Here is a 144179-nt window from a genome sequence, read left to right on the forward strand (position 1 = left end):
ATATATATAGATCTAAAATTATACCTTTATTCAATTCGATCATTAGCAAGGGCTTGTTCCGAGATCAATTTTCTTGAAGCAACTATTCACTCAATACAAGGTCAACATATTTACAGGTATTCACCGCATCCGCAGCATAAATGCCATTTGATTGTCGTCTATATTGCTTTCAATGACATTTTGAATGATAATGAAGTTTAGAAAAAAACTGTGACAAACATATTTTCAGTGTATTAGTCCGCTTAAGAAATCCTCAGCGCCGCTCCTTTTTAGCTCATATAAGACTCCTCTTTATGATTCGAATTAAAAAGAAATTTATATAAATTATTTATTACAAAAAATGAAAATAAACAGTACAAGAATAAAATAAAAATAAAAGTTCTAAAATTATATTTAAAATTTAAAAAAATCCATAAAATGATTAATCCAATATTTTAACTATTAAATACTTGATTCATTGACAAAATATATATTTTTCAAAGGTTATATCTTAAGGTCTGGCTTCAATCTTTACTTTATGTACAATTTATAGAAAAAACTCTCTCTTAGTGTTAGATGAGGGCAGAAATGTATAAATCAGAAAGTAACATTTGTGCTTGATTAGAATTATCGGTAATTCTGCCAAATATTACAATATCTTTAAAAAAAATGATTAAATTGATAGAATCCCATGTAAATAAGATGAGTAGTGGCTTCCAAACAGTGTGTCTTGAGGGAGATTCGAGTGTGCCGTACCATTTGTGGCAATCACACATTATTTGAAATACTTCATAATAATCCAAATGATTGATTTAACTAAAATAGATGTGTCAAAAAAATAAATTGTCTTTTGGTGTGCCTTGGCAGAAAAAATTTGAGAACCACTTTCTTAGGAGACATGTTATACGAGGTTTCGTGTACTACCATTCGGTTAAGCCTTAGTGTGAGCTTCAACATTGGGTTTTCAAGTTTTTGAACTTATGCTTGCGTGAGATTTTGAGATCTTATGTCAATTTACTAATATAAGAAAATCATATTTCAGTTTGGAAAACTCGTTTACAAAAAAAAAAAAAATTATCTCCCAAAGTAATCTCCACAAATGAAGGAGTTGGAGGTGTTTCTGAGGTAACTGATGTATGATTCTTCTTAGAGTGGCCAGCTACATGAGAGGCAAACTCGTCAACCCAAGACAGGAGAGAGCCACAGATACAGTATCGAAAAAAGATTCTAGCTTATCTTGAGACATAACTTTAACCATCCTTTCTTGCAGTCTTTATAACTATTCTTTAACTCTTAATTTTTTTGTTTGATGTTATCTCATAAGATACAGAAATAGAAAAGTTATACAAATTTATACAAATGAACGAATATTCGAGCAATTATATCGCTTTTTTATCGCTTTATTTTTTTGGCGAGCGCGCTCTCGCTCAAGAATTTTGAGCGACACTTACTAATGCCTTGCATATCATCTTCAATGTCAGCTATTCATCAATCATTATGGGCATCTGTCCATGGCCCAGTTCATCTCATCACTGAAGAAGACTATTCATAAAACTTTATTTGTTGAAGAATTTTCTACAATTTGTGGTCTCTGTGGTGCCTTAAATTCTGCTTTACAAGAATGTGGCCTTTGTAAGACTTTGTAAGATATTTTTGGCCGTGATACTGATAGGGGTTCCAGGAATTGATTTGATTCATAATCGTTTTAGGTCAGTAAGAAACCTTGAATTTTTATAACATTCTCATGATCATTCCAGTGATGTTAGGCATGATAAATTGTGATCTTGGGTTATAAGTAAATTCTTATCTCTTTCAAAAAAAATATCTTTCTAATTAATTTAAATTTAGTTTTTGATACATAAGGTTGAAAATAGTATTGATTTTTTTTCTTAACAGACATTCTCTAAGTACGTATTTGTCGGAAATAGGTCTATCAATTTGTACATTATAAATTAGACTTTTTGAGTACCTATTCGACACTTTCGATAAAACATACATATATCTGTATACCTATTCATGGATATTCTCACAAGATTTGATTATACAACTTTTATAAATTCCCATTGAGTTAAAATTGATGTATGTTTGAAGATTATACCTATATTATGCATACTTTTACTTTTGAAAATCCTTGAAAAAATGACAACACACAGCAATCTATTTAGATAATGAAGTTAATCTTAACATTTAAAGGTTTTCCTTACATTTAACTGATATAAATATACTTCTCACAAATAATCGTAAAGCGATGGATATGAGAGTGATGATGAAAGAATTGGCAAAAAATTAGCATTACATTGGAAAAATGTTATTATTATTTTATTTTATTTTTTTTAGTTCCTTGAATGAAGAAGATGGAAGTAGAATTGAAAGAAAGTTCAAAAATATTAATAAAAATCAGATCATCATCATACGTATATGTAGAATCCAAAATAGTCTATTTTATAAATGAATTGAAATTCATGATGTCCATGCATTTAAAATTTTGTTGAATTCATTTCTTCCGTCAAAATTGAGTCCAATCATTCGTTAACTATGGAATCCATGGTAATATTATGTGTAGGCTGTAATGTATAAGTTATAGATGATAGAGCATTTTCATGTGATGTCACCATTGTTTGGGAACCTCAACAACCAACTTTCATAATAATAAAACCCCTTGTTTCATTATCATTAAGAAAAATGTTGAGCTTCTGCTCTGTATTTGGATGTCAAAATGGGACCAATGAATAAAATGACTTAAATCTTTACTGTTTGTCAAAAATTTAGAGTCTTGCATTTCTTTTATTATAAAGCAGATATTAAAAATATGTTTTTACCTCATCATACATTTCTATTTGTGTAGTTTAGACTTTAAATCAAGTATAACAATAGACAGAATAAGATATTTTTCTCAAGTTATTCCACTCTTATTGTCCCTAATCAATCCAAAACTAAATTATTTTGTACAAATGTAGCCATTTTATAGGGTTGACTGACATACTACCTTTTAATTTAATTTAATTAACTTTTTTTCTTCGGGATCAAGAAGTATTCAATACAAGTCTTAAGTCTTTTTTACAATATTTATTGTGCAATTTGTGACGTTCGTGAAAATAGTCAAATGCTTGTGGTGAGACGTAATTATAATTAATGAAAAGGCTTCCAAACGGTTGATATTTGCAATTGCAAACTTTACAATTCTGAAAAATTAATTCTTAATGAATGAAATATGAAGGACTCCGTTTTATGTTGTCCCTTTACTTGTAAAAATACTTATTTAACAGTTTTTTTTTTATGAAATTTAAGTTTTATTATGGCAAGAACAATATGATCGTTTGAAGTCGATACTGATCGAAGGTTATTATAAATCATTATCCGATTAATTTATCAAAAAAAATTCAAATTTTTCAAAATTCAGTCCACTCATTCATTCATTATGCAATATATTGAAGGATTTGTAGACTACCTATAAGTTGATAGCCAGTGTTGCCTTATAATTATCTGTTTTTATGGTTAAGGAGGATGTTACCAACATAAAATATCATTACATCACCCTACAATTTTCAAATTTTTCATATTTGTAATTGCAGATCTACTTTAAAATTTTGCAAGAATATTTATCTACGTTCTTATAACTAAAATAGGGTGGACTCCATTTTTTTTTTCATACTTAGTAAACCAGTTATTAAACAAATAACTCTTTATCAAATTTATGTTTTTATAAGGCACCATAGATATTGATGTTTTTGAGTCGATACCAATTATTTAAAGGTTAAAGATCGATAAACGATTACTCAGTCATTTTTTTTTTTTTTTTTTTTTTAAATAACTTTTGATATATTAATAGAAAAATTAATCAAACCAAAGTTTAAGCATTGCCATCTTTAAGGCTTTATAAATATACTTATCATAGTAGTAAAAGTGATCCTCTATCAATATTTTGATCAAAATATATCCCAGAAATGTTTTCCCACTAATATAGTTTTTTGTACGAAATCTTAAAAAAATATTTTTTTAACTTTCAGATAAGATAATTAATAATATTACTATAAGTATTGCCTATGAAGTAATTTATTTTATATTTTCAGAAGAAAAAATTAATTGTATCCTAGTTGTACACATATAATTATGAAGGATCCCAAATTTATAATTCATTTTTATTGTATGTTAGTATGAAGTTATAAATGAATACAATAATTTGTTAGTTTGTTAAAGTAGAGCATTATTTTTTTTCGATGCATATAACAGATTTTTTGCATTGTTGCAGAAATCGTCAAAAGCTTTATTTCAAGTTAATCTTGAATGAGTATTCAAATTTTCCTTAATGAATTACATATAAGAACTTTATATTATGAGATAATTGAACGCGAGATTTCCAGAGAAATATTTTGTCCCTCTGAAATTGATTGTAGATGTAAACCCCAGAAAAATGTGGATAGAAAAACCCTAGTGGCTGAACATGCCTATATCTATTTATTTGACAATAAATGATTAATAATTTTTCAAAAAATTACTGAAATCATCAAAATAAAGGTTACATATGTTATTAGGATCAGAAAGATAAGTTAAGGCTTTAAAAAATGGCTCATCAGGTACGTTTTGGATTTTCAAGGTGTTGATAAATTTAAAAGCTTTTACTCTTTTTTGTCTTTGAAAAAATGTTGGTATATATATATATATATTTTAAATGGGAACTTGCACTTTAGGTAAATAAAACATCATTAATAATCGGTAAATCTGGTCAATTACTTTAAAAGATAAAACTGATAAAATAGGCAGATAAATTGTATGCATATATAAAATAGTTACTTAATTAAACACTAGATATTTATTTTTAATATCTAACTATTCAACTAAAACATTTAGGAATGCTTGGGAGTTCTTTCCCATATTCCCTACTGTAATTTATTTAGTCAAAATTGTGCGTTTTTAGAAGGGTTCACCATTTTACTTATTGTACAAATAATGAGGAATATAGCAATACATAAATTATAATATGAAAAAAGATACTAAAACCAGGAATTGTTGAGCAAACACATGCCTTATCTATTCAATAGGGTTGTCAATGTCTGATTGTTGGATACATATATATATATATGTATGAAAATAAATTATTCAATTAAAATCATATTATTATGTGTCTGGCATGAACATTTGTAATTCATTAATTAAATCAAAGTTACAAGGTTATATCTTCGTTAACTTTATTGTACCGGGGCGTGCAGAATTATTTACCAATTTTTGTTCAGAACATATCACGAACAATAATGACATTTCGAATGACTTGAGAAACAATTTATTCATACATTTTTAGAACAATAAAATAGTTTGTGATCAAATTTAATCAATGTAGCCACCACTTTTTGACTCAATTACACTGGTCAGGCGACGTCTGAAGCTGCCACAGACTTGTTGGATGTAATCGACGTCCATGGAGGCCCAGGCCTTGTTGACAGCAGCCTTTAAGGCATTTATGTTCTTGTGTCGTTTTTTGCAGGCCTTGGTCTCCACGTGCGCCTATATAGAGAAGTCTAGTGGGTTCAGATCTGAGCTCTGAGGGGGCCAGTAGTCCTTGGGCCAAAAGTTCATGTTGTCCTTGAGCCACTCCTGAGCTTTCTTGGAAGCGTGGGCGGGTGCTCCATCTTGTTGAAACCCCCAAGGAGAGTTGCCGACTATGGATTTGATCCACGGAAGAACCTTGGACGCCAGAATCTTCACATAAGCCTCCGCTATTAATCTGTAGCCAGTGGGGAACCATACCGGCTTCATGGCCTTCCCGTTGGAGGTCATGAGACCCAACATCATCACCGAAGCAGGGTGCTTTGTTGTTGCCACGTAGCGGTGCTTATCTTGCACATCTCCAAAGCTCACAACACGGTCATTTTGCCTGTTGAAAACAGGATCGACCGTAAAAGTTTTCTCATCTGAAAAAATGATGATGCGTCCAGATGAGCTCTTGATATCATTCAAGATTTTCTTGGCACGCTCAAGTCTGACTTCTCGCTGACGTTCAGTTAGCAGAGGGCGTTCAGTACGCCTCAGGGACTTTCCTCCAGCCCTTTTCAATGCCCTTGAAACAGTTGATCTCGACGTTCCCATCTTTCTGGCCATGTCGGCAATGGACCTGTTGGGAGTCCTCTTGAACACTGCCTTTACTTGCCTTGTTGAGACAGTGGGCTTCCTGCCAGCCCCAGGGGAATGCTTGAGATCACCCCCATCCTCGAAGCGCTTGGAAACGTTGTAAATTGTCTTCAACGAGGCCCCAACCTGTTCCTTAATGTTGTTATGAGGCACTCCTGCTCGGAGAAGGGCTGCAATTTCGATCCTCTTTGTTTCCTGATTGGACATGGTCTCACATGTGGAAGTTGTTACGCTCTCACAGGAAGGATTTTTGTTTATTTTAACAGTAAAAATACGAAACAATCAGATTGGTTGCCACAAAACCTCTTAAAAAGTATATTTACATCATCGGTAAATAATTTTGTTCGGCCCGGTACATATGTATATTGAAACATTTCCTCCGAAAAGAAACAAAAAGTCTACAAATCAATTGGTCCTTCCCCAATTATTCACAACTATGGAATTATAATTAAATAATTGTTCGGAATTGTTCACAACTTAACAAGAGTTGAATTTACTACAACCAATCAACAATCCGAACACTGATTAGAGAAAAAAAGTAGACACATCGACAACAAATAGAGTGTATATTTTTGTGTTAGTAAGGTAACGCCGTAGTACATGGGTGTATTTTAATTCCAATTACAATATGCAAAGTTTGAAACCAGAAGTAGCGTATTGATAATAAATTTAATAATAATTAATATATTGGAACTAATGATCAATTAAAGGGGAAATTTTCCATATTTTGCTCATTTCTTCAATGTACATAATAGGGTGATGAATTGAAGGAGGCACAACAAAAGATATATAACGAATTTCACGTCTCTCAAACAAAACAATTTGATTTTTTTTTATCAATTAGACTTAATCTCTCTCTCAAATAAGCATTTTAAAGTTATTTATGATGTGGAAACCTCAATTACATACTTGGATTCGACTTTACATCCATAAATAGACCTTGTTTCCCTTCGTTTCAAAAGAGACTCTTTGATACTTAGTTAAGATATATATGTTTATTTTTCAGTAGTGCAAATCCTATAGTTCATGTCAGGCATAAAAATAATAAATGACTTTGCTCTAATGATTGTTAGTTTAATTAATCATATGATTATGAAATAAAGATACGAGTTATGATGGTTCAAAAGTCCATTCTTTTCATTTCTTCCAAATTTATTTTTTGAATATCTCGATTAATGTAAATATAACAAACTATTAAAAAATACTTATATTTCTATAATATAATACTTAATCAGATCACCAGATCCGGATACTCCATTTTTAATTTGCATAAGTTTTATTTTATACTTTATTAGTCTTCTCCTTAAAATTTTCATCCAGGATCATCTACAGTTAGAGACAAATTTAATCCAATAGTTTTAGTCTGCAATGACTACTTTAAATATAACTTGGATTTTTAGGAACTAAATTATATTTGTAGTGTTCATACTTTTGCATGTAAATAACAATTTTTATTTACTTCTGAACAGATTTAATTTCTTTTGGGACCATTGTACCAACTGGACGGTAATTGAAATTTTTAGTTAAATTTCAGATAGCTTAAACATAATGACGTAATAGCTTAAAGTTTAGTCAAGTAAATACAACCGGATTCGTCAATTTGTACTAAGTTTATAAAAAGATTTAGTGTATATTTGGCTTGATAAATATTTTTGCATTAATGAATAATATTTTCATTTTACATACAATGAGATCTATATTGTTTCTTACAACCTTTCTTCTAAAAAGATATAGAAAATAAGAAACATTAGGGTAGTTATGTCAATTTTTTTTAAAAACAAGGCAAAGATTTATTTAGAGGGAGAAGGTCGTCTTTGACTTAAAAAAACCCAAGATGATTAAGACATTGGTCTATTTTTTAATATTGTATCTATGCTTTTTTAGATGATTTGTTTAACTAAAGGTCATTTGGAAGAACTTGTTTCCTCTCTCTATCATAAAAAGATACTTAAACATATTACTTTCCCTCTTAATGATATTTAATAACTCCTTTTCAATATCACTCAAAATCTCAGTGCCTGAGGAGAGCTTTATTAAAGGAATAATAATACATAAGTGAGAAGGAAGAACATCCTTGATCAGTTTTCTAAATAGCTCACTAAATACTTTGGAATTACATGTTCAATTAACGTTAATAATCCTTCAAGGTAAAATTACCAAAGTCCAGCATATATTTAAATAGATATAGGAAAATACATCGTTCTTACTTCATTTTATAGTATACATGTTGCAGTTAAATAAAGAAATCCATTAAAATGCAAATTAACTGGTTAATGTGCAAAAAACAAAAAAACACTAGGTAATATGCAAAATAACTGAACAAGACTTTTAATGTTCATAATAACTGAGAAAGATAGTTAATGTGGAAAATCATTGAAATCATCAATTTCACAATATCTTCTGAGACCCTTTCCAGAGGCACAAATTGATGATCGGCTTATGGGATATGTAGCTTGTCCACATGGCTTGATTAAGAGTACGCAACCTTCGTCAATTCATGTATTACAATCAGAAACGCCATCCACTGTAATCTTAGTTGATATCCCGGCCTACAGGCTGTGTTACGTGCCAACACGACTTTAAAAAACGTTCTAACCCCCCACCAACTGATTTAATATCATCTGAAACGCTATCCACTGTAACTTCGGATGTTATAGCAACCCAAGGTGTTTTTTTTTGTGTGCCATAGCGACTAAAAACGGATTTAAACCCACCGCCAATTCATGTAATATCATCAATGACGCCATCCACTGTAATCCAAGATGATATCCACTGTTATAAAAATCGGGGTTAGAGTGGATGTCGTTTCTGAGGATATTACATGAATTGGCAGTCTATTAAAACTTGTTTTTTTAGTAGCGTTGGCATGCAACAAAACTCTTGGGCTAGGATATCAACCGGAGGTATAGTGGATAGCGTCTCTGATGATATTACATGAGTTGACGGGGGTTCGAAACAGTTTGTTAGTCGTGCTGGCACGCAAGACCATCCGTGGGTTGTTAACAGAACCGGGGTTAAAGTGGATGGTATTTCTGATTATATTATATGAGTTGGCAGTGGGTTACAACCCCTTGGCTAGTCACAATGCATGAGGCGGGATATCAACTGGGGTCACAGTGGATGGTGTTTCTGATTGTAATACATGAATTGACGAAACTTCCTTACTCTTAATCAAGCCCTCTGGACATATGGAGCATTAATTTGTGCCTCTGGAAAGGGTCTCGGAAGATATTGTGAAATTTATGATTTCAATGATTTTCCAAATTAAATATTTTTTTCAGTTATTATGAACATTAACAGTCTTGTTCAGGTATTTTGCATATTACTTAGTTATTGTTTGGGTTTTTTTGCACACTAACGGTCTTGTTCAGTTATTCTGCACATTCACGGTCTAGTTCAGGATCTACAGAATAATTAACATTTTATACTTTTATTTAAATATTTTGTAACTACGGATCATTCTTTGTTTTGAAATTTATAGCTATTTTGTGCCTTTGTTTGTTTATTTATATTGTGTCTAACTTCATAGAGGGAAGTTTTTGTTGAAAATGAATTGATAACTAAGGTCATATATAGCATATTTTTCAACATTTTTGACTAGCTTAAAATTTAGGGAATTAATTTTAAACTAGAATGTCTATTTATATACATATATATTATGTATGTAACTTCTCTGAATTAATAAAGTTTTTAAAAAAAATAGAGTATACTCCCGCAGTTGGAGAAAATGTGTAATGGTTAATTAAGTACTAGTAAAAAGAAAAAAATAATAATTCTCTTTTTGGATAAATGGTGGAAAGATGCAATGAAGATTGCTATATGTGCATATATACATTGTATAGTATACACCGACCAGGTTGGTGTATACTACTAATAGATAGTTAATGTTGGATATCCTGTTGATATAGCTCGTCAAAGAAAATTTTATGATATTTATAGTAACTGTAAAGCTCATAATTAAGATTGTTTATCGAGGCTACGAATGAATTAACCACATGACCAAACTAAATAGCTTTATATGCATACTTTGCATGATGCATCCATAAAAATATGTAACTAATACAACTATAAATTTTGTGATTTTCATGTACATTTAGCAAGGGTATATGTGAATTTTTTTACATCTAGAAAATCTATATAAGCACATACTCTAATAATTCAAATAGATCTTCATTTCCATTCTTGATACTATGAAGGCTTGCCTCATTCATATTCATAACATAAAAATCGCAAATATCATTTTTCTCACCAACTCAGAATTATACATATTCATATATGAACTTGAAATCGCGAACAAAACAAAAGAGAATATAGCTATATATACAGTCTTGATCTTATCTAGTAGTACACATTTTATTTTTTTAAATTTTTCAAGAGGAAGATTTAATCAAGAGGTGTTATGAGGGCATTTATTCTACAAGATCATATGAAAATAGTGCTTACCGCAACTTTTATGCGATAAGTGAGCCCTCAGCTCTAATAATTGCCTCAAACGAAGCCTAAATCCATTGCGGATCTTGATTTTTTATAAGAGTGGCACACACCTTATCCTCCAAACGCACCTAAAGAGAGTAGTTCAAGAGTGTTGCGTCTGGGGAAGACAGTTGTTACATGTTGAAGACCCAAAAGATCGGGAAGTTGTCTCTAAGGACTCCTTGGATCTTGGCGGTGCGATGATACGAAGCTTTCTTATCCAGAAGTTCTATGCAATCATCTAAATTGAGTGAATCCTTCTTATCAATAAAAATGGGAGTGGAGACTCCCAGGGCTCAAAACCATGGTTCCAGCTGTATTTTTTGTTCTTCTGACATGTCTCACTGAAGTTGAGACATTGTCTAGATGTTCAGCTGTGATACAGAGGGATCAACGATGAAAAAAATTTAATCAGAAAATTGCAAAACTTTGACATAATTTTTATTGCCCTGAAAAAATTTAGAATCTTCTTTACTCTTATCAATCATCTCAGTTTGCTCTGTTCAGAGATAAGAAGTCTTGTTATCCTCTTCCTTGATTTTACACCAATGTCATTCCAGATTGAAAATAATAAAATATGTAGCAGTAGATAAGATCAACCTTGTATACATTAGACTGTACCAAGACAACAAAAGCTTGAAATTTGGTATCGCAGGATATAATTTATTTGGCATCGTATTCCTCGAAACTAGAAAATAACCATCAAACGTCCAAAACAAAAGTATTTCATGGACACGTTTTGATAAGAAAAGTATAAAATCAAAATATATTTGAATTTTATTGACCCAAAAGGCATGTTTTTTGTCAATCTTATGCATCAATCTTTATAGTATATACATATACAAAAATCTTTAATTATTCATTAAAAAACTCTTAGTGTGTAGCATTTAACCCATCCCAGAAGGTGTGTTGCACATTTTAAATGTTAATTTTACTGCTGTAGATGCCAAGTCATTCATTTGATAGGATTCAATATAATCCGTTAGAATATGATTATAATCATAGTTGAAAATCATATCATCTGCCAGTATGCTTGAAAAAACGCTAATGAACGAGGTGACCCTCACAATTTGAAGAATCTTTTGGAGAAGAACAGCAAATTTGTTCTTACGTTTCATTAAATTCCCTGCAAGCAGCTATGAGTTGAAGGAAATATACACAACCTCACTCTGTATGTAGTATATACCAATGATGTAGGCTGGAATTACTACGATGTCGATACTCAATTTTACTCCGAGTCTAAATAGGACTAAAACTTATAACTCGACAACAAATGCTAAAAAAAACCCTATCCAAGTACCAACAACAACAACCCTTTTCCATTATCATAGTATTCTCATCTATGACTATATGTTAATACTCACTTAACTCTCGTTTCGCCTTACGGGTCCCATTGACCCGTTGTTTTCTACTTTAATCTACAAAAAAAAAAGATACCTCTTATTGATATTTTTCAGGCTTTAATTATTTTTACTTTTTCTAAATAGATCCACACATTAGGGATTGTAATAAAAACTTATTTTGTATCATTAGACTTTTGCTAAATATTACTTGATTAATTGTTTGTCTTATGATTTATTTTGACCGTGTTATTTTAATTGATATTTTATGTTATAAAAATTTACATATAAATATAAGCCTTATGAAATATTTATAGATATTTTCTCGTAGACTAAATATGACCATTAGGTGGTAGTGTGATAGCCTAAAATTGAGCTATCACATATTCTGACTCCTCAAAAGTTACAAATGGTAAATAAAAAGCCGTTTTATTAAAAAAAAATGTTGGAGAAAAAATTTATCCCCCGCCTTTTTGTTAGAAAGGTTTCTGTATGAAGTAAAAAAAAAAGTTTTTTGAAATAAACTTTTTTTTTCTATTTATAAAAAATCTTTATGTGCTTGGGAATGGCATGGATATTTCTCTCATTTCAAAGGCTCATTCTTTGTTTTCATAAGTTCTATATCTGACCAATATTTTAAGATTGGAGGAACTGAAATTACTATCTTAGACCAATCAATCATATTGATGAAATGATTTGATTCAATGTTTATTTTATTAGGAGTTATGAATTGCCCCTGGGGGTCATATGAAATATGTGATGGTTGGAACACAAATGTAGGAATTTGGTCGGGCATTGTAAGAAGGCTTGAACTTTCCCTCCAAAAATATCTTCAATGGCTGGTGTGTCTACTTCCCAAGAATGAATTGACATTGAAGGAGGCATTCAAACAAATTGATGGTGGTCAGCAAGGGCTTATTATTTATAGGGGCTCAATTGGAAAATCAATAAATGAAATTTACAAGAAATGTCAGTCGTCAATTTCAGGCCTGTTGTAGTAAAAGTTAAAAAAATTAATGAAGATATTTTGGCAGATTTAAGTAATGACCAACGCTACTTTCACGACATTGTTTTGTCAATTCAGTCTGGAAAAATTCCTCTTGGTTCCGACTTACCTCTTAAATTACCAGGAACTTTGCAGGAGGCCAGATGGCTTACCAAGGCTAATCGCATTTTGCGATATTATGTATCGAATAAAAAGCCAAGCACAAACCTCTTAAAATTGATAGAATTTATCTTAAACTATTATGCTCCAATGTGGTTTGCAAATGTCAACCGAATTGCTATGATGGTCCGAAGCATTTTCAGCTTGCAATTTCATTATCAAGAGGGTATTGATCAAGATACTCTATTGTACAAAAAAATTTATCAGGAAATTATTTCTTCACTCATCATGGAAATGTATTGTAAGCAGCATTGGTGGATGAAGATTCAGAAGTTCGTAAATTTGCATTGAACAAAGTCTTGAATGCAAAAATTTCATATGACCCCAATTTGATCATTTATCATCAAAACTGCCCAACTTACCAATTTTTGCATTTAATGAAACGCAAAGTATTTTCACTAAATTAATTCTTTCAAGGGAATTATTTGGGAACTCGTGGAAGAGGCTTATTATTTTCCTTACTAAACGTCTCAGTATGACTTGAGACTTGTTTAGGTCTGCATTTGTTACATTCCCCGTCGTTTGAGCATGCAGGTACTGTGGTAATAATATTTAATTAAGAATAACTTATTTTCTGTTTATAAGTTAGGCACGCTGGATTTAGCCTCTTTAGTTTTAGTTGAACGTCTTTTACTACTGGATTCTAAAGGCCGAGTGTCAGATGCCCAGATATTTATATACCTCATTAGGTTGTTCGTTTATTATTAATCCGTTATGGCACCTTAAGCTAAGATTTTCGTCCAAGAAAATACCTTCTTTGTTTTATTAACGTTGATGGAGAGCAGCCCGATTATTCGGAGTTCATGGATAATCTAACCAGGGCTGCACTCTCTTCAAAGCTTGCCAGATTTCGTTGCAAGATCTGAATATGGTTACTACAAAGTATAGTGTCATTAGCATATTGTATCTTTCCTATAGTAACTACCTCTGACATATTATAGGGTCAACTATTGTGGTATCTGCAAAGACCATGTCCATCAGAAAGTTGAATAATGTGGTAGACATTGAGTCACCTTGTAGGATTCCCCCTCCTAAATTTGGCCTCAAACATCCCATGTATGTTAGTTGAAGATACACAATATACATTAATTATTGATCTAAGTAATCAGGTGGCTAGGAACAGATAGCCTTAGATTCCTTTTTGGCATTTCTATAATACCTTTTAATAGTAAATTATTAATTGATCAATTGTTCTAAAGCCCAATTGTTCAGGGTCCATCCTTTCATTTATTATTCGATGGAAGATTCTAGTTATATGTGGCAATACAGAAATAGGGCGATAATCAGCCGAAGAAACCAGCCTCTTAACTTTAGGAATGAAAATAATCCGGGTTTTAAGCAGTAATGGATGAAGTCGTCCATTGAACGGTGCAGAGTTTAAATGTTTTTTAATCAGTTCAGGGTCCAGATTTTCGAATATCCACCCCCGTAACATCAAAATTATCTTCACCTGCATTGGGCTCAGGGAGATTCTTCAGAATCTCGTTCAAGCTTATTAGTTGTAACAGTCTTTTATATTCAGACTTTTGTTATCAGATTTTTCTTTCTTCACTATAGAACGGACATCCTCTACGGACCCTGTCTCGAAAGTATCTTTCCATACTCTGAGAATAGAGCCTCTGATATTACTAGTCTCACTAAGTGGTGAGTACGTACCATCAACAATTGCTTTATATGTACGAACAAAGTTATTTTTGAGGTCTTCTTGCGTCCTTTTATAATTTAACTTACTATTGTTAATTTTCATGTCATTTAACCTCTTCATTAACACAGAATCACCTACGTGATTCATATGTTCAAACGTGTCTGTGTGCCGACCTTTCTTAAAATTTATGTAGTTATTATGATTTTGATTAACAGTCATGCCCCCGTATTTCGATTTGTTGAATTGAAAGAAGTTGCTCCAAATGGGCTTTTGTTTTTTTTTATTTCTGCGTAAGATTTTTTAATCCTAATTTGCAAATCGTAGTTTTTCTCTGCTATTAGTCTTATTTGTCTGTTTTTATTCAGTCTATTGCGTAAATAAAGCTCTCTGTCTGCATGTTCTTCTGCATCCTGTCCTGGGTGTTGCATTGTAGACCATAATTCTACTGTTATTATTACAACTTTCCAGGATGTTACTTTTCCTTTGTGTAATTTGCTAGTATAACGATTATTTCTCGCTAAACCTTTATATCTGCAGGCTTCAGATATACGCTTTGCATATAATAATATCAGATAATTCTATGGAAGGCGTTTTTATAGCTTGAATAAGGCTATGTATATCCTAGATAAACATATCTCCCAAGGTAAAGTCACCAACCGAATTACATGCCCGAATAACGTCAAGGTAGTCATCGTCCAACACCTTATATATCTGACCCCCGATATTACAGGAGATAAACCTCATACGAAAAAATATCGTAGTTCTAGTTCCAAAGTCATAAAATAACGATAACCTACAAAAACATTTAATTAAGATACTGATCCTAGTTGACAGCCGCTTTAAGACCAGCACGTCAAAAGATTTATTCATATGCTCATGATTAGATTGTTGGTGTGAAAGTCTATTACAGCTAACATTTTTCCAACCTTTACTGTTCCAAGGGTTACAAGGGTCCAATGTACATCAAAACCACTCACAGGTCTACGTTTACCTAATAAATTCCTTCCATCATTTTTGTCACAATTATTATACGACCCAGGATCAGCTTTTGAGCTGATTGTTGTGGAATGGTTGAAATCAACTGTTATACGTTCATTGGTATGTTCCTCGAAAGTAGCTGATTTCGCAGTTTCACCCACATCCATGTTCTCTACTGGAGGTAGGTTCTCGTTATTCGTAGCAAGGACTTTGATCAGAGCACTCGCCTTATACCATTAGTATGCCATCCATTTTCCATTCAACGAGGAAATTATTCTCTGTTTCTCTGTGAAATCTAGTTGCCAAGTTTCAAGTTCAATCTAGTTTCAACGGACTCATCATTAGCTAATAACACCTCATCACTTTGACTCAAAGCTTCAAGTAGCATCCAATCCAACACCTCTTGACTCTCCATGGTGTTATTAATCCTTGGGTCGTTTGGCTTACAAATAGTCTCAGCTACAACAGCTGGGGTGTCAAGGTCACACAAATCAATTAGGTCACCACCCTATGGTAACTCCACAGCAGCATTCTCAGGAGATGAGTCACCTATCTTTGTAAATTTATAAGGTTGAGAGGAGTCACTACAATGATTTACCACTTGCGTCCTTTTCCTTTTCTTAGCTATAGTAACTACACGTACATTCCCATCCAAAAGCTTCTCTGTACTTCAATGTGTGTTGCAAATGCATTAGCCACATGAACTTGGGCAGTTGTTACCCCCTCTGCAGGTTTTACTTCCTGAGATAGAACTGATGCCACCAGAGTTTTTGGTATACAAGTTATTGAGTCGTTAATTTTATGGAAACGTAAGAACAAGGGGATAGGTCAAACCGGAGTACTTACATATACTGGTCCGACTAATGGAGAAGCCACTGTTGTTGCCGGAGATTTCGGTATGCATGTTGGCGAGTAATTAATTTCGTCACCCAGTCTATGTGGGGGTCACTGCGCAAGTGGCAAGTTTCTTCATTATCAATTTTAGATGCTTCCTCAGTATCATTATCCTCCAGATAACTTTCAGTAAACTCGTAGTCATAGAAATTATCACATATTATATTATTAAAATCCAATTATATACTAGCATCTCTCTTTTCAATTTTGATACGAACGCATTTATGGGGGCACACACCCTTTCAAGCCCTGATCGATTCAGCTCCAACATGAAATCACGAGCCTTATCAATTGGGTGCAAGAGGTCTTCAGTAAAATCTTAGTAGGACTTTTAGCAAAACTAGATGTCATTTCTATACATAGGTTCCGCAGCATTTCTTTACCCTGCCTATTAATCTCATCAAAATTATCAACAGAATTTCCTATTTCCTTGACTAAGGACTCAATTATCTTTCTCTCCCTTACAGAAACAGATGGATGGGCATCAAGTGGTTGTCTGTGGCTCTCTTAAGTGGATAAAAAAAATCCCACAATTGAACTCAAATCGTGAAAGGAGATAATGCCCCTCGATAAGGCTAACCATTCGAACTGTTTTGGTTCCACGAGGTTTTTAAAATAAAACTTATTTTTAGAATTCTGTCGCACCTCATTAATGGTGGAGGTGGCTGAAAATGAGGGTGTTCCTTTCTAAATAATCCTATGAACTGCCTCTAAAGGTGAAAATAATTCCACCAAGTGATCATTTATAAAATATAATCATAGCATAACCAATATGCACCGGGTGTTAGGAAATAGTAGCTCGCCACTCAGACTCTGGATGTCTTGAAAGGTCAATTAGCACTTTTTGATAGATTTTAGGCAATATTCTTGTGGGCAGAGATAATCCTCCTCCAACAAGAAATCTAGGTCGCTTGATTCAAGGTATATAGATCCTATCAAATAACTTATTAAGCCAGGAGTCTTCTTCTTCAATTGCCCTCTCAGTAAGCCAGGGAATAGCTGTTGCCTTACATAGTACATTCGGAATAATTAAGAAATTATAGAGATCAATCCTCTTTCGAAGATTGAAACTTCTCCATTGGTAAATTAAAGAACAAACATACTTTTTTAGGAATGTCCAGTTTGGATAAGAGGCACCTTTTAAATCCCGTATAATTTCCATTCTGTCCGTAATTGAACAACTAGTAATTTGAATATCCTTACTTAGGTTCCATTTACCAATAGGAAAAACAACTTTTTTTTCAAGCCGGGCCTCATTTCATACTTCTTGAAGTAATTTAAAATCATTTCAATTTGTTTAGTTAATTGAGCCTCAGACTTAGCTTCTAACATCAATGTGTCTAGAGCTCCAAAAATCAACTCCAAACCCCTTGAATTTTTCTGTAATCGAATCTTCAAAATATTTTAGTGCAGCGACGAATAATAAGGGGGGCTAAAGGGCAACCTTCACGGCTACTCTTTCTTAAAGTAATAGTGTCGCTTTATCCACCCCCCATCGAGACAGTTGACACGTACCATTGAAAAGAAGATCTCTAATGGGGTTAAAGTATTCTTTTGGAAAGAAGTCTATTAACTACTTTCAAAATAAGACAGAATCAAAGGCTTTACTGAAGTCCACAGCTATCATTGCGCCAAGGGTTTCCTTTTTACGTACAATTTCAACAGCAGACTGTACATTTCTTGATATGTCTTCAATCTTCCTGCACTTTAGGAAGCCTTTTTGTTCTTTGCCAAAAGTTTTTTTGGAGTACAAAATCGGTTCTATTTTCTGGCATGAATACCCGAAAGAATGAGATAGCTCTCATTGAGCACCGTGATTGGTCTCCAATTGTTTATATCGGTAGACACTCCCTTTGTAGGATTCAGAACTATCCGTCCTCTTGTCATGGATTGCGGAGCTTCCCACAAATTTCCATATACTTCCCCAGTTCAACTAAATAGGGAAAAACCTCATCTATGCATTGGGTGAAAATCTTCCTGCCAATCTCATCTCGACCAGAGGCTTTTCCATCCTTAAAATATTTTTTTACGTATTTTGATATAACCAATTTCGTGAATATTGAATGTTTTCCTAACTTAGAACGAGGAAAATTTGCTCTCCAACCCCCCCTCCCCTCCAACACTCTTTTGGAAGCGACTATGAAAGAGTTTCAAAATTCCCTGTAGATCAGTAATAGTTTGGCTCTCGTCAATGATTTTCTTGATTAAGGTATTTGATCGGTCTTTCGAGAAAAAACTATTTAATCTTTTAGATGCGTTTGTTTCCGGACAATTTTTTCCTTAAACTCTATCTTAACAATCTCCGAAGTGCTAGATAAATTGATAGTTTCAGCTGTAATTTAGCCGAAAAATAAAGATTTTTCTGTTTTTTTCGTTTGTTTATTCACAACACCTTCAAGATCCTTTCGAAATGATACCAATCTCTTTCTTTTCCTTGAAATAAATTGTAGTGTAGTGAATTTAACAGTATATGTCAACAAATTAGGCATTTTCATTGAATTGAAAGAAGAGTTAAAACGATGAGTTAAATTTGTCTTCATTTCTTTGATAAAAATTTTATCCATTACTACACACTTTCGGTCCTTAAAACGTTTCTTTGAATTATATTGTTGAATATCAATACCAATCATTTTATGATCTTTATTATGATTTTATGACCGGATAGAAGAAGAAAGCAAGTGCTAAATCGATCCGAGAGGAATTCATCCCACTTCTCCAATACCCACTATCCTTTGGGTTAAAAATTCTGATGATATCAAATAACTAAAGCTCCATGATAAGTTTGGTCAACATTTGAAGATTAGCGTAATGAAAATTGGATTTATATAGATCAACATTTTCAGATCCCCAATTAACAAGAGGGGATAAAAGTCATTTTTGCAGACGTTAATAATTGCCCGGAAGATGACAAAGCTTTTAATATTTGGAGAAACTGGAAGTAGAATAAGATATTTTTGAAACCGAACCAGACCTCGTTTAGATTGTAAATTAAAATATAAAAGTTGGGAATCATAGTTATTATATCTTGCATTCTGCTTTCTGTAGCATACAGAAGCCATATCTGAAGATAGGATAATACTATCTGTACTGAGGATAGGATGATCAAAAATTAAAGATGTCCAGATTTTGTCTAAAATCAAAGGAGGAATATTTTCTTAATTATTGTAAATTTATTAAAGTTCAAACTTTTAGAGAGTAACCTGCCTCGGTAGCACAGTAGGCTGGGCGTCAGTTTCATAATCTGAAGGCTGTGAATTCGAGCATAGAGAAATAAACATATAGAGGCGACAAGATATTTTTGATGGCAGTTTGGTATTGTGTGGCAGCCATTTTTTTTTTAAATATACAGCACGCTAAAAGAGAGTTTAGCTACTATAATATCTTCAATCGAACATCTTATTATTAGTTCGTATGGCACACATTTAGTATTTTTTTATTTTTGTAAAGATCCCAGATTTTTGAGAGAGTTATATTCCAATATGTTTACAAGCAATTTAGCTACTCAGAAGAGGATGATTCCTAAGTCAATTAGTTAAGAAATTGCAAAGACCTTCCAATAAGATCTACAAAAGTTAAGAAGTAACTTATATTTTTATATAAATAATAATTTTTTAATAATAAGATCATATTTATATATTATATTTAGAATGCTGATATAATATCTATACTAAAAATTAGACATAATTAACATTTTGATATTCATTACTCAATTTCATCCTTTTGAAGGAATTATAAATTTTTATTTTTTTACATCCCATAAAATAAATCGAAACCATAGAAAAAGAAATTTATAGAGTCGACAAGTCGGGAAATATATTTATCTATGGTTTCTATGTATTTATGACATGTAAAAAAATAAAGATTTATTCATAATCCCATGACAAAAAATGGCGAAACAATGAGTTCTAGTAGGTTATTTTTTACAATGAATTTAGGTATTGATTTTTGAAGGAGTATGTACATTATACTTTAATAAATGTCTCAGAAGGAATGTTTTTATAATTCCTTCAAAACGATGAAATAGAGTAATGAATATCAAAATAAATTAATTAAATAGTTTAATTATGTTTACAAAATTTATTGGATATTATGAGATTCAATGAGCATGATTGACAACATGTAGGACAAGACATGATAACAGAGTCAAGAGATTTAAAAAAAGGGCATGATTAACTTAGTAATATTTTGAATGCATGGGATCATGACACACATTTTTATAATTTCTAGCAATGCAATTAATCAGGAATTTCATATATAAGAATCCTTCTTGTTCTATCTTTGTTGAATAATTTTTGTCATTCTATTCTTTGAGTAGAGTAAACTTCATCAAATGCAATTTAAACAAATTCCTCCTTTACAGTTAATTTTTCATAGCTTGGTTTTAAATAATTGAATGTTTTAAACCAAATCTACAGGAGAGATGAGAAATAACATAACATTCTTAAAAATTCTTTATAAAAAGGCAATCGTATGATTGAAGCTATATATCATATTAATTTATGCAAATAAGTTATTATATTACTATCTTTGAGCTTTCAACCAACTGTTTTGTCAGTAAAGCAACTAGGAACCCCACAAGTTGATGTGATATGTCCCGTTTAAGAAGAATAATCACTTTCTATGCAAAATATATATCTATTTATATCTACCTAGTTGACGTTAAGATAAAATAATTCATTAAGTCAAAAAATAATGGTTCTTTTATATTTTTTAAAGGTGAATAATTCATCCCGATATTAAGTAATCCATGGTTTGAGCCAAGGTTAATATTTATTTTTATTAACCTTGGTTGGAGCAGGTTATTTTGATTTATATTTATCCACATAGTTGATGACCAATTTTCGCCATTTTAAAAAGTAATTATGTCTTAAAATCATTCGCTGGATTATTTACTTTTTTGACAGCATAAAATCTCAAACCTTTTTTTCTTTTTCTTTTTTTTAAATAGACTACAACCTCTTTCAGGTGTCTTCGAAGGAGTTCTTCTCAGAAGATGTTATTTCAAAATGTGTAGGCGGATTAATTATTTTTATGTCATTTCTTTCTACATCATTTTTTTAAACAAATAATTATTAGTTATAATATTAAGTTTGTAATTATTTTTTTATTCTTGCTCTTTGGTGGATTTGAACATTAAACTATGTATTTACACCCATTTCTTTTTAATTATTATTGCTTTACCAATTCCATTTTTTTTACAGTAAAAAGATGTGTATTTATTTATTTTGGCAATTAGTGTGTATACCAAATTAACATAAGCATCTCGGAAACAAATCATTTATTCAATTACTTAAACTTCATAGAATCATCATCATATTTTCTAAGTAATTACATGATGATGATTTTTACATTAGATTTTAAATCTGGAGAATTTTTCAATAAATGCATTTCTTATGAACTACCAAATTTATTTTCATAGAATTAATTATTAAAGTACATACATATATTTAAATTCAATAATTATTTCCTCTAAATAAATCATTAATTATTATTGAATTTCTGAGGCATACTCTTATTTAAAAAGTTTATAGTAATTAACATCCATGAATTAATTAAAAAGTTGTATATATGTAGAATTATAATTAAGAAAACTATAAAATAGTTATAGAGTATCGTCTCAACTAATAGTTTTTTGGCCCAAACTTTTCAATTTGTTATGTTGATTTCATATCATTTTGTCGTGTCACGTTTTGTTTCGTCTCGTCATGACTTCGCGTATTGTCATGGAAAGGAAAAAAAATAGTTGAACAAAACAGAAAACTAAAAAATTATGATCTTCTTCATTAAAATATATATTTCTATGTTGACGAATATATTTTGTCTAGTCTAGTTAGACGAAGTGATGCCCGCCGAAAGGAGATGGCAATCAAATCAATAATATTTTCATGCTCTTTTGAGAAGCAAAAGTTAAATATATTTATTATTTAATCAAGTCTCTATTTGTTCTGGAAGAGATGAAAAATGGATTAGTGATTCCTCTCTGAAGAAAATAATTAAATGAGAATAGTTTATTACCATAACTAATACGATATTTATTTATAATTTTGTAGAGAATATATGATTTTTCAAGTGTATTTTTGCTTTCCTTAATTCTCAAAAATTACATTAAAATTTAAGGACTAAAAGTACAAAAATAATCATTAAATCTTTAGAGCCAATCTGTGCAATTAGGTAAACAAAAATAATTATACTTTGGAAAAATTTATAAAACAAAAAGAGACTGTTTGTTGATTAAAGAAAATGAAGTCCAACAATTATTAGGAATCCTGTACTTTCATTCCATGGTTCATTTACACAATTACACTGTAATATGAATTTTACAAAATATGGCATCTTTAAAAAAAGTATCATAACTCTTCAGTTATGAATATTATCAAATAATATTCTTAACTAAATGCTTAAATGTAGACCATCAAATTGAATAAGTTGCATCAAATTTATATTATTGATTGTATGTTTTTGAGACAATTTACTTTAAAAATACTAACGAAAAAATAAATGATGTAAATATCATATACCAATACAGTATAAAGAAAAATTTGGACTATAATATACAAGGAGCACTCTATAAAATGAATTAAATCCATAAGGAACATTAATATAATATTACATCTCGCAGGGATTTTGTTCAACTCATTTTTTAAAAAAACGGGGAAGGACTGTATATAAATAACAAAATGATTGTGATTTTCAATTAGGTTGATTAACGAACTAAAGTACTTGCTGGCTACTCCAATCGTATTATTTTGTTTTTCTTAAACCCTTATCATTATTTTGTTATTCTTGAGGGGAGAACGTCAAGTAGTCAAATATGAGTGTAATCATGATAAAGGGATAGTAACACCCAGGATTTGTTGGAGAACGACCAATCTTCTATGTTATTAAAGCAAAGTTTGAATATTTGTCGACGCCTAATAACTCCGGGATAGTCGGTTACTAGCGCTCATAATTATTAAATTTAAAAAATAGTACTAGAAAGGGTTTTTTGTCATAGTCCAGTGTCATAAAAATTTTGAAAGTTACAAAACTCAGTAATGATAACATTTTAATTGAGAAAACAAAATGAATTACATTTTATACCTATCAAATTAGTACTTATTTAATAACGACAATAAATTAGACAAAGTTTTGCAAGCTTTACGCGGCTCTTCATTGATTAATAATTGTATTTTCTTATTGTTCTAAGAATAAAACTTTTTTTTTTGAGTAAATGATTACTGTTTGAATAAAATATAGGTATCTATGTATTTATTGTTGTCTGAAAATTTATTTTCAATACAATATAATTGAAATATAAATAGCAATTGTATGTATATAAAAAATTATTAAAAAATATCAACCTCTGGACAGGGTGAAACAATTGGCCAAGCCCTGCAAGAGGATCTTTTCACCTCATTTTGGCCAACACCCAAAAAATTTTGAGAACTTTTGGTTTAATTCATGTCTTAATATATTATTCACTTTTAAAGCCCCGGACTCTCTTTTCAATATGTTCCTTACGAAACTGTTGTTTGCGGAAAAAAAGTTCCTAAATTATATATAAAATTGACGATTAGATGACTAAATTTGTAATTAATAATAATGTAGCATATTGGATATGAAGCTTATCAAAATAGGAATTAATTCCATTCCCTTTGAAATATTAATTACTTTGTACAGTTAATCAAGTAATCCACTTAATCATATTTCATTCCGGAACTTTTTAGCGCAACATTACATTGTTTATTAATTCAATTTTCTATAAACAAATTAGAAGTTAAACTGAAATAATTGAACATAATGAATGTATTTATTTTAAAAAGTGTAAGGTGTACTCTAGTGCTCTAATGTTTTAAATACTATTTGTAAGGTCATAGACTGTTTTGAAAGTGTTTTGTTGTGTCTTTGGCTGTTAAAACCCTAAGTATATATAATACGTTGGATCTTGAACTAAAAGATATGGATTTCTGGATCTGTTGTCCCTTTCTCCGTTTATTTACCTATTTTCCTTCTTAGTGAGGTTTCGTGAACATTGTTATCTGCATTTAATTCCGTGCGTATTAATGCAGAGAGGGTTTCTCCAATCAGTTCTTCAAATATCTGGAGTGGACCAAGGTTCAATCACTTAACCCATGTGAAGTCACTTGCTACAATTAATATATCTTCCACTAAGAGATAACATTTAACACAAACAATAGTTTCAGAAGATTTTATTAAGTGCTCCAAAAATGGTTTGTTGTATTTATATGTAAAATAATAATAATCCAATTACTGCTTAACAAAATAATGGGGGACATCCTCTAACAAAATACTTTCTAAGGTTCTTTTACGAAACACTTTCACGAGTTTTATCACATTTACTAACCGTAATGAGTAGAGGTTTTCTCCTTAAATGCAAAAAATGTTTATCCAAATAATATGTGCTTGTCTACCAGGCCGTACAAGACGTGTAGAGAAAAGAAGCAGACAGTTGAATGGTATATACAAAATTCAAATTAAAAAGTAATATCTTAAAATATTAGAAAATATATATGCTGGGCCAACTTTATCGAGAAGCAAACCTTTATCATAGAGTTAAATTGAAAGTATTCGATGATATACAATTGCAATGTCTGCAGTTCGAAAAGAAAAATAACATATCCAATAACTTGTCAATCATACTTAGAACTGATATGGAATTTAATTGTTCGAAATTAATTTGTAAGGAGATGTGGTCTTTCTACTCATATATGTGTTGTTAAGTAGGAAAATCCAGCGTAGAATGGGCATGTTAAAAAAATAAAACGAAAATGAACATGGTAACATTTCAAGAATGATTTGGAGGAGAGAATGAATAATGCTCATTTCGTTTCATTAGTCCATCTTTTTAGTATTTAGATCAAGTCCGAGTCATCATGCTGCGCATTTTTCGAGTTCCAAGTACTAATTCTCATGATCCGTGTCCATGGAAAAATAATTAATGTCTGGATCTACCTGTAGTCTTGTTAGGCAAGATATCATTTCCCCCAAGTTATTCCTTAATCTTTGACAACAATAATTTACTTTTGGACTCCATTAGCTTTGTGATGGGATAGATAAAAATGAATAATGATGAAGGTTTTCTTGAATAAAAACATATATAAAGTCAGGGAACCCTCTCCCTGAATCAATTAACAATTGAAAAAAACCCGGAGCCTCTTTTTAAATAGCATTTAATACCCACCCTCCTTTGATAAACTAAAAAATAGAGTATAGTATATAATATGTGTCTTGATGTAGATTTTCATTCAAAAAGCTTTATTTGGTTTGTAATAAGTATATTTAAAATGATTTTGATAGAAATGCACTCTAAAGTAGATTTAGGCTATAACTTCCATAATTTCTCAAAAGAGATCATTCTTAAAATATGTAATCAAATATAATCAGTCATTTTCTAGATCTTATGAAAATTAAAACTAAAATTTTCTTCTTCGTTAGTAATGGATCCAACACTTAATATTGACCCATCAATAATATCAAGTGAAACTAACTCAGATCATTTGGGCAAAAGCTCATTATTGCTCCATCCAGCAACTCGAAAGGAACCACATCATGCTTATCCAAATACTTTTTTTATTATTACAAAGTATCAATTGTAGTTTCTTCTTTTTCTTCTTAGTAATAACAGTCTCAGTTTTAAAAATTGATTTCACCGCAGCTAATCCTTCCAAAACTGCAACAGTATTATGTTTTTCCACTTCCACATTATATAATGATTGAAGATAAATTGATTAATAATAATAATTTAAAAAATTGATTATATTGACCTTTTTTAGAAAAAATACCCTTGAAAAATAAAATTACCCTATTTTTGCTTCAAATTTTGTCATCCAGACGGATTTTTTTTTAATAAAAAGCAAAAAAATTTTCATTGAGGGGTGGGAGCTCCCCCCCTGTAGACGCTCTGAGCCGGCTTCCGTAATTCACTTCAAAGAGCCGGTTCACATCACTAATTTCATCTCCAAATTCATCACTTACACTGAATCTAGAAATAATATAAAACGTACAATTCCTCTTAACATATTCATTGTCCAAAATTCAATCCATGTTTCCGAAGAATCATAAAAAGGATCACATTATTGGGTGAATGTTATTCCCCGCACGTCGTTATCTTTATTGTAACTCACAACCTACCATTTTTTTAAACAAAAAAAAAAAGCTCAAAATCAGTTGGTATTATTACATTATGCGTCAATTTTTTCCGAAATCTATTATTTATAATTTATTTATTTGATGAGAATTGTTCACAACCCACCCACATGAATTAATTTAAATTAATACAATTATATCTAAAAACACTGATATGGGGGGAAAATAACAACAAAATAAAATTTTAATTTTAAGGAAGTGGGTGGGCCGTGGGATAACACCATGACCTAAGAATACTAAATAATTCCCACTTTCCTTAAAAAAAAGGGAATTTGACACGTGATAAGTAATAAAAGAAATCTTAAAAAATATGTATATAAGTAAGCCTGGGGATGGGTTTGCGTGTTATAAGGATTGTAAGTTTGCAAGGATGTAGATATGTATTTCGATAGATGGCTCTTTTGTATTCAGTATATGAGCTATACATAGCTTTTTATTGGAAAGCAAAAGTATACTTAATCCCACCCCTTTATACCTATATAAGACTTTTTATATTCACACTTTGTAATGATGTATATATATATATATGTAGATATTAGATGGGTACAAATTTATATAGGTTGTAAGAGTATCTTATACCTTTTTGTATCTCTTATTTGACTACATATTATATTGTTTTGTCTGATTGATGATAAATGTGTGGCGATAACATAAAAGCAAGCTAGGATACTTTTTTCCAATATTGCGACTGTATGATAGGAAGGAGTTTTCCCCCCATAATGTTCTCAATTTGCATATCATATTTATCTACTTTCAGGGATAAGATTTTAGAAATTATTTTTTCTTCTTTGGCTTTGTATGGATCGACTTGAATAAGTTGAATTGTGTCAAATAAGGAAACTATTTACGTTTCAGTAGTATCCTTGGCATATTTGTTAAATAAACAATTTTTCACTGAAGTACAACTAAGTATATTTACTAATTTATTTTTGTTGATATAGGCATCACAGATTGATAAAATGAGAAGAATTCACTTGTTTGCACTAGCTAGAATCATTTTTTTTTAGAGGCAGATATCTTAAATTGATTTATGTATCATGCTAACTATTTCTTCAATAGGTCATTCCTGTTGTTGTAAATCATAAAATCGTTTTATAAGTTTAGGAAATCCACTGTTAAGTTTACCCTTGGAATGAGGGTAACAACGTCCACGTACTTACCCGAGGCTGACTTGATCATGAAGGTGAAGACAGTTTTAGAAGTTTGATTATTTGTAGTTCCCACAAATTTTCCTCTAACAAACTCTACTCTTTGGACTGAATCAATTTCGTTGATCATCAGTGTTACATTTTTTTCTCCGCTCTTCAAGCCTCTAATTCCTGCTTTCAAGTACTTTGTCGTGGATGAAGGTAATCCTGTTTCTACTGTAATCACACTGGATACGGTCCTAAGATATCTGGGAGACGGAAGTGACAGAGTATTAGACGTATATATTTGCTCGTGATGGCCAGAACTGGCATTGTGCCATATCAAAGCAACGAAAAGGAGTCCAAAAGAATATTTTCTACCTTTAGGCTGTTAGAAGAGATGATACATTTGCTCCCTTATAAAAACGAGCTTGGAAAATTGAATTTGGTCCATTTCTAACGAGTTTTATAAGGAGCTGTTCACAAATGTTGTAAAATTTTTTTTTCTCTGTTTGACTGTCCGTGGAATCCAGAAAAGCTGCAATGTTGATGGCTTCAGTGACAGTATTTTCTGAATTTATGAAATGTGATAATAAGATCTTATTTAGTTCGATGTTGTTACAGAAAATTCTGAAGGAGAGGTCTTCTTCCATCTCCAGGCAAGCAGCAATGTCTAGTTCTTTCATATCTGAATGTATGCTTTTGACAAGTGTAACTTTTGGAGTTTTAAGCAACAAGAACCCCGAGGGCATTGATTCCTAAGAGTGTTTGTCAGTGAGATCTTGTGCCGAAAGAACGGTCTCTTCCATAAACATTGCATACTCCAGAACTTCTTGCTTCACATTCTCCAAATGCACTCTATTGGTGGTAGTTGATGCCCGTGTTGATCTTGGAGGTGATGATGGTGAGGAGAGGTAGCTTGCCAGATTTGGTCACTTTGATGGAATGGCTTTCTCTTTCAACCGCCTGTGAATATTTATCCTTTATAAGTATTATTGATTACTAAAATTACAAGGGAAGAAATTGCAATATTATATTTAAGTGCATAATTTAGAATTTGAAGGGAATGCTTCTGAATTATGCTATAATTTCGTTGTCCAGACATTTGACAAGCATTGGACAGTGCTTCTAAAAATATTTGAAAGGAAATTTAGCAAAAAAAGAGCCGTCTCAGGTATTCACAAGCAATATTCATAGTATTGGGGAGCATTGCTTACCTTTGTTAGAGTGATTTTCCTTTATCACGACGGGATTGATCTTAAGATTCAGTAATAAAATCAGTCACTTTAAAATACAGACTGCATAGTCTTGAATTCGCTGTTGTTGGAGTATTCAGAGGGAATTTGTGAGAGCTCACATCCGGATCCTTAGTAATGCCGTCATAGCTCTGCTTGCATCCAGGAGCAGAACACTTGTACACTATTATTAATTAAGTAATAACAAAAAAAAATAATTAACTTTGGTGAACCACGTTTTGCTTTATTATAATTTATAAAACAAAGGAAGAATGTGTCAGCCTCCTCGTGTAGAAAAAAAAGTGAGCTCGTTTTTTAGACGCACTTCCTGTTGTTTTTAGTATTCCTGGGAATGGGCGTGTTAAAAAAACTAAAAACCGAAAATCAACATGGTAACCCAAGGAATAAATGGGTCCTGAAAATAAAATGAAATCTGTCGAACCCATAATATAATTTTCGATTGTGTTCTAAACATTCTGAAGAAATAAGGAATTCCAACTCTCAAGCCATTCCAACATTGTTTAAATATCTAAAACCTAAAGTTCAAAGGCTCACCAAACCCCATTTTTATTCGGGAGAGCAATGCTGATGCTTAGAAAATTTAATAATTAAGGAAATCTCAAGTAACTTTTTTTATTTCAAATTATAGGTAAAAAAAAAGATCTCCACAATTTCAGTATCATACATACTTTACTTTTTATTTTAAACCTCCTACTTTCGACAATAGAGAAATAGACTTAGTGGACATGAATCTAATTTCATCTACAATAAAAGATGAAACCTCTTATAATGATAAATATATTTATTTTTGCATTAGTTACTTTAACCTTAGAAAATAATAATTCTATATATTACAGATATTTCTCATGAGTTAAAACATCTAAAAGAAATAAATACCAACATAAAAATCCACCTTGGAATCTATGAAGCAAAAATAAAGGAATTAAAGAAGAAGTTGAAGAAGAAAGATGTCAAAGTTTGGGCTGCAGAATCAAAGTTTAATTTTAGTTTCACAAAAATGACACATCCGCTCCTCAGGTGTATGTCGGCTCTTGTTGGTAAAGATAGACGATGTTGCTAATCTATATCTAAACCATTTTTGCTTTGTGTCCCAAAAAATATTTTGAAATACCACGCGTGGACTCCCGTGTGAAGAGTTCCAGTCTAGACCAAGCTTCTCTATTCTTCTCCTCACGAGGATTTCGGGGTTAGTACGTCGTTGACTATTGAATACGGCTCATCTAATTTTCTGATTTTTCAGACAGCTTACAGCGAAGAAGAATGGAACCAGAGGCAAAATAAATAATTGCATTTAAATTCCTAACTTAATCAAAACAATTACAGGATAAATACTCAATAAATAAATCGAAATGGATTTCAGAATAATACAAAAATATATTTAAAAGTACCATATGGATATCATCATTTATGTATTAAATATTAGCATAAAAAAAAAGAAAATTCGAAGTAATAAGTATGAGTCCTGAGTATCTAATTTAAAAATGCTAAAAAATTTACAACAAAATGTTAAAACATAATTACTTCTTTCCATTGTGTAAGAGATCGGAGGACTCTGATAAACATAATAGTATTTAGATTTCTATAAATTGTATGAAGATAAATTCTTTTTAGATGTTGACTATTGTTGTCTTTATTTCAAGCAGCAAGAAAATAATTATTCCTCAATAAAAATAGTCTTGACTTTCATGAGAAGAAATGTTGGTTCCTTTCCTCAACTTTTTCAGAATGAGTAATTTATGAATGGATTATATTCGTATTATCTTGAAAGATCCTTATCTTTCAAGAATGTGAGCTCTTTAAACACTTGATGAGTCCGTCCTTACTCACTAAAGAAACAGATTCCTAGGATTGAACTTATTTGACATTAGCATCAAAATGAGGATGAAGAGAGGCCCTCCATAATCATCTAGAAACTCTTTCCGAAGAAAGAAAAAGCATTTTCTTGTTGCCTAACCTTGTAATAGTAACATTGATTAAAAATATGGATTAGTTATAATGGACTTAAATCCAAATTGTAACTGAAGGACTATTAGTAAGAAGGACTTCATACGTTTCTTATTTATTGAAAAGAGTATATTCTTGAAATTAACTTCTTGGGTTGTCCAACTCATCTTTGGAAGACCTAAATTGAGTAAGGAATACTTTTAATTTAATTATTACTTAATAAAATCACTTTTATAAAGTCTCCAATAATAATGAGTAGTAAAATTAAAGGACTTTTGTCAACAGGTGACTGAAGTCTTTCTTTAGTTAGTATTCTTTGACCGGGTAATCATAATTATTATTTAGGGAAGTTTATTATTTTTTCGCAATGTGGTGGCCCTACTCAGTTGTGATGTGTTTACAAACGAATATAAGTAAACAATGGGCATGCCCTATTACAAAGTAAAAATAACTATGAGAGGAGCATCTTAGATTTAGTTTAATTTTGTAGGTGCAATGAGGAAAATTTCTTTTTTCAAGTAAACATAAGATTAATTTTTTCCCAACTTTTTTTTGTAAAAGGATAGTAAATAGGTAGAAGTGGTAATATTTACGCATTGTACGCTGTTAAAATCAAGGCAAAGTGCCACTACTTAATTTATTTTATATCAAATCTGGTTTTCAATAACTTTTGATTAGAGTTTTTCTACTCTCTTCATAGGTTCAAACCTACTAACTTTTGAATAAGAAAAAAATGAATAACACATTTAAGTAGATCTATTCTATAAAAAAAGTATTTTTATTTCAAAAAATGGGTTCATATTTTATGTTATATTTAATGGTAAAATAATCTGATTTTTAAGAGGTTTTGTTTGGAAAGAAATAACACCTCGGTCTTTCATTTGTTTTTCGGTAAATAGGATTCATTTGAAGCGTAAATATTTTGAATGTCATTGAGAAAGGAGTATTTTCTTCTATTAGGTCCAGTTTAACAACAATATGGATTATGTTCAATATTTTTGAATGAAGAAATTACTTGAGTTTTTTTATAATTCCATGATAAAACTATATTTTGTTATGTATTAAGGTGGATCTTAAAATGGATCATCACCAATTTATGAATAAATAGGGAGTCGTGAAGGAGTATATAGAAAAAGGGTCTATTCTCGAGATACGAGCAATTCAGAACTAAGAGATAAAAAAATTACGTACGAATATAAAAGGATAAAACAAAGTACATTTATTAAACAATAAAATCTAAACCCGGGATAATCATCCCACCCATCTAATCAGGGTAAGAAATAAAGTACATGACACATTTTAAATATAAATAGCTAAACAATGTAGTTATTAAATTATATTTTCTACAAAAAAAAAAATTGGCTCCAGCAAGAGCGGGCAATATATAAGACAAATTGAATAAATTAAATTAAATTTTTGGATTAAAAAATTCAATTATTGAATTTTCTACTAAAAAAACTAAATTACTTAATTGGGGGGGGGTGGAGTTATTGTTTTTTCATAAATTAGAAAATTAATAAATAGTTAAATACCAGTTTAAATAATAATCAAAATCTCAAATTAAACATTATTTTCTCGATCCCGATTCCAGAAAAGACACCTGATTCTCAATTTCCAATTATTCGTCCTATCTCCAGTTGATACTCATTCGTGGTCGAATTTAGGTTTAGACTTTATAAATTTAATCTATTAAACCAAATTAGACCTATATTTCAGTCCATTGCGCAGTCTCCAATTGTGGATATTAATTTAATCGTTTTCAAATAGTGAACCGATTTTTTAGTCTCACTCCATAAACTGATTTTCTGCATATCCTAGTTATACAAATTGTGCACATACATTAAGTTCTGCTAATATCTGGAGTAGACCAAGTCTCAATCACTTAACCTCATGTATGGGGGGGTCTATTTTTCAGGCTGCTAAAGTTCAAATAACAAAACTTAATTGACTTTGTATAATATTACTCCCTTTTTATTTCATCAGCATCAGAGAATCAATGTGAAGTCATGTGCTACAATTCTAAATATATCTTCATCGAAGACAACATTTTTGAACTGAAATAAAAAAGTTTTTGAATAAAAAAAGCTTTGCATAAAATAAGTTCTTCAACCAGGAAGAGATACAGATATCATTTTTAACATTTTTCTATAAGTCAATTACAACAAAATACATTAAATGAAGTTTATACTTTGATGTATACATTTCATAATATAAAATAAAATATAAAAAAATACATGTAATTATGAATAACTTAAAATTAGCCCTTCAAAAATACATAGTAATTATTATTAATCATTATAAAATCATCCCTTTGATTCTCTGTTTATTATTTATATGTTCAAGATTTACGTTATTCATTTAGTACATCCTTTCTCAAAGAGATGATTCCTAGCTTTAAAAGATAAAATGTTTCGATATAAACTTGATTTTTGCTCTAAAAAAATATTACATAAGGTTAAGTGATTAAACCATGTTCCACTTCAGATATTAGTATAACTCATTGACACACATGGAATGATGACATTTTACTAATGTTTACAACTTGTAAACACGCATAACGTCATCTACAGTTAATTTATAAAATCAGTCTAAATCAAGTTTTAATTCAAACCGATCTTGCCCAAACTAGGAGCGAATTAGTTCAATTCAACAAAAAAAAAAGTTTCCAGACAAATTTATAATTTCCAGAAGGAAACTCAACACCACTGCTTATATGAGACAAAAGATATTGATACCAATCATTTCAAAATAATACTTTATTCATTGAAAGTATTTGATATAAAATAGGAACTCGATCCTAGACTCAAGTCTAGAAATAAAAAACAAAATTAATTCTTTTAATTTATTATTTGATTTAAATTTATGGAATTAGGCTTAAATCTAAACAAATTAATCCGATAGAAAATAGAATAAAGAAGAATCGTCCTCATTTGCATTGAATTTGCCTTTTTAAAATATTAAAACTAATTAAAAAAATACAAAAAGAGGGGGAAATTGATATTTGATTCGATTAAATGATATAATGAAATAATTAAGGTATTCAAATATGTATACATACATACTTATAGATATTTGTAATCCTCAAATGCAATAAACAAATACATACGAGTAGCAAAAGTTGCACTAACTGGGGCTTTCATTTGAATTTTGTATATTTGATTTCTCAAAATAAAAAATAATTATAAAAACATTATACTTCGGACATTATTTGAGATACCTCGTGAACTCTTAATAATAGTAAAATGATTTAGGTCGATTTTTGTAGATACACTATATTAATTCCAAAAGAAAAAAATTAAAACGAAATTGTCATGGACACATATTTTCCTGTCTATTATACTTAAAATTTGTTTTTGTAGTTATTCTTTTTTCTTTTTTTTTGTAAAAATAATTGTCTGATTATGTTTTTCTGTAAAATAGCGAGTATTCAGTTTGAATTGAAGCTTTAACTCCACTTTGAATTTTAATCATGGTTCAACAAATAGATGCACTAGGACATTCTTACTACTGATTTTTTAACATCCTATAAAGCTCGTCACTCGATTAACAGAACATATCAGAAAGATCCAAAGTAGTTTCAGAAAATAAGATATATATCTTTCACAAGGTTGACTTGCCCACATCTTCTTGGGAATTGGAGTTTGTGGAAATCGAGTCATTATGGTTAAACTTAAATCATTTTTGGTTAAAAATAATAAGAGAAAACATGGATATATGTACACTGAACATTAAAGAAAAAAATATCAAGTTAAATTTGGAATTAGTTTCCATGAAAATATTTTGAAAGGTCCAAAAATACTATTTCAAATCACAGAAGATATTAGTTTGTATTGGAAAATGGTGATATCATCTTGGGAAAACCAACCCTTAAAATGTTATAAAAAACTTATGAATTGTAATCATAGGCTCCAAACTTGGGACTAGAAATTGACAAGGATTATAATTTATAAAAATCTAAAAATTCAGACTCGGCATTAAACTAAAGGGGGTTATAGAATATTATATGTGGAATAGTATTCTATAGTTATCTAAAGTAAAAAAAAAAAGGATCTTTCACATTTTGTATGATGGTTAAAGAATAATTGCACTAGAAAAACAAAAACTCCTGTTTTGCACTTTGTGGGGCGTTTCTTTACTATCCAGGGATAATCTCTTTGAAACAGACCCAACATGATGTCATGTTAACATTTACATACCTATAGTACCCCGGGGTTAAGGTTGATTTCCAAATTTGTCTTCATTTGAAATTTCTACAATTTCCTTTGAGTTTATTTTATCTATTTTTACATGTCTAATATCAAATATATTATTTTAAAGACAAATACAAGGAAAGTTCAATCTTTTTTCTTTTTTTTTAACAAAAAGAGAAATAAGAAAATATTACAAATTCGATTATCACTTCAATGTATTTAATAATTAGTAACTATTCTCCATATACTAATTAACAATTGGCAACATGACAAATACAGAAGGGTAGCTACTGTATGTTCTTTCAAATTTGTCCTTTCCCTTTTGACAATTGAAGTTGAGAGAAGATAAAAAGTCTAGTCGTTTAATTTTGATCTATTGAGCTCTGGTGGCCTTTATTATGTATTATATTGTAGCGAAATGATTGAGACTTCCCAGTAAGACAATAAATTACATTCAAAAATTTGAAAAAAGTACTCAAACATATCACATAGTCTCCTACGGCTCGGATAACGTCAATGCAATGGTTCTCCAACTCCCACAACTGCCTGGAGAGCTCCTCCTCATCACCCGCCGAACGCCTTGTGTTAGGTCTTCATAGCTATCAAATTCGTAATTCCGAAGCAGATGCTTCAGCTTATGGAAGAGAAATCCGTCTCAGAGATTGAAATCCAGGCTATAAGGACTCTGTTTGATCGTTTCCACTTTTTATTGGCTTAAGAACTACCTGGTGTCGTGGGTTATGTGGGGATCTGCGTTGTCTTACATGAGCAGAAGTTGCTTCATTTGAGTTTTTTTCTCCTTAAGACTTCGGGTTTGTTCTTTGACAGGTCCTTGACTTGGCCAATGTTGTTGTGTCTCCTTGTCGCCCAGGGATGTCCTGATGAAATACCTTTCTCAAGCTTAAAAGTGTCATTCCGGATCTCACTAGCCCACCGAAAGATGGTTGCACGACTAGGACAGGCATTAGGGTAAACAATAGTGAGATCGGTGTGGATCTCAGACACTGTTTTGTCCAGTTTGTAGCGTATCAAAAAGTACGAGCGAAAATTGTGAGTCTCGTTACTAAGCGACGAATGGAGAAACATGTGGTATTTAGGCATTAGCTATTTAGTCTCTGAATAAGTATGTAATGTTTTTCTACCATATAATTCATGAGAAAAATGATGCTGTTGGAATTTTGTAGCTAACTCTTCTTCTTTCGCTTCAAACGAACACTTTTTTTAATCATTTGGGAACAGGCTAATATTTAGATATAATTTAACTGTGGGATAGTATGACTTCATAATATGATACATTGTACTTATATTGCCTTGCTTGAATGTTACTATTAAAATATCTCTGTTATTCTCTATGATGTCAAAATTTACGTGTCTTTCTTAACAGTCGGTACGATACATCAAATTGAAAAGCCCAATTACTTGATGGTCTAACCCCGTATTTCTATTAAGCTTGGGTTCTCCTGAAAATTTGATGAATGATTAGGAAACGAACAGAAGAGTTGTTATCAGGGCTCATTTCATAGTTGCGAGCAGCAATTATCTAGCAATGCGAGCAGAAATTATTAATCCCAGTCCAAACAAAATCTTAGGCTTATAACTCTGCAACAAATCATTAGCGTTACTCTTCGTCTTTAATGGAATAGGGATTACTTTATATTATGTTATCTATTCAAGAATAAAAAAATAATGATCATAGCTTTAGAAAATAAAAAAATATCTATTCAGGTAACAACTAAAAAAAAATTATGAGAAGGAAAAAAATAGCTTTTCTGGGATTAAGTCTGCATGTAGATATGATCAGAGTGCCTTAGATTTTATGCAAGTAGTCATGACATAAATACAACTTTTAAATGGTAAAGTTCTTAATGAATCGCTTAACTTAAGAAGGATAATTATCCATATTAAAAACTAAAGGATATTAAAATATAAATACAGCTGTTATGGAATGAAAGTGTTAATTATGTTCCAACAAAAATAACTTGAATTAATAGCAAGCTTTAAATCATAAAATATATCCTTACCACCTCTTCACTATAAATTATAATATAGTAAATTTTATATGTAACTTTTTAAAAAACTACCATAGAAACAGAAAAAGAAGAGTATATTTCAATTAGAATTGTGCTTGTACCAAATGTATGTATATACCTATAATGATGCTTCAAATAATAGATTTCGTTATGTTTAAGCCAATAATGCGTGAGTCTAGAATTCATTATGTAGGACACTAAATTTAAATAGATATGGATATATTTAATAACAGCGAATTTAAAATCCATCACTAAAATAGTGCTCTTATTGATAAAAAAGAACATAATATTATGTATCTATTGCACTCTACATAAATTTATATATATTTATCAAAAAATGTTATTTTGGCTCTCTGCACAAGGTTAATAGATTTCAATGAAATTGAACAGATGCGTTTATGTGGTCTATATACAATACTAAAAAAAAGTTAATCGTTATTTGTCATAATTTAAGAATTTCTTGGACACCAGCGTCATTCTTATATACATTATATAGTCATTACTGTTGAGACACAGAAGATTGTATTTAGCACGACATATTCTCACACACTTTTGCCAATGATTTGTGTAATTTATTTATTTATGTAGGTATATACTATATACGCTCTTAATTAGAAAAAATAACATTTTTGTATCCCTTTTAGAGCCAACTTGTCACTAAAAAACCTGAAAATGCCATAATTATAGAACATATTTAGTTTCACTAAGTGAGGAATGCCATTTTAATTCTCTTGGGGTTCAGGCAGGTCATCTCTGGTCATTATGTTTACGCATACCGTTGTACTACTTTCACTAGTGAGCAAATATCAATAATATGAACATATTGCTAACTTGAATTCCTTACAAATGTTCGACATATCCTAGATATTCCTCCAAAAACAAATAAGACTCTAAATGAGATAATGGGATATATGACTGAATACCTAAAAGAAAAAAGACAAATAGAGCGATTCGATATTTAGAAGAAAGCAACGTTACAGGGTAAAATTCGATGAATTTTACTGTGGTATGAATATTTATGCAGAAGAAGCAGACATTTTCCATATGAAGCCAGAATATTGGTTCGCTGCTTAAATAATTTGTAGCATAAACGACGACGAAGTACGACAATAGTTCTTGGAGAAGACTCCACCAATGAATTTGAAAAATACTCTCTACTTTATGTAGAACGATAGAAACGGCATAGAATAATCAAAATAGTCTACATAAATGATTTAGTATCAAAGGGTGTCAACATAAGTAGGAAGTCAAGTGGAGTAAATATAAATCGAAGAAGAAGTCAAAGCCATGAGAGATCGTGGAACAAGAGCCAAGAAAAACTGTGTAAACAGTTTGTTTTGCAATTTTTCTCATAAGAATGGGAAAATTGGCCATGCAAAAAGCGTCGAATGCTGAAGATGTGGTAAGAGAGGCAGATATGCAAGAGTGTACAGGTGCATAAAATAAATATTTCTTTCAATTATCAACTCTATTCAAAGGTGTATATTCTCACCTCATCAAATAGTTCATTGTCAAAATCTTAGATCAAAGTTCCATACACATGAAAGAAGAATGAAGGAAGCAATAAAAGATATTAAAAAGACAGTGGAAAATATACGTATGAAATCAAAACCATGTTACGACATCTATTACAATAATTTATTGGAATTAGTAAGAGGAAGCCGAGTTCGGGTTCAAAATCCAATTACAAAGTTATGGGACAAATTTTGGGAAAAGTAATTTTTTGGAAACACCGAAACTTTAAAATTTATATGCAAAACGGAAAGATATATTGGAGGAATAGACTGTTCTTAAGAGTTACACACCAAATTGGAAATATCAAAGAGCCGACCCAGATTATACCAAAAAGAAAAATAAATATCGATACACACACAATTAAAAGAGTATCATATACGATATAAATTAAACTTAAATTATTTATTTATTTACATTTGAAGGAAGAGAGATTGTTGAATATTATTAATATATTTCATCAATAAAAAAATTATATAATTAATGTATATTATATTTTGTAAAATTGTGTAAGATAGAATAACATATTTTCGGTTAATTAGAGAACATCAATTACATCATTACAATGTGCTAAATGGATAAGGTTTCACATTGATGTAAAAATTGATTTACATTGTTTATATCTAGAATGGCGCATTGTTTGCATAAATATATTTATACTAAGGGTTGTTACTTTAAAATAACCTTGGATACACCTTCATTCATAAATGTTCGTAGGTTTATCCAAGATTATTAGAAATACAAGGTTAGACAATCACATAATTAGGCTTGCTAGAATTTTCAATTTGATGTATTGTACCGACCACTGAGCAAGACAGGCAGTTTTTTGACAAAACACGCAACCACTCATAGTATATGACGTCACGATTGCTAGAATTTTCAATTTAATGTATCCTAAAGACTGCTGGGCCAGAAAAATAGATTTTTTGCAATACATGCAACCACTCATTTACTATGACGTCAATATTAAAAGCGTGGTAGAAGTCAAACATCAGTCGTACACGCGTTATGGCATAACCTCGTATTTCTATTAACCTTGGGGTTAACTTAAATTGTTTATATCATTACTCATCTCTATTTGACCGGTTTATTAGCTTGTTAAAAATCAAGTCCTCCCCATTTATACTCCTCACAACTTGTTCAACAACTTTCTCTGTATGATTCTTTAATTCTTCTGTTTTTGTCATCATATGGATAACAACTCCTTAATTCTCATTGACTAGATAATTTTAGCTTTCATTGGCCCATTTTCCCCCTGAATGAGCTTGTGAACAATACGTACCGAAAGAAACAATTGTCATCACAATTTAGCCTTCCATGTGTTGCAGGTTTCATGAGTAAACATCCTTTTTTTCTTGAGCGATGAATGCTCCAAACAGATAGACGTTATTTTCATTTTGCTAATAAGCAGTGAAAGTGTTGTAATTACAATGTGACCTGCTTTTCATCTTCTCGACTTGTATATCATCTGTCTCTTTTTCAATTGTCAATATGCCATTCAGAAGTTGACGTTTCCCCCTTTGTTTAATACAGTTGGTAGACATACACCCTTCAAGCGATATTGATAAATAAATTCAAATGACAAATATGGCATGAATAGCACTTGTGGATCTTGACTAAATTTGTTAATTCATATGCAAATATAATTTCATATATATATATACATACATATAGAGGGGAGTACTTTTCCCAGATGGGGTTTTTACTTAACCAATGTGGTATTTGTACGGGACAGTACTTATTTTTGGGGAGACACCGGGAATATGTATTAGTTCAGCCTTTAAATTGAATGAACAAGGTATATTACAGTGTTGCCGGCTATGTTAAAACAAAATCAGCTATATTTGCTTCTAAAATCAGCTATTTTCAACAAAAAACAGCTAAAAAATAGGCTAAATATTTATAATATAATATATATATAATTTAAATATTTATTTTTCCAGGAAAATTTCGAAAAACATGGTATTTTTTTTTTTGCCAACTGTTAATTATTATTTAGCGAATAATTATAAATTATTATAAGGCTACAATCAATTGATAATTAATATTATCATAGTTTTTTGATTTCATAATCCGTCGGTCACCTGCTGGAAATTATAGTGAACTCCAGACTATTCAATCTCTTTTAAACTGATATATATTAATATTATTTATACAATTAAACCAAAAGTATTGATACTGTAGGAATTGCAATAATTTATAGTCACATTATATACAAAACATATGTATACCATCAAATTCTATAATGGAAATTACATAATGTAGGGGCATTGTCCAAATTGAAAAGTTTTATAAAAATCAAAAATGGTTTATAATTTGGGACATTTTAATTACAAAAATAAGTGCAAATGGTCAGATTACTGCGAGTGGTTACATACTATAAATTAAGGAATACAATAATTGTTAATTTTAACAATTTATTTATTGTACACATTTTTCCATTACATATTTTTGAACCAACTACTATTTGACAGGTAGATTAACTTGATCGTATTCAAATAGAATAATAAAAGTTGTGTGAGCTAAATTTAGATTTGATCTGGAGTCATAAAGATTAAACAATTCTGATGAATGTCATTTTTTGATTTTGGAGAGATCTTCGACTTTATCGAGCTCAAAGACGTTATCTAGTTCTAAGACATATTCAAATACGTCTACATCTCGTTCTGAGTCATCAAATACTTATTCTAATTCAGGTTCTCAAAATACCAGAAGAAAAAAGATGTTGCTTTGTTTCATATTTAGCGACAAAACAAATCGGGTTCTACTTATTATAATTATAAGGGAGCCATTCAATAGTACTAATGACGGCTTGCAATGCAATAATGATTCACGTAACCTCGACCAAAAAATATAGAATATAAATACCCTTTGTTGACGAATAGGGTTATTTATTTTTTTTAAATAACTTCTTTAATTTTGTAGAGTATGATTATGATTTAGCTATGGTTTTAGTTAATATTTTATATTTCAGGTTTAGTCAGTTTCGCGTCGAAGATTATATGCAGGATCCAGACTCTTATCTCTGCAGTACATTTCAGTGGTGTCTTCCCTTTACCAAGAATAGCGGAGCCAAAAATATATTTTAGCAAAATTATTGCAATATCATCAAAACGCGTAGAACGCTCATAATACGTACAAACATTGAAAAATATTTAACTGAAACTCTAACTGGGTTGGCAGTCTAACCTTTTTTAAGGAGTTTGGCGCTGAAAAATTAAATTTGCCTTAAACTTATATTTGTTCTAAATTTAAAAATAAATTTGTACTTAATAGTTTTGTTTTATATAGGCACTTTTCAGGAAATTTAATTCAATAAGTTCTGCAGGACATTAAAATATTTCATGTGGCATTTTTACGGAAATGTATATTGTATTCCGACAATCAAATTATAGTATAATAAGAAATTGTCACAAGAGACTCCATTTTATTTTGCAAAGTATAGCTCGGTCAACAAGTTTTGCAGGGGGATCAAAATCAATTGCCGCCCCTATCCTGAGTATCAAGTACATTTCTAATATCCTATGATACAACCCTTCCCACAGGTTGTGCAAGGGAGCCCCTACTGCTATCAACACTTTCGAAAGAGCTGATGAAGATAAAGTAAAAGTATTGATAGGGAAGTTTGCCGAAATCCACAAATCTTACCCAGAACCCATCCCTGAAGATCTTGATGCCGAAAAAAAAATTCAACAATTACAAAAAGGTTTGGAAAACCTCAAATTATAGTTTTGAATTTTGAGCAGACCCAACACAGCTTCCTCAAATAATTCTTGTAGATGGATGTCTTCTCAATTTAAGATTTTCAGGTCTAAGATTACAATGCCAAAAATGCTTTCAATTCGGACACTCTCGGTAAAATTGTACAGGCAAGAGACTCCAAACTGTGGAATGAGAAGCTGTCCTCCTGCAAAAAATTGCAGAATTGAAAAGGAACTATAATGAAAAAGAATTAAGTAAACCCCATTCGCCTCACCAACTATCAATTTCCATCAACCACGATACCTCTAAAAGTGGTAAACCCCCCAGAAGGGACACCTGAGGAGCCTACTCAGATCGATTCAAATATTACTGGAAACCCTAATAATGAAAAAGAATTAACTAAACCCCATTCGCCTTCTCCAAATTCCATCAACCACGATACCTCTAAAAGTGGGAAAATCCCTGAGGAATCACCCGAGGAGCCTACTCAGAACGATTCAAATATTACTGGAATCCCAATCTCAACGGAGACATGAATAATTTTGTAGGTTTGAATGTTGTGGAGCAACAAAGCTTTCTTGAAGAAGAAAATATACCTCCCGTATCTATAAAAGAACCCGAATCTTTAGTCTCAAAAAATATAATAAAAGACAAAATCGAAAAAAAATGTCGTCGAGCACTGCAAAACAAACTGGGAATGTTGAACCAAATAAAAGCCCTCTCAACATAAAAATAATATCCCAAAGGCCATCATTATCAATATCTACCGATAATATCCTTCCTTCAAGAGAAAAGATTCAGATCAAATCCAAAGAGGCCGTTATCATATGTTTTTTCATCACCAAATGGAAACCCACACACCAAAAACCCTAGAAAATAACCATGCCAGTGTCTATTTTTTCATTAAATGTCAATTCTTTACAAACCATAAACCGAAAGTATGATCTTTTTAGACTTTTAAACTACCTAGTCTTACCTGATATAGTAATATTAAGTGACACAAGAATTACCTTGATGGGCATTTCTCGATTCCCAAGTGTTACGAATCATAGACGTCATATAGTTCGTCTAATATATAGCCAAAGCGAGGCGTTTCTTTACTTATTAAATCTAGCTTGAATCCAAAAGTTATTTTTCAATTTAAGGACGGAAACATCATCAAAGCGAGTTGTAGATATTATAACACTGATTTTGACATAATAGGATTATACGGTCGTAATAAAGACGACCCCTATTTTTATGGGGGCAAACTAATGTCAATAATTTCAAAGAAGCCTACCATCATTGGAGGGGATTTTAATATTAAGTTGCTAATAAGTAGAGATTTTCAACCCTCCTCTGTAAATGATTATCCTCGTGCTACTAAGGTACTGAATTCAATGTTGTCTTCTTATGGTTTTTAAGATGTCGGGAGCTAGAAGAAAGATTATACACATACTTTTTTTACATAGGACAAAAATATCTTCACATATTGACTTATTTTTAATCAAGGGATTTTTGGGGGAATCAATAGTCTTTTAAAATGTTATTGATACCATGCTATCTGATAATAAAGGCATCCAAATTCAAGCTAACCCATGTTCAAAGGAACTAAAGATTAAAGGTATTTGGAAACTTAACTCAATACTTTTAAATGTCCCCGAGATAAACAACGATATAATTAATATTATTTAAGGAACAAAATACTCCCTAACTACAAATGTACAAATACTCTCCTTAGTCGAAATCATGTTTCGAAAAATAGAATGTCTACTACGAAGAAAGGGAGCTATGCAGGCTGAAAAAATCCGACACGATCTAGCTAAGCTTGAGAACATCTCAATGAATGAATCCAGTCCAAGGGACAAAAGGTATAAGACCGACCAATTGTTTAGGGATGCAGATTTTCTTTATAGGACCAAACTGAAGAATGATTCCATTCAAGACTTATCCAATGCTCGTCTTCGATGTGTAGAGGTTGAAAAAAAAGAAGAACAACATAAAAAATCCGTCACTTTTCACTCCAAGTGGCGAAACTTCTGATGACCCAAAATATATTTGCCAAAGAATCAATAAATATTGCTTCAACTTTATAGCTGTTTTGACTTTGTAAGTGACCATGGTTCTCTTCCTCCCTCCACGAGGCCCAAACTGAGGCACAGCCCATATTGCTCCGCCTTCCGTAGACTAACGAGCGTTCTCCCTGTCGACGAAAAAGGGCTACCCAACTCCAGCAGGCTAGCTTCGCCGACGATCCCACAGAAGGGAGGGCACGTGATCCTGATCCCATCCTCGTCGCCAATGTTGCGTCTTGACGAGCGTGAGGAGAAGGAAACTCTGTATAAGGTGGAGTCCAGGATGACCGAGAGACAAATGAGAAGAAGGAAAGGCGTGGATTGGAATTGATTGTATGGAAAAAACCTACACGAAATCAGATCTAAGATTGGGTAGGATTGTACTTTTTTCCCCCATCTTTTAAGCTCAATACCTGAGACAGAGTTACAGCTCGGAACACCTATATAGTCTCAAAGGTAATACATTTTATAACTCTCTAAAATATGGCCACCTTTCAATCATATTTTTGATAACTTGTGGAGATCCCTTGACACCTACTGGATTGGGCAACTCTAGAGAGTGGATCAATTTTGGAGCAGTTATTTATTTAACTTTTTCGAGATGAAGTTACTCGGATAAGCCCCACTCTGGACTTTAAAAAAGTCTTGCAAAGACTGGCAGAGTACTCTGAAAGGATGGAAAGGTTATCTCTGGGTACTGTGGATATTGTTTCCTCTTTCAAAAGAGATCTCTTAGATGGGAATTCCCGACCAGGCACTCCATCTTCGACATGTGGGTTCGAGCTAAGTAAGTCGACTACGCAGCAGAAACAGATTGTTTCCAAGAAATAATATATGAAATGGCGTTCGAATGGTACAAATCCACTTTTGGGTACTTTATTTCAGTTCCAAGACCGGCAGTACCATTACACCTTCTTTTATCTTTTTTAATCCAATCTACTCCTCTTAGAAAATTTAATTTGACTCCCATATGGGGGCCTTTTATTATTTTTATTCAGATGTGGCTGACTACAATTTTCTGTGACTTCTACCTATAGGGTACAGTTGAGCAGGCCACCAACCGAACCTCGTGCAATACGGTTACCGAGTTAAAGCAAAGCATCATTGGGATTTTCAAACAAGTTGCCCAGGGACCAAGTTGAGTGCGCCTACAACAGGTTCAAGTCCAGACTGGCAGAACATCTCATATCTTCTAGATACTGGAGTTGATGTTATGAAGAATACAGATATTGTTAAGTGTTCTAGGAGCCTGGTTTTTATATTGGCCATGATGAAAAAAATGAGGAAGACTCTCCAGGATCTTAGAAAATGGAGGGCAATATTTAAAGAGGGAGAAGAATATAAAGAATGATTCCACTACGTAGATGAATTGCCTCGCCAACAAATAATATGTGGCTCCTAGGACAATCAGGAGGGATATAAAGCACAACTCGGGATTTGATTCTTTAACAAGGACCCCATGCCATCTTCTGGGAGAGGACATGAAAAGAAGAAGGTTCAATAGGTGCAAGAAAGTCCATACATGCATCAAGGCAAGTTCTCTCAGACAAGAAGATTTTCCACATCTACCGGAACGACCACTGCCTTGTGGAAACTAATGAAAAGATCCAAGGAGTTTACCTTACAAAATATCCAGTCCAAACAATGGTCATCGGCTTTGTGGCCTCTGATGGAAAGAAGATGCATCTGTTATTTTCAAGGTTGGAGAGAAAATCGGCCAAGAGACCTATATGGTGCTTAGGTACACCATATGTCCATGGCTGAAGACCAACTACTCGGAGGGTTGACTCAGTACGACGCCCCTTCTCATACGTCCACCAAATGCCAAAAGTTCTGAGCAGATAAAATGGCTCGATTCTGGTCCAAAGAAATATGGTCCTTCCTCCCCAGATCTGAAGCCACTGGACTTTTCTATATGGGGCACTTTGAAGAAGGAAACCAACATGACCTTACACCCAAATGTGGACTTACTGAAGTCTTGAATAGTGGTTGCATGGAACAACTTGTCAGAGTAGTTTGTCATCAACTCCTGCGCCGCCTTCAGGGGGCGTGTAAAGGCTGTAATTCATATTGAAGGTGGTCATATTGAGTGATTTTTTTTGCAAACACCTCGTCTACCTGTTTTGTTAATATTATTTTGTTTGGCTATAGATAAAAATATAAAATTATTGATGTATATCTAAATCCATTCTCTCGAGTCCACGTTTTGCTACCCTACCTTAAATAACTGAAGCATTTTCCCTGTGATCAAGAGCTTTGACCAACTAATACATGAATCCAACTTTTATGTATCAGTTCCAAGACCGACAGTACCATTACGCCTTTGGTTATCTTCTTTAAACCCATCTACTCTTAGAAAATTAAATTTGACTCCCACATGGGAGCCTTTTTATTTAGAGCCATTATTTAGCAACAAGAAAAATAGACTAACCTATCAGTAATTGCTTTGGTACTATTGATAACTATTTGCTATGTTCAGCAAAGAAGTGGCTAAAATATCGGATACTCTCCGGTACTCTCGAAGTGAGAGCAAAGTATTTTACTGGCAATCAACTTATATGTTATTTTTGCCAGATGGAAGATGAAACACGTGACCATTTTCTTTTGGACCATTTTTTAAGCCATTATATATAGAGATTGAAAGCCTTTTAAATGAAAGTTTTAACTTTTATCATCAAAAGTGAGACAATTACATAGCATTTTTCATTGGAAAAGAAGAAAATATGATTAATTGCCCAATAAGTTTTATACGCAAAGAGAAGCTCTTCAACTACGGTATATCCAGTAATTTATCGATAGTAAAACTTCATTTCCGAGTTTTAAAAAAGACAATTTAATTTTTTTATCTATGAACTTTTTTTAATAAACAATATCTTTGCTTGAACATTTCTCAAAAACACTTTCACATCTTTTATTAATTTAGTTGATGAGATAAGGGCATCCTAGGAAAGTAAGTTATCAATTAATAAAGTTAAAGTCAAATTCAGTATTTCCCCCCATAAAATATCTTTAAAATTAAAAAAAAAAAAAATACGGATGCCCATGCCCTTTCAAGAGCATAGGTTTAGTGATTTTTTTCTTTCTTTTTTAGGTAGTCTCACGAATTTTTTTCATAGTGTTAAGCTATAAGAAACTTTTTTCGGAGCAGCCTCAGTCCCGCTAAAACTTTAAAAAATGATATATTAAAGAGCCCTAAAAAAAATTAAACCCATCTAGCTATTAACTTTTAAATATATTAAGGCGTTTTTTTGCCCATTTCTAATTGAAACTAGTCAATTTTAAGCTGATTTTGCTTCAAGCCAAAGGGCAACACTGGTAATCCATTCAAATTAAATTACTAAAATATTATAACAGGTTATAACTAGTATAAAACATATTACTCTAGATAATTATATTTTACATTAAGAAGGGAAAATTATGTATAAATTAATTACATATAAGTATGTAAAAGCCTCTTTAAATATTGAATCCAATTATTTTTTAATTAATTCCACTATAACATATTTTTAATTATATTTAAGTAGATAAACTTTTATTCTGATTATAGTTTTTGCTGTAATACGAAATCAAATTGATCATCCAATATAGAATGTCAAAAATAAATATAGCCAATATGAGTAAAGCTTGTCCATACTTAAGTATAAGGGTGATTAATATATGATTCTGTGTAGTTTTACACTTCAAGGATTCCCACACTTCAAAAGTGGCTTGAATGGTAAATGTAAAAAATGGCGTCATTAGTGCAAATATAAGCCAATAGTCAATCATTTTATTGTATGGCGTTGCAGGAAGAGAAATGGATACGATTTGATACAAGGAATACATAACGAGGGTCGTGGTAAGGGTTATCATAATACTCGTAGAGAACTTTTTTCGTGGTAATAAGAGCGTCAGTATTGAAACAATTTGAAGAAAAAAAATTGGAACGTATGTTGTCCAAAAGATATTATTAAAAATCCTCGTAAAAGTCATGGTTACGACAATATCATCCGCCCCCAGTGATTTAATTGTGAGACCCAATAATTTCAGCTGCAGCAGTGTTATTTTACCGTAAGTAATTGAGGGTTCAGAGTGGAAATGTACCTTATTTCCATATTGAGTCGGAAGTACAATCCTTAGATGGCATATTTGAGTATCAAAGGGATAATAATGAAATTGGAAAAAGCAATTTATGTTGATGTTATGGCGAAAGGAATAGGAGATATTCGTATTGGAGCCATTGATATAGGCTTTAGGATACAATTCCTCAACTTTTACATCTATGTCATCTCTGGAAAAATTTGTTTCAACAAATACATTCCCTCGTCCTTGATGAATAAAGGTATTATCCTCCCCAGATATGCTTTTGAAAATCAGTTCAGGGATCCATAGTTTTTGTTTTTCTTCTTCTGATAGATATTTGACTTGTCGAAATATAAAATTAAACTTTAGTCTCGGATCATGCCATGTTAGGGTTATTCCGAAATTGATATTTATTAGATTATTCATTTCATCAACGTAGTTGATTGAATTCAAGTGAAACATTAATCGAATGCTTGTCTTTGAATTTGTTTCATAGGCTGAAGGAGGAAATTCCTTTCGGTACAATGATGTTTCAACTATTGAACAATTTTTTTCATCTTCATAATTTAAGCAGTCCGGGTTTCCGTCACAGACTTTATTAAAACTAATACATATTCCATTATCACATGCAAACTTTTTGCCATCACACTAAAAAGACAAAAAAACACCATTTCATTACACAAGTTATTATTCTTGGGGGAGGGGCAAATTGCACTTCAAAGTGGCAAAAATCAATTTTCTCAATAAAAAAATTGATAGCTTTTATTTGAAAGAGCCATATCGGTGAACAATTAATGGGTAGGAGTGTGTTTTTACTTATACAGGCTCCTCCGTCTAAAATGCAAAACTTTTTTATCTGATGAGTAACAAAAAAACAAAAAAAATGGTCGATTATACATTTTTTACACTTTTTGTTATACTAACCATGAATGGACCTTAACCTCTCTTAATTGAATAACCGCTTAATGTAACCATATATAATCTTCGTGCCAAGTTTAATCCGAATCGATCTGTAACTTTAACCACAAAAAAGACAAATCTTCCCTTCAATTTTGTTGCAAAAGTTATAAAAATAGTGCCTTTACGGATATCGAGTTTGTCGTTGATTCCTGGACATATATATTGTATATATCTAAGCTTTCTATCCATTTATAATATTATTACTATGCTCAAGAGTGTATTTATGTGATTCTTATTTTCTATTTTGAATAATCATATTATCTTTTGTGCATACAAAACTTTATATACAAATAAGCTAATAACATCAATTTGTAATCATTTTATGCGTGACCTCATTTGCTCAAATCACTATGAAAGTCAGATTTTATTCAAGCTCTACATAAAAGATTTTTTATCTTTACCAACAAAGTTCAACAAAAGTTTTTTTTTTTGCTTCTTTTTTGTTTGTTAGTGACCAAGATTACGATACAAGTTACAGATTGATTTTGATAAAACTTAGTACGAAGACTATAAATGGTCACAGTAAGAGGGTAATAAATTTTGAGAGGTCCATAAGTTTGGAAAAAATTGAGATACAATTTGATTTAGGTGGAGGTTTTGCACTCTACCGAGTGCCTATTCTAGTTCATTTAAAAAATCATAATTACCCAAGAGAAGGATAATACGCATTCCTCAAGTTTTGTATCTCCATACTCTTCAAAGTGAATAAACCATGTATTTATGCCTCTTGGGTAATTCTTTGAACCATTATAGAAACCAAGAATAGTAGAGGGTAAAATACCTATAAACCAGGTTGAATTAATTCTTTTGATAAATGTATTTCTAGATCCATAAAAACTAGTTGAGTCGTTCTCAAAATGTTGGAAATAGTGCCTATCAATAAATTGTAAGTGTCTGCTCATTCCTCTTAGATAGTAGTTATGGAATGGTTTTATTATACTGCAACCAAAGGCATAGCGATCAAAGCAGTCTACTTTTTTGGTTTGAAAAGTTGGTATTTCTTTGATATTGCACTTAGAATTTTGAAGGCGTTCAATAGCCGCCCATTCCTCTGAATTACAATCTGGATAGAATGAATCAAAGATTAGATGTTCTGTGTTACGTGGTGACCACATTGACAAATGTATTCCTTTCCAATCTGTTGACAAAATACCATTTAAGAAATAACAAGTAAAAATGGCTTCGTAAAAATCAAATCGACCTATAAAGAGCTTCTTTAAGGAAACTATGACTGGTGGTGTTGGTTCCTGCATACTTAAAAAAAAATCCATTCAAGGTATAAATATTATGACATAATTACACATTATTAATAATAATGACCTCAATTATGTACGTAGTTTTTCCTATGTGTCGAAAAGATTTCACCAGATCCCAATTAAACACAGGCACTGGTCCCGGAATCGTGGAACCGGGGTTTAAGTAACTAATTATACTAAAAAATATACTCGTAATCTTTCCTCGAAAGTTCATAAATCCCTGTTTGTACGTTTTTTTGAGATGGCCACCAATTATGAAACTATTAATATGTGTTTCTTTAAGTTGAAATTCACATATATCATTATTTAATTTGAACTTTTTATTCATATCCCAGACAAACACAGTCTCTGTAAAAAACAAACCAACTTTTTTTGTTACAAACTCTTTCAAAATAGACCATTCGAGGCTTCAAACCTGATTTTGTTTTCATAATACAAATATGATTCCATTGAAAAGGTTGTAAGAGGTTATGATATTGAATAAAATGCTCGCATTTACCCAAACGAAGAATTGCAACTTGATAGTAAATTGAATCGATCCAAAAACTTATTTCAGAGCTCCAAAATATTGGTTGAGGTTGTATAATTTCAACGTAAAATTTGAAGCAAAAAGATAGGGTTGAGGAATTATGGAAATTATTAGAAATAAGAGATTGAGACTCTAGAATAACTGTATTGTCAATTGAGGAGGAGCCATTGAAAAACTTGTATTTTGGCTTAAAATGAAGAACTTTTAAGCAATTGACCTATAATGAAGAACAAAATAATGTATCATTCCAGAATTTGTCAAAGCAAAAATCGAATCCCTTACTTGAGATAACATTAATATAAGTAAAAAAATATTTGTATACAACTTTTGTATCATGTTGAAGCACAGTTCCTTGGGGAATGACCAAAAGCAAATATCCTATGTTTAAAAAAAATTATTTATTTTGTCAAAGCTTACGCTCTTATATTCTCTTAAATGCTTTCTCCAACATTAACCCTCTCTAAAAAAAATATATTAGAGCTAATAAAATTCACTTGGGATGTATCTGTTCTAGTATTTTGAGGTCTGGTTATGTCTTACATTTTAAGGACCACGCTCAAAATTAAGACACAAAAACAGTGCCATACAACAGTGTTTCTCAAACTTTTTCAGTCAGAGTATCTTTCAAAAGTGCATAAAACTTCAATTCAAGATATGTTTAAAAATCACACATAGATGGCCCTATTTTTAAGTTCACCTAATTTTCAATTTGTACCTTCCCGACAAAAGACAGCTGTCAAAATTTCATGACAATAAGTTATTTAGTTTGTGAGTTATTTTGCTAAAAAGTGTAACGACGCTATTTTTGTTATTTTCGAAATAATGGATCAAAAAAAAATATTTTTTTAAAATTTACACTGATGGGAAAAAATACGGTTCAAGCTACAGAATGGCTTCAAAAGTGCTATGGGGACTTCACTCTATAAAGCGAATAAAAATAAAATAGGGGTTAGAAATAACCAAAAAAAGAAATACAATTAGTGTTGTGTCGGTCTTCACTTATTCGGTCCAGTCCAGCCTTAAGACTGTCCCTATCGGTCCTTCGGACTCTAGGTTCTTGGAGTGTTTTATAAAAGTATCTATGACTTATGGACCCAAATCAAATATGCAGTTAATGGATAAGAACATTCCACATATCTTGCAAAAAATCACTTTTCACTTTTTCATTATAATGCCATATAAAATGAAGATATTATATTTTTACTTGATTATATCATTTTTTCTATTATCTAACAGAGTAGTTAATAAAAAGGTAAGACACCCTCAATGACGTCACAAGATTTCAATTGTTCCTTCTTTAAGGACCGACAAGTGGGACTAGACTAGATCATGGTCCAAAATAGGGAACGACATAACACTATAATGAGACAATAAAACTATCACGAATACACTCTCCTAAAGATAGACAATGAAAAATAGCTTATTTATGTTAAAATTTTTAATTAAAACGATTTACTACAAACAATAATTATATAATAGGTAAATTTATATATTATTTCCTCCTTGATTACAACATTTTTTGTTGTAATCAAACCTGCACTTTCTTTTAATACTTTTGAAAATGTAACATATAATTAATTGACCATGTGAAAATACTGATTTTGGTAAATATAAAGCAATTTTGCAAATCTTTAACCCTGTGATAACGCTATAAATCATGTCCGACAACATTTTTTCCGCCTCCTATGTCGATATTCGACCTTTGCATCATGACGTGACACTTTGTTGTGTTGATGAGGAAGAGAACGAGATGCTTTGTAACTTTTGAAAAATGGGATACAATTGTAAAATAGGACTTCAAGAATCCTGTTGAAAAAGAGGCCCATTCTCTATGTGGTTTTCTCTGCAAGAAGTTACATTTCGTATGGATTAGTCCTTGGAAATGGCGACAATTTCATAAGATTCTCTCGAAGTTTTTGGACATTTATCTTGAATGGGTGAAAAAGATGATGAGGCTCTTTATTAAAGGGAAGCATCTGCAGAGTGTGTGCTAATCACTTTTTCTTTCTAGATGGAAATTTCCAAAAGTACTCTTAGTCGTTTACATACTCATTATCTGGAAAATGTCCTTACTTAAAGGACACATAGATCCATTGAGAATCCATCAAACAGGTATCAAGATATTTCTTGAAAAACTAATGAATGAGCATGGCATTTTTATTCCTGGAAGGTTACTTTCTTATTTGGACTTCAAGGCTAGCCTTTTTGTTACATACATTATTCCTAAAAATATGTAAAGTACACGTATAAACATTAATACATATGACATACATGTACTAACTATATACAAAATAGAAAAATAAGTTCTTGTATAATTACATCTTATTCGAATGTAATTTCATCTGTTAATTGCATTGCAATACGTATATATATATGTATTTGATTAATAAAATGAGTTTTTGTTGTTGTTTTTTTATAACAGAGAAAACTAATTTGTACCATAAAAGAAAATACAAATTGTATGGTTTTATTTTACAAAATAAAGTTTTAATTCATCATTTGATAAGAAATTAAAAGAATTACCCATAAATAAAAGAAGGAAACATACTTATGCAGAGTTTCATATCGAAGGGTCACACACAGAAATGGGAAATGAGTAAGAACTTTTGGAAAAAAGAAAAACTAACATCAGAACTGGGACTCGGATTTTTCATTAGGGTCCATTCACGTCAACAGAAAATATTTTTAGTTTGAGCAACAAAAAAATTCAATGCCTTCCCCCTGCCGTAATCATTGTCCTGGGAATTAGGGGCATGAATGAAAAATCAGAGCCTACATGTCGAACGGAGCAGGGTCCACGTACTTGTCTGATAAAGGACATTGGTTGGGGATCTCCCATTGTTAGGAGCTTCGTAGCATATTTACCGCATGATGACACTTCTTTTCACCCCCTCAGCAGGGTAAAAGTCGTTAAATAGAAGGAAGAGATCCTTCAAGAGATCCACACTCAAACCCTATCTATGTACAACAAAATATTAAGTGACTTTCCCCGCTCCTACACATGTACTTTTCTCCTTTTCATGCCTGAAAAAAAGACTCAAAACAAAATTATTGTTAGTTAGTTAGTAATGTGATAGCAATGTTGAAAATTAGTCACTCTGTTAATTTCTTCTCTTCTTTTTCTGCAACTTATTTTTTTGTTTGTTTTTGAATTGCTACAACACCTTATTGCTTATAAAAGATTTGAATATTTCCTACATTACCCAAAATTAGTGAGGAGCTCTGTATGTATACTAATATCAAATGCAAAGGACAAAGATGGTTTTTTGGGGGGATTTGACTCTGATTTCAAGTAAGTTAAAGTTATGGCCTTAGATATGATGATTTATTTTTAATTTATTGCAAATGACGGTTGCAAATATATATTCTTGCCAAGGTTTTGATTAATTTATTAATTGTAGGTAAAACAATCTGTAATAATTACGTTGTCAGCAAAATTCTTTTGAGGCTATATCTTTTGCGCTAAGGAATTTTCAAAAATTTGTGTGTTCTGATAGATCTTTTTTTGTTTTGTTTTGTTTTTTTAAAGTAAATAAGAATTTATTATAAAGTTTATATAAAACTATATTGACCCTCAATTGCCTGAAGATTATCATGGGTAGATATGCAAATATGAAATATTTGCATATCGTTGCTTTAGAATTGGAAAAATCCTTTCTTGACATCTATAAATTAAATAAGAGATGTAAAATAAGAATTTTTCTTCTCTAAAATCAAAATTTTTATTTTAAATAATAGATATAATATTTGTGAGTTAGATCATTATTGCATTGATAAAAGCTACAATAATAAAAGGATTGAAAAAATTATCATTATATACTGCTCAAAAAAAGTTGAACATAAACAAGGTAATGATAAATCAATTTTTGAAACTATTTCCATGTAGGAATTTTGTTTCTTAATGCAGAGATTTATTTTTTCATATATAGATATACATATTTAGGTATTACTATCATAAACAAAATTAACGTTGTCTGCAGGTCAAAGTCAAAGATAGGAAAACATTATCCTTCACTAGAAAACTAAACAATTTGTCAATAATTGTACAATAATGTCTTCTCAATAAATTCAAATTCCACAAAAAAGTTATATCCATGATTTCCTTTGTAAATTCATTTGAAATACTTAAATAAATTGATTGTGTTTATTCAATAGTTAAAAAGCTCTCTAGTTCTACAAATAAGAAACTATTTGTAGAGTTGAATAAAATATGACCTATCGGTATGTAAAAATAAAAGGAACCGAAAAATATATTGGCAACCCTGACACTTTGAATAATGTTTGGGAGAAGAGCGGAAGAGCTGTCATGAGGTGTTATTAAATCAGCTACAATCAGCTATGAGAGGAAAGGAATAACTACAAGACCCCATTCTGTATCTAGCAATAATATAGGTAGAAATTACTCCGATGTCGATCTCAATTCTGATCCGAGTTCAACAAGATCTTTCTCTAATAACTCCTCAACAGATCTTTAGTGTAACTCTCCGTATTTTGTGACCATTTGTACGACATATTTAGATGTCCTCTATTAAGTAATAGTTAATCATGATAACAGCTTTGGAAAATAAAAACTGTCTTCAGTCTAACACGTCTTTAGATCATAATGAATAGAACTCTATCATTTTCTTTATTTATCTTGTAGGGAATCAAATTGAAGGAGGTTTTATTAAATGCTTGGATGCTTGAAATCCCCTATCTATTTGGGTTAATACTTCCATTTATATAAATACTTATTTGTTCACCATCATTTATATACAGTATATGTTCAAAAGTATGTAGTCAAAACCTGAGGAAAGAATTTAAAATAGGTAGATACAGAGAGAGGGAAATTGAGGATTTCTTTTTCACATTAAGAATGGAGTATTTCAAGAAATATATATATATATATATTATCTATTTAAAAAAATTCATGAATAATGAATGACCGTAGTACGAAGGACAATATGTATACAACAAAAGTAAACCCGAAATACAATTCCCTTACTTTAAGCACCTTCACAAAATAGAAACATGTTTCTTGTACATGTTATGTATATGGGTACACAGGTACAAACAGTAGAAGCAGCTTTCTATCCTTTGGACAAATACAGGAATGCAAGTCTACACATGTAGCATCTCAGATGATATATATGTATATTGTACAGTTGTCATAAGATATCTTTATTATTTTAAAGTTTAAATGGATTTTTTTAAATAAAAATAGATGTCAAAATGTAAATAGAGAAAGGGTTATTGACATTTTCCCTTCTACGTCAATAAATATGTTTATTATAGATTTATTTCAACCTTGAAGCCTTTATTTCTAATTTGTTTAGATAAATTGAGGAATAATGATACAATTTATCAAGTAGCTCAGTAAATCAAAATAAAGATATACTTGCCTTAGATTGTGTTAAATATTCTTCATAGTCATTCATTATGATAATAGTGTGAGAAATTGAAGAAATATCTACTCCAATTGAGATCCAATAATGGAAGCATACATATATTTGACCTTATATATGGATGGAATTGTTGGTTCATCTCAATAATATGAAGATATTTACAGGAATAGCCGCTGGAATTTTCTCTATACATATTATTATATTCTGTGGTGTGTACAATTTGGGAGGTTTTCCATCTTATTCCATTATAACATTCTAATTATCATGTATATGCATTTAGATATTTTATACCATCATGGCATTTTAATCTGTCTATTAAAATGATATATTTATCATGTAGTTATGTGAAAATTATAGTCTATTTTTTTAAATAGTTGTTGGTCAGAGATATTTTAAATTTTCTTTCGATTAGGTACGATTTAAGCAATCCGACCTCAAAGTACTTTTTTAATCAGATAATTATTTCATTATTTTTTTGTCTATTTGAAGTTTCTTTTAAGATCATAAATTGATTTTTTTTTGTTTAAACTATGCGATGGGTCATTTTGACCCAAAGACAACAGAAGGGTTAAAGAAAAAAACCTATTGTTTGTTCATTAATATTTTTATATAATTTGGCAGCCCTTAAAACATTCGTCGTAAGGAGCACATGGATCCACCTCTTTCCACGTTTTAGGAATAATATAATTATAATTGTGACACATTGATTATTTAATGGGAAAGCCGCTATTATAATGTACTTTTCATTAAGTTTTTTAATTAGTTTTATTATTTTCCTAGCTATTTACTTTTCCTTAATATCTTTTCTAAAAGATAACATGATCCAAATTATATTTTCTAAAGTATCAAAATATATTTATTTTTATATATATGGTAAATCGAAAGATGAAAAAAAATAAAATACTGTTCACCTTGCGCCATTGTTGAGGGAAGTATATAAATTAATTGATATGAAATAACACCCTCAATAAATGGAGTAATCAAAACTATTAATATCTTAAGGGATATTATTTTTTTTAAATTCAAGCAAATATCCTACATTAAAACAAAACAACCCATGACAAAAAAGAAAAACCCATACAAAAAAGTATCAAATGAAATCATTTGACAGAAATTTCATGATTATATATTGTATACATCAAAGATGAAATGATAACAATAAACAAAAGATCCTTAACACATGTGAATTTAATTATGACATATTTCATATTAAAGAAACATTTTTTAGCTTATCTCTTAAATATTTATTATTATACACTTGATTTTTTACTCTTCAAACTCTCATGGCCTCAAACTGACGAGAATACATTAATAATATAGCCTGACAATGATTGGTTCATTCATCAGTACTTCATTCCTTGAGGAGTGTCAAATTTGGTAATCGCTGAGCAAATCCCTTGTCCTCAATACATGTTCATATCTTGTAATTGTAAACTACATAATAATTTACAAAGTACTTCAAAGTAATTGTCTTCGTCTTTGCCGCTTTCCTCAAAACTACATACTTATACATTTCTAAGAAACATAAGAAAAGTTTTATCTTGGCTTATTTTTCTGAAAACAAAATTTTTATCTGTATTTTTTATTGGCTTTACTGGACATAAAATTTAATAAACTTGTCTTCTTGCAAATTTTATATATTTGTAGTTATATAAATTAAGTATATGTATATGTTTCAAGTTTAATACATTTTAAGTTTTAACTTGTATATTTGCAATTAAATTAGAGTAAAGTTCAGACCTTGATTAATTATTCACCGCATGACATATCAAAATTTCCAGTCTTTTAGTTATATATTAGTTGATTTTCCTGAAGAAATTTCCTGTATTTTGACAGCAAAGGATCGCTTTCACTTTTGGTTTCATTATGAACTAGAGATCTAGTGTATTATAAATTTCACCATGATTGGAACTAGTGTCCTAGACAGACAAAAAAAAAGAAGGCTAGTTCAAAATAGATCCGATTTTACTATTTTCAGAACCTGAGGCGAAAGGTAAATCTGCAGAACTCTTTTTTATTGGTACAAAAGATTTTTTTTTTTTTTTTTGGAACAGAATAAACATACTTTCTTCCTTTTTTAATTTGTGGGACCATGTTTTGCAAAGTGTCGAGGATACTTACAGCAGATGCCCCTCTAAAACCAGAGCTGGTAGAACGTCAAACGTGACACTGGGTAGAAACCAGGGCTCTGGAGTTGGAGTCGGCTACAAAAATTATTATAATTTTTGTAGCCGAAACTTATTTAAAATCCAAGACTTATATTGAGTATTTCTATAGTTATTTTCTAAAGAGGTATTAATTGCAGGTATTAAGTACTATTAATTTATGAAACTTATTAAGTTAACTAATTTATAAGTTTACTTCACAAATTTCCAAAGTGTTTTATAGTACATACAATCACAATTCCTAAACATTTCTAAAGTCTAAATTATTATGTTGGGTTGAGGTTAGCTGCTAGCCGTGTTAGTTAATTAGAATTTACTACATATAACTAATAACTACCTATAAATTAAATCTATACTAAAAGTATATATGCAGACTCAAATTACTCAATAGTAATTATATTGGAAATAAAACATTTTATTAAAAAATAATAATGTGTCTGAGTCGAATTTGGTGACATTCAAAATACTGGAATCGAAGAAGGACATTTTATGTAGCAACTTAGTAGCCCGCCCAGGTAGAAACTCATTCTCATCTTAATTCTTACTTAATTAGATTGATATATCTTTGTTCTTGAACCCTATAACTAGCTGAATATTTAATATGCTTTAATCCAAAAGTACATAATTTTTTTACCCATAAACTTTTTTTTGTAGATATTGTAATCTGTATTAACAGATTGTAAAAGATGACATTTCCACGTCTCATAAAGCTTTATTTAATTAAATCATCAGTCCTTTAAACTAACAACTATTATTATCTTAATTAAATTTCATTTTTATTCCTTGAAATTACTTTTTTATTAGTAATTTAAGAGTAATATAACTGTGGGTATTTGAGCAATATAATGTTCCACAAAGTATTCAATCATTGTTTTATCATAATAATATTTATTTTAAACTCTTCCTTTTAAGTTTTTCATCGTATTTTTAGGTTGCAGCTTGTACAATTTGGTTACACAAGTTAAAACTTGTACAAAACTGCAACTTGTATACGACATACCTATATACAAAAAGAATAATATTTCATTTCCATGGCTATTTTGACAAATCATTTTGGTTTTTAGATCATATTAAAGGTCCACTGTTAGCATATTTAATAAACCCGACAATTTTTTTTTCTCCAAACAATAAGAACAAATACTGTATGAAGAAGAATGATTAACTATGTACAATTTAAATACATATTTACGCTTATATTTAAATGCAGAAACCATTAGTACGAACAAATATCTAAATTATATTTGCATTCAAATGAATGCACTTCAAAAGAAACTGAAAGTATTTAGTTTGAATGATATTTCAGATTATAAAAAAAAACAGACATCGTTTATCACTTATAACAAAACATATTCTTAATAGTATTGTACATAGAATAAAATATCTTTGTACAAACGACATGAGAAACATTTCAAATATTCAATTTGCACTAAATAAAAACAATTACTTGACATTCTACATAGTTTGACCCGAACCTTCACTCTTGAAAAAGTGCAGGTAAAATCCATTGTATTACTTATGAGTGTCTTGTCGGGCCTTATTTATTCGTTTGAGTCCAGTGTTAAGACGGGTCCTATTGGTCCTTGGGAACCAGTCTTTAATTGTTGTTCCTTGGAATTTTCTATAAGAATGTCAATGGTTCATTAATCAAAATCAGAAATATGACATATCTTACAATGAAAATGTTTCCTATTTTTTTTCCAAAAAAAATTAGTTTTCCATATATATTTTTTAAATTTTTTTCAAAAATTTAAAAATCCCAAGTTATTGGAAAATGGAAAAAGTATGGAATAATAATGGAAAAAAAAAATTCATATTTATAATTTTTCGAAAAAAATTTCAAAAATATATACGGAAAACTAATTTTTTTGAAAAAAATAGGAAATATTTTCATTGTAAGATATGCGCATATCTCATATTCCTGAAGTATTACAATTTCTGGGAAAAAAATCAAAAATCCATAGTTATTCACAGAAAATGAAATTTTTTGGAAAAAAAATCTAATATTACAATTTTTGGAAAAAAAATTATAAAATCCATAATTACTCAGAGTTTTTTGAAAAAAATATAGAATACTAAATTTTTTTTATACCATTTCAAAAATCCACAGCTATTAACAAAAAATGAAATTTTTTGGATTAATATTTAAAAATTAAATTTTATATATTAAATTTTTTGGAAAACAATTTCAAAAATATTTAGCTATTCACCAAAAATTATTTTTTTTGGAAAAAAGTTTCAAATATTTAATTTTTTGCTCAACAGCATAATTTGGCCGAATGACAAAAAAAATTATAGTCAAAATTATTTAATTTGGTGCGAGGCTACAACCCTCCAGATCTCATTCTGTGGACACCCTGGGGACTGAGGTGGACTAGACTGTACCCTTACGCTCTTATTAAGGACCAACACAACACTAGTTATTATAATTAATATGTCATTTTCCTTTAGAAAACAGAATCATTAATACATTTTACCTATTGTAATTTTTAACTAGCTAACTTAAATTCTGTAATTTTTATTCTTCAACTACTTCCACTCATTAAATTCTTCAAGGTATCTTGTGCCTCAGATAAGGCATGATCAACGTATATACACAGATCTTGATTCTCATTCTGCGTCTTTCTTTTTCCTCATTACGCCTTGTAGACAAACATTAATGAAAGCTCTGCTTGAAATAAAGGTAATTTGTACATAAAGCAAACAAGAATTATATATGTACATTCTATATTAAAAAGACATTTTTAACAAATATTTAGTAGTCTTCATGAAGGATTTGAGACCATGGGAATGGGGTCCAAGCAGAATATTTTTTGGACACTAAAAGTTATAAGGAGTGCCAAATTTTAAAAAAAAGTAGAAGATTAGAAAAAAACATTATATATTTTTTTAATCAGTTGCCTAAGGACTTCAAAAATATTCTGAAGAGGACCATAATCTACCCTAATCGAAGGATTTCATTTAAAATTCATTTATAATGTTACCTTCCATGGTTATGATTTCGGTGTCATCAATATGTGACACTATTTTTTTAAACTACCTTCTCTCCACCTATGTACATTGGAGTTGGTTACTACCAAGGTAGTAGATAAGATAGGTGTATCGGTTAGCGTCTGCATTCTGATTGGCCAAGCTAAGTGACGTCACATATGTTGTATTCACTCAAAAATTAAAACAATAATATTAATTTAACAACGTGAATTGAGAATTTATCAAGTAAGTGGATGATATAACTCTCTTCAATGTAATGGTCTGGTCAAGGGATCTTGACTCTTAAGGCGAAATCCAATGAGCAAGTGTTTCACTCGGTGGATCTCATCTCTTTTAATGGAAAGATCGTTCATGGTGCAGGTACCTCTTCATATAAAGGTGACTTGTAACTTCTTATCTCGTTAATAATTGTCTCTTTACATAAATTCATTCATCTCTTCCACGTAATCATCGTATTACATATAAGAACTAAGAAGTTCCATAAAACGACAGAATAATCGATTGAGATACCCAGTGAGGAGCAGGGAGAGTTATCATCCTCCACCCACAGGTCCTTCTTTGAAATTATTGAAAGTCAACTCTGCTTCGTCTCCCACTCTAAGAAAACTATTCCATTAATGAGAGTCCTTCAGTTTTCTGGATGTATATAACGCAGAAATCACTCATCCATATCACATTTATATCAATTCCATTTTTTTATAATTCGGTTCCTTCATATTGAACCATATCTACTATAAATATATATGAACTAAAATATTCCAATTATGTGCAATACATAAAATTAAAACGATAAAATGTGACAAGTTTTTCCTAAAATTCTTGATTATTCTCTAAAAAAACTATTTCTTTGTTGGATCCCATAGATGGAATAAACTTGATCACTTCTGATGCTGTCGACCATGTATCCATTCCTATGTTTGGAATTTTCAGTGATAAAGCCACATATATAGCAGATGCAGCCCAAATTATACCCTCACTTCTTCCATAAGAATCGGTTCATATGTCGACAGCCTGCTCACAATCAGAGCTTTTGAGTTTAGCAGAGCAAAAGCCAATTGCTTTGGTTTTGGGTGAAGCTCCTTTTTTTCCTTCGTGAAAGTCCAAACAGCACAATCACTTTCTGAGACTTTTCATCTCCACCCATCAAACCTTTTACATTTAATTTTACAAATTATTTTAGAATGGTTAAGGACGGGCAATCTACAAAAGCATGGACGGTGTCATTGAATATCTTACCATAGTCCTTAAAAGGCCTTGAGAAAAAAATAAAATTAGTGTAAATTTGTAATTGGGCTGTGAATTTTTTCCGTCATTTATTCCTCTCAACGATGACTTGATTCTGATCTTCCAGTTTTCAGGGAGTCTCAATCGTCTTCCATATAGATCATATCCGTCTCACCTTCAAAATTAGGCATTGTCATTTTCGAATGCCAAGGGCATGGCATATTATAGAGACCCGAAGTCCTCTCAAGAGGAATATTGAATCTCCCGTCATTGAATAGATCTGAGGAGTGAATATCATGTCTACTAAAATTCCGTTGCTAATAGCATGTTCTTCCAAAATAGATGGATCCTTTAATTTCCTAAAGAAAAAAACTTATTACTCAGATTTTTCCGAACAATATCTACTATTGAGTTGTCATTAAAGACAGGATTATTTGTCCAGATAACTCGTTGAGCCGCACCCCATACTTGAGACAGTGCCGTGGTACATCGTTGGTAAGATTGGTTCCCATCATAAGCCTTTCACACATTCTGGTTTTAGTAATTGTCCTTCTCCATTCCAGGGAGGGATTCTCCGACATGTCCACAAAAATTTTACAGTATATTATCGGAAGGATAATTGATGAGATTTTAGTCTTTTTATGACCATGATGTAGTTTTTAAAGAAAAGTCTACTAAGCTATACCTCTTCCTCCATAATCACCTTTTCTGAAACTAGAGGACTTTTCTGTAGCTTTATAAATTACCGCAGGAATAACATGAGTATTGTATAGGTATATTCTTTTTTGTATATTTAACCTCCTCCAGAAGTTTATTTTTTGATCTACTGTTGACTTAATTTGGTTCCAGTTATCTTCGTGGATATCATTACTCTGTCATGTGATGCCTAATATATCAATCTTCTTTTTTATATTACAGTTCCCAACTTTGAGCTCTCAAGCAGGATTCCATGACCCGATAGACATAATAGCAGTTTTACTCCAATTCAACTCCAGACGGGACCTCTTCCTAAATTTTCCAAAGAAGTTTGATAGTACTTCCAGCCTCTTTATTAATGGAGCCGGCGAGTCTACTTCCACAGTTATAGTAACATCATACGCATATAAGTCAATGAGATGCTTATCTCCCTCAAAACATACTCCAAACCCGCCATACTTTTTTGATATCTCTACTACAAGCTCTTCAATGGCAGCAATAAAAGAAATGAACCGAAGTATGTTCCTGCCTACAGCTTTATTTCAATTTAACTGGTTTACTCTCCACTCCATCTATAGAAATTGTTGACGTGCCATTAAATAGTATTGGCCGAACTCGATTAGAAACCCGTTTTGGAAGCTAAACCCTAACTGTTCTAAGAATTTGCCGATGAGAAATCGAAGTTTGTAGATACGGTGTAACCTCATCCGGAAAAAATATAAAAATTTACCGAAAATGCCATCAGTACCTGATGCTTTACAATCCTTCATATGAAATTTAATGTAATGAACGATATTTTCCCTTTTAAATAGCATATTCTCGGGATTACTTAAGATTGATTTTCTTTTAGGAAAGCATTTTCTTTATGTGCTTACTATTTTCTGGAATCTAGTATGGAAATAATTCACAATATCACTCGTATTTGTGAGAACTTGACCGATGTATTTTATTTTCATCGTTCTCCAGGCTAAGAAATTATCCTTTACTGACAGATGCATTAGTTTAAAATGGGTATTACTCTCCAAACTACGCTTTTCCTCAACTTCTGCCTCAGCAACCCGAAAATAATTGACGGAGTCTGCCATAACTGTTGGAGAGATATTGAGCCCTCCTCCAGAATCATTTCAACTTCATTTTGGTTCCTTAACTCTCTCTTTTTATTTTGTTTTTTATAATTCTCCTCAGCATCTGTTCTACTTGATTTGGTGAAAATGAGTCATTGCAAATTCTCGGCAAGAGCGGGTTTAGTTTAATCTCAAATGGATCTTCTTCCAAGATCCATTTTGGTATTTTAAAACCATTATTGTTCCGTTTTCCATACTAATTAACTAATAATCGGAATGAGGTTCTGATTTGTATTAAGCTGTTTTCAACAAACGAACTAATTGAGGAAAGAGCAAAGCCATATCAATTCTTGACATCAGACTTCTCCTTCGCCAAGGAAACGGGCTCAACACACAGATGATATCTACAAGATTATCTCGCAAACTAAATTTCTCAAAATGGTTATATTTCGGTTTCGGGGAAGAATTTTAAAAGGATCAACGTTTAGACCACCAATCAAAATAAAAGGGAAAATATATTTCCTTTGGTTATTAATAATAGCATGAAAGAAAGAAGAGACTTTCTCACTGGGGCCATAAGCATTTAATAGACAAAATTTTAATCCATGGGCGTTTATTCGAATTTTGCGCCAATCACTTTTGTTGGAGTATTCTTTGATACAAGAATCCTCCTCAAGTCTCCTTGTAATCAGAGTTAAGACTCCTCTATTCGAACCATTCCCAGTATTAAAAAAAACACCAAAACCTTGTGGGTTAACAAATAAGACAGTTACTATTACACGAGGAAGAGTTCTCCGATTTAATGTCTTGAAGATAAATGACGTCAGGATCCAATGACATCAAATGATTCATAAGTGCATGACTGGATCTTCTATCTTTACCCTCTCCGGTATTCAAAGAAATTATCCGGTTAATGTCCATGTTTAATTTTAATTCATTGGAAATTCTTACAGGAAAGAAGTCCAAAATTTTGGTTTGTATTTTTTTTTCTTCAGAAAGCTTCATTTTAATATATAGGTGAATGCATAAAAGAACAATCTTATTTATTTTACTGCTACTACTACATAATATATATTTTATTTACAAGACATGTTGTGGATCCCTTTGTGATGCATCTTCAGAGATATTGTCTTCTTTGAATCTCTTTTTCATTGAATCTTCAACTGGACTTGATGATCTTTTTCGTACTTTTTTAATAAGGGGTTTTGGACTTGGAGTGGGCTTCTGGACCTCCTCTTTTCGATTTCTCTGAGCCCTTTTCCCGTCATTTCTAAGACGCATAGCCTTTGTAGATTTGGAAATGGAATCCCTTGCTTTCTCCTGTATTTTTGAATGGTATTTTGTATTTTCTTTTTCTGGGCGAACTATAATTTGTTCTTGAATATTAGTTCATTCGTTTGTCTCACTCGATTTAGTAGAGCCAACTGTATCTAGGTTTTCCGTTATGTATTGGACCCCTCAGACTGCTCAGCGTCGAACACATCAGTAATAGGAGCTTCAGAGATTTGTTGTCTAGACTATGTATCTGTACCATCTTTTGTTGTTTTTTCGTTTGGGAGGGGTTATTCCCTACCAGTTTAATTCTTTTTATAAGTTAGATTTCGTGATATACGGTCTATACGGATAACTATATAAGCTAGACACTTCAACCTCATGCCTGATTGCTTTATTACTACTGAGTACCTTGGCATTGGAAAATAAGTGGAATATGATTCTAGACTGGTAAAGATAATGTGCTTCTCTTTTCTCGATATTTTGGTCTGCAACTCTGTTGTTACATATAAATAGTTATCCAGAGCAGTTATGTGATTATGTGTTTTACAAAATATATAAGAAGCCGCTTAACTTCTGTAGACTTATCTTGAAACATCTGAATATAAATGAAATTCCCAAATTTATTAAGTCGGGAATCCTTCTATAAAAAGCCAAATTGCTTGTCACCATATTGGAATATGACTCTTGCAAAGATCTAGGATCTCAACACGAATAAATAAATTATTAAATGTTTTCTATAGTAGATAATTATAAGGGTTTTTTTTACAGAAAACAATATTTAAAATGTAACAATATAGTAATATTATTGTTTTAGTATTGATTCAAAAAGCAATAAAGTGTCAATTATATTCTTCAAAATTTACATTCCCTATTTATGAGTTCTCTGCAATCTTATTTTTTTATCTTATTGATTAATTCGGTTTTATTTCGGACATGCAAATGCTATTTTGTTATTCTGATCGTTGTCAGGCGAGTAGAAATTTAAAAATCTTTCCTATCATTAGTTGTAGAACTATTATGGGTTTGTATTACAAAGTATTGCAGGCAATATAAAAATGGGAAATCTATAGAAAATTTGATTTCCTGAGTATTATTCAAATTTTTAGTATAATATATATCTATTTCTGTAGAGAATAGTAAAAATCACAAGGCAACAGAGGCTTATTCAATGCATCATCTTCAGTTCTGTTAGTAAGATAAACTCTATATCAATCTATATCTATTATTATTATAAAACCATACTTAATATTAAAATAATGGTGTATACCCCCCTATCCAAAGAAAATTGAAAAATATTCACAAATGATTAGATGCAGTTGTTCAAACTTACAACTACAAGGCAACTAATAGTAATAGTTATCTACCGTATTATATTCATAAACCTAGATAGATGTTCACCTATATTTTTATTATTCATACCTACAAGGGTATAGTATGAAAATAAAATGTAATTCCCCCTTTATATAGTGCCAGGCCCAGTTTGCAAGTAGAAAATCTTACAATTTGAGTTAGATTTCTTGTCATCTTAGAGCAAAAAACATGCACAAACTAGCGTTTTCCACACATATGTGACGTCATTAAAATGGGATGCTTACTTCTGCCAAATTATAACAGATGTGATTATAATACAGTACCTCGGTTACTACACTCCTCCTTGGTGTGAATGAGTGTGATTCCAAATAGAATTGAATCACAAATGACTAGGGGCGTTGAAGACCGTCATCATTGGGGGGAGGGGGGTATTAGCCACAAAAATTATCAATACCGTTATAAAATTACTTATATAATTAGATTTACTTTATATATATATATATATATATTAGCAGAGGGTGTCTGCGTTCCAGGGACTTAAAAGAGGGGAATAGAACCAAAGAATGAAGGTGGAAGAAAAGAGAAAGAGAGGTTTGAAAAGAAGAGGGAAGAGAAAAGAAAATATGGACTTATTTTGTTTCAAAATAGGCTCTTAATTATATTGGAGGCCCAAAAAAAAAAATCCAATAGGGCACGAGCAAACTAAAAAATATACATTATCCACTAGGGTGTGACTCACTCTCGCTTGGGCTAATATCAGGCTGGATTACTAAAGGACGCTAGTATCTTTTAAGATTACGTCAACTGTTGTCTGATGCCATTGTATTTTCTAGCTATTTTAATGATATTTCATCTTTACAAATTGCAATATTGCGGTATTTGTAAGTTGCAATATAGTTATTAATTATTATCAAAATATATAGTAATTAATTCTTAGATAAGGAAGGGGAAACTCTCGCAACCATTCAAAACAAGTCTACCAAGTAGGATTTATTTTCACTTAACGGAGGAAATTTGACTAACCCCTATTTAAGTATAAGTTCATCCAAGTATTCGGAAAGCTTTGTGTCGCGCCTGGATACCTTAGTGGCTGTAGGCTAACTAAGTCTGAGAAGAAGGATCCCCCTCTTGCCAAAATACATTTCCGTATTTTTCCAAGGGATAAGGAATGACGAAGTCATTGGATCAAGGCTCTCTCTTTTAACAATTGACCATTAGGATAAGTCCTCGTAGCATATAATTTAGGGAGAGTTATCGTAATATAGAGTCTAGGATAATTTATAACCTCAAGTCCAAGAAGAGTCCATATGGTGTCAGGATAATGAGTTCTCGTAGCACACAATTGAGGAAAAGTTATCGTAGTATCGAAATTCCCAAATACGAGAATGATCTTGGATCAAAATCAAATATTTAAAAGAACTGTTGTAATCTTATCATCAATTTCTTGATGTCCTTCATCTTTCTAAATTATGAAATTGTATGCATAGTATGGAAATCACTATTTTTTACTCATTTTCAATAATATTATAATATTCAAACAAGGAATAAAATAAACTTAAATCAAATGATTTGGTATTAGCCACAACCAATGGATTATAAAATAAATAATTGTATTTAAACTCCTACCTTAATAAAAACAACTATAAGGAAAATACTATATAAGTAAATTGAAATGTATTTCAGAATACGCAAATATATTTAAAAGAACCATATGGATTTCATGATTTATGTATTAAATATTAACATAAAAAATGGAAAATTCGAAGTAATAAGTATCAGTACTGAGTATCTAATTTAAAAATATTAAAAAATTTACAACAAAATATTAAAACATAGTTATTTATTTCCATTGTCTAAGAGATCAGAGGACTCCGATAAACATAGTAGTAGGTATTTAGATTTCTATAAATTGTATGAAGATAAATTCTTTATAGATGTTGACTGTTGTTGTCTTTATTTCAAGGAGCAAGAAAATAATTATTCCTCAATAAAAATAGTCTTGACTTTCATGAGAATAAATGTTGTTTTCCTTTCCTCAACTTTATCAGAATGAGTAATTTATGAATTGATTATATTCGTATTATATTGAAAGATCCTTATCTTTCAAGAATGTGAGCTCTTCAAACACTTGGTGAGTCAGTCCTTACTCACTAAAGAAACAGATTCCTAGATTGAACTTATTTGACATTGCCATCAAAATGAGGATGAAGTGAGTCACTCCATACTCATCTAGAAACTCTTTCCGAAGAAATATAAAACCTTTTCTCGTTGCTCAACCTTATAATAGTAACATTGATTAAAAATATGGATTAGTTCTAATGGATTTAAATCCAAATTGTAATTCAAGGACTACTAGCGAGAACTGAGAAGAAGTTCATACGTTTTTTATTTCTTGAAAAGAATAGATTTTTGAAATTAACAACTTGGATTGTCCAATTCATCTTTGGAAGAATCACTTTGAGTCAAGAATACTTTTTATTAAATGATCACTTAATAAAAACACTTTCATAAAGTCTCAAGTAATATTGAGTATTAAAATTAGTTGACTTTTGTCAACAGGTGACTCAAATTCGCCTGAAGTATTTCTCTAGCTAGTATCTAGTATTCTTTGGCCGGATAATTATAATTATTATACAAGGAGGTTTATTCGAAAATTAACGACAAGTGTGAACGCCATTCATTTTTCCTTCCACTCTTCAAGCCTGGTATTTACAGAAATTTCCTCATATCAAGGGGATTAATACCATATTTGCAAACATATCATATAAATTTAAACTCTCAAGTCTCCTCATTATGACCAGGACCCAAACCTACAGATGGCCTAAAACGCATATATATATATATATTTGAAATAACTATAAAAGGATTCTATTTAGGAAAAGTTTAAAACTATACATTAATATTGACAAGCTCCGACTTTTCTGGATTTGTAGTCATATAATCGTCGAAAAATTCCCATTCACTGTTCCCAAAAAAGTGTATTCCTTCATTTTATAGACTTATGATTTTTGTATAAAAGTATCATGTTATGAAACTATTTTTTCGTTTATTATTACTTTATTAATTACATTGCAAATATTCATACAAAATCGTAATACTTTATAAAAAAATATTTTATCCTTATATGCTAAGAATTAGAAAAAAAAAATATTTTAATTAATCCATTTTAACAATTTAAAATGTAATTCTATGAAAAATATTAGGTTATATTCAAATTGATATCAAATTCAAAAAGTTATTTCCTTTGAGTAGGTTCATAACGAGAAAAAAAACAATCGATAGGTATTTTCCGTTTTAAAATATACCACATATGCAAAAATAATGTTTAACCCTTTTGAAAGTAACTCATAAATGTTTATATATTGAAACATTATCCAACCTGAAATTTTTGGTAAATAACTAGAGCCGTTTTTTCTTAATCGAAATAGATTTTGAAGAAAATAATAACAATATGGAATGTCTGCAACTTGCTAATTTTGAAACTATTACTCTATGAATAAATGGTTGTCATACTCAAATTATATATACAAAATGGCATTTATTAATATTTTCAATTATGACAATCAATTGGTTTAGGTACATAACTTAACTTTTTAGATGACTTTTTCAAAAAATAATTGGATTATTATTTAATTATTAAAAGACTAACAGCTTCTATAAACTGTCCAATTATGGGCATACGACCATTAATAAAGAAACGCTCTGTACTCAATGCCAGTTATCTGCAAATGGTGATTTAGGAACCGTTTGTGATTTGTATGGAAAAATAAAGATATTACTATCATTTAATATCTTACATAGACATTATGATCCATGTATCTTCACAGTTTGTCGACCCCTTCTCAATGCAACATGAATAAACTATTCAAATTATTTAAGGATTTTTCCAATTGGGGCGAGGAAAACTTGAGCTCTTGTTTATTTATTTTTTATTACCGTATTTTCAAGAATTAATTTGAAGCGAAGAAATCGACAGATTAATTGGTTATAGGAGGAACCCTATATAAATCTTTTAGAATATAGGCTGGAGTTTGTATACTCGATATTTACAAGCTCGACGCAATATTTTTGATACTTGATATTATTGCACATAATATTGCGTTGGGTAGCAGTAAAGCATTGTAGCAATTTTTCAAAATATTGAGTCAGTATTTGAGAACACATGGTGCTGATAACAATGGAATCCAACCACTTTAACTCGTCCAGCCAGTGAAAAAAAATAACCGCAGTTATGATCGCCGGTTTTAAGGACTGTGACATTATAAAGGGTGCCTGCATGGTGAAGAACACAGTGAAGACCATCAAGGCCATTTTTTTTTTTTTTTTTTTAAACCACAAGTCCCAGATGTGGCTGACCAAGAACTTCGAGGACTACACCAGCCCCAACATCTGGCACAACTACAATTCCTGTTGAACAGGACTCCAACTTAACCTCGTGCAATACGGTGACCGAGTTAAAGCAACGCATCATCTCGATTTTCAACAAGTTGCCCAGCGACCAGGTTGAGCGCGCCTGTAATAGGTTCAAGTCGAGACTGGGAAAACATCTCATATCTTCTAGATACTGAAGTTGATGTTATGAAGAATACAGACATTGTTAGGTGTTCTAGGAGCCTGGTTTTTATATTGGACATGATGAAAAAAAAGGGAAGACTCTCCAGGATCTTAGGAAATGGAGGGCATAATTTAAAGAGGGGTACGAAGCTCCCGTTAAGTTTGGAGAAGAATATACAGGAGGATTCCATTAAGGGGAATACTCTGTGGCTCCTAGGACAATCAGGAAGGTTATAAAGCACAACTCGGGATTAGATTCTTTAACAAGGACCCCATGCCACCTTCTGGTAGAGGGTATGAAAGCCAGGAGGCTCAATAGGTGCAAGAAAATCCATACATGCATTAAGACAAGTGGATCAATGTGAAAGTTTTCTCGGACATGAAGATTTTTACTATTGATCAATTCCACATCTACCTAAACTACCACTGCCTTGTCGAAACTAATGGAAAGATCCAAGGAGTTTACCACACAAAATATCCAGTCCAAACAATGGTCCTCGGCTTTGTGGCCATTGATGGAAAGAAGATGTATCTGTTCTTTTTCAAGGCTAGACAGAAAATCGGCCAGGAGACCTACTATAAGGTGATTAGGTACACCATATTTTCATGGCTGAAGAACACCTACCTGGAGGGTAACTACGTGTTGACTCATTATGACGCCCCCTCTCATACGTCCGCCAAATGTCAAAAGTTATGAGTAGATAAAATGGCTCGATTCTGGTCCTAAGAAATATGGCCCCTTCCTCCCCAGATTTGAACCCACTGGACTTTTCTATATGAGGCACTTTGGAGAAGGAAACCAACAGGACTTAACACCCAAATGTGGACTCACTTAAGTCATGAATACTGGCTGCATGGGACAACATGTCAGAGGAGATTGTCATCAATCCAAGATTTATGTATCAGTTCCAAGACCGACAGTACCATTACGCCTTGGGTTATCTTTTTTAATCCCAACTACTCTTAGAAAATTAAATTTGACTCCCACATGGGAGCATTTTTATTTAGAGCCATTATTTAGCAACAAGAAAAATAGACTAACCTATCAGTAAGTGCCTAGGTGTTATTGATAACTATTTGCTATGTTCAGCGGAGAAGTGGCTAAAATATCGGATACTCTCCGGTACTCTCGAAGTGAGAGCAAAGTATTTCACCGGCAATCAACGTATATGTTATTTTTGCCAGATGGACGATAAAACACGTGACCATTTCCTTTTGGACTGCGCATCCCTTAAGCCATTGTATATAGAGATTGAAAGCCTTTTAAATGAAAATTTTAACTTTTATCGTCCAAAGCGAAACGATTAGATAGCAAAAGGAAATTGGAAAAGAAGAAAATATGATTAATGCCCCAACAAGTTTTATACACAAAGAGAAGCTCTTCAACTACGGATATATCCGTTGTTTTATCGATTGTAAAACTTCATTTCCCTGTTTTAAAAAAGGCAACTTAATTTTTTATCTATTACATTTCTTCAATAAATAATATCTTTACTTGAACATTTCTCAAAAACCCTTTTACATCTTTGATTGATTTAGTTGGATGTTTACGTTTATTTTATTTTTGTTATCATATCTATGTTAAATTATTAACAATTTATTGAAATAGATACGCCTTGTGGCCGAGGGAAAAAAATCCAAGTTTTATGTGCAAGGGAGTAAATCCACTAGAGGTCGGTCATTGATGACAAAGCCTCAAATCCCATGAATGGCTGTCCCATAAATAAAAGTAGCCCTTTTACATCAGTACAATAGAAAAACTGGTCATCTACATGGAATTACTTACGCAGTTAAGCTTCCCTAATACGATAAAATTAGACATATGTGCTGTATTTTGAACATTCTATTATGTTGCAGTCTTAAAGACAACAGTTCAACTTACTCTTCTGGCAGATAAAGATAGCGGACCAAAGCATTCAAAGCGGATGAAGTAAACATAATTGATTGTCACAATCAAGCAGATGTGTAGAGTTTTGTTTCATCATTTTAGGAAGCTCAGTAAATATTGGTATAAGTATTTCTTCACTATGGGTAACTAGTCAAACAGTTGAAAGGATAATTGGTATGTAGTACCGTTACCAGACATATATCCGAGGACAGGGACTCCAAATTCTAGGAGGGACCAAGGCCAGGACTAGAAATTTTGTTTGTTGGTTGACTTGTGAATTCTAATTTCCTAAATAAATTTATGACCGTTTTTTAAAAAAGCCCAATATTACTTTAGTCAAAATTCTGCAACTTTACTAGAACATAGTTAAAATTATGTTTAGCGTCTTTTTTCCAGTTGTATTTCTTTATGATAACTTATAAATTAACATATAAAAATTTGAGTGAAATAAAAAATGGACATGTTTCATTTTTTTTAGGTCAAAATATTAACACGGTGGCCTTGTGGGTAAAAACTCATTTTGTTGGGTTATACAATAAATAAAACAAAAGGATAAAACAATTGTCTATTCAATGTTTTTTAAAGTAGATCAATATCTTCAAAAACATTTAATATATAGAGATTTAAAATTAGGGTAGGTGGCATCGAGACCAAAACTTTAAATGCCTCTAAATCCTAAACTGGAGTACAAAAAAGTCTGAAATTTTGAATTTTTTAGTTTTTAAGTAATTACTAATAAAAAAGTCCCTTATAACATTTAATGGCATTGTAACGAGGGGCACAAACCTAGCAATATTTTTCTTACTTACAAAAACAAAAACGTTATTGAGAATAAAGTCGTTGAAAAAATTACACTCGTTAACCATCCATTTTCGCAAATGTTACAAAAATTATATAATAAAAATTTTGGAAATTGAAAATACTCTTAATCAATTGATAGAGTTTAAAATTCTATGCACAAAAAACATCGTTTAGTGGCATTTCTTCTTAAAAATTGAAAATTAACATTTGATGAATAAAAGAGGGAAAAAAAACAAGTTATTCTGAAAATGACAAATATTTCAGTTAAACATCATCTTTTTGTGTTTATTGTGTTTATATGCAAACGAATTTCCAGATATATTTCTAAAAACTTTATTTTATCTAGGAATCCGATTTCATTGAAAATCCATTTTTTTGTACCTGAGAAAAAAAGGAAAGTACAATTTTTACTTATTTTTTATTTTCCCCATAAATTTTTGGATTCTGAATAAATTTAGATAAAAAAATATTCTTAAAGTTGTTTTTTGAGACGCCGGTCACTTTTTGATTTATAACTCAACCCCTTATCTAGTTTTCTTAAGCTCCAAAAAAATGGTGTTAGTGTTTTAGCTATAGAATAAGCATAACATCGGTCTTGGCCTAATCAGGTTCAAAAGAGGCGTCAATACAAAATTTCAGTCTCCTAGGTTCAACGGTATGGGCACCTATAAAGGACACACGTGCAAACTCTTTTTTGAATATATACAGATGAAACTTATATTATGAAATAATTGAATCAGTAATTTCCCAGGAATCTCTCTTAGGTGTAAAAACCCGAAAAAACTAATCCCAGGATCCCAAGATAGAACATCTAATTCATAATAGCCAATAGGTCCTAAGGACTCTACTAAGGAAAAGAGGCTACATGCCGGTTAAAATAATAATTAACCCAAAGACATGTAGGTCAAATGTAGTCAGGAAAGATGAAAGAAAAAAATAGCTAAGGAAAAAAAAAGAAAAGTGACAAAGTGGAAAAAATGGCCAAAATATTTTTAGCTGATGGTCAATCTATGAGTCTTGTCCAATATGAACAATCCATCATGTCTAATGATATTATACAATTATAACAGAGAATTCAGCGACTAGCACTTCGTCCACTCGAACTGCTGTTGTGTTTTTGTTTTTTTTTTTTATTTTAATATATGATATATTGGTGATAGATGTTACGCCAGTTAAAAATAATATTGCCATTTTTCCACTTTGTCATTTTTCCTCGTCAATTTTACCTTGATATTTTTTCCCTTGTCATTTTTTTCTAAAATCACCTAAAATATGTTCACTCATTCAAAATCACTCACAATCAAAAAAGACTAGGGATGGTATATGTTTGTAGAACGCGAGGAGTGTAAAACTGTATTATTTATCTACGAAAATCCCAAACCTAACAATAAAGGGAGTCAATAGTTGTTCATAGCGTAAGTAGACGATTTTATACATATCGGCTATAAGATTACAATGTGATAACTTCTGAAAATATATATGTAGATATAGAGGCAGTTTCAAAAATGAGGTTTTTATCATGAGGGAGGTTTGGAGTAACAGCAATTGGGGGGACATGCCCTTCCCGTACTCAGTGACCATGATAGTTGGAATGGCGCCATTTCTCAAAAGGCACAACGGGGTTTCCCAGTAAACCACCTTGTCTATACATCCTTGGTTTGACATTGATCATGACTCTCATGTATCTTGTTATTTCTTACAGGTATTGCAATAGTCCTCTACTTAACCTTTCAATCCATCCTTCAAGTCGATGGAGCAGGTGGTGATTGTATATGTAAGTATACGTCTTCATATAGATCTTGCGAGTTATCATCCATTTGATATGAAGAATCGGTCACAACATATTTTCCTTATTTCAAATAGAAAATCTAAAACAGTATTTAGTTGCCAAACTGAGAATATTCCATTTAATAATAATTCAATTGATCTTATCTACGTGAATTACAAAAATTTCGAATATAATTTAATTCACACAACTTCACATTAAAAATCAATCCAGTGTTTACCTATAAAACAGGCCCAGTTTGACTTACTCATGCAAAATGGGCCTAATATTTATCTGTTTATAGGTCAATACTGAAACTAATTTATTTTTAAAGTGAAGTGTAGGAAATTTAATGTTTTAACATGCTGTACGAAATTCAAGTATTTAGCCAGATATGTAATTTTTAAATCAATAATTTCAGCGGATTCTGTGATCGAATGTTTCGAATGTAATAGCTGGGAAGACGAGCGGTGCAACGATCCTTTCAACTATACACTTCATAAGGAAAATATGCCTCCACTCCTACCATGTGAAGGTTGTTGTGTCAAAATGGTTCAGTTCATTGGAACGGGTAAGATCTCGATTAGGAAATTATCTTTAGAAAATTATTATTCTTCTTTTTCAGAGCACTATCAAATCAAAAGAACTTGTACAGATCACTTTGAAGTCAACTTCTTCATGGTCAATCATGCATGCATGACAGAAGGTCATAGACATGGTCGTATGTGTTTTTGTGAAGAAGATGAATGTAATTATGGGCCTTGGAATCGAGTTTCAAGTCTGAGTCTCATTCTCAATATTATTATTGGTTTTCTCTTAAACAGTTGACAATGGTTTTATTGGTCCGTTTTTTGTGTTATTATTGTATTTTTATATCCTACATTACTTTATCAAAGATAATCAGTCCCAAGTCCTGACAAAATGCTCAAAAATATTTATTTATTATTATCAATTACTTCATCTATGATTCAGTAAATAAGTTCAGACACATGATGTATTACTGTATATTTGTACAGAGATAGTTTATTAACACGAAAAAGTGTCACATTTCGTGAACTCATAGTATCATTAAAATATAGATTATAGATGTATGCTAAATCCAATTTGTTATCATCATATATGTGTTCAACATACATAAAAAGTATTAAGTTGTACTTAACTGGAAATGCTGGTCTATTATAATAATTAAGTAAATGTAGGCACATTTTGCATGTACATAGCTAAATCTATCAATATTTCTTCCATGATAAATTTTCAAAAATAACATGTACTTAATTTCGTTTTTATGTTCAATTCTTAAAATATTCAATTACTATTATTTTCACGACATTAATATTTGAATAATTATGTTATTAAATTTTTTTATTGGTTTTTTTCTAATATTTAAAATTAAAAGAACATGTGATTTATCCACACTTAAATCAAAATCTTCCCTCTAAGAGCCAACATTCAACGGGAATAAAAACGAATTACTTTAATGATAATAACTATGATACCCCCAAAAATATATATCCGGCATTTAGTAAAATGCCCGAATTTCAACATTACGTGTAACATATATATTCGCCAATATATTTATTTTAAATGAAGCTAAACTGTATTCTCAAAATTTGTTTCATCATCTCAAAATAATCCAGTTACAGAGGGATTCACAGGGGCGGAGTCCACAAGATTATATATATTTTTTAGGAGGGGGAGGCTTGATTTTTTTCCCGTAAAAATTAAAATCCCCCCCCCCAAAAAAAAAAAAAAAAATTCCCCGATCACCTTTTTTTTCCTTCAATGACCCTTTATTTTATAAAAACAATCATAATTTTTTTCCCATATTAATGATTTTTTTTCAATTGCTCGAATTGCCCCTCTGCCGACGCCCCTAGTTCATATCTTAATCAATAATTATAATCAAAACTAAAAATGAACTTTCCGAAAAACTGTGACATTTAGTTAGAAAATAATAGAAAAAATATTTGTCCTTGTAGGAGAACTATTAAATTATAAATGTCCGGGAGAGCCGGGATATGTCTTTAACTCCGGTCATGTGTAATAATAATGTTTCTTTAGGAACAATATATATTGTGAAATATAGAAGGATATGAATTGATATTATGAAAAAAAAGGAGCGCTTGTACTTTTTCCACCTTACACAGGAATAATAGTAAAGAAGGAGGCAAGTTCTTAAATTTGAATGGGCCTAAGGAGGTACTATGTGATTTGTGATTGGCTATTTGGTGTTTTACTCCTCTTTTACGTCAAATAATTTCTTTCTTTCTTTCAGAAGGACTATGAAAAATAAGGTGACTCGTCCCGGAAACATGAGTCCGAGGCATTGAAAAATGCCCTTTCCCAAATTTTTGACATCATCTCGAAAACGGAAGGAAAGGCATTCGCTAAAGGGGAATGAATCCGTGACTCCGATTGAAGTGGAAGTGGAGCAACCTGACTGTTGTTGGCTTCGATCCTTAACATTTGAGGACTCGTTAGAAAACCCTAATCTCAATGGGGCCTTCATTTCTTTTTTGGAGAGCCGAGACGGTTCCTCTCACACTTTTAAATTTTGGATGGAAGTCCGTACTTTTAAAGTGGTGTACTCCTCGAATGAGACCATGAGCATTGACTCTGGATACAACTCAACTGAGCCCAATGTTCAAAAGAATCAACTCACTGATGCACTTCGGATTTACCAAAAGTAATGTTTGCTCCATCGATTGTTTAATGTTTGCAACTCATTTGATGAAGTGTTTCCTTTGTTTCTCCAGGTACGTTGCACCCAATGGAGAATCTCTTGTTCCACTCCCTACTGAAATTACGCATCAAATTATTAAAGGTATATGCACAGAGACTGGATTGGTTGATCCGGACTGTTTTACGCCTGTGGAACACTTACTATACTCATCCCTTCACAATGAAGATTTCTCAGAGTTTCTTCGATCCTCTCATTACGCAAAATATCTCCTGGAGGGAGGAGGACCCACCACAATTAGAGATATTTTATCCAATGAAACATTATTATTTCGATTTACCGAATTTCTAGAGTCAGAAGGGGATAAGGACTCTTTGTCATTTTGGATGATCATCAATAACTTCCATGGTTAGTGGCTCTACTAAGAATCAAGTCTTCAAATTTCTTTTTATCTTTATTTGTAAATAGATAACACTTTTTATCAAAGAAGTTAACATCTATTAAATGCCTTCAGATTGAAGCATATACCTACTTTATTTGTCTTTAAATAATTTATTTAGCAGCTTCTTCATTTTATAATTGCAGAACAACCAGAAGCTCTTCAAGGAGATGCTCTTGTTATATACGAAAGATACGTTTCTATGCAAGCAACGAATCCTCTAGGATTTCCAAATGAAATAAGATCCGAGATCGAAGAACAAATCTGTGTGCAAACCGGATCACTCAATCTCCATTTATTTGATAGTGCTTTAAGAATTGTCGTACAAAACTTAAACGTTAAGTACTTGGATCCCTTTTTGCATTCTTCGCTTTTTCAAAATTATATTAGTGAATTAAAGTCAACAATTTCGTCCAGTGTATCGCCGTCCAAACAATTTAATAAAAACTTCAGTGCTAGAAGGAGTGCCTCCGTGACGTCCCTTGCGAGCTCTTGTTCGGACATTAGTACTCAAAATACGTTATTAGCAATGTCCAGACCTCAATCAAGGATTTCCAAATCCAAGTCGGATATTAATGGTATTTAAAAAGATGATTTTTAAACTATATATATTTAGAATGTAACATATGATTTTAGGGAAAATACTGCGTAACGTAGACTCTTATTCGATGAATATGGACACTTCTTGGGACCCTAATTACATTTGGAGGTCTATGAGCTCTTTAAATGTATCTTCCCGAATTGTAAATATTGGAGAAATCGATCATTTGGGTCGCTATATCTCCCATTTTGAATCTCCACCATCTGCTAACCCAAGTGCCGTGGCCGTAGCGGCTTCTATTCAACAAAACAATATTAACAACAATAATAATACCACACCAGCGTTTGTTGGTGATCCCATCATCCGTAACAATGCCAACTCAAAGTTCAATCGTGTCATGAGAGTACTTGGAGTTTCTGGTAATGACATTCCTGAAGTTCAGGAACAACTAGCATGGCATCAAGCTGAAATAATTGTCAAAGATATAATGAATCTCACGTCCAACAAAAATGATTCGTCTTGATATAAATTTTTTTTGTACTTGTGATACATTTTTTTAATACAAATCACTCCAGCCAGTTTTTTAGAGATTATTTTTAGGTGATACTAAGTTATTATATGTGATCTGATTACGTGGATTGTTGTATCACATAGGTTATTTGTTTTTTTATATTTTTTTGCTAGAAGTTGAAAAAGAAAAAAAATATATTTTAGTTACACGATGTATTTGTTAATAAAGTTTATTTATTGAGCGTAGTTATGTATTCATTTGTCTTTTGTGAAAACCAATATTTTTGACATATCTTCCAAATTCTCGGGCGTTGTATGTTGGTGGTGAGTTTCTGTCTTGATCATCAAATGGTGCTTTAAACAATGAAACTATCATAGAATTAAGGAGTTATCAAATAAGTTAAAAAATCTTCATTCAGATTATGAAAATAAGTGTACAATGTCAATACAATGCTATAAAAAAATATTTTATTTCTCGTAAAAAAATTAATTCGACACATTTTACATAATGTTGTAGTATTTTAGTGAGCCTTTTCTTCATTCAGATCTGTAGCTTCAATGGAAAATCAATAACCATAGACTAACTGTCCAATCAAACTCTGCAATAATTCTTTGAATTATGAGGAAAGGCAATAAATAGTCTTTCCTTGATTATAATCATATAAATGTGAACGAAAAATAAATCAAAATATTAATTCGACATATGATGATGATAACTTCTTCATCATATCTATCTGGTTCATTGACATTTTTTAAACTTATTTGCTGTCTATCTGAAAAAAATTTGAAATGAAGTATTAATTATCTGCAGTTTACATTACAAAAGTGGAACACTCGTTTATGTATATACAAATGTCGACAATTAGGCTATACATTCAATAAGAACGATTTAGTAGATTTAACATGGATGATTTAGTCCCTAAATACATATAAACAATATTTCAATCCAGCTCTTATTTTATTCAAATCCTAAAGTGCGATAACTGAAGGAAATAAATACTCTAAAAGTATTTAAAGGATCCATGAGCATTTGTACTGACTGATTAACACATGCTAATGTATAAATTAACCAGAAATCTTTAGATAGGGTATACAAAACAAATACATGGTATATTGATATCAACTATCATAAAATGGAGGAATGAACTAGTTATGTCATATTCCATAGATCATAGGACAATGTGCAAAAGACTCGAATGACAAGAGATTTGAAAATCATTCAGTGTACTGAGTTTCTTAAATCTACAACATTTTCATTTAAAGTGTATCCAGGAGCGTCGTAGTCATCGCATATTATATCCTGAATGAAGGACCAGTTTAACTTGAGTAGGAACTTGGAATTATGCAGGGTCTAGGGAAAGTATAAATGTATGGATGTTTTTTTTTTAAATTGGAATTTAATTTAGTTTTTGTTTACAAAGTAAATTTCGAATATTTTATTTAAGAAAATAATTTCGAATCCCATGGAGCCCTTTTCTCAAATTCGAGATTACCTTTATATTTTTAATTATACTTTAGCAAAATGTTATGATTTAGTGACGTATTTTAAATCCCAAGAAAAGATATTGCCTGACTGATGTTTTTGATGGCATTTTTTTAGGAAAGACATTTATTACTATTTTTTTAAACATTTATTATAATCATACATACGCCAATAGTACTATGTACTTTTTTGTAAGTGAATTTGTTAGCTATATATCTAGAATCCTTTTGAGTACAAACTATTTAATTATGATAACTAAACTTGATTCAGTAATGAGGAGCATAAATTAAGAAAAATCAAGAGAAGGAAGTATTAAAAAGAGAACGTCTGAATAGCAAATGAGCACTTTCATCAGACTGAAGTCCCAATTTGGTACATAAATATGATAGCGGAGCAACGATATGATCAACCATCATTATAGGTCATGAGTATCTACCTACTAGTAATAAAGTATTAAAAAATTATATAAAATAGAAATATACAGGGATAATTAATTGAACCAACTACTGAATTCTAGTAGGCGCACAAGTTCTGGTTGGATAAGAGATGTTTCTGATGAAGTGGATATTTAATCAATGTACGTACAAAAAGAACAGAAGGCCACACGGTAGACACTATTGGCATTTGGAGAACGGAGAAAAAGATAAAGTATAACGACAAATGCAAAATGAAGTCGATGAAATATTATGGGAATATAATTAAGATGATTTTTCCCATGCACCTAGCGCAGAAACAACTTTTTTTGCTAACATATTCAATCCTACTTTCCGAGAATAAGTTGTGGCATACTAACACAAGAGAAGGAGATAAGTCTGCAATTAAGACCGCTGGAGCAGTAACTCTATTTTTGCTAAATTATGCATATGAATAATGGAATATGTATGAATGTACGAGGGGAGTCTGAAAAGTTTCCAACCTAACAAAGATATAAGACATTTTTCTGAGTTTTTCCATTTAATTTTTCAGCATGGTCTCCTTGTAAGTCTACATACTTCCCCCAAAAATGCTCCGACTTATGTAACCCGTCCAAATACATAGTAATAGACGTTTGTTGCAAAATAATTGCTCACGTGACACTGTTTTTGGCACAATTACTCAGAGTTGGATTGACTTAGACGCGTAACGTTTTACCACAACATGCCTTTATATGTCTGCTATTGTTTGAATCTACTTAAAGGTTGTACTTTCAAAAATAAATATTTAATGACAGCTACATACTTGATTTTAAAACATTCACATTAACTATCTCAAACGACTGTAACATAACCACTGCACGTGCAAAATAGGTGAAAAACTCAACAGATGCTTGATAAATGTGACTTGTATATATTTACGAGTGCAGCCATCTTCAGATTGATGTCAGAAACTTTTCGGACCAGCCTTGTATGTATTTATCTAGGTAGGAAGGAAGGTATGTACCAAGATTAATAGAACTACAAGGTTATACCAAAACACTTTTCCAACTGATGTTTGACTTCCACCAGGCAGGCTTTTTAATCGTGACGTCAAAGAGTATATACTGTTACTATGAATCATAATTTTTATATAAATCATACACAGTTGCTATACTCAATGACGTCAAAATCTGTGCGTCTTGCCCAGCAATCTGTACAGTACATCAAATTGAAAATTCCAGTAAGCCTGATAACATGGTGATCTAACCTTGTATTTATAATAACCTTGCTATGTACGTATTAAATATCCATTAACAAGCGAAAACGTACTTTTTTTAATTTGTTCAAAAAAAAAAGAAAAAAAAAGTAAGAAATAAATTAAGAAGAGGAAAAGGTCATGCAGGCAAAATCAATAACAGTAAATAAGTAATAACACGATATTGACGTATTCCTTTTTTTTTTTTTTTACAATTCAAACGGTACCTGAATGAATTTATGTACTTTTTTGTTATATATATTCTACTTGATTTGATTGAAACAAAAAAAAGGACAAAAGAAACATTGACAACACCAATGACTCAAGAAATCCGCATCAATTAACGATGGAGGAGATTTTCATAATGATGAGATATACGAGGCCTTGATGAGGGGAACGATGGTCCTCCTACGGGGAAATAAAGAGAGAGAGAGAGAACGAGAAAGAAAGAGAAAAATAAATGATAAAAGAGAGTAAGTAAATACGGATTTGCATTTTTTATTTATTGGATTTTTATTATTCATTTGTTGAATACAAAGCTAATCATCATATGTTGTAATGTTATATAGATAGATAATATTCATCATCAAAACTTGGAATATTAATTAATTTGGAATTAATAATATCACCAAGAGACACGTTATTTCGAGGAATAAAATAGCGTGACTTGGGGGCAAGAGAGCCGAGTGAGTCAGTCTCCCTCCTCTGCCCAACAACCAGACCATGATGGTTGTGACTTACATTATATTATTTATTAATATTATATAGATTATTGAAATAAAAGTTTTGACTAAGCCCAAGCACCACCAAATCTAAAGATAAACACAAGGGTGGAATAATATGTAATCATCTCTTTCATACACAAGTAAACAAAAAAAAAAAATTAAAAATAAATAAACAGAAAAAAGAACGAAAGAAAAGAAATGCTCAACAATAATTGTGAAGACGCTAAAAACGTAGAAAAAAAGTAGTAAATTATGTAGTTCTACAAACTTAGAGAGCACACAGGAGGTATAGTAGTAGTAGTAGTAGTAATTATAGTGGTAAGTAATTATTTAATATTGTATTTTTTAAAAGATGATTAATCTAATAAGGATAATGATGATAATGAGTAAATAATATGATTTGGTTGTTCTTTTTTGTGTGTACATAGTTTTGTGTCTTGGGTGACGACAACAAATACCTGCAATTAAGCCGCCTTGCTTTGTTGTTGGGCTCCTAAGAAGTGGTCACGAAGTTGAAGTTGAACTTGTCGTTACTTGAATATGATAAGAGATGGGAATGAATATTAACCCTGGTCTATCTAATAAATGTAAAAGAGTAAGTGCGACAATTAGGTAGATAGAGAACTAGAGTTAACTTTCTTTTGAGTGTGTGTGTGTGTGTGTTTTCATTCAAAGCAAATTCTCCAATCGCCCAAAAAAATACAAAAAATAAGTAGGGTCCAAAATAGAAAAATGAGAAATACGAGCAGACTTTAAATTAATGGTCTTGTATATTGAATAATAATAAATCAAAAAAAAAAAAAACACTACTATAAAGAGTACTACAACAGCTCGCATTCATCACGTTTTGCTTTTTTCTCTAGTTTAAGGTGATCATCATCTTGGGCATAATGATTAATTATTAATATTTATTTTATTTTTTAAATAAAGAAAGACATGGCAGAAATAGCCTTACCTCCTCTCACTCTTTCAATGGATCAAAATCTACATTATTTTTCAGGGATTACACACCGTTGAAATCCTAACCCGAGAAAAAAAAGAAGATGAAAACGTAATCAAATCATTATTAAAAGAGTAGTATAACATTGAAAAAAGAAGGGGTGGGGGGGAACAACAAATATTCACATAGATATTTGTAGTTGTACAAGACACAAAAATTATAAGTAACAAATTATAATATTTTTCTAGCAAATTACACAAAGGGATGATGTGATAGTAATTTAATTATTTATTTGTTTCTTTGTTCTATAATATCGTATATATATTTTTGTAGGTATTATATATGTATGTAATTTTTTGAAAAGTTATATTTGAAAAAAAAAGAAAAAAAAAATGTATAAAGTAACTTTTAAAAGGGGGCAAATTACTATTATTTCTTTATTTTCTACATGATGGGCTAAAGTAAGAGAATTTTTAGCCACTCTGTTGGGACACGTCACAGTAGTAGTCGCAGTTGTAATAGCAACAAAATACATATCCAAAACAAAAACAACAAAAAAGCGGTTACAAGTATTCAGAGGACCAACACCCCCCAGACACACCTGAATAATAAGTAAGGGTAATATATTACTCATGTAATGTTAGGGATGCGTGCTGAAGATAACTTCGAAGTGAGAATTATGGAAGTCTAGGAAAGACGACAAACCCCCCACCAGGAGTTGGGTGTCCAGCAAATGTGTTTTGTCCCTGGCCTGCTGCTGCAGCCGCAGCTAGAATAGAAGGATTGCGCTGAAAGGCCGCAGCCGCCGCAGCAGCATGATTGATTCCTCCAGAAAGATTGTGTCCACCAAGACCAGCTGCGAGACTGAATCCAGGCTGAAATAGAGCATGATTCATGACAAGAGAATGATGATGTTGAGACTGTTGGTGTTGATGTTGTTGTTGTTGTTGTTGTTGAAATTGTGAGGACTGTTGTTGATGTTGTTGATGGAGCGTTGCAGCAGCCAAGAATTGCTGTTGTTGTTGTTGAAGTAAGCCATTGGTAAGAGGGACAGCACGAGGATGACCGCCCATTACTAGAGACTCAGCACTAGGATTTGTTGAAGACGTATTTGAGGTGTTGAGTTGCATAAGAGAAGCGGCTGCGACAACAGCTTGCTGTTGTTGTTGCTGTTGTTGTTGTTGTTGCTGCTGTAATCCCAACAGATCCGCCCCCTGTCATCTGAAACGTGGCGCTGTGGCAGCTCCTAACATTCCAAATGGTGTTTGAATCAGATGATTTGGGGCTGCCATTGTCAAAGGATTCGCTCCCATTCCTATAGAAAGAGTTGTTGTTGTTGTTGCAAAAGGATGCAGCAAGGAAGAGAAAGAGAAAAAAGAAAAACCATTAGCAATCTAATCAATGAAAGCAGACAAAAACAAAAGAGAATGTCAATTCCAAAATATAAATACACCTCTGACGTCATATAGCTGTTTCAACATGCATATATATATATATATATATATATTAAATATATATATATATATACACACACATATATTATATAATTATTATGAGAAGGAGAGCTCTAAGCCGATATATGTAAAAAAATTATATATTTAAGATAAGTAGTATTTAAAGTAATAGAGTAGTAAATGTGGTACAATAGAGTAAGTAATAATAGCACATAGTTTGCCAGGCAAGAAAAAAAGGGATATATGTATGTATGTATGTATATATATAAATTTACAGCAACGACGAGGTGTGCCAAGGAGGAAAAAAATGAAATATATATGTATATATTATGATAGATAAAAATTCAAGAGAAGGAAAAAAGTATATATATATATACACATATAACTAAAAGGTACAGAGTGATACCCCCCCCCCTTGAGATGTAACATGTTTTGCACTTATGCATTCATATCACTATTGTATACATTTGTTAAGGCCTCCACAAAACGAATTATTATAATTATATAATTGAATAATTCCGTATGTATTTCTCGGTATCTATTCAATTTACAAGTTAATTTGAGCATTGTAAACAAAATAAGTTAAATTTTGAAAACACTCTACTAGCAATAAGTTTTTTTTGAGTAATCAAATTGTGTTTGAGCAACACTTTCCTTTGAAAAATCATTCATTAACACAAAAGCAATTTTAAGCAGAAATCAACACAAAATGAGAAATATATATTTGTTTACTTCATAAAAATTAAACGACCCCTATATTTCACGGACATGTTTCATTCAATTTATATACGAATTCTTTGGATGCACCAAGATGACCCAGGAATGTAAGCTATAGTCAGTCTAGAGCAGGAATCGGCAGCCCAGGAAAGGTTTTCATCTGGTCCTTCAACAAATTGAACTTTTTATAAAGTTTATAATATTTATAATTTACTTAATTTACAATCTTTCATACTCAGCCTTCAAGCATCAGACAAATTTTACAAACAAAGGGGTTTTAGTTTTGGAAAATGTAATAAGCATAATAACTACTTAATTACATAGTCCTCACACCCTAAAAGGTTGCAGATCCCTAATCTAGAGCCTTCATTTATTTATTATTATTAGACATACTTTAGTTCCAATATTATCCTTCAAATACATGGAATCATATTCTCTTTCAATAATTGTAAAGACCTTTAAGTACAGACCCCAAGAATCATTTATCAGAATGACTTATTAATAGAAATGGGTTAGATAATTATTAGTTACAAAAAATATTTATAAGACAAACCATTCTAGTATTTTGTTTTTGTGTTGATGTGCCACACAAACAGGGGAATGGTGGGTAGGCCATGCGTTTACCCAAGGTATCACTCCTCGTGGTTTATAAAAAAACAGTATTCCTCCACCTTCCTTTTTTCCTTTGAATTGTTTTTAAATAATCACATCTATTTTTATGATATATATATATATTTGGTTTTGAATTATTAATATTATTATTAGTCCTCAAAGGCAGAATCAAAAACAGTGTTTTTGGCTGGTTAATGGCAACGTCGCATTCCAATGTATGTACTTGTATGTATACAACAAAAATAAGGTTTTGTAAAAAAAAATTGGTTTTCTATGTATAATGAAGACCCTTATCATCACAGTGTTATAAAAAGGGCTCATTTTTTTTTTTAAACAAACAAACAAACAAAAACAAAAAACATCACTTTGAAATCGTGGTGCGTGCAAAATAGAATAATAATATTAAGAGTTTAAGAAATTGCAACTAAATCATGATATTTTTAAGTAGTAATACATTGTACATAGTAATATAATAAATAAAATAATTCAACTATGAATCCATCACACTTTTACCCTTGACATGCGATTAGTAATAACTATCATTTAAGAGAGAGAGAGAGAGCCTCTCTAAAATTGAAGAAAGATATGAACTAGGGCTCGACCGATACAGATTACTTGGGGAGGAGAACAATAATTGATTCCCATCAACAGATTTGTATACCTCTTTTTTTTTTTTTTTTTTTTTTCTTCAAATTTACCCTCAAACTCCCAGTAAATATGATCATACGATAACCAAAAAAAAACACAAATTTTATCGATGAATAACGCTGTGTAGCAGCCATGTTTGAGATTTATACAAATTGAAATTCTTGGATAATAAAGGATCAAATACATTTTTTATCAATCTTGAAAATTATAACATTTATAAGTAATTACACTTGTACTAAAATACATTGACTACCAACTAGTCAAATGATCAATTAATTAAAAGTTAAAAGAGGAAGGGGAACTGTTGATAATTTTTGATCTTTAGGTTTAAAAAAACCTGTCATAATCTCAACAAACTTAATATTGTACTCAAAATGCTTATGTATCGGTTGAGCTCTAATATAAACCTCATTAAATGATTGTTACAAAAAATTAATAAGGACAAACACCCAATGGATTTTGTTCCTCCAAAGAAATATCAACTAAATTAATTTTAAATGAAGTGCCAACAAACATTTTAAAATAATAAAATTGGAGCTGTAAAAGAAAAAATAAATAAATCCAAAGAAACAGGAGTGCCAATAGCAACCACTGCCTGATTGCTGCTTATATTTACTACTCCTATCATTCTACTACCCCAAAAAAATTGTTTTATATTTTTTTTTTTTAAAAAAAATCCAACTTAGACGAATTATAACTACAAGTAGTAATATTGTTATTTAATAAAGCAAGTAACAAAAAAAAAAAAAATCTTACTTTATTGAAAGTTTCCGGACTGAAAAGATGGATGAATGCGAAATAAATCATTAAACCTCTTAGGGTTTACCAAAATTCTACCTACAGAAGTAGGAGGAGTTATTAGATATATACAACACTACTACCCATCATCAAAAAGGGACAAATCATTCTCTCATAAGACATTCAGCATTGTATAGAAAAATTTAAAAAAATTCTAACTAACTACACTAGAGTTTAGCATTTGAAATGCGTCTATATAAATACATATATAATTGAGTCATATATGAACTATATTTATATATTATATAGATAGATTTGAGTTTCATTGTAGATGTACTATCCAAGTATTTTCAGAGTAATTATCCTATGAAGATTATTAGAGCCCCACTCCTTTTCTTAATGATTTCAAAGCACTGAATAATAATTAATTGAAATAATCAATAAATTAAAAAAAATCAGAATCACTTTTTAAAAAAATATTCAGGGTCGTGTTCAAAAACATTGGCATATCTCTAAACTTTATCATAAAATTGCAATGCAATACTAAACGAGATGAGACATACAAAATAGTAAGTAATAAACTTTTTTCACTAATGACAGATGAATATTAAAATTTAATTAACATGAAGGGTAACTTGAATTAGTTCTTTCCAATTGTCGATGGGCATGTTCTACGCCAGGGATTATCATCCTTTTATTAGTGATGTACCACTTGTAAAATAGTTAATTGACCCAAGTACCGCCTTACCAGCACAAATAACTTAGCTTTAGGATTATATTTTGGAGGAAGGGCTTGGTTTCTGGAATTTAAGTTTTTTAAGGGGGAAAAAATATCAAAAACTACATAAAAAATGAAACTTTTGAATAACAAAATTCAAATATTCAAATCCATAGCTATTCACAGAAAATTAAAATTAAATTTGAAATATTACATTTTTTGTAAAAAATATTTAAACATTAAATTTTCTAGTAATAAAAGAAAAAATTCTTAATTTGGGGGCTACAGCCTATCTCCGGTGGACGCCCCTGTGTTATGTACCACTTCCAAAATCTCGAGTACCCCCTGGAATGTCTCCAAGTACCCCAAGGGATATCGTACTCCCATTTGATAATCACTGTTCTACGGTATCTGATACTAATGGAACTATAACAAATAAATAATTGTATAAATAGCTTAGTTTGTTCATCTATTAATACCTAGGTAAAAAGTTTATTAATAATATTTTGGTTCAAAATTTTACATATAAAAAATTAAAATAGTGTCAATAGTTGCTATCACAACTGTACATATTACATTAAATTATGTATATGTACAACAAGGGAATTGTTAATGAGTCAAACCACATATTGGGTGTAACACTAGAATAAAAACTTGTGTTGGAAGAATAAAACCTTGCTCTATGGACTTAAATACTCACTAAGCAAAAACAAAAACGAGGCGTAATATTTATTATAAAATTTGAGGGATCTAATACGATAGAAAATAATCATCAATCGAACGAAACATACATATTCTACAAGGGTTCTCTTTATGATTTTTAAATACTCTCTCACCAAAATAAATAAATAATATACATGTATAATTAAATGGCACATTTAACCAAACAATGAATAACCTATTTATTTATTTTGTTCAGCATCATGACTGAGTGAGAAAGACAGACCAATAATTCAATAAAATAGGTACATAGTTGTTGCTTTTTGAAATATTAAGACTCATGCAGATTTGTGATTACATGAAAGGTATTATTGATGATGATGATAATGATGTTGATCAACATAAATAACTAATTAAAAGTGATGTTCAAATATATATGTATAAATAAAAACAAAATCGACTAACTTGGAAAAAAGGGACTAATAATATTTAAATATTATAAGATGTGGGTATATGTGTGTATTTGTGTTGTAAAAGGAGGAGTGCGACGTTTATTGCAAATTTTTTTAAGTTAATCAATAAATAAATATATATAAAAAACATATAAATTCTTGATTCCCCTTCTTATAGAATATATATATTATTATATAATGGACTGATCAAATATGCATTCATAAAAACACCTACCTGAGAGTCAATATCATCATCACTTACATAATAATAAGTCTTATGATATTATAAGACAGTATTATATTATTATTAATCGTACATAATTTGATTATGAAAATTAAGTTAAAAAAATATATATATATATAACGATACATTTTTTTATAATTTTTTTTTTTTTATAACAAATCTCTGTAGATTGCTGCTACAACACCAACCTACCTTCAAGACCAATCATATTTATTAGCTTTCGAATCTGTGATTAAGAAAAAGCGATGTTTTAACAATTAATATATTTTTTTTTTTTTTCAAAATATGTTATCACGTTTTGTTTTTTTTTCTTTAAAGAAAATCTTTTTAAAAGTAAAGTTCCTTTAGATATATGTATTTGTGTACTATGTTTAATATGATTCATGCGTCTAGCCACATAACAATACTCTACCAATGATTTATTCAAACGATGTATTCGACTCAAACTTTTTTAAAGAAAAGGATATACTTATAATTTAAAAAAATTAAGTGTAATAAAATGAAAACACTGCATTAAATAGTAGTAAACGTACATACTATAATGTAAAAATGCAATACAAGGAACAGAGAAATAACAATAGTTAGTAGTAGAAGTAATAATAAAGACAGAAAATAAATAAAAAATAAAAACAAATATGAAAACATTTTAAATACGTGGTGAGTTTTTGGTAGTTTGGGCTTTTCCATTTTTACAAATTTTGGTTTGTAAATCAGTTCCGCACATTGCAGATTCGAAAAAAATATATAATGAATTGAATGATATTCTGATGTACTTCTTTCTTAATGTGTTTTGTTTTGTTTTGAGTAAGTTATCATTTGAGAGGCTTACCTGGTACAAAAGGATTTCTGACCATAGGAGTACCCGCGGCCATCATAACTGGCGAATGTTGAATGATTCCACCAGGCCCATGTAATCCGGGGATCATGCCAGGTGGCCTATGACCCATAGCCATCATCGGAGAAGCAGTAATTACTGGATGTCCTAATGGCATTGACATCATTACAGGAGGTGGAATCCCTGGAGCATTCATAGCAGCAGCGACGGATATTACAGGTGGTAGAATAGGTGCAGCCGCTGCTGCTGATGCCGCTGCAAGGGCAGGTGCGTTCGTTAGTGAAGGAGAATTAATGCCGGGTTGAGCAGAAACTGAAGGGACTCCAATAGATCCTGAGACTGAGGCCGGTACACTGGATGATGATACATTAGGTTGTGTTTGCGTGTTAATGGCATACTTTGGATGCCGCGCCCTCAGCTCTTCCTACAAATAGACAGCAGGAATAAGCGTAATCAAATCATTAACAAGGCATACGGATGTCATGATTCAGTTCATAAACAAACACGCGTATTATAATTAGTAATAATCACCATGCATTATTCGTCAATATTGTTTAGGGTTATGTAAAAGTTAAGTGTTGAACTCAGTCAAATAAGGTATTGCATAACTAAATATATATAAATATTTCACCTTAGAGAGAGAACAATGTCCCCCCTTTATCGCAGTTTCTGGGAACAAGAAAAATCTAATGAAATTATATGAAATCCGCGAATAAAATAATAATAAAATTTTATCTTATTCTTGGTAGTTACTTGAATTTTCATCAGGTCATTTTTATACAGTAAAATTTATATAATCGGAACTTAACCAATATTTATTCAGGAACCTTTTTAATTGCAGGTTTCTATAATAAGTAATAACTATGAATATATAGGCATGGTATGAATGAACAGATCAACAACAACAACAAAAATTGTTTTTCTTCAAGATATAGTTTTTTATAATTTATTTTCATATAAAAAACTGCGACTAAGGGGAATATACCACACTATACAGGGACTCAGAATAATTCCAAACACCACGTCCTGATAAATCCGCGCTGTTTGAAACCTCGTTATGCGGGGACCCCCTGTATGTATATGTAATGTGTATAAGTAAAAACTAGACAAATACAAGAAATTAAGAATGAACCATAAGTTATAGCAAGTACTTACGTAGACTAACTAAATTAGTCTAGACATTGAGAAATAAAAAATATTGAAAAGTAACAATAAGATAAGACATGAGATCCAAATTGTGGATAGGAAGGGTTAAAAGTTATGAATAAGAAGAAATAAGATAAAATCAAAGAGCCATTAATAATATTATTATTTGATAAGGACATGTACAAACCTTCAAAGTACTGTTACGTATGTTTTAGGTATATCTAGTACACCCTAAATTTAATTCAAAACTTTATACAAAAATACTCTACACTCAAGGAAATAAGACTGACGTCACAATTTACCTCAATCTAATAAAAATAAAATAATGATATTACAATAAGTAATATATAACTCCAAATCAATTTAACCTATTTATTACTTGATCAATTTAAAAAAAAAAACCAACATTATGAATGACAGTGAATAACATTTATCTATATACATTCAATCTACTTCATAAATGATTAACTAGTCATTAGTTAATTGAATAAATCTAAAGAACCAAATGGACAGATTAGTCGTGGACTCAATGGCTAGGTTAAATTGAAAAGGTTATAAATTCGTTAAATACCCGTAAGTAAATCAATAACATGTATGAAGCATCATCATACAGTCATCTCTTGAAAAAAAAAAAGGACATGATTGCAGTATGAATGGATGGATAATAAACATATTTATCTTATCATTCTTATTATTGTAAGTGTATATTATTTAATTCAAAAAATGGAGGCTCTTACTAAGGAAATGTCTTCAGGAGGATGAACTATTCTTGAGGTTGCTGTAGTCGTCGTGAGAGTAGGTGCTTTCCTATCTGCCGAATTTGACCTATTTAAAGACGCATGAGCGTGAAAGGAAGCAAGTGAATGAAAGAACATGATGGACTTACGTGCACCCGTAGGCAGGAAATGTAGTCTTAGAACCCCCGGATGTAGTCGTAGCCGCAGAAGGAAACATGGGCCTGGAAATAGCATTAGGAATTCCATTGGGCCCAGTAGGAGGTCCGCTATAAGTGGCTGGAGGCCCAGTTGCTCCGGGAACGCTCCATGGAGGCATTCTATGAGAGAGTAAAGAATAATATTAGAGAGAGAGAGAGAGAGGCCCGTCTAATTTTACCCAGCAACTGGAAAAGGAGGTCTGAGATGAGGGAGACCCGGGATGAGGGGAAGTCCAGCAGGGGTCATGCCTGGCAACACATTTCCACTGGGGGATGCTTGCCCCGCAGGAGAGTCCGACTTGGGTCTTTTGGATAGAGGTCCGTCCTCGTCCTCGTTATCTCCCCCTGTATCAAGGAGAAGAGAGTTATGAGTGAGTCTCATCTCTGAGTAGCGTGCCTGCCCTACCTGACTTGAGGCGGTCGTGATCCTTGATATCCTCAGGCGGGATGCCCTCCATCCCATAGATTTCGATTTCAATGTTGCTCCTGCTGGGCAGCGAGTTGGGCACTTTGTCGATCGTTTCCTTGTGCACCTGCATGCAATGGATTGAAAGGCCTGGCCCCGTGTACAGCTTCTTATGGCAAATATGACACTTGAAATGCTTTGCCTTCTGATGCTGGATCAAAATCTTTTCGTCATCAAATTCACGGTTGCAGTACCTAGGGCATTACAAGGAGCAAACCAGGATTCAGGATACCTAGCATTTAAATCAATCAAGCAAGCACTTACCAGCACCAGGGCTTACTTTGCTTCTTCTTCTTGCGTCCCATTCTTCAGAAATAGCTTAAGACTGGCCGGATCAAGTCGGAAGGAAGTGGAGAGCAAGGGAATAGGTTCTAATCTACTTGGAGACAGACAGATCCTCCAGCTAGCTCCAAATAAAAATCGATAAGGGGAAATTCAAGAAGGAACAAAAAAGAGAAGAGAGGCACACAAAGGCAGAAACGAACAGAGAGAAGGAGCAAATCAAGTAGACCAAAGGCACGCAGAGACTTACAAACTAGTAAAGATAGTCGATAGATATATCCAAGAACTGGCTTTTTCTTTTTTTAGAAGAAGTACATTTGAACAAGTCAAAGCAGAGCAGAGGCGAGCAAGAGAGAAGGAGAGTGTGTGCTAAGTGTAGTAGCTCACCAAGCTTGGAATAAGGGAAGGATTGAAAAGAAAGAAAAAAAAGGCGCGCCTAAAATACGCCATTACTCCTGGCTCTTTTTCTCTACTTCTTCCTCTTTTATGATCGATGATGTCATTTTGTTTTTATTTTCTCTCTCTATTTTTCTTTCAACTCCTTTCTCATGTTTTTCTTTAATCTTTTCTTCGTTCCTTAAATATTAAGGAATCCTCCAAACTTTGAGCGTGGGCTCATATTATGTACTATTATTATCACTGTCAGGCCCTTTCCTCTCACGGAAAGGTCTTACTCTGAATTGAGTTTTTTTTTCTGTCGTATTTCTGGGAAGATATTTGAATCTATCTTTGATGAATCAAATCATTTAAGCGGAAGTATTTGCAATATGTAATACACGATCTTAAAGATAGCAAATGAAACATTAAAAAGATTTTATTTATATTGGGCTTATTAAAATTCTAAACTAAATTGACTTACTATAAATATATAACAGATAAAATTCTATTGTAAAACCTCCTTGTATAAGTTTTTTGTATTATTTTCTGTTTATTTGATGTAAATATAATCAAATATGCACTTGACACTCTTGAAAATGCAACATATAATTCACCATTTGAAACTATTGATTTGACTAAATATTAATCAACCATAATGAAGATTGAAGATACATATTAAGACTAACTCGCTAATCTTCTTCTCCCTTCATTCACCTAATTCCCTTGTTCAATTCGTATTTAATATACGATTTCCCTTTTTCTGTTAGGACAATAATTCTTTTTTTTTTTTTTTTAATTTTTTGGGCATATTTTGGAATCACGGGAATCTATCTTGTTTTATGAAAAAAAAAAACTTGCCCTCTTGAGCCCAGAAATCTTGTCTGATCCGAATGAAACGTAGCTCTAAGTACGTTACTCAGAATTCTAAACAACTTTTGTTTTTTGTCTGGAGTCTATATTTGTCTCCGTTTTTGAAGTTTATATCCTTGTTTTTCCAAGTGGGACGAACGGAAATAAGACACACATAAATTATTTTAATACTATGTAGGATAATTCTCCACATTATTTGACAAATGTTACAAGGAAATATTTAGTATATAATACCTTTTTGTAAAACTCAAATCTACCTTACAAAAATGTAAGATCTAGTTATGAATTTCTAACCAAGAATAATATTGTTCTTTAGTACAGAGTCTATAAAGAGATCCCCTTTTCAGATACCATCGTGCTTGACCAAAATATTCAAATTGTAGTAGTAAAAAATGGGTGTGTTAAGAACATAGAGGTCTGTTCAAATATTATTATGTTCGATCCTCAGGATATTTTACGTTTGATTATGTTTTTCCGTATGGAACTCTTCCGTAGTTAAAAAGTTATAGGATGATTCCATATAAAATCTGAAGTCAATGATGTATATTTAACTAGTGTTGTATCAATCTTCATAAAGGACTGAAGATAACAGTTCCGTCTCGGACCGGTCCAGTTCAGTCCTGCATATCAGTCTTAAAACTTATAATAAGGTTTGGTCCTTTAATAAGTCACTTAACTGAATAAACAAGGAACGAATGAATAAGAACTGACACAACAATATAAATAACTAAATTTTTCATTGTTTTGGTCAACTAACTTTCGGCTTCAAGAAATTATCTTGCTTTTGGTCAGCGTCAGTACTTTATCAATGAGCTCTAAACTAATTGAAGATATGTATTTTATTTATGTATGGCCATTCCTTATTATTCTTTATTCTTATTATATGACTAGCAGTAGTACCTGACATTGCTTGGAGTAATTAAGTGTCCCCTACAAAAAAATTTGCATAAATAACAAAGAAGATAACTCTCCAAGAAATCCTCTGTGTTACTCTCTGTTTTTCATGAGCAGACTCACGCGTAACTACTCAATACTTGTAATATCCAGTGATGTAAATCTTGAGTATTTTTAGCTGGCCCGTTAATTTTTAATTAGTAGTGTGAAAAAGGAATTTTATTTTCCTTAGCAGTTGTCATTATTATTTAATTCCTGAGTAGTGAACATCCTTTTCTAAATAGATTCAATTATTTTCAAAAACCTGTTTGAACGATCGTGTCTGCTCATAAAAGACGGAGCGTAATCCTGAAGATTTGTTGCGGAGTTATAATTGCAAGTTCTTGTTGGACTCGGAATAGAATTGGGGATTGAAATCGGAGTAATTCCAGGAAATATCTTGTTTATATCCTTTTTTCCTTCTTCTCTTGTCACAGCTGATTGTAGCTGATTTAATGAAACGTCATGGGCATTGCTCTTTTCTCCTCCCAAACATTTTTTTCAAATTATGAGGGTTACCATGTTGATTGTCAGTTTCTTTTTTTTTAACATGCCCTTTCTAAACTGAATTTTCATCTTTGCTTACATCAATTCATGTTCTGTCCTCAATAGTGTTGAATCGGTCTAAAAAGACTACAGTCCTATAAGTTCGATCCTAATAAAATTTGTCAGTCCTAGAACCGGTCCTTATTGGTCTTTTGTAGAAACTGCAACAGTTGAAAATACGTAGATTCATAACCTCTTTCAAAGAGAAAAGATACCTGTAGGAGATTTGTGACTAAAACGTATTATTATGTTCTAGCTATAGTTCATTTTTTTTTCTCTGTTCTTATATTCTTCAATCCTAGATATGAGTGAAGAAAATAAAAAGATAGTTAGGACTGTTGGACTGAAAGATCGATGTGTTAGTCCTTATGATAGTTGAATTGTAAAAAAAGACTGGACTGATAAAGAAAAGAATGAAAGGGGCGGGAAAAAAGTTTGATAAGGCGATCAGTCATAAATTAATATAATGAATACTGACGAGTACTTTAGTCTTAAGAGTGTTCAAAAATGGAAAGAAACAAAATAAATTTTAAGATTCCAGTTGGATATTTAATCCAAATCTAAATATTTACTGAAAATGCATAGGAATTATGATATTCAAAGGTGAAAATTCAATGTGGAATGGCCATGTTAAAAAAATTAGACCGAAAATCAATATGGCCACCCTAACAATTTGAAGAATGTTTTGGAATAAGAGAAACAGTGCTCTTGTTATACAGAACTTTTGCCACATACCAAAATTTCTAAATACACATTTAGTTTACTTAGATAAACAAAAAAAAATACAAATTTCGATTACCTTGCACTTAGTGACCTTTTTATCATCTTTATTTGAGGATAAATATCCATATAACTAGGTTTATGTTTTTACTAGGTGTCACTCTTATATGAATATCCCCTCTGTGGTTAGTTGAGGCTGAGAGCAATGACAAGTTAAATAATATATATCATTTTATTAATAATAACTATCAAATGAAGCAGAGATACCTATGTACAAGACATTTTATATAATTCATTTCATATTTTTAATATAATTACAATTTAAACAGAGTATGTTTCCTAGAATCGGGTTACAAATGTCTATGACCTTTGAATATTTTGAAGAGGCATTGCAGCTGTGATTTTTCGGATGTTGATAAACAACTATATTCTTGACTTAGATCCACTCAAACCTGGGCTAAATTATTAACAACTTTTACATTTCAAAAGTAATAATTTTTTTACTCCCTACCTTTGGATGGGCCAAAAATAATGGCCCATCATTTTTAACCCCCGGATAAAATGTTGATCACAAACATGATTGAAAAACTGAGTGATTATGAGTTCCATAATATGGTCTCTATACGCAGGGTGCGTGATATTTTTTACATTTTTTTTAGACGAATAAACACCTTTATTACTACCTTTATTTTAATTTGTTGTGTCATAACTAAGGGTGATAATTTTGGTAAGAATAGAAAAGCGTGCGAGCAGAAGAGAAGAAATACTTATGGCATCATTGATTAAATAATTTACATCTTCTTCTATCAATCAAGAACGTCATCATTCCCGCCTTTATTATTTAATATTAATATAATATTAGATGGTGATAGTCGATAGAGAACTGAATAAAATGCCTAAAATAACGTCGCCTTCTGTCTGGATTTCTGAAAATGGAGGCCTAGGAATTTGGCAATTACTTACCAGATGAGAAACAGATGGTTTGTCGGATTTGTCGGAATAAATGTGCCTTTGGTCTCCTATCTAGAATTACACTCCACTCATTATTCTCATCTCATATCAAGAGAATGGATATTCATCGAAAAAATCAAGTTAATGATGAATACATCAAGTCAGACTTTAACTCTGATCTCACAAAGATGCTTATTGCATGTAATATAACCTTATCAATTGCTAATCATCTATGTTCAAAAAATTTATGGAGAAATACACGAGGAAACTTATCCCTTCCCGAGGAGCCATCATTAAATTAATGGAGGATATTGGTACTGATGTCATTTATAGAAATACATATAAAAATGTTTTGAGTCGTCCACACCAAATGACGATCAAGTTATCAGTAAAAAGTATAAAATATTTACTAATTTCGAAATGAAACTCTGAATTTTGTACTATCTAACAGTAAGTATTAAATCTTTTTTTAAATCTAACCCTAAAATATGATTCTATTTTAGCTAAACATATCAAGAATAATGATACACAACTCATTAAATAGTAAAAACAACTGCTTAAATTGTCACAACAACGGGGGTAGTAGCTTTGGATGGTTCGCAACTAGTTTGTCTGAGACTAGTTTCTTCACTTAAAGACTTGGGTATGATCATTAAGTTTTCCAATATTACATAGTCAATAAATATTACTTTTTTATCACTTAAGGCTTAGCTATGGTTGATAGGCTTCAAGAAATGGTGTTCAGAAAACTCATAAAAGGCAAAAACAACTGCTTAAATGGTCACAACAACGGGGGTAGTTGCATTGGTTGTAGCATTATAATTACCAATTGTGTATATATGTTGTTATATAAGCATAAATAGCGGAGAAAAAAATCTTTTTTGATGCTCTTAATAAGGAGTAATATCGCCGGATATTACTACATAATTAGCTTTTGCTCTAAATCTTTACGATGTCATGTTAGAAAACTACAATAAGTCAAGAATGGTTGCCTGAATTGTCTTATCAGTTAAATTTGACTGCATGGATTAACTTTTCTTTTTTTAGATAAATATGAAATAAATGAAAGTGGGATTCTAAAAGCTTTTCTTACTAAGATTGGAAGAAGATATGGATTGAAATCTAACATTATTTTATGATTTTGACTTTATTATTAATAATTATTAAAATCTCATCGGTAGAAATATATCTATCCTGTACAATTGTATATGCAACTTGCACATAAGGAAAAGAGGTGATGATCTTTTTGATTAAACTCCACGTCTGGCTTGTATTTTGCAACCTCAAGTTATGACATATTGAACTGAATTCCGATGTTAGAACAAGAAGATATTATTTGGATCAATCTATTATTTCAATATTCTGTATTTATAATTTATTGTTATTATTAGTTATATGATTCTAATTGTTTAATTTTGTATATTTAACTTAAATGTATGATGGTTTATTTTTTAGTATGTAGATTATATTTAATTTAAGCCTTCTATTTTAAATTTGGAACTTCAAATATATTTCGAAATTTCGTTCTTATTTTGTCGTTTTATTAGTTATTTTTCTGAGAATATGGTTCACAATAAATTACTATTTCATGGAGTGTGACGTTTCCAAATCTACTGTAACGGATAAGAATCGTCTAAGTCAATTATACGTAGTATATCTTTATTAAACATTTTGCTAATAAATACTTTCGTTACACCCTCAAAAATCATAATAAAGCAGGCAACTGATAAATACTGATGTGATTATCAGTGATAATCACATCAGTATATCAGTATTTTAAACAATGATACCATGTGTCTTTCTCCCCCCTGTCTCCTCGCACGCGTTTTCTCTACAATATTATCAACTATAGTCATAACACATGATTTGAATACTGTTGCCTATGCCCAGTCTTGAATGGTTACGTATACTAAATTAGCTTGTGCCTTACATTTTTGGGATGAAAGCTTAGCAGTTTAAGTAATTTAGAAGTTATTTTCCTCGAAATTGATTTGGGCAGTCGATCAAGCTTATTTTTCCAATTAAGGCAAATAATTATTTTATTATCCCAATAAATTACACGAGTAAACTTACTTTGAACATTTGTCTTTATTTTAATAGCTTATTCTATTGGAAACTCTGTACGTTTTCAGCGAATTCTGTCTCTATTAAGAGCTAATTGATCAATGGTCTGGTTCATGACTTTATTTGTCTCGGCTAAAATAAACACAGCTTTAATTGCTTAAGAAAACCAAGTGAAAGAAATTGCATCACTTCAGTGGGATTCAAATCTTATGGGTACTAGGGTGTATCAAGCCCCATGATTTAGAAAATGTTTTTATTTCGTTATGGTGGTATAGCATAAGTGTTTTACCTCATACAAAATAATATGGTAGAAGTTTACGAAATTTGGGTAAATGCTTACTGGGCCCACATCAATAGAAAAAAAATGGGAATATTACAAGATTTATGTCCATAAACTAAATAAATTAGATAAAAGTAATTTAAATCATAAGAAATATATTTCTCGTTTTTACTTTCTTGCACAATATAGAAGACATCAAATTGTAGGATTTGTTTTCGATGTTTAATGAAAAAATACTAGAATTTCTTTTTTTGATAGCCAAAGTCCGAAATAAACAAATCGAATGTAAATACATAATCTTCAAAGTGATAATATTCACAGCCACTCATGTTTACTCACTATTACATTAGCTTTCTCTTGCGCAATCATATCCATTTCTACTACTTGTAAAACAGTCTGAAAATATTCTTCTAATTTAGCAAGTTCAGTAGTGTCCGAGCTTAGTTTTACGCCTCTTTCTGCAACGCCATTAATGACGTTAATTGAGTTGATCTTGGATTTGTTGAGGAAATTAGTCTCTTAGCCCAGAAGTGTAAAGACGAGCCAGGAGTGTCATGGAAAAAGTGTTGTAGACTGTGTTATGTGCATTGAAAAAGTGGTTAGACATGGGGGGATTGATTACCTTATATTGCTGGGACTTCCTGTATTGACACAAATCATTCCAAGGAGTATCCCCGCCTATGGTACATGTATTCTACCATGAACTGTAGATAAAACATACAAAATTGACGAAGACATGTAACTTCTCACTCTGATATTTGGGTTAAATGATTCCAGGTGACAAAGATAACATATTATGTTGTAAAATAACAATTTTGATTGAAAACAGCAATTTCAAACATCCAGTGGGCCTTGTGCACTGCACCAGGACGCTTGAGGCAAAAATCCTTGTTACTGAGGGCATCTAAATAAAACACAAACACTCTCAGAGAATTCCTTCTAATCATCAGGCTGAAGTTGTGTGGAGACTTTTGACAAACTGAAGTGCTTCAATTCTCAATTCTTGTACCATAGTCTTAATTTCATTACTGAACTTAGATCGAACTATGTCAGCTTTTCTTTTCATCTACAAATACTAATACAAGCAGCGGTAATATGGCATCTGATAGATCAGATGCACCCTTATATACACCCGCCTGCAATATTTCCTTAATACGACTACATTGTAATTTCTTATAATATATAACATCACTATATCCAGTGACTCGTTTTCATATATTCAGACAGACAAGAATTCAAACTTAGCCTTTTAATACTGATAGGAGGAACACAATAAGGGATAAAATTATTGATCCTGAGGTATGAACAAAAGCTTGATTCGAATCCGATCGATAAAATAAATATAAAGTGGATAAGAACCCAAAACGGGGACTCTCCCTGGAAATCAGGGAGGTCTGGTCACCTTAACTTATGAAGTTATGTTATATTTGTTGTATAAAAGTTGCAAGTTATAACTTGTATAAGCAAATTGTACCATTTCTACGTCTCATTAGGCTTTATTTGATAACAATATCTTTATTTTAATTAGCAACTAAATTAATGTTATTATTTCTATCTATATGCGCGGATTGGCCATGTTTGATTGCATGGCTGATCACAATGACACACATCGAAATGATATTATTTAATAAATTTTAGTATCTTAGAGCTGAGTCAGTGAACGAATCTTTAGGGCGAACTTATTCAAGTTATTCAGTTTACTAAAGAGGGTCACAATTCCCAGCACTGTAGTATAAAATAAAATAAAAGTATGTCTAAAAAAAACAAGGAAAAAATGTCGTTACACTACGTTCAAAATGTGAGGCGCGCCATTTTTGAATTTTTTCTTATGAATGTAGCTATAAATATTAATATTGAAAGTACTTCATATGTATAAAATATAAAAAGATTATCTTGATGATCATGAGTGTCCTTAGCGAATATTTAAGTTCAAATAACTTAAGTATTCATTGAGATATTACATACATGTTTAAACTGGTATAAATAGCCATTGTGAAAAATCTACGAATCGGTCTTAATTAAGATTATATTTCTATTAACCTTGGGTCTTAATGAACTATAACTGCTTGTGTACATAGACGCCATCAGTACAGATCTACTAATAGCCTATTTTTTGTGATTTCAGTGAATTAATATCTTACAACCATAATAAATTCATATCCCTACAAATAACTTCTACAAATTTTTATTACTTCGTTTATTCTGTTAAACAATCTTGTGATGTCTGCATATGATCTCTTCAGCCAAACTTGTACAATAACAATAATCACGTTATGACAACTACAATAAAAAAATAAAGTACAAATTGTATGGTTAGACATTTCATAGAAAATAATCAGTGTACAAAGTAATTGAAAGTTGTACACACAAAATCAGATCTATAATTTTTCAATATCCATATAAAACTATACTTAGTCACCATCTAAGATAATAATTATAATTATACTCATAATCAAGAAAAAAAAATGCAGTAATCTTCTGAAAATATAGTCAAAAAGCCACCCTGTATATAAAAAAAATGTCAAAATGAACGGCGTTAATATTTTTTCCCGTTCACGTTCATTTTTTTCCGTTTGTGTGATGTATTCGTGACTTCTTTTCTACCTTCTCATCTTTTAGTTATTGTTATTATTTAATATTTGTATAAAGTACTACCCTCATTATTATTCTTATAAATAGCCATGCATTGTGTATCTTTGTCAGAGTAGTAATGATAATGTATTAATAAGAATATATATGTGTTCCTATTAAATTAAATCGTTGCCTTACTCCTCCATGCCTCTTTCTCTCCTTATTTCTCTCGGTCGTCCTGGATTCCTTTATTGAATAGTTTGTGTCTCTTCAACCTCGTCAAGACACAACAGTTTGTCACTCATTTGTTCAAAAAATAGGCGAAAAGTGTGAACGCTGTTCGTTTTTCTGTTCAATGTTTAAGCTTGCCAACTGCAGACCAAAAGATTGAAACTCACACAACAAAAAATACGTAACTGAGAGACTAATGGAAAATTGTACTACGAAAAAACGAGAAATTCAAACAAAGAAACACATAAAGATGTCCTTTTCATCTCCTCAGAAAAACTCTTTCTAGAAAAAATCAAGAGAAAATAGCATTCCTGAAAAATAAGACGCAGTCATCAATTTTATTCTACAACGTCAACTATATGGCGTGTCCGAAAAGGCCATTAAAGATATTGCAATATGTAAAACTTCAGAATCCAGACATAATTTCATTAATAGATACATACCAGACTGATGATATAAAAACCATTAAATATATGTTCCCAAGTTCTCAAATATAAAATATTTTGAAAAAAAGTTTTTAAAAATTAATTTTTTCGGAGAAACAATTCAAAAATTTATAACTATTTAACTATTAAAAAAAAAGTAAATTTTTCAAACAACATTTCAAAAACTCTGAGCTGTTTCCAAAAAATGATTTTTTTGGGAAAAAAATTTCAAAAATCCAGAGCTGTTGAAAAAAATAAATAATATTTACAAAAATCTATAGCTATTCACAATTAATTAAATTAATTCAAAACTATTTTTTTTTAATTTTTAAATTTTCTAGTAAGAATAAGAAATTCATTTTTTTTTGGGGGGCTACAGCCCCTCCCCCTGCAGATACCCCTATATATTGTCTCAACAAAATTACAATTGACTTCTTAGAGATATTGATTGCACATACATCCACCTAGAGACGGATTATTATCATGGGTGATTTAAAAGTCACGAGAGACTCCACAAGGGATGTCAGTAACTACGAGGGCTCATGTAAAAAAAGAAAATGAAGCAAATATAGCGAAAGTGATAAAAGACTATTATCTAAAATATCTAGGCCTACACTTGAATCAGTTAACCCCAGAAATGACTGTATCGAGTTAAAGAACATCTTCAACGCGAATTAAAGGACGACTAGACTAGGTACATTCTGTTTTCTCCATCCATCACTTTAATTCTCGTAGAGTACCACTCTCCAGTCTCCACTCTACACCTCTTTCCTTTATTCCAGTAGTACTTACAATTCATGTTGGAAATTGAATGTATCTCTCTTAGTAGATGTATCGACTCGTGTAAAAACTGAAAATATCATTACCGAAAGAATTATAAAACTTGATCAAGTTCCATTTACACATTTTATGGCTTCACAAAAAATTAAGTCCTCTTCCAGATCTGTACTGTAGAAGACAGGAATGGAAGCAGCAGTAGCCAAAAGACAAGTTTTAAACAAATTAGAACTCTTAAAAGATACTCAAGATAATATCAATATCGAAGATGAATTGAATTATATATTAGAATACCAAACACGGGACTCTATTATCAGAATGCATATCAAATGAATTGAGTGCACCATTTAAGGAACACTTCAATTCAAACAACTTGGAAGCTCTAAAATCTCTCTGAAAAAAAATATAAATAAAATAAAACCCTTCGTTTTACTTCCGGAGAAGTAACCACTGATACAAAAAAAAACGAATTCCGCAAGAAGTCTCTGTCTGAGTTTAACAAATATACTCTTTATTTCGGAATGCAACTTTTGTATAAAATGGAGATAAGCCAAGCACAATGGAGTGACAGGTAGAAGAACAAAGGCAAATACAAGTCCAAAAACAATATAACCTCCCAATCTCACTACATAAAATAATATACATATTGAAGATTACAAGGAAAAAGTTTAAATCTCCTGGACCATCGTCTCTCCCTTTTGTATCTTATCAAACCTTCAATAATCCAATATTCGAAGCCTTAAAAAAGTATACGATGATGTTTTTAGAGCTGGAGGGGTGTCTCAGTACATGAAACCTGGTATCATTACGCTTAGGGAGAGGGAGGATGCATGTTACAAAAAGTCAAATTTTTCAAAAACTGTCATAAGTATCACAATTTTAAAGATAATTCAACGCCCAAGCAACATGATGTAGTAAAATAATTAATAGCCACTTATCGATTTTTTTGAAACTAACCAAAAGTAGGATACTTGATACAACAGGAGGAGACATGATATAAGGTAGGAAGAGACATTATACAACAGGAAGAAACGTGTAAAAACAGCCATTTGTTAGTTTCAAACATTTATTTTACTTTCTATTACAGTTTGTCGGGATAAAGCAAATATTTATAATTACATATATAGGATTAACAAATAAAAAATTTACAGAAATAGAGCATAGTTAATAATATAATTAAATTTTCTACTATTTACAGTCATTCATAGTTAAACTATAACATGAAATTACACTTTAAAAAAGCATAATTAAATATGATATATATATATATGTCATAAAAATGGGGTGTAACAAGTCTCCTCCATAGTCTTGGAATCAGAATAAATGATGTGAAATTAATCATTTAGTACAAGCACGTTAATTACAAGAACTATATGCTAGACTGTGACACTCAATAATATAAAATTAAAATCACATATTTTATAATATAAATATATCCCTACAAATACTTACCTAAAATGTTTACTTTTTGTGTCAAAAATTTCAATGTCGGAATTCTCTATATCTGGAAGCATTAGGCAAACCGATGTTTAATGTTGATTTGATCAACAAAGAAAGATATTCAATTGTAAAAAAACAGGGTGGTTAGATAGGTTTACACTTTAAAGTTATTGGCAGTGTAACATGTCTCCTCACACTCCCCTATTCCCAAAAAGGGAAAGTATCCTCTCAACCTCGTAAACTACAGACCTAACACACTTATTGATACATCGTATAATATCCTCACTGGAGTTCTTCACGAAAGAATTAACATGAAAATTCATGAAAGGCCAATTAGCAGATGACTTTCTAAGATCCCTTCAAGGGGCTATCGAAATAGCTAAGTCAAAGAGAACAAATTTTGCTGGCCTGCTAATCGATTTTGAAAAAACCTTTGATTTGAATTCATAAAAAGCCAATAATACAGTAGCCGTCATAGTCCTATATTCATCAGTATGATATCTTGTGTCCTTAGAGACTCTTTCTGTAGATTTGATTTACCAAATGCAAAAGAAAAGTTTTTAGTAGAAAAAGGATGCAAACAAGGTGATTTTCTAGCTTTTTCGTTGTTTCTGATTGCCATTAACGATCTTTACTCCAGAATCGACTCAAACTCTCTCACGAAAGGTCTAAATCATTTAAGACTCTTTTATATGCAGATGGTATCACCATTTTTACAGAAGGATCACAAAGCCAAATTTCTTTAAGAAACTTTATGGATGAACTTACCAAATTCGAAAGACCATCTGGCTTCAAAATAAACATAACTAAAATCCAATTACTTACCTTTCTAAAAAACCAACTTAATACATCATTTGCAAACTTTCGTTACGTATCCTCAAGCACTCTCCTTGGCGTTGCAGAAGTTTTTAAAGTAATATAGACCTTGGTAATTATTGGTATAGAATGACAATTTCTCGGGAAAGTTCAATCGTTGGTAACCTCATTGCCTTTGATCCTGATGAAACAATCAACTAAACCCCACACCCTTAAAACTGTAGATCAGTACAATAAAGAACATGCCCTAACTTCAACAGGGGGAGCTGAAAAGATTTTTAAGAAATATTGTAAACTGGATTCTTGACGCAAGGTCACTTCCATGACTCGTGCTGCTAATTTCCTATAACAAGGCCTGCCAATCCTATTCTTTATAGGAATTGGTTCAGTGGAAAATAAAAAAAAATGTGTCAGATTAGATCATTGCTCTTATACGGAGAGGAGAAAATGACCTTAAAGTGGAGGCGATATCAGGATTATTAAGATTCCAATCATAATTTATGCTTGCAGCTCAAAAAAAACTCCTCTTCCTGCAGGTCTGAACACAAAAAACGTGAGATATATGGACTCATTGGACTTTTAAACTTTAGCACATTTTATATTTTTATTGTATAAAGGGGACTTCTCCCCATATTTTAACAACTTTTAAATCCTTATGTGTTTCTAAATCATTCTAAAAAACTCCATTTTTTAGAATTATTTTTTGAAGTTTTAAACAACTTTTAAACGAGCTACACACGCTCGTAAAGAAACAACTAAGTTAAGTGATTAAATAAGGAAAAACTTCTGTTGCGTTAACTCTTCCTTCTTTTTGTTCAATACGTAGTAAGTTGTCATGGTGTTAACTTCTACCCCTGAAATAAGAATTTTCACTTATCTCCGCCTTAAATTATTTTATAAATCCATAAAAAAATAAATATATAATCATTTTAATTTATAATAATAAAGCAAAGTTTGTCTGCCTGCTTGTTAGTTTATTTTGTTTATTTGCTTGATTGTCTAAAAATAACTCAATTTAACGACAAGTGTATCAAGCTATTGCTATTTTTGTCATATTAAAAGGGAAATAACCTTTTTTTTTAAAGAAAGAACTCTTCAAAAAATAATATATTGATATATTTCCATTCATAGTACAATGAACCGTATAGTCGACCGAAGAGACACAACTTCGGAATTATATTTTATTTTGCATTTAATTGATCTAAACAGAAAAATAACCTTCAATTGTCGAAGGAAAAAGTCCTTCATGGACGCGTTTTGATTTGAAAATCTGTAAAACATATATATAAAAGGATATGTTTATTCACGTCATAATTAGTGTCAGATGCAAGCAAATTGACGCCTGTTGTCAATCAGGGCTATGAAGTTGGACTCGTGTTTTCTTAGGACTGGGCTAACTTTAGTGCAAGTCGAGTCCTTTCATCTTTTTGTCTTATTCATATAAATTTCACAGTCAGTCTGCCACTGAATAGTCTGTTTCTATTTAAAGCATCTGTGTTATTTTGAAACTAAGAGGCATGGGCAAGCGGTTTCAAGAGAACTCCTCAAAAATTTCTCCCTAACTCAAGAAAAATAACATTGAAGGATGTAATCATCAATGTCGATAATGGAACTTCTTTCTGAGAAAAACAGCATTTGACGCCATACATAAAGACCCTTCTGTGTATTCCTTGGACGATAATAATTATTCGCTACATAAAATTGATAGTTGGCAACAAGAAAAATACAGTAGGCCACCATACGTTTTTTCACATTTTTCCTTGACCTTTTTGTTAATTGAGGTTGCAAGTAGATAAAAAACCTCGTCCTGATTATAGTGATTTTAATTTGAGCACCTTTTTCTATGTAAAATAAGTAATAGATGGCGACCTTAAGGTTCGTTATTAAAATTTATTATGTTTAATGCAATTATATATATATATATATATTAATAAAGGAAAATTTGTCTGGATTTGTATGTTTACTGCAAAGTAATTTCTTGAGTGTAACTCTGTGATTACTTGATTTAAGAAATAATAATGTAGCAACAATCATAAATGCCATCAAATCCACTAAGTCATGAAATAGAAAAAAAAATTGAAGCATAAATGAAATTAAAAGAAATATGAAAGAACCTCATATCAGATATTGGCTCATAATATCGCCAAGAATTCCATAAAAAGGACTAATATTCTTCAGACACTCCCTCTATATATACTTGTCTGAAAAAGCTCTCTAGAGGTATTCATTAATCCTAACCGTCCGAGTATAGCCTTGAGATGAGTCCACATTCCACACAGACTCAGTCTGAGTATGAGCTCCAGTTAATGCATCCACAAAGTTATATAAAAACTTCATGACTGAATGGATTTGATGGTTTATATGTTCCTCACAATGATACCCATTATTTTCATCCAAGAAGAAGATCTGAAATGTTATTCCCAAATTGGACTTGTTTGATAGCTTTGGATCAAAGCATTTTCTTTTGGAAGGATTGCAAATGAAACGAATCGGAAATTTGGACTCCTTTATATATGATTTTATCTGTTTTTTTTTTAATATTGTTTAATTTTGTTTCTGAAACATTTTTGAACATGGTTTAATTTTTTGTAACTCCTATATTTTTATTAACTGTTGAATTTGTTAGTTATTTAATCTTTATATATTTATTAATATACTCAATGTTTTTAATTTATTTTAGATTGCTTCTTTTCTTTATATAAGTATACCCTCCTACACAATGAGACCTTCAATCTACTTTTGTGACCTTTCGAAGTACTAATAACTGGAATAACTCGAAAAAGTCGAAATCCTTCTCCTCTTCCTCTGTCAATATATTCTTCGCTTCACTTCACGTCCTACGTTTGACGTACTGAAGGTATTTCTTATTTATTGAAAGGCTGGATAATTGAATTAGAAGTTAGTATGACGTGCGGGCAAACTTGTAGAGGGTACCCATATAATGTTAGCATACAGGCTCGTTCAGGTAAATCCGGATTATCTTTAACTACATCTTGAACAATAGGAGAATCATTTTCCTCAGTTATTTCAATTTTAAAGTGAAAGGTTGAACGTTAGCTTTAAGTATTAAGAGGCCCGGATGCACATAATAATCGAATTGAGTTGCACGGGAGACAATCCAGCGTACATCAAGAATATGCTCGGGTATCCCAGGAGTACAGTCTACGATATCTACAACTGCTTCCAGGAGGAGGGGCATATCAGAGAAAAACCCAAATGTCCCAGAGTGATAAAAATGAACTTCCACATTCCTCGTAGGCCTGAAACGGTCTGTGAAGACATCTCCTGGGACTCCAATGAACGTTTTTGTCAAAAAGCGTTAAGTAAGCCGTGCAACCGTCTCCATGCCCATAAATACTGACTTGAGGATGAATTCATACCGCCTCTACAAAAGACATATCCTTACAGACTAAATGAAGGCCACCTGGACTACCACGGAGGAAAATTGCAGAACAATTTGAAGTTCGATGGTAATTGAATCATATTTTACTCGGATAAGAAACAATGGATTGTTGACAGATCTCGCAACATACAAAACGACAGATGGTAGACCACAGAGAGAACTAATGTCCCTACGTCTTTAAAACTAAGTTTCCGGCCAGCATCATGCCCCTTTGGAGTCATTTGGAGTAACAGCATGGAGTGTCATTCCCCCATCTTCTTTGAGACAATAGAGAGGGTGGGTGCAGACAGGTACTATGAAATCCTGTCGGACCAAATGATACATAATCATTTCAACAGGATTTGACCCCCTCTCACAAGCCCACAAGATCCAAAAACTTGTTGAAAGAAGATAAGGTGCCCTTTTGGGACCCCAGACCTGCCCCCCCATATCTCACGGATTACTTCTTTTAGGGAGAGTTAAAGAAGAAGGTTTCTGCTAATTCATACAAAAGTACCGACTCCTTGAAGGCCTCCATCATAAAGTACTGAGACAAAGTCTCCCCGTGGATGTGGACAAGGCCTGCAAATCCTTTAGGCCTCGTATCGAGCGAATAATTGCCTATGATGGCGCAAACATTGAATGAATTTTTGCTTATGTATTATTAGAACTTGTTAATTAAATTTCAAACATCTACTTGCTTCCCTTATCGATCAGGATGCAGTTAAAGGAGGTCTGAATTTGTCTGAACGACCCTGTATTAATATATTTATTATTTGTAAATTCAAAACTTTGTTTGGGACCCAGAAAATTCTAAATACTTACACTAAAGCTTTAGTGACTTCTTTTGGATTTATGGGAATGGCAAATCTAAAAAGTGAATGTTTGCATAAATTTTTTGGAACTTTGAATCAGTTCTATTTTTGCTTCCTCAGAAGGAACAACGACACATTATTTAGAAAAGTAATTTGGTTAGACGTAAATTGACATAAATTGACATTGAATTACTGTCTAGCAAATTCCTATGTATACAGATCAAGAATCAAATCTTTAACAACTCCAAAATAACATATTTTATTCTTATTATATTGAATAATGCATATATATATAAACGATTTAAAAAAAAAAGGAATATTAGTGAATATGAATATATTCACTCAACCTAGCAAGCTTGTTTATTAAATTTCTTAATAAATATTAAAAACTAAATTGACCAAAAATCAATCAAAATCAAACCTTTTTTTAAAGGATTTAAAAAAAAAATTGAAATGTAAGTGCTATTCTATAACATCGCCTAGGATATAAAGCACTAAAGAAAAAGTAAAAAAACTTTCGCTTATATGTAAGGTCCTTCATTTTCTCGATTTTGTAGTGGTTATTTACATTTTTTATTAATTGTAATCAAGATAAAGTAATAAATAATTCATTTTTCAAATACTCAATGTTTGTATCAATTTGTTATTTACTTTGATTTTCATTTATATAGTTCTTTCATGTCAATATACCCTTAAAACTTGATTTTTTTTAAAAAGCCTTTAAAGACAAAACCATTAGAGGGTGAAAGTTTTAATTGTCCTTTTCGTGTTCTACGATTTAAACGACAATAATATTTGTTAATTTAATTGCATAGTGCTATCAATTATTGGGTTTTTTCGAAAGGAAAAATGAACTCCTTGGTTCTGTTTATCACTGGACATTGTCTCTTACGCCGACACTATCATCTCATGCATCATGAAGTTAGCCTACTATGTCGTGGGTGGGGTTTAAGAGATGCAAAACCACTTCATCTTGCTTATGGTTTCCCTATATTTATGATAGAGAGGACACAGCTTTTAGACAATATTCAACCTTTTCAAGGACATTCCGTCTCCAGCGGACTGCAGTAGGATACATAATCCGGCAAACTATTGCAAGGGCACTAAAACCATAAGTTATTTTTACATGTGCCTGTACTGATTGTATGTTTTATTTGAAGTGTGGCATGTATTTATTATTATTGTGTACATTGTTTATTTTTAATAAAGCGTCTCACAACAAATCACTGGACTATGAAATGGTCGTGCATATACCTAATATAAATTCTAGTTTAGGTAAGAATGCAATTTTCTACATACCCATTCATTTCATATCGTTACTGCCTAATATTTCATAAAATCTGGATTTTATTCATATACAAGATGGTGAATATAGTTTAAAATGAATCCAATTCAATGAGGTGTTTGTAAACGAGTAAAGTAGCAATTTATTGGGGCCCAGAGTGATTTGTGTCAGATTATGAATCACCAGAGTATTGAAATTAGGACAAAGGAGGAATCAGTATTTTGATTTTTGTTTAAGGAATAACGAATCGGATTATTAATTGTTGTTACGCCAATGGAATTCATTTGAAGCGTAAATAATTAAGGTATCATCTACAGAAGGATATTTGTTTCTAAGAGTATAGTTTTAGAAAAAAAATCAATATCTTGATATCTATTATTGTTGAGACTCAGTCCAGCACCGATTTCTTTTTGGTTTGGTCCTAAGTGATTTTATTTATACCCATTTGGACCGATTTTCGGTCCAACCCGTGGACCGATTTTTTTTCGGTATCACTTTGTAGACCGATTTTGTTCCAGTCTCAATTTATGGACTAATTTATATCGGTCTCATATATTATGAGAGACCAACTTTTATTAACTGTCATTCATTTTTTTTTATCTCAAAAGTACACGATAAGTTCTAGAACAAATACTATATACATATAAGAGACGGCGGGATCAAAATCAATCCGAGCTATCTTTGTTTAAACTTCGTATAACATCATTGTACTCAAAAAAAACATATGATGTCATGTTATAAACAATTTACCTGTAAAATCAGTCAAGACCGATTTTTTTGGGACCAAATTTTTATATGAGACCGGTCTAGAATTTTCAGACCAAAACCCAACACTAATATCTATAAAATAGATTTTGTGTTTGTCCCTAGCAGGCCAAAAATTTTCATGTGTGCCTCTTTTGAACCTTATCAGGGTGAGACGGGGGTGGCGATTTTTTTTTTTTTTTTTTGGGGGGAGGGGGAAGGATAATATAAGGGGACTTATTTTATACTCAAAATACAAAAAACGTAATTGGATCTCCAGGAGAATAGATGGGTTTAATAAGATTCGTGGAAATTTGTCTTGGATTCTTTTGAATATAAATTTGATATGTAAAAATTGATGTTTTCTTAATATTTTTTCATTTCTCGTCTTTTTTTTTTCATCAAACGTCAATTTTCAATTTTTAAAAAGAAATCCCAAGATAAGATACATTTTTTACATAAAATTTTAGACTCCAACAGAAAATTTGTTCACTTTCAATTTCTAGAATATTTTATTAAATAATTTTTACAATATTTGCAAAAATGTTATCGTGGGTTATTTTTTCGAGAATATTATTCTCGATAACTTTTTTGTTTTTGCAAGTACGAAAAAGATATGCGTAGTTTTTTGTGTTTCTTTTACAATGTCGATAATTGCTATTAACTATTTGTTTTTACAAAATTTGTACATTTATTTTTTTGCAATTTTCTTAACAAATTTTTCTGACAAAAATAAAAGATGAACTTCATATATGTTATGTTATTGGAAGTTTATAGCACAATTTCTTTTAAATTCAAAATTATACAACTAAGATCACAAGAGCCAATAATAAGAGTACTTTTTTTTTTTTGGGGGGAGGGTGATGTGATGTAACCTTGTGGATTGCCTTACTTAACTAGATTGATATAATGTGATGATTAGTCTATTATAACAAAGGATAGTCAATTTCCCGCTCCGTTCTTCTTTATTTTCATAGTAAGAGAATTAAAATTAGAATTAACAGGATCTTTCAGGATAACAACAAAGAAACATTCATTTACTAATTATTATTTGTTTATGTAGTTTTCTGAATAATTTTTCAATTATTTTGACCTTGACCATAGTCAATGGGATTTCCTGCTCCCTTCTTGACACAAGCACCGCCAAATAACTCATTGCTAGTAATATTATATAACACAACATTCATTGTTTACCTCTTAATATTAAAATTAATTTAGAACTCTTCTCCTTAATTTATATATGTATATATAAAATAAAGGTAGTAAAATTTTAAGAATTATTTTCATGTTGGTTTCATGAGTATGGGTATACTAATATATAGGCATTATATAAGCACTCTTCTTTCACGTGATGAGGATGTAGTTGTTTTATTCTGGGTCAGACACCGAACTTGTAGTCTCGCGGCCGATTCCTTGAGCACCTGGTAAACCTCCCAATATCCCAAAATACACACGATCTCAGGTTGTCAATACAGTTTAAACTCTTGTTCCGCCGCTCTTGTAGGAACTACGACACCCTTCTAATATTCTATAATAAGCCCGCCCCCCCCACGGGCTGTGTATATGAGCTGCCTCGTTCCTTGGGCAGGTTAAATTTATCAACTCCCCCACTCCCTTCTTTGAACATCAAGGAACCTTCTTAATATCCAAAAATATACCCCGCCCCTCAGATTGTACAGGTGAAGTACCGGGCCTCAAGGCAGTTTAAACTGTACTATCACTTCATTTCTAAGCACCAAGAACCCCTTTCAATATGCTATAATATCCCACAGCCATCGGGCTGTGCAAATAAACTATTCGGCCGAAATTAAGTTAAATTTCTTCACTGCGGCTTCCATGAGCATCCAGAAACCCTCATAATATCCAAAATACACCCTGACCCTCAGGTTGTGCAGGTGAAATACCGGTCCTCAAGGCAGTTTAAACTGCATCACCATCCCATTTCTAAGCACCAAGAACCCCTTCCAATATGCTAAAATACACCCTTGCCTACGTGTTGTGGGTTGCTGGTTCCTGAGGTAGGGTTAAATTCTTCCATCGCCACTTCCCTGAGCATCAAAGAACCTATCTGTGGTATAAATCATTAATCATTTCCTTCACAGCTATGAATATATATTTTTATTGGAGAAGAACGTCTCTTGATGAACTGATTATAATCTCTAGACAATCTGATGAAATGAAAAGATGTCAAATCCTTCATTTCTAATTTATTCCTATGCTTAAAATAGTGTTCCTGATTTGATTTCCAAAATGTGCTTATAATTATGGTTCATTTCTGCAAAATGAAAGGTCATAATACACTAGAAATGTATATAATGAAACAACCGAAGTGTTATTTGTAAATCCTTTGTCAAATTTAATGCAACAAGTCGTTATTAATGCCACAGCTCAAACTGAAGACACAGTACAATTTAAACCCTTGTTGATATTTCTTTTATTTTCAAAGTATCGTTTTGCATAAAATATCTCATAAGGACTGCAAATATGATTAGTTTTAGAAAATTTTATAGTCGGACTTTTGTCTCTTAGTTTACATCTATAGACCATACCACTGTGTGGTTTCTGGTACATGGGGATGATACGGTGCTCCTAAGGGCTGCTGCCAATGGTCTTGCCTAAAACACAGTTATTTTGGGCGTTGTTGATGGCCTTGCAGGTGAACTATTTTTTCTGTCCATCTTTGTCTCTACCATGTAATCCGGGAAAAGTATCATGCCTATATCATTTTAGATTAAGAAATCTAGGGAACTTTTCCATCAATCAAGCGAAAAAGCGGATAATTTCCATTTGTTATAAGATAAGTTTCAAATGGTAAACAATTAAAATTAATTTTGATATTCATATAAAATAGGAAAGTTACTTAATCTTTTAGTTGACAATTCTTTTTATTTTGAAATCTGTAATGATACAGTAAATAATATTAGTAGCCCAATAAGACCTATGAACGTTTGTCTCAGCTTCAAATTCATATATATATATTATTTTTTTTTCTAATTATTAGCCGAATTTGAAGCAGTAGTTCTTGGAGCTAAACTAGTGTTGAGCAGTATTGCAACTACACCCTCAAATATAAAAGGAACTGCATATTTCTTTAAGATAACGCGAGTGAGAATAGCTGGTATTTTTCTATAAAGTTTTGAATCTATTCGTTCAAATCTATAATTTTCTTGTCGAAAATATTTATTACATTATCTTGAACTTTTATTCGGCTTTCCTATAAGTATAATAATAGAAACTGTTAATTTTGATACAGTTGTGTAAAGTTTACCTTCAATTTAATTGAAATAAAAATAAGTAAATAGTTGTCGCTAAGAAATTGTATAATCAAATGATATCTTGGTATAGCCCTGATTCAGCTATGAAGGATAGTTTAATTTTTTATACGAAAAAATATTATCCTTTTTTGAATTGCTGGAGTAACAACATCTGTACTTTGCTAAGGATCCTGAGGTTTAGGAGAACCTTTATACTAGGGTTGACTGATTTAAAACTCGTTTTTATTAATAGTAAAAATGTATAAAAATAGAATGTATTCTATGATTTATTTTTTAAATTGATTATGATTTAGTAGCAGTAATATGTAAAATTTGAAAACCACATATGGCCACACTATGTGGCCATATGTGGTTTTCAAATTTTCAAATTTCATAGTGTGGCGACACGTCGTTATACCAGGTTTGACGAATATTTTATTTTAAATTTAAAAATACTTAATTTTTTTTTCTAAAACGAGATTTGAATAGTAAAAACGGAAAGAAACATCAATGCGCGTTACAATAAGATAACATTTATTTATTGGCAGCATCTTGGGAACTAAAATACTCATATCATGAGGGAAGTGAGAGAAAGGTTGTAAATATTGTTGATATATGTTTAATCTATAATACTTAATAATTTAAAAATCTTGTTACTTGATTCAAATCGATAATTTTAAAGAAACAGCATCAAAGTTTCATTTTTTTCTCGACATTTTACAGATTTTCAAATCAAAATGTGTCCTTGCAGGATATATTTTTTCGACATTTGATGGTTACTTTGCTGTTTAGAGGACTAAATTGCAAAATAAAAATATCTGGCGATACCAAATTTCCAACTGTTGTAATTACGGTGAGTATAAATTGCCTTCTTCCTCTATACGAGGAACATGCGGCATAAAATTGTCAAGCCAGAGATTTTTCCGAGCAAACTTAAACTTGTTATTATTTTCAATTCGTATTAGGCTCTGTTTATTAATGTTTCGTCTAAATAAACAAGGCAAATAGACTATGCAGTATCATTTTTAGTTATACTTTAAACTAGAGTACGAAGAGTAACACTGATAATTTCTTGGAGAGTTTGCTCGATGGTGTTAAAGTAAAATTCTGTGTTTGAGGCCACACCTAATTTATTAAAGTAACGCCGGGTACTTCTGCTATTATACATGTGTGCGCGTCTAAAACTGAAAACTTGGAAATTTTAAAAAATAGTTAAATAATTCTGTAATATTTAAAGTGGTCGACGAATTAATTTATTTAACATGAAAGATGAGAGTCTTTGACACATGTCTCCACTACCAACTCCAGCCTGGACCGGAACTTGCTGCATGACTTGGCGATGAAGCTCTGGTCGAGGTTGGTTCAGGCATTCTTGAGGGCAGACTTCAGCTGGTCCTTGGACTTGTATTGGTCTCCCGACAGCATCCCCTTTAAACACCCAAACACTGCGAAGTCATGCGGCGAACAATCAGGCGAGTGAGGCCTTTTTCTTAAGCTTGTTGAGAAGAACCTTTGACCTTGCGAGGCGTTTTTCCTTGTCTACAGGCTTGAGGGCTTGACGAGAAGTTCTCTTGTGGACCTTAAGGCCAAGATCTTTCTTAACTAGCCGGTTCATGGTCCTTCTGCTGATGTTGAACTCCCTGGAGAGGCCGCTGACAGTGACATTGACTCTCTTGTCCTCCACATACTTTTTCGCGGCAGCTACCATTTCTTCCGACCTTCAAGGCCTTGACTTAGATCTTGGGGTCGCCTCAGGAGTCCCTTTGGCTACCACGCTGTAAACGGTGGTTCGGCTGCAGCTCAGAACCTTGGCAACCTGTTGCTGTTTAGATTTTGCTGGAGTTTTGTTTATAACTAGTCAAGTCCCTTGCCTCGATGTATAAACCAGTTTCAACTCAATAAAATCACGAATATGTGCATGGCGTAAAATTTAAAGGAGTGTTCAGTTTTAGACACGCAAACCTGTATTATAAAGTTGAGTTTTCTCAACAATCCGATGATTTTTTCACTACGACAAGTATAATTTTGGAATGAACTAACGTATGTATATTTTATTTCTAAGAACTCTGTGCCTATATTCAGGGCTGGTGCTAAAGGAGGTTGAATAATTATTCAAACTTTCTAACAGATATCCAATTTTTTCCGACAGTCATCACAATTTTTCCGAGTCAAATCTCCTTTTTTTACTCCAATATGAAATTAGATTTTTTTTAACATTTAATTTGGGAACTTTCATTTTATTTTACAAAATAATATGGCTTTCTTAACATTTTTTTTTTCATAAAATTAGGTTTTTTTTTGGAAAAAGAATGTTATAATTTTTAATGACTTTTTTTTTAAATATCCATTTTTTTAAGACCCTTTTAAGAGAATATGTCAATATTTAATTTAGGGAAGTTTTTTTTACATAAAATATTTTTACTTATTTTAAAATGTCATTTTTTTATAAAAAGGGGTATTCATTTTTTCAAAGGGCCCTCCAAATTTGTTCTATTTTTAAAGGACGAACATTTAATTTTTTAAAAAGTCATTGCATAAAAAATCTTGATTATCCTAATGACATCCCATTTTCCGCGACTCTAAAAATAATCCATGGGAAGCCGGGTGCGGGCTGTGGGGGTTGTGGCACTTGGGAACTCTACCAGTCTAAAGGGAATGGAGGTATCTCCTTTTACAGTACCATTTATGTGAATAAATAATTTAATTTCTATAAAAAACATAACTTCAAATTATAAACCTATAATTTAAACTTACTAAGATTTGAGTATTTATCAAATATTTATTTATAAATTCATATGTAATTATGACATGGAAAGAAATATCTTAGTTTGCAATGAGAATCCACATTTTTAGTTGTCTTAATTATCATATCCGAACAATAATATAATTATTATAGAAGACCTATGACAAATAATTTTAGAAGATTTATCTGTTTTCACAAGTTGATTTTTAGATTTGAAATTATTAAATTTTTCACCCATTGCTAAGTTTATAACGCCAACAATATAAGGTACAAGTTTGTCTATATGTTTGCCGTAAATTCATTTTTTATCTAAAAAATAACAATGTGAAAAATATTTTTTTATAAATCAACAAAAAATAATTGAAAAAATAAAAGTTTTACAGCAAAGCTCAGCATGTCATATTAAAAAAGAAAAAGGAAAGCAGTGTAGATACATAGATTATTAAAGCAAAGTTCATTGACTACTCCAAGCAATGTCGGGTTCTCCCAAGTAATCATAGATTAGAGCCATAAATTGGCTTTCTCCTGACTTGTTCCAGAAATTTTACGATGTTGTAATATGTCTTATTGTTAAATATAAATATTTTGTTATTTGTCAGGATAATTTTCTAAGTACAAATTGTGAATTTTTCATAAAATATTGTACAGTTTGACAACAACCATAGTTTTTTTTCACATAATGTTTATCAATTTTTTTAGATAGTTTTTGAAAAATATAAATTGACAATAGGTTTTATTATGCATAGTCAGACGTTCCAAATTTTGTACACGTAACTGTTACGTTGCAACAATTCCTTAGTACTTCAATTTAGGATATCAAAAGATATTTTTATGTAATCTTCACATTTTTTGAAATAATCTTGTAAGTTTTCAAATCGATTTATGGTGTACTTTTTGAGGAACAAAACTTTAAAGTTGGAGGTTCTAATAATTTACAGTTAAAATTCAACACTTCTGCATTTTCTGTTGTATGATAATGTTAAGATATTTTATCTCCATTTGGTTATATTAGAAAAAAAAATTGCCATGTTTGAGTTTATACATACATAGGCTGCTATATATATTTCTGGCCTAATAATGAAAATGCGTATATTGATCATCAAAAATGTTTTTATTGTTTTTCCAAGTATTCTCCAGTATGATTTATACACTTTTGCTTGCGCTCAAACCAATTGTCGAAGCTCTTTTTTTCACTCCGATTGAGACACCTCCAAAACATAGCTTTTAAACACTTCAACAGCATCTTCTGGCGAAACAAAATCGTTAACCACGCATTTTTTCCTTAATGTGCGGGAATAAAAAGAAATCATTGGGTACCAAGTTGACGTTGACGTTTTGGCCGGTCAAAAAGGCCCTGTATTGAGGCGATGTGTGAGAGCTCGCATTGTCATGGTGAACAATGATTTTTCTTCTCTTGTTCGTTTTTCGAATTTCTCCGAAGACTCCAGGCAAACAAATTGTGAGATACTACTCAGAATTGACCGTCCTACGATGCTAATGTGGAACAGTCGGCACATAACCAGTTTTGCCGAAGAAACGGCGACCATTTGCTTCGAAGTGCTTCTTCCACAAACAACTTTCGTTGGATTTGGCTCGTCTTCAAAGACCCACACGGTCGATTGTTTTTTTTTTCGAGTTCATATGCATAGATCTATGATTTGACACCTGTGAAGATCTTATAATCGTCTTTTGAAGTACCCCGAGTGTATTTTTTAAACATTTCTTTGTACCAATCGACACAAGCCTTCTTTTGAGCGATTGTCAAATCGAGCGAGATCCAACGAGAACAAACCTTTTCTACGCCCAGGTGTACATGGAATATCGAATTTATGCCGGTGGAAGAAATGCCCAAGGATGCCTCTATCTCACGGTAGGTAACATGACGATATTACATTATTACTTCCCGCACGGCATCAATGTTCTCTGAAACAACGGCTGTTTTTAAACGACCTCTCGGAATTCGTCTTTGAGCGAGAATCGGCCACGATTGAATTCATTAAACCAGTTTTTACAGTGCTATAGGATGGTATTTCATTGCCATACAAAGATCTAAGTTCATCAATTCACTCTTGTCGGCATAATACACGCCGAAAGTTGTGAAAAATGATCGCACGAAAATGTTCACGACTTAATTCCATTTTTTTTTGCCAAATTAATTTTTTCAAGTCAATGTAAACAACCTAAATGATGGTCGTACGTCAAAACATTCTGAGTACGATTATGCTACAAAAATGTCAAACTTACCAAAGGAAATGTCAAATTGCACCTGGCAACACTTAGTGTAGCCTAGGCCAGAAATATATATAGCAGCCTACGTATCCGCTTCTTAATCATTAAATAAAGATATTTATATCCGTGCATCCAACTCCGTCTCAGAATGAATATAACGGATCCAGTTCGGTATAATAATGTCATTTATTCCATGAATACCCCCATAATTTGATTGACGATTAAATTTCTCTCCGAATTATACCTCTAGCCAAGTATAGTATGGAGTCTCTTAGAGTTCAAGTTGCTTCACTTCAACTCATCATTTTGGAGAATCATCAACATTTTGTGTTCAAGTATGAATAATTGTTTTGAATACTTTAACAGATGCTAGTATGTCAATAAAATTAAGTCTAACTGGATAAACACGACGATTCCACTTGAAGCAATGTCAATGTGTGGAGTTGAATCTTGAAGTCATTTGAATGAATATCTTTTATGGAGGCAAATATATGAGAAGACAGCAGAAGATTCTTCTTTTAATAATATGCTCCATCACTCCCAATGGTTTATTACACAATCAAGAAAATACATTTGAAATAATTAATCAATTAAGGACTCAAATTAATTAATTTATGAATTGTATATTATAACTCTAAATTAATTTATTCATACAACTATAAATTAGACAATATAAATGAAATCTTTCATCCTTAAATTAATGAAAAATTGAATTTAACAATAATTGAGTGGTAAATTGTAAGTTATTATTTCCTTAATCCTGGAAGAGCTAAGCCTTTTGTATTTAAAAAATATTATGAGTTATCAAAGCACGAGTAACTTATTCCGAGGTAGTCAATAAGTCGAACCAAATCGAACATGAATCTTCCAAGTTATTGAATGAAGCTGTCATTATTAACAGAAACTATTAAATTTCATGTATATTTAAATAGATAAAAACAAAATTTTAAACAAAATAAGAATATTTTTTACATTACGATGAGTTTTTATTGGTTTCTTTTTAAAATTATGCGTATTTTTTTTTCTTTGAGTATTTTAATTCTTATAAAAGTCCTTAATCTAGCAAACTTTTTTATCCCTTCTGAGGTAAGTTTAAATTCATATTTTTGAAGATGATGATTAAGTTTTTCAATGATATATTTATCCCGTCCAATTTGATCTCCATTGAATTTAAAAACAAGATATTTATGTTTTGTTAAAGCTTCAGCTAGATGCCTAAAGGTTGCATTAATCCACCTTTAGAGACACTTTGAAGCCGGGGAATATTTCTGACGAATTTAAGTTACTGTTTTTTTTTTAGATAAATTAGAGCATTTCTCTTGAAATTTGTGGGTAATCCAGCCACACATATTAATAAATCCCTGATTGCAGATGAAATTGCCTTCAAAGTCTGAGTCTTGGATTGCTTTGTCCGTCAAAAGTAAACTTGGGAAGAAAATCCTCAGCTCTTAAAGCAAAAACAGATTCCGACACTATTTCTTCAGGGTATGTATGAGCCATAGAAGATGTAATGAGTTGTCCATCTTCAATATGATCAAACCTTATGGATTTGTCTAATGTAACTCCAACTCCTTGTTCACAGCTACATTGAACTGGAGAAGATGGGACAGCGAATTCGGATTGCAGCCCAAGCATACGGAGACGTTTACGATTGAGCGCATTTACAACAGTTGGATGGTCATTTGGGCGAAAATAAATATTCAAGAGAGTCTTGATTACAAATAAAAGTCATTGTAAATGTCACTATATATGTTGATATAAGTACTCAAAAAATATATAAAAATTATAATATACAATATAAACGAACAATAAGTTGTATTTTTGACATAGAAAAATTATATTGATAATTATTTAAAGATTATTATCATTTAAATTCTCATTGTCACTCTCAATCTGAGGTTCAAAAATGGTCATAACCATTTCTAATCAAATATATGAAGAACTTTTAGAATCCTAATCATCAGTTTTCTGTCGCACTTCATCTTCCTAAATTATTAAATTATATGCATAGTGTGGAAAAAAATGTCGATATCATTCTCCCTAATCTTTGCTAATATAAAAATATTCAAACAAGGTATCGAATATATTTAAATTAAATAATTTGAAATAAGCTGCAACCCATAGATTCTAAATTAAATATTTGCTCTTCTAAGTTAATGTAAACAAATTAGACTAAATCAATTAGTTTAAAGGGATTTCAATATACAAAAATAAATTTAAAAGGACTATCTGGATATCATCATAATGTATTAAATATTAACATTCTATTTAGAAAAAAATTTAACTCAAATTTATAAAAAGTAAGAGTCAAAAGTATCTAATTCAAAAATGCTTTGAAATTTACAGTAAATTATTAAAACATCGATATTTTCTTCTATTGTACAAGGGATTAGAGGGCTCCGATAAACATAACATTTAGATTTATATAAACTGTATGAAGAGAGAAAATCTTGATAGATGTTCGTATGTTGTCGTTGCCTTTATTTAGTAGCTAAAAGTAGTTATTCCTTATTAAAAGTTCTCTTGACTTTCATATCAAGAAATGTTTGTCACTTCCCTCAAAGCTTCCCAAAATTAATGAGATGCAAAGAACAAAGAAAGTTAATCATCCGTTACAACATGTCAAGGAATAATAAATTAATGGACTATATTCAGTTATATTCTCTTGAAAAGTCCTGATCCAATTTTAATGTTATCTTTTCGTTATCTTCGTGAGTCTATGAACTATTTTCAAAGAGATAGGAAGGCTTAGGCAAGGAGACGAATAGTCAAATTCCACTTGGCAGATGAACGTTTTGAATACGTGATATAGATTCCCAAATAAAAAGTTTCAGATAAACGAGAGCTATGTTTTTTTTATATCTTATGTTTTTATGCTGAAATACTAAGATATAAGTGTATCATGTACCAAACTCTACCGTACTTTTGGAGATTTCCTCAGAAACATTATTCTCAAAATGAGCCTAAAACAAATAATTTAAGTACAAAAATTAAAATATAAAGCTCTGCGACAACTTTTTTTTAGAAAATCCATTAATTTAATTTTTAAATCCTTCACTTAGTAAAAAAATGTTGATTTTATTACATTACAAAGTCTTCAACCTTTGGTTGTATTCCAATTATCACGTTTGATGGTATTGATCCCCGTCTTCATTCTATTTATGTCTTTTAAAAAGGTAAACATTTTCGTGAACGAGAAGTCTAGATACTTTTTATCTGAAGGTAGATCTAATACACTACACTACACATATGACATTACCATTATGAAAAATATATTGTAATTATTGGCTAAATATAAAAAATCATTAAATTAACCCAAGAAAATAGTAAATACACTCATCCAAGACCTTTCAAATAGATCTTATGGCAGTTGACAATTTCAAGCCAATCAGTAAGAAGAAGGAAAATACATGCTCTTTTTCTAATTTGTATCCACTTTTTCCCTTAAGTTCTCTAATTCTGACCACTCATGAATCTTGTGTTTATACAATGATCCATTAGTCTAATAGATTCGAGGTATAAAATCAATTTTAAATGCGTTTTTTTAAAATAAGACTTTTAATATTTATGGAAAACTTTTCTAAAGCTATGGAATGTAGGTATTTCTTTTGAGGAATTAGATCGAAATGAAAATGTACTCGTAGATATAGCCAGTCCTGCAAAAAAGAGATCCATCTACCCTGTGCAACTAGGATGTTGCTGCTGTAGATGGAAAATTCTTTGTGTAATGAAGTAAATAACTGGATAATCTATTCATCGATAATTTATCACCTTCTTGACCCAATATAAGATCAACGTTAAAATAGACTCAACGTATGATGATTGTTTGAAAAAACTTTTGTATAATTTTCTTTCAAATAAAAATTATGATTATTGAAGGCAATATTTATATTAAAATTTCAACAATAAAATTGTTTTTGATTTTAAACTTGCAAAGGGTTCAAAGCACCATTTTTTTTTGTAAATATATATAAAAATATTCTTAAATTTGAACTTAAATCCACCTAAATAAGTTTTAAAATCATAATATGCATTAAGATAGAAAAAAAAAATAGATCTGTGAGTATGAATCAAAATTGTTGAAATATTCTTAAGAAGATTTTTCCAGATGCAAGATTTGTGGGACATTTTCTAATATGTTTTCTTCCCCTTGAGGAGTACTCTGCATAAATTTTAAATTGATAATTTTTTAAATATGATGAATTAAATGTTTAAAATTAATATAATTGTGTAATAAACTATATTTAATTTCTGACTCAAATTGAAATATCTTCAAAACAAAATTATCGTCTCCATATTTACATATATTATAGAACACATGCAGAGCTAAATATTAAATCCAATTGGCTTAAATAAAATTTAATCCATATCAAATTCAAGGTCAAAGGTCATAATATAAGGTCATGGCCACGAAAAGAACAAATATAAAAATAAGTTCAGAATAAAAATTATTAAACTATATTTGTAATTTTCTGAAATACTTTGTTTGTTGAAATTAAACCACAGGTTCAGAAGATATAACTATTTGAAATTTGCTGTACATCACAGTATATACTTAAACTACATTAATAAACGTAGTTTATTATTATTTTTTAGAGGTGGTCGTTTTAAAAATTTCCTTCATGGAGGCAATTTGATAGTAATGTTAATGTCAAAAATATTTTTTTATTCAAGTGAATAACCCCTTCCTTAAGGCATTTCAATACGATATTCTTGAATATTTGTCAATATCTATCATTAGCTGTGGTGTCCTTAAAATAAGATAAGGGACAAAAATAAGGTAATAAATTTTGTAAATCATTTTTATAAGGGCAGGTATATTTACAAATGATCCCACCTCTTTGAAAGTCAAGTTAGTCTGTCACTACAAAGATAATTAACTCCGCAACGAAGTTGAAAGGAGGTTATGTTTTATCCTCTCTCAGTTTGTTAGTAACAAGGATTACGGCAAAAGTTACAAATAGATTTTGATTTAACTTGGTACAAAGATTATATATGTTCACAGTAATATATGCATATATTTTAAATATGAATGCAGATTCCAATTATGTATTATAGACACACAAACTAAATACGTAAAACTCTCCTAATATATGTAAAAGCGTCTTGAACTAGTTTTCTTAAAGAAAATACGTTATTTAATAAAGTAATGAAACAAGTCCAATTCATTCATCCCCAAATTTACTTTTATTGGAGAGAGTAGACCTAATGTACAGCTCAATTAGTGATTACCATAACCGTTTACAAAATAAAACTGTCATTTCTAGTACAATTATGTAATGATCAAAAGTAATTTTAGTTATTATTACAATATTTAAAATAAGTTAACATAATTTATTTATATCATTTTGATATACAGCCTCCAATCAATGCTTTAATGATTTACAGGAATCGCTGATAATTATTTTTTGAATTTGGTTCCACTATCGGACAATTGCTCTCAATAGAGCATCAATATTTTCGGATCTCCATTGATTGATTTACCTTCACCTCAACATATCCCCATATGAAGTAATCCAATGGGTTTGAATCTGGAAAGAAAGGGACCAGACAGAAAAAAATCAACAAACAGCTGCAGTCCCATTTTCATGTTTTATTCTTGTGAAGTTATATTTTACTGATGGAATTGTAAGTGTCTTTTGGACCTTGGAAACTCGTATTTTGTTGTTCTTAGCCTAAAATGCTGGAGAAGATTACACGTACGAAGACTGGAAAGCTTAGCCGATTCCTCTATCTTTATTTCACCTTGAAATGAGGATGGGATTCTTCTTCAGAGTCATCATACAAAGGAGGGATTCAATAAGTCGAATTTAACTCCCAAGTCCCAGGCATGAAACACAATTCATTCCATAGGTAGAGGATCCCATTCAAGAGGGCGGACCCTCTTATCTTCATACAGTGGGATTATAAGCAAGACTCTCCATTGTATCAAATGTATTTCTCATTCAGTCATTTATTTTGGATTCGGGATCCCTATCTAAGTTTTCATACGACTTGATTAACATCCACAATAGATTCACACAACAAGTATCGAGTTATTTTTGAGCAATATCTACAGTGGTCACTCTGAATTATACCGTCGAAGAGGAATAGGCATAGCTTTCAGCCTCTAACCACACTTTAAAAAAATATCACGTTAAGAAGGACTTGACTCCTACACATCACTAACTCATATCCATGAATTAATCCCTTGATATGAGTCTTAGTCTCTATTAAGTTAGCACAATTTTTCTACAACTTACATTTTCAAGTTTACTTCCAAATCGTTTACGACAAATGTCATCATTCATTTATGAACCGAAATTAAAAAAAAAAAAAACCAATTGCTGTAAACACGTGAAACTCGAGGAAAATTTTTGTCCCTCTGATTATTTTCATTTTCACATGTATATTCCAAAACTTCGTTGAGGTTTGCGTTTTCTAATAAATTTACTGCTAAAAGTTAGGAAAACCATGACCTTGCATCGTTTGATTTTTGTTAATAGTGACTTGACCTCGTCGTTTCGATTGTTAATAATACCTAGGTTATGAGCCAACAGACATATTATAAATGTAAAATCGGATGGACATACAAGACCACCTCGAGTTATTTGATTTATAAATGAATCTCTCTTTCTAATATGGTTCGGATTATTATCATCAATTTGGACATTAACTTTAGGAACACTTACCGACTTAATGAGGAAATTAATGCAATGTTCGCAATTGAGACTTCTTGATACATTTCTGGCAATATATCCAGCCACAAAGTAAAGCAAAGCGTCGATTCATCAATTGATTCTTATGAATCTTCAGCGATGACTTCATATAACTTTTTCGAATTGACTTTGCTCAAATATAGTATGTAGTCCAAAGCATCCGTTTATGCCCTTAAAATTCATGTCTGAGAAATTTACACATGATTTTAATCTAATAATTTTCTCAGCCTCTAAAAACTGGCGGACACTTAGGTAATAATTTCCTCCTCCCATTTGTCTATAAGCTCCAAATCTCCGCTCTAATTTGTCAGTAAAAAAAATAACTGAAATTCTTAATTCAAAAATGACAACTTCTTTTGCTCTTTTACTTCTGAATCTGGAATTATGTTTTCGACGTTCTCCCCTGAAATTTTAAGCACTTTAAAATCATCTTACATATCACGATCCAGGTTTTTTAAAAAATGCAACAAAATTAAAAATTAAGTATTTTGAATGTTTCCTTCTTGAAAATATATTTATGTTTTACCATGCAGTAAAGGATCATTAATTTCAAGGCTTAAAGAAAGTTCAGTAACTCATCAGGTAGAAGTTTTCATCCTGATGAGAAAAAACCTACAATCTTTTTGAATAATAAATAATTTAATTGGCAGTGTTGCACTTATTAGTTTTTTGTGTAGATCAGCCTAACCAATAATCTTGTTATGTTCAAAGAATTATTGAATCTTATGATCCATTTGCTTGATTTGATTCTGATGCCTGGCTGACGCAGTTGCTCTTTCAGTTCGAAATTGTATTTATATTTGGTGATTAAACTTTGAAGGAATGACACATTTGTTAAGTTTATTAGAGCATTTATTTCTAATTGTTCTTGGGGAATTTTCATAATAATTTAAGTTGAAATGCTCGTTGCAGAGGACTGAATGTGATAATGGGGTCTAATTTTGACGATGAACGCTTCTTATCCCTTTATCTCTAAGAGTCGGATTTTTTGGGAACCTATGGAATAAAAAGGGTTTTATCGAAGAGCGAATTGGTCTTTTTTGAGCAGTAACCGCTCCTGCAACCAACAGCTACACATTTATTGACTATCTGATCCTTCACAGTGTCTTATATGAAAAAATTAATTGAATGTATTAATTCATTCAGACTGTATTAATGAAATTTGTCACTGTACCTGGCAGCTGATTTTTTTTTGCCTCTAATCCTTTTCTTCTAGTAGTCATTGATATAAAAAATGATAGAAAATAACTTTGGTCGTTGATTGTGTGGAGTAACAGGCTGGAAATGCAGGTATCAATTTTAAAAAGAAAAATACAGGGAAAAAATGTGCGCATAAATTATTTATTTTGAAGTTAGTAGAAGAATTAGGAGTCTTGGATATGGAGAATTCGAATAATACAAATATACTACTACATCAAGAAACTTTGACAGGTAAAATTTAAAGAAAGCGAAAGTCGCTAGGTGTAAAAAACAATTCTTCTACTTTGTGCAAAATATGGAATAATTACTTTTAATAAGTGTTCAGTAGGAAGAAAAATTACATATTATGTCGATTGCAAACAATGTCAATGAATATATTTATTTGTAAATAACTATACTTATACAGTACGTCCAAAAATTGATGGGGGTTTTAAAAAAAAATTATTAAATAACTTAAATCAGTGATTTTTTTTGGCGAAAAACTTTATTTACTTCCTAATATGACGACCTATAAGGTTTAATACATTTTTTATGCGTTTTGGCATCCCTTCATACAGATTATTCAAAGTATCTGGCGAAACTCTTTCCCCAAGGTTTTGTTAGTTGTTTTTTTTTAAAACTGACTCTTAAGTTGCTGGTGCATACTCATTGGGTTCCCTTTGGACCAAGGAACACTTTGTCAAATCCTAGACATACAACGTTGTTTTTAGGTTCTATGTTTCCAATACGTCCAATATAGCTTTGCATTGTTGAAATCTGATGGAACTTAAATATGAAATATAGTCCTCATGCAGAACCCTCATTAAAAACGAAAGTCAACTTCCATGGGGATCCATGTTCCTCTTCCAAATCAAACAAATTGAAGGCCTTCCAAATAAATTTATATAATTCTTTCAGACTTAGTCTCACAACCAAAGACTTGGTACTTGACTTGAACATGAAAGCTATTGTATACTGAACTCGAAAATCCTTAAGACCACTAGCCCTCAATTATAGATGTAAACTTGAAATGAATTGAAAATAAATCTGAGAACTCTAACTAGACTCAAAAAAAATATTCAAGGACTCAAACTGGACTTGATGAATATATTCAAGCACTTGGATTTGTGAGCCAAGACTCGATTTGGAGATGCAGCATAAGGACTTTTCCCCTCTCTGGTAATAATCGTTAACTTTGGGTGATTAATGTTTATGTATAACTAAACTGCTTGATTTAATCTAGTAAATGGATTTTGAACAATCTATTGAAGATCATGGAAAGTTTAAGTAAAATAATTATTTTAATCTACTCCCTTACCTTTGCAACATGTGTTTACTTAATATGTAGAAGCTTTATATCGAACTCAGAATACATAGTTTCCACAAAATTATCCATTGTGAATGTCACTTTATATACGTAGATAACGAAGGTTATAACATTTATAATGAGATAGATCTGAGCTTTCCTTTGTATATCCAGAAGTTGATGATGGAAGCTAGACAACATAAAATATACCTATCTTTGAGGAAGTGTGTCTAGACAGTTGTCAACTTTGCAATTTCTAAATGTGGTTTAAAACTTGATTTTAAACCACCTACAAAATGGATTTGCAATTTTTGAAGCTTTTGGTTCCCTTTTGATAATATATTCTTTCACATTTTATGATCTTATTTTGTAGATAAATTTCAAAAATCCATAGCTATTCCAAAACAAATTAAACATTCTGGAAAAAAAATCAAAAAATTATTTTTTTTAAAATAAAGTTTCAAAACTATTCACAAAAAATTTCAAATATTAAATTTTTTCGAAAAAAAAATCAAAAATCCATAGCTATTCACAAAAAATTAAATTATTTAGAAAAAAAAATCAAATGTTATTTTTTTTGCTCTGATACAAAATTTGCCCAGATAATGAAAACAAATTCAAGTAAAAAGCAAGAACTCCTTACTTACTTTAAATAAGACTATAATCCTTCCAGATTACACCCTGCAGACACCCTTGACTAGTGATAAGCGGTAAAATCGCGGTTCGAGTCTAGTTGTGTATTTCCAACCGGTAATTTCAAACAAGATCAGCTTGTTTATCACTTAGTACTTAAGATTTCTTAACTTTCTAAATGTCATATATACTATAAAACAAATGCCCACCTCATTCCTGAGCTCTCAAGTCGTCTCAGACAATAGGATAAATACTTAGTGCAAATCCACCATTTTTCATGCTTTTTATGCTACACATTGAATTTTGCACACATTTTTTCAAACATAGAAAACTAACCCTGAATTTTGTGATAGGTTTTTTTAATTTTTTTGAAAATAACACTGAACGTATGGTTGAGGGTGGCAGATTATGACATTTCTATGACAAGTTGTTCTTATAAACACTTATAAAAATGATTTAGTGGGGAATTTTATTAATTTGTAAAAAAAAATCTAAATTTAATTTAAATACATTGAATTACTACGTATTTGAAAAGTATGTAGGGAAAGAATTAATGTATTATGTGTTCTTTTTTTTTTCTATAGTAGTAAAATTATATAAAATATTGTGAGTCAGGCCGGGTTGGGTTACAGCTTAAAAAAAGCCAACGCACACATCACTAGTACACATATATAACTTATTACTTGCTATTTCTAAATGTTATTCGCTGACAACTCAACTCATTTTTTTTTTTGTCTCCATCATAGCTGTGTATTTGATTATTGAAGGGATGAATCTGACAAAAATAAACTCATTTGTATTTAAAATAAAAACTCTACTGAGGATATCTATCTTCTATAATGATTTTACATTACAATATAATTTTTCAGAGGTAATTTAAAGATTTGAACGTATGTGTTTTTTAAATCTTGGCAAATATATATAAGTTTTGTTTTTTTAAATATAGATTTTAGAATATTGCCATATTTTAAAACACTCTCATTGCATTGTATCATTAAATTAAATATTAAATTTATCACTGCGATTACAGCGAGCTTGCACTTACAATAAGCCTCACCCTGGATTAAAAAAGATGTTTAAAAAAAATCTAAACAAGTATAACTCGAGTAGATGAGAAAATGTCTTATATTTTTTTTAAAGAAAAAAAATAATATTCTTACCTCTAGAATTGAATTCAGTTGTTCATTTTTTTTTTTCTTTTTTAACAATCGTCATTTCATTAAATATTGACGCAGAGAAAAGGATAACTAAAAGTTTTGGTCTTTCATTTAAAAAAAAAGTGATTCTAGAAATAAAATGAAAAGATGTATCTCCTTAAAAAAAGACATTCGATAAATATGAGATTTTTTAAAAGACAACATGTGTAATCCTTTTTGTAAAGTGTTAGATCGATCTAAAAAAACCTAAAAAGACTACCAACTTATCAGTCCAGTCATAACAAAAAATTTACAGGTCCTTATCGATCTTTTATAGTAACTACAATAGCTGAAATGACGTAGTTACAAGCCATGTCATCTCAGCATAACCTTTTTCAAAGAGACCAAATAGCTGAAACTTGAAGTAGGATGTGTGTGGTTAGAACGTATGATACTCAGCTATACTTTTTAGCTATCATTAATTATTTTCTTTGTTTTTACATTCTTCAATCTTTGCTTGGAGTGAAGAAAATAAAAAGATAGCTAGAACTGAAGGACCTACTAATTGCTCTTTAGGACCTGTGAATGGTAAAAAAAAGATTGGACAGATAAAAGATAAGACTGAACAAGAGGGAGATAAAGTCTTCCGACAATCATAAGCCGAAACGGCAACGTCAGCTGGCCACCTCGTAGCTGTAATTTGACTCCGTTGGACTATTTTTTGTGGGGAACCGTTTAGGATAAATGTTACGCCAACCATCCAGAGACAATTGACGATTTGAAACACGAAATTGGAGTCGCCATTGCCGCTATAGAAGCTCACACAATCGAAAATGTATTGAAAAATTGGGTCGACAGAATGGGCTACTGTAAGGCCAGCGACGGCGGCCATATGAATAAAGTGGTGTTCCATTATTAACTGGAATGTTGAGGCTTTCAAATAAATAAAAAGTTATTGAAAAATATCCATCCGTCTTTTTTTTATAGCGATATCAAAAAGAAAAAATTTTGTGGGCCACTCTTTATAATATAAACGGCAATGATGTTGCTTCACGATGATATTACCCACAATTTTTTTTTGTCGCATAATGATAGTGTACACAACAATTTTACCGAGCAAGGATATTGTCTGCAACCTTTTCACCGGAATAATTTTCAAGTGAACCACAACTGTGTTGTACTTAAATAATCATTAAATGTCATTAATGAATAAAAATATTTTTCTGCAAAAGAACACTAATTAATTTACCTACATATATGACATATATAGCATATGAACAATACCTATATACTATAATATCATTTTAAATTGAATTAAAATATGTAATCATATATATCAATAAATTTAAAATAATTTTTCGGCAAAATGTCATTGGACAGATTTTCCTTCCGCCAAAATGTTTTCGCCCAAAAGTCAACTCACGGTTTTGCATGTAGTATCGAATCTGCACATCATATTTAAATAGAAAAGTTAGTATAATGTTGTATAGAGTTGGCATTTTATATTATAAAATATGAGTTAAGAAGTCATTTTTAACAATAAGTATGCGTAGTTAAACTTCATATTTAAAAAGAAAAGTACATTATATATAATGATGAAAATCAAGTGTAGAATGGGTATTTTAAAAAATGGAACCAAAAATCAACTTGGTAACCCTGACAATTTACAGAATGTTTTGGATGAGAGAAAGAATACTGCTCATACCGTTTCATTAGATGAGATACAATCAGATGGACAAGAGAGGAAGAAGAAAAGGATATAAACAAGGACATTTGCTAGAATTATTCCGATCGCCAATTCTACTCTGAGTCAGAAAAGGATTTACAATTATAACTCCATTACAAATCCTCAGGGGGTTACTCGCGATCTTTTATGAGGACACACGAATGTTCAATCAGGTTTTGAGTATAATTGAATATATTTAAAAAAGGAATTCATGTATTAAATAATAATGATAACTGCTAAGGAAACGAAAATTCATTCTTCAGACTACCAGTATTTATAACTTCAGTTAAGATGTTTGGGAGTACTTTACTGGTTTCAATATTTAAAAAATATGTATATTATGGGCTTGTATGGACTCTGTACATAAAAAAAGAAGCGTTTAAATAACGAAAAAGAAGGGCAATGAAAAGATATGAGCTAAAAAATCCGGAAATTATGCTCTTGTGATATTCTTGTTTCAGGGTCTGGAGTCCTTATCACAGTTAAGATAGCTTAACCAATTTATTAGTGTTCAACATTCATTTCTGACTAATGTTGTCTTGTAGCCTTCTCTTGACTTTAATAATCCTTTAATGCCCATTTTTTTAAAACCACGTTTTTTACTTCAATTATGTCATATGTATGTAAAGTATACAAAAATAGTTTTATTTTTGTATAGGTCATGCTCATACTAGAGTTTAGCACCTACAATATTAAGTATGTTGGGCAGATAGGACGTATATATAGATATTTAAAAAATTGTATTTAATATTTTATAACTTTTAAGTTTTTATCCTGTAAAAATATTACATAATTAAATAAATTGTTGTTGTGGTATTTTTTGAAGCATTTGATACATAATGGGGCATTGCATTTTTAATACTTTTATGAATGCCTTGCTCTGCAGTCAGGTATTTTGAATGCTTACATCCACCATCCATGTAAAAATTGACCACCACCACTTCTTTGATCAAATGCAAATTCTATCATTACTGCTACTTTGCTCCATCCTATCCAAGATTTGAAAATCTCAGAGATTCTGAGACTATTGTGTTAATATTAGTGTCACCCATGAAAAAATTGATTTTTCATAAGGACTTAATTCTGATATATTGATTTCAAGATGTTAATTTGTCTTGCACTACGGCTGATTGAAATTGGGATGATTGTCTCCATAATAATTCTGAGATTTAGGAATTTAACCTTTTTTATTTATTAACTATGGATGTTTCAGTGCCCTTCAGATGCTCTTCAACACTATCACTAACTTTATCATTTTCAATATATATTCAGCTTCACTTTGAAGCTGACGCGGACTTAAATTATTAGTTAAATCCCCTCTATCTTCATCCTCTGAATTAAAATCCGATTCAGGATTGTTATCAGGAGGAATCATAAAAATTCAATCTCCATCTTCTGTTCCTTCCTCTAGAATGTCTAATATTTCTTGTACTGTCAACCAAGGAAAAAAAAAAATTCCTTGATACCTTGAGCATGTATAAAATACTCAATTTATGACCAACTAATGTTTTTAAAATAAGATTTGATTTTGACAAAATTGTCGGAAAGGGGGGAAAAATCACACTAAAAGGTACTATATTTAATAGTTATAAATAATTTAGCTATAAAATTGAGCATAAAGTTTCGAATAATGAATCATTTTTTAATATGACTAATTAGGATCAAATTAACATGATTAAAAGTTAAAAAAATTTAAAATATAACAAATCATAGTATTTATTCTTTCTTTTTATCAGAGGTCATTATGAAAATTCCCAACACGAAGAATTAAATAAAATAAATTATAATCAGAATATAACGCAACCTTATTTTTGAAAAAAAAAAATCTTGTCAAAACTCGAGTTGTGAGCATTTCTTTAAGTTTAAACTCAAATATAAAGTATGGGGTAAATTTATTATGTAGTAAATTGAACACATTCTTTATAAAGAAAATAGAATTATACCCTGATTTGTAATACCTTATTTTAGTCATACTTAGTTTGTTAGAATCTAATACTAACAATAAATGGAAGCCCTGTATTGATCTAATAAACAACAGCAAAAAGGCTGTACATATGTTGAGTGGATGTACTTTTGATCCTAAAACCTTGAAAATAAGTTAGTAAGCGGACGATAAGAGAACACCAAATATTTTCTGAAACTTGAAAATGGTAAGGTCAACAGAATTAATTGCACACATGGACATTGTAAATAAATATATATCTATAATATACAAGTATATTATGTACAACGAGGATCTACAAGTTGAGAAATTATTTTAATGACGCGTTTTAAATGAAAAAAATTCCTTAGTAAAAGCAAATATTGAATTTATTAATGGTTTAACTTTTGAGGGTTTTTAAAAGAAAATTACGAATTGATCAGATTCATGTGACACATTTGATATAAAATAACTCTACGGATTCACAATACCATCATTTGTTAGTATATAATGAATTTGAATAGATTTAAATGAAATCAATCCTATGGTGGATATTTATAATGCCCGATGATGCAATTACATTAAACACTATGCCACTTACAAATTGTACCTCATCAATCCTAAAAAATCTTTTACATATTTTCAACTAAATTTTGATTAACTATGATAGACCCCCATGGAGTATCAGAGTCAGAAAAAATATGATGTCACTCGAAATTTCAATTATTATTACAAATTGCAGGACTTTTGATAATATATATTTTTTTTGGTTTTATATACCTTTTTCAATAATTTTTTTTTTAGAAATATTACCTCTAAAAAAAAGACACAGATTAAGAAAAAGAATACAAAAAAGGCCATTAAAAAATACATCCGTCATTCTATTGAAAATTAACCAAATTATTAAACATATAAGCCATTATTTTTGGGGAAATTGAGAGGGCCTAATCTTCTTTTTTTAAACAACTCATATCAGAGTCAAATAAAATGAGATATCAGGCAGAAAGTTTGGAAAAAAATATTTAAAAAGAAAAAAAATATAAAAAAATCCTAGCATGGGCCCGGGCTTCATCTAAAATCTACGGGGTTTGAATAATAAATATTAGTCTTATTATGTTAATAGATTATAAATTGATTTTCTATAGATTCAATCCATTCTAGTAGTTCAATTATGGATAGATTTTGTTTCTTTTTTAATCAAATTTAAAGTTATGATTCAGTAAATAGTCGAAATGAATACTTTTTGACAATTTTGACGGACCTTTTTACGCCCTTTTATTTATTGATCTTTTTTTATTGAAAACAATGAATACTTTTATTCAAGATAATGCAAAAAAAAAATATATATATATATTTATGGAGAAATTTTATTAACAATTAATCTTCTACAAATCAGTTGCTTGATTATCAATAGACTTTTTTCCATTAAATAAGTTAAAGCCTTGATCTGTTAAAGTATCACGTACATGTCGAGTGGTCCATTAAAATCTGAACACTTTGAATTTTAAACTTCAACAAGATATATAATTTATTAATTAACAATAGAATTTCAACAAAATTAATACTATAAATATATTTGAGTATGAGCTCTCTTAATAATTAATGTAACCGTCCTTAGTACCAATGATAGCTTTCAGGTGGGGTGGAAGTCCTGGTACCTGTTGCAAATGCAGTCCTTTGTTATGGCGGACAGTGCAGGACGACTGTGGATTTGAGGACCTCGGTGTTTGAATTAGGGACACTTCAGGACTTCTCCTCGACATCCACCTAAAAGGTGCAGAATGGAGGGGGGCATCAGGGCTGTAGGGAGGCCAAAAGTGTCAAAAAGGAGTTCAAAATAACTCAAAAGACTTATTCAAAACCCATTCACAGGAGTCTTGCAACGAAGGAGATGGGATTCTTCATTGTTGGTGTCAAAAGTGGCCTCTTCGCCCTCACAAGGCTCTTTCCACCCACTTTTTTGATAGTTTTCTTAACATTCTGGTGTAAAACGATAACTCTACAATGTAAGAACAAAAAAATTATATTTGGGCTTTTAATTAAAATACGCGATTAAAAATCGTTTTTGAATCCCCCTAAAAAACTATGTATTAGAGCAAGGTCTACGTACCGTTAGTCAAATTAGAGGGCCAATAAATGTAATTAGATAAATAAAATATATTATTACTGTAAATTTTCAAAAAGTGGGGTTGTGAAGCCCCTTGTTATGTAGTCCCTACCCTTATAACTATATATATATATAAGGGTTAAAAAAAAAAAAGATTTAAAAAAAAAGATTCAATTGTATCATTTATCTTTGCCTACGGTAAAATTGGCTTAAGAGTCTATATAGTTATAGTTTGATATGTCTTTGTACAGTTCACTTTCTTGTCGGGATGGGGGAAAGGATGACAGCTACACCCCTGAACACTTGTATTCACAATTCTAAGTAGTGATGTTCTACGAGCTAAATTATACTACTCGAGTATTTCCGATTTTTTGAAAAAAACCTCGAGTAATTACGAGTAATACCCTTTACTCATCTAAATACTCATTAGTCATTACTTGCTATAACACTTTTTACTCGCTAACAAACTAGTTAGTCTAAAAATAAATTATTTTTTTAAAGAATTTTGAAAACTTGTCATTTAGAAATTATTTTCATGATTTATGTTTGGCAAAATTTACTAAAAAGTAGTGTAATTTAATTGGATCGGGATCATATAGTTTATATAATCCACACATCAATATTGTTGTAAAGTCGGGTTATAGCCAATATATTTTTAATGTTACTGATGCTTACTAACAGGGTTATGAATATTGGCTAAAATGAGGTGAATGTAAATATCCTACTTGAGAGAATATTTGAGATGATGATAATGAAATTATTGAATATTCCATGAATGGTTGATATATTATTAATGATGTAATTTCTGACTTTTTTGATGAAAGTTACTAATTCATCAGACATATTCTGTGGCATATTATAAAGTTCAAATGCCCAAAGCTATATTAATAATGTAAAGTATGTTGGTATGTTTGTTTGATTTTCTGCGGAAAACTCTTTTTTAACAACAAGGAATTGTGGATATAGCTCAGCGTGTTATATTAAAAAGAAGAAAAAAAAGAGGAGAACTTTATATCAAATAATGAATGTGATTTAGATGTTGTTTCAACACGTCATATTAAAGTAAAAAAAGCAAAGGAGAATTCACATTTTTAGGATTGTATGTAAATCCGAAACCTTTTTTAGCGTTCAATTCTTTGTTATCATTATTAGTTTACCCTTGGGGAGAGAACATCTAAGTAAGTTGTGTAACTACGTGTTCTCATGGAAGACGTAGAGTAACACAGATGCTTTATTGGTGAGTTATCTTCCATACTAATAAAGTAAACGTATATGTTATTAAAGCGAATTTTGTTGGCTCATGGACGCCTAATAACTCGGAGCAATGCTGGGTTATACCACTTGTACTTAATAAGTCCGTCATTTTAACATATTATAATTAAATGATAGCATCAATGTATAGTTTATAATTAAAATGACAGATGTTTCAATTAAAAAAAGGTGTTATGGGACGTCAATATTGTTACATGTAGAATCGGTTTATACATATTCATTAATATGTTTAAATCCCTTTAATTTGATACTAATAATTATAATTAATTAGTAGTGATCGTCATATATGTATGTATATAGGCAAACGCATGACATTAATCAAGTGCTATCGTAGTAGCTTTATGTCTTCAACTTTTATAATGTAGGATTTATCCATAAAAAAAAGTGGAATATCCCCTAAGTCTAGCTGCACAATATTTTTTAAACTTTTATTCACATTCAAAGAAGGGATCTTCACTAGATATTGTACATATATAATGTAGAATACAAACATGTTACTGTACATAGTGAACCTTAAAGATCCAGGGATATAAAAATATGTAATATCAATTCAAATTGTGTTGTTATCTATGTAGGGCCAACTCATTTGAGCCACAAGAAAGATAAAATATATATATTATACATATATGCTTTAGTAATAATAAAAAAAAAAGAGGAAAGGTAATTTGTGACGTCAGTTAGTATAATATGTAGTTTGATGCATGTTAATATTATTATATCATTTAGGAAGAATAAAAAAAATGAAGAAATAAAAAATACACACACAAGGAAAGAAAGAGAAAAGAAAGAGAAAAAAAAATATGGAGGAAAAAAAGAAGAAGAAAGAGGGGACTCTGAATAATACACAATATTTTAACAATAAAAAAATATATTAAATAACTTTATGAGCTAGGTATCTCTTGCCTGGTGGTAGAAATTGAAGTTAAAAGTAGAGGAATTATTATTATTATGATTATTTTTTTGTATTATAACTATGGGATAGACTAATTTATTGTGTAACCCATGCTTGTGACAAAGATACAACGTACAAACGCTGTTCACAAACCTTGTGGGGTTTTTCATGCCTTCTCTTTACGTCGTCAATACGTCTTCTTATCCGCAAAATATATATTTGTATTAATATTATGTATGTATGTACTTCCAAAGTGTTTTTGCTTCAAAGAGCAAACCTTCAAATACGAGTAGGTAAAATATTACCAAATAAAAGTTTTTTTCCGCCAACCAGAAAATACAAGGAGAGAATAACCAACAAGACCTATCATCATGATCATACACATGACTGTACTATAAATAAATACATATTATTCAATGCGTTCCCTCACTAGTACACGCCTTCTGCTTAAATTATTATTAGTATTATGATATGGTGAAGTAGTCATTACTTTATTTTTTTATCATATTATTATCGAAAAATATAAAAACTGATAAAAAATTAGTAAAGACATTCTTGTAGTTGAATGATTATAATGTGAATTCATTTCTGCTTCTTCTTATCGAAATGTTCATAATCTGTACTATATATATATATGTATTAAGTATTTACAACACTGATTTTCAAAATATTGCTATTATTCTTATTATGAATAATACTAATTGTTGTTAGAAAGTAGTTAATAAAATATTTAAAACATATGTTAACAGCAAAAGGAAGGGGAAAGAAAGAAAGAAAAAGAATGTGTCAGTGGAAGAGGGGCGAAGATTCATGTTGGGAGTTGACTGAGCTGTAGTATGTATATTTAATGTTTATAATATATCCTTAGTAATATATCCGTAGACAGACTCTCAACCAAGGCCTTTTTTTTTTACATACACGGTACTCATAGAGTAAATAATTTCTCTCTATCTAGATAATATGTAGGTTTTAAATGATAGTGTCATTCTTTGAACAAGGAGCATTGTATATAAATATATTTATATAGTATATACACACTATCGACTATAACAATAAAATAAAAAATATAAATTTATTATTCGGGAAAAGGGGATTGCAGTTCCCCGTAGTAGTAGTAGAGCTGGTTAGTTTTTATTTTATATGTATGTATGTGAGTGAGTGAGACTATTGATATAAAGATGCAACGGGTCGATACGGTACAAAAGAACGTGACGGGTCATCTTTTTTTCTTCTTCTTCCTTTATTATTATTTATTATTTACTCCGTACTTCTTCTTCAGCTGTATTAATAGGAGGAAGAAGAAGGGAAAAAAGGGCGGCGGCGGGCGCGCTATTTTTTTCTTCTTTTTCTTTTCTTTATTCAATGAATTTAGTGATTCCAGTTACAGTTTGTCAATGGAGAGGGAAGGTCCCCTCCCTCATTCTCCAATGTAAATATTATATCTATAAAACTTCAAATTCTATTATTATTATTATACTTTAATCATAATAATAGCTTTAATGTGAGTGCTAAGGAAGTGTTGTTGTTTTTTCTGTCGATCTAAAGTGTGTTGTTCATCATTCCCCCCCTCTCTCTCGCTGTATTTAATTATTTCTGCATACAGACACAATATTGAATATTATTATGGATCAATGGGTGGATCTTCTTATGGATTTTTGTAGGTAAAGTTGATGATGAAAAATGATAAAAATAATAACAATAACTTTTTTCCCCTTTTGTATAGAATATATATACATACATGTTTCTTCCTTCTTTTTTCTTTCTTTTGATAAATAGATCTGATGCATTTTTATCGTCGGCTAAAAAATAAGCTTTCCTTTTTTGAGGGCCTTGGAAAAAACCCATTATTTATTGGGGCCCAAAAACTACTACTTTGAGTAGTGGGATATATACTAGTATTGATACTCACTTCAATTGCTCTTTGATAGAAAATAATACATACATATAAATAAGATGGGAAGAATTGTTCATGGTTGATGGAGGTGACGTCATGGCCCCATGTTGAGTCCTTTTTTATATCATATATGTATAAATAAATAAATAAGTTAGAAGAGACTCAGAGGAGGGATGATGATGTTTGCTCTTGATATTATGAATAATTAATATTATTCATTAATATATTAACAATCCAACTAACTTGGAAAATAATATACTATAAATATGCCTTTCAATTTTCATCTATGAATGTGGATTCAGATAGGTATACATAGATAATATAACAATATTATTTGTCTTCTCTTTTGTCCCCACAAGAGTAAGAAGGAATGACGCCATTCTCTATGTGAAGTAGTACATAATATATTATACTAGTAGTATTTTTTGTGTGTTAATAGGAAAAAGAAGAAGTTAGCTTGTAGGTATATCTGACTCTAGTCTCTACTGTGTGCTGCTCTTGCTGCCTCTATGACTATGTATGTACGTTTCTAGGTATTATTATTTAGAATTTTTGTGTATATATTATTATTTTATGTGGAAAAGAATTATAATAATAAAAATAAAAA

General features: G+C 31.2%; 4 protein-coding genes and 2 long non-coding RNA genes across 13 annotated transcripts in view; 4 read left to right on the top strand and 2 right to left on the bottom strand.

Moving 5' to 3' along the window:
• Positions 1 to 45233: 45233 nt before the first annotated feature.
• LOC121119874 (UPAR/Ly6 domain-containing protein qvr) lies at positions 45234 to 77308 on the top strand. Its single transcript, XM_071889346.1, has 4 exons — positions 45234 to 45345; positions 76418 to 76489; positions 76902 to 77051; positions 77106 to 77308. The coding sequence occupies exons 1-4, from the start codon at positions 45234 to 45236 to the stop codon at positions 77306 to 77308; spliced, it is 537 nt and encodes a 178-aa protein (XP_071745447.1).
• Positions 77309 to 77470: 162 nt separating this feature from the next.
• On the bottom strand, positions 77471 to 79506 carry LOC139905652 (uncharacterized). The gene is made up of 2 exons (XR_011780585.1): positions 79365 to 79506; positions 77471 to 79277 (listed from the first exon to the last, which is right to left on the bottom strand). It is a non-coding gene; the product is annotated as an uncharacterized lncRNA (long non-coding RNA).
• On the top strand, positions 78814 to 80896 carry pkaap (A-kinase anchoring protein pkaap). Its single transcript, XM_040714685.2, has 4 exons — positions 78814 to 79166; positions 79237 to 79568; positions 79746 to 80177; positions 80236 to 80896. Exons 1-4 carry the CDS (start codon positions 78814 to 78816, stop codon positions 80661 to 80663), a joined length of 1545 nt encoding a protein of 514 aa, XP_040570619.1. The 3' UTR covers positions 80664 to 80896.
• A 200-nt stretch (positions 80897 to 81096) lies between these two features.
• LOC121119873 (BUB3-interacting and GLEBS motif-containing protein ZNF207) lies at positions 81097 to 95725 on the bottom strand. Of its 8 annotated transcripts, none has more exons than XR_011780584.1 (8): positions 95337 to 95718; positions 95013 to 95266; positions 94786 to 94951; positions 94559 to 94726; positions 94410 to 94497; positions 92521 to 92950; positions 84011 to 84191; positions 81097 to 81419 (listed from the first exon to the last, which is right to left on the bottom strand). XR_011780584.1 is itself a non-coding variant. In XM_040714688.2 (8 exons), exons 1-7 carry the CDS (start codon positions 95375 to 95377, stop codon positions 89637 to 89639), a joined length of 1227 nt encoding a protein of 408 aa, XP_040570622.1. In that variant the 5' UTR covers positions 95378 to 95725; the 3' UTR covers positions 84266 to 86763; position 89636. The 8 variants fall into 8 exon arrangements, 5 of the variants coding, with proteins under 5 accessions (XP_071745274.1, XP_040570623.1, XP_040570622.1 ...); XR_011780583.1 differs by having other exon boundaries at positions 81097 to 81423; XR_011780582.1 differs by lacking the exons at positions 81097 to 81419; positions 84011 to 84191 and adding exons at positions 84266 to 84595; positions 85464 to 86763.
• Positions 95726 to 99876: 4151 nt separating this feature from the next.
• LOC139905675 (uncharacterized) lies at positions 99877 to 100888 on the top strand. The gene is made up of 3 exons (XR_011780648.1): positions 99877 to 100202; positions 100256 to 100395; positions 100458 to 100888. It is a non-coding gene; the product is annotated as an uncharacterized lncRNA (long non-coding RNA).
• A 42160-nt stretch (positions 100889 to 143048) lies between these two features.
• LOC121120019 (bromodomain adjacent to zinc finger domain 2B toutatis) overlaps positions 143049 to 144179 on the top strand; it is a 16360-nt gene continuing 15229 nt past the window's right edge. Inside the window, 1 exon segment of the mRNA XM_071889174.1 lies at positions 143049 to 143339. The gene's annotated coding sequence lies outside the window, so the exon portion shown is untranslated.

Source organism: Lepeophtheirus salmonis, chromosome 6, assembly GCF_016086655.4.
Source record: "Lepeophtheirus salmonis chromosome 6, UVic_Lsal_1.4, whole genome shotgun sequence".
Taxonomy (NCBI): domain Eukaryota; kingdom Metazoa; phylum Arthropoda; class Copepoda; order Siphonostomatoida; family Caligidae; genus Lepeophtheirus; species Lepeophtheirus salmonis.

Bases quoted from the DNA above. Each gene is read 5' to 3' on its own strand.
- LOC121119874 (XM_071889346.1), top strand. From the start codon at position 45,234: ATGGAAAGGTTATCTCTGGGTACTGTGGATATTGTTTCCTCTTTCAAA. The intron at 45,346-76,417 runs GTAAGTCGACTA...TATTTCTTACAG, and splicing joins GACATGTGGGTTCGAGCTAA to GTATTGCAATAGTCCTCTAC. The intron at 76,490-76,901 runs GTAAGTATACGT...CAATAATTTCAG, and splicing joins AGCAGGTGGTGATTGTATAT to CGGATTCTGTGATCGAATGT.
- pkaap (XM_040714685.2), top strand. From the start codon at position 78,814: ATGCCCTTTCCCAAATTTTTGACATCATCTCGAAAACGGAAGGAAAGG. The intron at 79,569-79,745 runs GTTAGTGGCTCT...TTATAATTGCAG, and splicing joins GATCATCAATAACTTCCATG to AACAACCAGAAGCTCTTCAA. The intron at 80,178-80,235 runs GTATTTAAAAAG...ATATGATTTTAG, and splicing joins ATCCAAGTCGGATATTAATG to GGAAAATACTGCGTAACGTA.
- LOC121119873 (XM_071889173.1), bottom strand. From the start codon at position 95,377: ATGGGACGCAAGAAGAAGAAGCAAAGTAAGCCCTGGTGCTG. The intron at 92,951-94,409 runs GTAAGAGCCTCC...GTCTATTTGTAG, and splicing joins CTCCTGAAGACATTTCCTTA to GAAGAGCTGAGGGCGCGGCA. The intron at 81,424-92,520 runs GTAAGCCTCTCA...AATTTTTTTCAG, and splicing joins CAGAAATCCTTTTGTACCAG to ATAGACAGCAAATAAGTTTA.